The sequence below is a fragment of the Nansenia antarctica genome (assembly GCF_963989245.1).
Source record: "Nansenia antarctica genome assembly, chromosome: 19".
Classification (NCBI taxonomy): domain Eukaryota; kingdom Metazoa; phylum Chordata; class Actinopteri; order Argentiniformes; family Microstomatidae; genus Nansenia; species Nansenia antarctica.
In genome coordinates, this window is record NC_137692.1 from 25,444,253 (window position 1) to 25,569,252 (window position 125,000).

The 125,000-nt window shown below is 42.7% G+C and overlaps 4 protein-coding genes across 6 annotated transcripts; 1 reads left to right on the forward strand and 3 right to left on the reverse strand.

Moving 5' to 3' along the window:
• Positions 1–39,693: 39,693 nt before the first annotated feature.
• Positions 39,694–118,687, reverse strand: LOC308174082 (coiled-coil-helix-coiled-coil-helix domain-containing protein 2-like). 2 transcript variants are annotated; one of them, XR_013937916.1, is made up of 5 exons: positions 118,506–118,687; positions 117,021–117,276; positions 115,434–115,617; positions 113,767–114,053; positions 39,694–39,730 (listed from the first exon to the last, which is right to left on the reverse strand). XR_013937916.1 is itself a non-coding variant. In XM_080549136.1 (4 exons), exons 1-4 carry the CDS (start codon positions 118,553–118,555, stop codon positions 114,043–114,045), a joined length of 501 nt encoding a protein of 166 aa, XP_080405262.1. In that variant the 5' UTR covers positions 118,556–118,687; the 3' UTR covers positions 113,286–114,042. The 2 variants fall into 2 exon arrangements, 1 of the variants encoding a protein (XP_080405262.1); XM_080549136.1 differs by lacking the exon at positions 39,694–39,730 and having other exon boundaries at positions 113,286–114,053.
• Positions 77,617–89,089, forward strand: LOC308173786 (protein NipSnap homolog 2-like). Its single transcript, XM_080548840.1, has 10 exons — positions 77,617–77,711; positions 79,115–79,254; positions 79,409–79,454; positions 79,819–79,913; positions 82,634–82,704; positions 83,501–83,641; positions 84,938–84,969; positions 86,382–86,476; positions 86,947–87,030; positions 87,694–89,089. Exons 1-10 carry the CDS (start codon positions 77,620–77,622, stop codon positions 87,756–87,758), a joined length of 861 nt encoding a protein of 286 aa, XP_080404966.1. The 5' UTR covers positions 77,617–77,619; the 3' UTR covers positions 87,759–89,089.
• Positions 89,453–95,014, reverse strand: LOC308173790 (phosphoserine phosphatase-like). Of its 2 annotated transcripts, none has more exons than XM_080548845.1 (6): positions 94,823–95,014; positions 93,156–93,293; positions 92,854–92,988; positions 92,542–92,687; positions 90,355–90,503; positions 89,453–90,108 (listed from the first exon to the last, which is right to left on the reverse strand). In XM_080548845.1, exons 1-6 carry the CDS (start codon positions 94,867–94,869, stop codon positions 89,995–89,997), a joined length of 729 nt encoding a protein of 242 aa, XP_080404971.1. In that variant the 5' UTR covers positions 94,870–95,014; the 3' UTR covers positions 89,453–89,994. The 2 variants fall into 2 exon arrangements, with proteins under 2 accessions (XP_080404971.1, XP_080404970.1); XM_080548844.1 differs by having other exon boundaries at positions 93,156–93,296.
• Positions 100,518–111,752, reverse strand: LOC308174087 (phosphorylase b kinase gamma catalytic chain, skeletal muscle/heart isoform-like; the record flags this gene model as incomplete). The annotated part of the gene is made up of 9 exons (XM_080549141.1): positions 100,518–101,192; positions 103,107–103,232; positions 103,561–103,714; positions 104,624–104,714; positions 106,690–106,853; positions 107,235–107,300; positions 107,822–107,876; positions 108,790–108,968; positions 111,664–111,752. 9 exons carry the CDS (start codon positions 111,750–111,752, stop codon positions 100,926–100,928), a joined length of 1,191 nt encoding a protein of 396 aa, XP_080405267.1. The 3' UTR covers positions 100,518–100,925.
• Positions 118,688–125,000: the final 6,313 nt, after the last annotated feature.

Here is a 125,000-nt window from a genome sequence, read left to right on the forward strand (position 1 = left end):
TTCATTTATGGTGATGGAGGTAACTATGGTGACGTGTGCTAATAGACCATGGGGGCAAGTGTTAACACTAGAACAGCCGTGCCTTTTCTACCTACTAAAAGAGCCGCCTCTTTGCAATGCTCAAGCTGCTACTTATACACAACGACCACTATTTGGCCGCTTGTAAATTAGCCTGCTTCCTACACAGAAAAACAACAAAATAGCTTCATACTAGCTTATCCTGATGTGATTTAGAAAATGTTAGGATACTGGGTGGTAGAACGCACATATCTAGGAAAAGTCATGAAAGGAGGGTCCTGAAATCGTCTCCTAACCTTGTTGAGAGGGAAATCCTTTGCAGTTGCTACAAAGGGGGTGGAAACCCATGACTGACGCTTCAGGCACTCGTTAAACCAGTCAAATAGCTCGCCTGTGCGGAGCTCCAATTAATCAATCAATCTTTATTTATATAGCACAAGTCATGCATTGAATGCAACTCCAAGTGCTGAACATAAAAACAATTAAATTAAACAGATTTCAGTTTTTCGTTCAGGTCGTCCTCTATTTTCTTCAATGCTGCAAGCTAGCATAAGCAACATCTCTCTGAAAATAGACCTACAGTACCCAGTCATAAAAGAGACTCACGTAACGACAAGCAACCATTCTATGGGCATATGGGCGGGGGGGGGGGATAGGGTTCTTGGAATGTAACAACCAACGAAATTACATATTCTCCCATCACTCGTGCCAGTTAAATCCAAGCCAGAATAGCAAATCTACAAACCTCCAGACCTACAAAAGAGGCGCAATTTGGAGGTATGGCTGATGTGAGACTAATCGACATGACTTCATAACATGTTTTGCTAATCAAAAAAGTTGTGGTAGTCATGAAGCTATTATGCGAAAAAACTGGATTTAGAAAAACACATTTAGGAAGTCCAGGAAAGGAGGGAAACATTAGAACAACAGAGTTCTACTTCCATCTCGTGTCACCTCAGGCCCGTTGATCCTCTAGTCTTTTACGAGGTGAAGTGACAGATCAATCTGGTTGAATTTAATGCTGAAGCTTCATTTGTCAGTCCAGCAGCATCCAAGCGAGCGACTCGTCTCCTGGGAGTGTTTCTGTTTCTGTTTCTCTCGCTCGCAGAATGTAAACCTCGTTGGTTTACACGCCTTAAACCCTTAATCCCCGTCTGTTAAATAAATGGTGAGACATTTATTTTGATTTTTCCAACATGACGGAACAGATGTTTACAGCTGAGAGTGACATTTCTTATTTCCTTGCTCACTACGGTTTGAATTTCGTCATTCCTATCGCTGTTCCTATTACCTTTAGCCATCCTATTGCTGAGCTTTAGGCTCCATTCGCGTTGGTAATGCATTCCTAAGCTTATACTATTTGCATTAGTCACCTATGCTTAGTTCCCCTCAAGCGATTACGATTTCTGGCCATTTTGTTTTGGCAGCCTTTCTGTTGCCACCTGGGAAACCCAGACCCAATCTGAACCAGCTGGGATGCTCACACCTTTACTGTAGACTACAGGCCATGCCTGGTGTGTTTCCAATCTGGCCTCGTCAATAAACGTGTGAGATTGTGTGAGTGGGTGTGAGTGCATGTGTGAGTGTGTGTGTGAGTGCATGTGTGAGTGTGTGTGTGTGGGTGTGTGTGTGTGTGAGTGGGTGTGTGTGTGAGTGGGTGTGAGTGTGAGTGTGTGTGAGTGGGTGCGTGTGTGAGTGCATGTGTGAGTGTGTGTGAGTGGGTGCGTGTGTGTGAGTGCATGTGTGTGTGAGTGTGAGCGCATGTGTGAGTGGGTGTGAGTGCATGTGTGAGTGTGTGTGAGTGCATGTGTGAGTGTGTGTGAGTGCATGTGTGAGTGTGTGTGAGTGGATGTGTGAGTGTGTCTGAGTGCATGTGTGAGTGTGTGTGAGTGTGAGCGCATGTGTGAGTGCATGTGTGAGTGTGTGTGAGTGCATGTGTGAGTGTGTGTGAGTGCATGTGTGAGTGTGTGTGAGTGTGTGTGTGGGGGGGGTGGCGGACTACAGTACAACAGGTTGGCTTTGTTACCAAGCTGACACATTTGTTCAGTTTGCAACTATGGACAAGTACAGTAAAACAATAAAACCTTATTCTCATGATCATGAAATCAGTTTCAGTCTCTGTCTTCCTATCAGAAACACATTGGCTTCACCACTAGCTGCATGTACACTAGTTAGCATGTACACTAGTTAGCATGTACACTAGTTAGCATGTACACTAGCTGCATGTACACTAGTTAGCATGTACACTAGTTAGCATGTACACTAGTTAGCATGTACATAGTGAGTCAGTTGCCTTGAAGGGTCTCAGGTTCAAAGAGATAAAAGCCCTCGATACAGATGGTGTTATTTTCCTGTGTTCCTTCTAGCATGGGAGGAGATTACAGTCGAACGCTCTGGAGTGTTACAATGATCCTTTGTTCACTTGATGAAAAGTGTTTACGTCTCGCCTGTCGGTTTCTGTACTGGCTTGGCGTTGAGATAGTTATCGTCCAATAATCACAGACCGGAGTTGGCCGTCCTTTTGAGTGATCCAAACATTGCAACTTTGCATGCAGGAGGTGCAGGGAGTTTATTTTTTATTTTTTTATTTTTTTTAAAGTAATTTTTTCCAAGTGGGGCAGTCCAACTCATATTTTTTTTTATTGTGATAGAGACAGTATAGATTATGACAGGAATGATAGGTGAGAGAGAGAGAGGAGGGATGACATGCAGGATATGTCCGCGGCCGGAATCGAACCGGGAACCCTGCGGTTACATGGTCGACGCTTAACCCGCTACGCCACCTAAGCGCCCCTAGGGAGTTTATTTTTAATGCGATCCAATGTTGACATGTGAAGTCGCGTGGATATACTGCGTTAGCTAGCTAGGACACAAACAAAATGTTGTTTTTCAACAACTGGTCGATTCGATTATTGCATCTTGGACTGAAGAGGTTTACCAGTTGATCAGTTGGTCTTTTAATTGAACGAGCTCTAACCCAACCCATCTGAAAGGCTCCCAGACTTGAACATTTTTAACTGACTGAGAATTTATTTCCATAATTCTCATCGCGCCTCCCGGACCGAGGAACAACACAGAACACAGTACTGGAGAGAGAGAGGTCAGAACCGAGCTCCAGAACCCCCGAGGGAACATGGAACAGTGTAGATGTTGTTCTCTTGGGTTTGAGTGTCAACATAGAGCCCAACTGTCACTGCGGAACATCGCAGAGCAGAGCAGAACAGAACAGGGCCCGCTGGCCGGCCTCCAGAACACACTGCAGACACCCTGACCACACTCCAGATGTCGGGCCTCTGCGATGACATTTCTGCCTCCACAGCGCTGGGGTCCGATGTGTGTCTCATCCAAGACCAGGCGCCACCAGGATGGCAATGAGAAGCGGTCGGAGCAGAACCGCTGCAGTACTGCTGGGTTAGAATGGATCTTTACAATACGTGACGTTAGAATGATAAGGTTCTATCTCCGTTTAGGGTAGTTCAGAGATATTGAGCGTCAACGTTTTTACATTCCATTATGTTTTGTGAGATGGAACCTTTGTATTTGATTAATTACTAAATAAAAAATGTCAACATTTAAAAAAAATAACACCACACAGGCATTAATAAACACCTAATGGATCAGATTATGTAAAAAACTGGAGATAGAACCTTATAATTCTAACGTCACGAATAGTCACCTCTCACCCAACTCCATGGGCTTTTTGGAGTGAATATTCATGAATCATTCTGGACCATATAAACATAATTTTAAAGTAACTAATGCATCAATGATAAGGGATATGGATTATTAGCAGAGTAGGAGCAATTCTTCATTGAACATTCCTTATTCCACAAATGTAAAAAAACACAAATGACTCACCATCATTATGCAATTACAAAGCAATTATATGTTCTCCATATCAATATGTTATACTGTACAATGTTATCACTACAGCTATCACACAGTTACTTTACAAGTGCTGTATGAGGGAAATAAAGCGCAGCAGCTACAGTAGTTTGATCTCCTGTATTTAGTTTGTTATATCTGATTTTGCTCTTTTTATCTCATTTTGCTTTGTTGATTTTAATGTTTTGATATGTGGTTTTAAACTGTCTTGTACGGTGTCCTTGAGAGCCTTGAAAGGCGCCCATAAATAAAATGTATTATTATTATTATTATTATTATTATTATTATTATTACAAGTCACTTTGGGGGACGGTTGGGGGACTGTTGGATGGAATGGTGGCTCAGTTTTTCCTACGTTGGGTCAATGTCAGGGTATTCAAATCATATCCTTGTCCCCGGGCCATGGGAACCAAATAATGGGCCTATCAACTTGAGAGTTCCACAGGGGAGACATATCATCCGTATCATTTGTCCCCACAGCTCCCTTCGTAGGGGTCAGTACTCAGTATGAGAAGGCCAGTCTCATTGTTTCATGGAAATAAAGTTGCCAGTCGAGCGTACACTTGCATGACGTCAAAGTATTACTGTTTAAATAGTTGGTACGCCTCTAAACTCATAATATCCCAATTATATCCCCACGTGACCTTTGACCCCAACTGTCTACAAAATTCCCAGTCTTTTCCATGCCATATCTCACTAGCTATACCCTAACCTGCCACACCCACTCTCCCCTATTACTCTATTCCTTTCCCAACAGAAACAAATATAATAATTGGCAGACAGCAGCAATGACATCAGATTCAAAAAAATAGTAATAATGAAAATATTAGAATGTTTGGGGAATGTTTGATAATGATAATATTAAGAATGTTTGGGGAATGTTTGAACTAGGAGTTTATCAGGAGATTTCTCAGGGCTTCTCAGAGGAACACAGGCATGCTGGTCTCCCCCCACCAGACAGAGAGGTGGGGGGACATTCTGGCAGAGTTCATGTGCAACACAAGTTAGCTTACGAGATTCTGATGAAACCTCCTTTCAGCATTGCTCTCGGTATCAGGCGAAATGCGTGTTTCAGATACCAGAAGCATGAAGTGAGATGTTAAGAGCATACTGTATTTGTAAGGTGCCAGCTGAACAAGACTTGTGAATGAGGCACACCAATTGTTAGCAGCCTACTTGTGCCCGCTTGTTGCTCCTTTCAAATAGGACAGAAACTGCAAACAGTCATCAATGTGAAAACTGTAAGACTTACAAATAAAGGCTCCTGCTGCAAAAGCTATTTTCCAGCACATACTTACATTGAACTCCCCTGGGTTTCACCCATTTCTCTGAGATCCATTAAGAACACTTTCATTTCTGATGCACACTTCCTGGACATTGTTACAACTTCCTTATGTCCCCCATTAAACATCCCCTGGTGCCAGCTCCGTAGGCAATAGAAGGAAGTTATCGCTTTTAGTGTGCTTTTTAGTTGACCTAATGTCTAGCCCTAACCCTACAAGTATGTGACCATGAATCCATAGCTTTCTCTCATTAACATCAATGGAGAAAAGAGTTTGAGGAATGACCCATTTCCCAGATAAGCTGGCCCAGCGCAAGCCAGGATTGGGCCACCCCCTTCCAAGGAGATACATGCCAACAATCTGCCTCGCTAAAACAATCAAAAGGAACTGCCACATCCACCTTGGGAACCAATTAAGCCCTTAATCAATCACCTTAATCAATCACCATGAGATGGACCTCCTGTCTCTGACTCACACGCAGCCACCACGTCGTTATTTCCACCTCTCCCTCTCTCTCTCTCTCTCTCTCCCTCTTTCTCCCTCTCTCTCCCTCACCTTCTCTCTCTCTCCCTCTTTCTCCATCTCTCTCTCTCTCCCTCTTTCTCCATCTCTCTCCCTCCCTCCCTCTCTTTCTCCATCTCTCTCTCTCTCCCTCTTTCTCCCACTCTCTATCTACCTCTCTACACTTCTTTCTCCTGAAACCTGGCAGTCCATTGAGTCCTCAGAGGAAACAGAACTATACAGTCATTCTAGTTTAATGAAAACATAAAAAGAGCAAAAAAAGAAAAGGAACAATGTGTTCCTCGCTCGTTACCAGAGGAACATACTTGGAGGAGATAAAACAGTAAAACAAAAACACGAGATGTGCGTGTAAAATTATTTCTCCGATTTCTTTCATCAGAACAGCCCCCCACATCTTGGAATCGGAGATCCTATGAATATCAACTATGATCATGACAATCATCACTCCTCTTTGTGAGGTCAGCTGCTCATTCAAAGGCCATTGAAGTAGAACTCGATCGAATCCCTGCGCACTTTCAATAATGGCCCAATTTTGTGAGCCTTTTTATTATGTCATTATGTTATTATGGGAAAAAGATTTGACCATGGGGTCACAGCTCTAGGTTGATCTAACCACTGAACAAACACATACTATATTCATTTTAACTCGTCAAATATATTTCCTCCTGTCATAGGCTTCATCTCTAACCTCCATGGAGAGTTAGACATTAAATAAGGTCAAGACATCGACTACACAGCCTCCCATCACGCCAACTCAGAGTAGACGATCCAACTGAAAGCATTATGTTACGTATACGCGTCACGTCACAGAATCTGTAATATTATCTGGATCGGCATGACAATGACATTGTACCAAAAGACACACGACAACTAATCAAGGCAATGTTATAGTTGGCAAACAGATAGAAAAACAGACTTTGAAATACAAACTATAGCGTAGTAGAACATAATTTGCTATTTTGAATAAGTTGGGAAAGGTTGACTTTACAGAGAATTCCCAGACGTGATTGAGTGATGTAACAATGGCTGCCATCAAGCTCAAGCTAAGTAGCCAATTTTGGGACGTTGTAACCGTGTGACTTTAATAATACTGGCCATGGTATTGAAGCGCATGTTTTATCGGGACACAAACCACGGTGGTTTAGTCTAACCACACTTGGATTGGAATGCATCTGCTGGGAAGAGTCTGTCAAAGACACGACATTCAAAGTCATGCTGCTAGAAAAAGGTCTTTTGATTCACAATGCTGAGAGATAAATAATACAAGATTTAAAAATATATAATAATGATATTGGCATCTAATTTGAGACAACATGACAACATGTAATGATGACAGTTAGATTGCAGTATCAGGAAAGTAAATGGCGGTTATAAATCATACAATGTAAGACAGGGAAGTCAATGTCATCTGCTGTGAGGAAAAAAATAATACAGAGAATAGTACATTTCTCATGCAAGAGGCATTTGTTTTATAATGCTAGGTGGTTAATTGCTATGGACCACTTTGATGCTAGGCTAATTTCTACACCACACCTATTAGACACAATGTTAGTTGGGTTGCCTTGTAATCGTGTTCACAACTAAAAATATAGGTACTTTTCAGGGGAGGCTGGTGAATGTAGAAATCGGAGGACAGGCATTGATACCGTTCCTCATTCTATTCCATGCATTACAATGATTCTGTCCTCCGATTTCTACCTCCTTCAGCCTCCCCTGGTACCTTTGGGACAATACATTGATTGAGATTGATTGAGAATGTTTATTTTGGTCCCTTATACAATTCACAATGCCGGTACATATATTTAAAAAAATGTACACAGTCACAATGCGTACCAGGACCAAAAAGGTGAAGGCTGAAGCCATGGCTTATTGCGCCTACCCTTTTTACATGCATGTTTTCTTTCCCCATGAGTGCATAATCAAAAACAACAACAACAAAATTTCACTTGCGCATCTTAACAGAAAAGTACCAAACAAAAAACTATATTAATGCGCCTACCCTTTTTACATGAGTGGTTTTCCCCTTATAAGTGCATTACACTTATAACACATACATGATCAGCATGAGAGACATTCAGGTTAAGTCTTCTGCAGATGTTTAATTACTTCAGAGCATTGTGTCCATCAATGCATAGTACCGTATATTAATATCTGTTTTCCACCACAATGACGCAATCCATTTCTGTCTTACAGTGAATCCCACAATGTTGGAGGTCTGATAATATGATGAAATATGAATCAAACCTTGACTAATGAGACGGCTGTTGAACACAGGGCCTGTGGGAGTCCATGTTATCATCTGGTTATATTTAGAGAGCCTTTATATCTTTCATTCAAGCCCTGCGATGTGTAGGGGGTATTCTCATAGGAACTCTGTTTACATAAGTTGCAAATACATGATTAGTAAATGATCACACGATGCAATTTGTCGAACAATTGGGGGCCAAACTTCATGATCAGTTTACCCAGCTGTGCACACAACCTCGAAACGATCTTCCCCCGAGACCGTGGAATGGAGTCTGGCAGCATCACAGAATACTTGAACCTTTTTGTTTTGTTACTTGACAAATGAAAGGTCCCATCGCACATAAAAAAATATATCTAACAAGCCCTGAATCTCTGTCCAACAGTTGTAAAACGAATGATACAATTTCACACCACAGTTCTGTTTGGGTGATGCTTGGCATGCGACGGTAATGGAAAGGAATCTACAGTACAGCGCGGTCGGGTGGTGTTGTACGTGACGGACTTACGAGACAAGTCATGAAAATTGACTCCTTCCAACCGTCCAACTGTCCAACTGTCTGACGCATGTTGAGAATGAGCCTTGTTGGTGAGGAAGCCTGTTTCAGACCTTGGTCTTTGCTAGAACAGTCTAACCCCCCCAAAAAATACTGACCTAAGGCCAATTGCGCTCCCTATTATTGTGGAGAGCCCTTTTAAGCTGTCAGAAAGCCCCACGGTGACTCAGATAACTGCAGCAATAACCGATCTTTCAAACAATAACGTAACAGAAACATCTCCCTTTGCACACTCTCCTGCCAGGGATTAAAAGTTATGGCTATGAGGAGGGGGGGCGGAGGGCCAGACTGTGTTGTACACCTCACCTCCTCGCAGTTATAATGATTGACAGCGATTTTCCATTTTGTTTAAAAGTACACAAAGCCAATATCTACTCATTGTAATAAAGTGTCTCTTTTTAACCTTTTTCTCAACTAACTCTAGGGGCTTTAGAGTATGTGTTACATATGAGTGCTGATATCCAACTGGCAATAGATCTCAATTCATACATTCTAAAACTCAACACATTGAACACAAAGCTATGCTAATTTACTCATGAAGATGGTTAGGAAACATTTTCAATTGAGTTTATAATGAAGTTGATGCAAAGATCAATAGGAGTGGGTCATACTCATTCATAAACAGAATATCCAAAAGATGTTGTCATGGAACATCACACGTAGTAAAACCAGTTTAAGTGGATTAGCTGTAAACTGTAACTGCAGCAGCAGTGTCTCATTAAGGTTAGGAAGAACTTCATGTCAAACAGGAAGGGCCTCCTCACTGAAAACAAGGTTTCAGAAGTGAAAAATGGCTAACGACAGAACTACATTTAGAAATGGGGTTTAAAGGGGTAATCTGGGAACAACAAAGTGGCTGGAGAAATGAGGAGAATGAGGCTGGCAGGTCACTGCCAGAGACACCAGGAGCTGCCAGCCAGCAGACTGGTTCTGTGGGAGCCAACACACACGGGCATCCATCACAAGGGCGCCCCACACTAACATACGTGGACGTACTCAAGAAAGATGCAGGAGCGGAAAGTACTGGCGAGCTAGCGAGATGTATAGAGGACCAGGGGGCTAGCCAGATGTATGGAGGACCAGGGAGCTAGCCAGATGTATGGAGGACCAGGGAGCTAGCCAGATGTATGGAGGACCAGGGAGCTAGCCAGATGTATGGAGGACCAGGGAGCTAGCCAGATGTATGGAGGACCAGGGAGCTAGCCAGATGTATGGAGGACCAGGGAGCTAGCCAGATGTATGGAGGACCAGGGAGCTAGCCAGATGTATGGAGGACCAGGGAGCTAGCCAGATGTATGGAGGACCAGGGAGCTAGCCAGATGTATGGAGGACCAGGGAGCTAGCCAGATGCATGGAGGACCATGGAGACCTGCAGAAGACATTAGGAAGGCTTTATTCTGGCCCACAAGATGTTTGCGATATTTCATGGAACTTTCTTCATAGACCAGAGGGACCAAGCATACTGTAACAGATGCTTGGCAATATATTTTATTTCCTTATGTTATCCTCAATTGGACACAAATCTTATGTATACGTTTGGAATGTCCACTCTTGGTTACGGTGATGCTATAGAACTGAATCTCAAGCAGAATCAACCTTTCAGTAGGACTTGTATTTGTACAATAAAATAAAAAAGGTTATTATGGCCGTCTTCATTCAATAATCTGCAATAGGACTAGTTCAATAACACTGAAGGAATGCACGTTTGAACATGCACTCAACAGATTTTAAAGTTTAAACAAAAAAAAGTGGACAATTACAGTAATAATTGACTAAAGTGTAACACATTTCCCTTTTCACAGTCTGGTTGCCATATTCCCAGTTACACTGGAGTAGAGCTATCGCTGCTTTTGATGATTAAAGTAATTTGCCGGCCATTATAAGGTCTGAGGCTGATCATGGCAACCTGAGAATAGGATGCAGAGAGAGAGAGAGAGAGAGAGAGAGAGAGAGAGAGAGAGAGACAGAGAGAGAGAGAGAGAGAGAGAGGGAGAGAGAGAGAGAGAGAGACAGAGAGAGAGAGAGAGTGAGAGAGAGAGAGAGAGAGAGAGAGAGACACAGAGAGAGACAGAGAGAGACAGAGAGAGAGAGAATAGGATGCAGAGAGAGAGAGAATAGGATGCAGAGAGAGAGAGACAGAGAGAGAGACAGAGAGAGAGAGACAGAGACAGAGAGAGAGAGAGAGAGACAGAGAGAGAGAGAGAGAGAGAGAAAGAGAAAGAAAAAGAGAGAGAGAGAGACAGAGAGAGAGAGAGACAGAGAGAGAGAGAGAGACAGAGAGAGAGAGAGAGACAGAGAGAGAGAGAGAGAGAGAGACAGAGAGAGAGAGAGAGAACAGAGAGAGAGAGAGAGAGACAGAGAGAGAGAGAGAGAGAGAGAGAGAGACAGAGAGAGAGAGAGAGAGAGAGAGAGAATAGGATGCAGAGAGAGAGAGAGAGAGAATGGTTCCAGGAAAGATCCAACTAATCAAATGGGGGGAAACTCCAATGCTTGTGACCAGAGAACATCCAGTATGCAAAGATAAAAGCCTGTTAGCAGCCGTTCTGCTATGCACACGCTATGCACACGCTATGCACACGCTGTGCACACGCTGACCACATAGGTGGCCACATTGCTGAGTGTGCTGACCCTTTGTTTATCATGAACATCCTGTTAGCTTTGACATTCATCAGTCTCTCATAAGACTGGGTCAAAAGTAGACAGTTTTTCATTGAGGAAAACAATGTGAAAACAACAATATGAAAACTCAATGATTTGCTCTCAGATCTATAGGCTTGTTTTATTCATCACTTAAGCAATATCACACGAGAGGGAGTGTGTTATACTGAATATCAGCACGGCTGTGATTCGGTCGTAGATATTCAGCTGATATTCAGTATAACAGCACAACCTCGAGTGTGATATTGCTTTTATACAACAGTTCTACAGCGCCATTTATTAGTTAACAGTAATAAGCGACAACAGATTATGATTAATTTGTTTGTTTTTTATTCATAAAAATAAACAAAAAATAGTTCCGCAACTGAACTTCAAATGGACAGTTGCCTAGTAACCTGAACACAAACATGTAGTCTAATTAACGGTCATTTAGTAGAACATCTGTGCGGTGGAGTGATACATAGTTAAAAGTCCCAGTGCTGTTATACTGGATATCAGCACTCATGGAATGCCTCTTGTCCAATCAAATTACTTGGTCGGAACTAACTGTTGTAGAATCTGAATGATGACGTCCTGCATACTGTATCCGGTGGCTCAGTCCCAGCAGCGGTGGTATCCAGACATTGACGTGGCTCGTTAGCAAAGCCGCAAAGCCGCAAACACATTAAACATACAATGCACAGCACTCAGGCCTCTCCAACTAGAAGGTCAACGCAATCTGAGGCAGCCAATGCCATGAGTAAGTGCAGACCAAACAGGAGGACTGCAGGACTGATTTAAAGCCTGGTAGTAAGTGCACAAAGAGGAAGTGCATTAGGTTCAAGACAAATTCAGCCAAATGTGAGATATATGCTGGCTTCTCCGCCCTCTCCCTCCCAACTCGTGAGCTTAGAATGATAAGGTTCTATCTCCGTTTAGAATGATAAGGTTCTATCTCCGTTTAGAATGATAAGGTTCTATCTCCGTCTAGGGCAGTTCAGAGATATTGAGCGTCAAAGTTTTTACATTCCATTATGTTTTGTGAGATGGAACCTTTGTATTTTATGAATTACTAACTCAAAAATGTCAACATTTTAAAAATAACACCACACAGGCATTAATAAACACCTAATGGATCAGATTATGTAAAAAAAAACTCAATTTTGACAAAAATGGAGATAGAACCTTATAATTCTTCTAACGCCACAAACTCTCCTGTATTTCTTGGGCCATTTTAAGTAGCTAGTGGTTCTGATAGTGAACCTGCGGGTCCAGCCCAGCCCGGCCCAATGCCCATTGTGTCTCTTCCCTCCGCGGGGCGGAACCTTCCAGAACATTCCAGAACCTTCCCTGGGCTGCCGCTAACAGTCTCCCGCCAGGTCGGATGTTTGCCTAGACTGAGATCACATCAGATAAAACGCCGGCCCTCCCTGTAGCCCAGCTACGCCGTCTCAGGTATCAGACACACAGCATGGCCGTCCTCTCTGTGAGGCACCGCAGACCCCTTCTGAATGGAGATTCTCCCCCCCTGGGTTCACATTAACATACGGGTCCGACTTCAATACGAATTCCACAGTCCCAAATCGTCGATGGACCCCCCCTGGTTCTCTCTGCAGTCTCAGGCTGCTTTGTGTTCCAGCTCCAGATTCCCACAGACCCACTTCTCAGACCCAAACTGCTCCAGGACAAAACTGTTGGAACAGAAGTGCTGCCATGCATTTCCCTGCTAATCTACCTCTATTAACTTCTATTAACCTCTATCTTCTCCATGAGGGAGGTCCTCTTATTTGCTGTTGTTGAGAAACACTGAAGCTACCACCTTGTTGTGAACTTGTCTTGTCTTTCTTGCTCCCAATAGTTTGTGACGTTAGAATTATAACGTTCTATATTTTTACATAATCTGATCCATTAGGTGTTTATTAATGCCTGTGTGGTGTTATTTTTAAAATGTTGAAATTGTTGAGTTAGTAATTCATAAAATACAAAGGTTCCATCTCACAAAACATAATGGAATGTAAAAACGTTGACGCTCAATAACTCTGAACTGCCCTAAACGGAGATAGAACCTTATCATTCTAAACGGAGATAGAACCTTATCATTCTAAACGGAGATAGAACCGTATCATTCTAAGCTCACTTGTTGTTGAGAAACACTGAAGCTAGCTACCATTGTTGTGAACTTCTCGTCTTGTCTTTCTTGCTCCCACATAGTTCACACTGACAGGCTTTTCTCTCTCTATGACATGGATGGATTATACACAAATAATTAATTTCAGGGATACAGATACAGCCAGGCTGTGTCAGACACTGAGCTTCCTCCTCGGAGCTCTTCACCAGTGTTGTTGCTGCTGATGTTCATTCCAGACAACAGCAGCGCTGTCTGAGCTAGCATAGCGTCCCACTGAGTAATCCTACAGGCCGCGGCCAAGAAGGCAAACACACGTCGTCTCAGACACAATAAACCAGCAGGACACAGTATACACAGCTGTTTACGGATCAGGACAACGAAGGCCCAGTCTCAGGATGTTGTTGACTGAAATCACAAACTGCTCTTGATCGCAATCTATCAATCTAAGTGTCCCTCCATCCTCCCAGCCCTACACTTTGAGTGGTATTATTGATGGCTGTGTACTTCTATCTATGACAGACATTGTGTATGAGCAGTAAGTGAACTTGACACTGACTGGGATGCATTTGAGTGTACTCAACTGGGCTTTCAACAGGTGGGCCCGCCCCCAGATCACTTCCAACAATGCTGCTGTGATCCAAACATCTCTGACACTCTGGGAAGGAGTCATACTGGATGTGCCAGCAGACATTTTTGTTTTATAAAATCCAATATCCAAAACCCCCTTGTGACATAATTGTTTAAGTCCCATGATAAACCTCTTCTCACCAAGGCTATATTGAGTTGCTGTAACAGAGGTTGCCATGAACAGCTGTTGCCGTGGAGATGACAGTTGGAGTTGGAGCCAGGAAGCTAGCGGGATTAGCACCTGCGCCACTCCTGAATCCTGAATGTACTCACACATATCAGATTTATGGGTCAATTATGGGTTATGCCCCCCCCCCCAACACACACACACACGCATACACATGTATACACACACACACACGCACACACACACACACACACACACACACATACACTGTGACTGTCTGTTTCCTCTGAAGAAAGACAAATGTGACTTGAACAACAAAATAAACATTTTACACAAGACACTGAAACACTGAAAAGAATTGCAGAGAAGCAGGATTTGTTGTCTAATTCAAAATAATGCACTTTAATTTCATTCATCTTCTTGGATGAATGTTATATAATTAGTTATCTAACATGAGTCTGAGGCGCACGCTGTGTGCATCATATCGTCATGTCCTGGAAAACCATTTGACAATAGTCACAGTCTGCACTGTAAATCAACTGTGTTTATTGAAGCAAATATGTTGAGCATCTGCCTCACAACATCCTTCCTCTGTCTTGGTCAATGAACTTTGTGTGTTTATGTTTTTATATGAGACAAATACAATATTATCCATTATGCAGAAGAAATCAATGGCCAACATTGTTCTTCAAGCTCGTCTTTCGTGGTCAAAGCATCTGCAGGACGACCCAGGGTTTTATTGTTCTCAGTCCCGTGTCGGAGATCATTTACACATCACGCAGGAACCCACAGCCACAAAGTACTGAGGTTCTGCACCCCTAACCCTAACTCTAACCCTGGTCCTGAGAACCCAGCTGGACTATTCCCATCTGGGGATACAATTAGGTGGATTTTCCTTTTGGGAAATCAATGAGTATGCTAAGTCAGTCAAAATAAGCCAATGTCCAAATACACACTCCTTTAATGTAGGCTAATTGAATCATTAGAGTTAAAAGTATAAGGTTAAAGTCCCATAGATCTCTTCATTACTCATGTCATCTCAGGACCTACAGGTAGGTGTTGCCAGAGTTGATAGTTGATGTCAGAGTTCATGCATCTACCATCAGACAGAGACTGCACAGTTAGATCTTCATGGGAGGTTTTGCAAGGAGGAAACCCTTGTTGTAATAAAACAATCAGGGCAAGACTAAAGTTTGCCAGAGAACACCCAGACAAACACCAGGATTGTAGAACACCTAGACAAACACCAGGACTTCTGGAACAATGTACTTTGGACAGATGATTATTTGGGCACAGTAACAGAAGACATGTTTGGCGCAAATCAAAGACAGCATTTGAGCACAATACCCTCATACCAGCTATGAAGCATGGGGGTGGAAATGTCCTGGTTTGGGGCTGCTTTGCTGCAGCAGGGCCTGGCCAGCTCACCACCATAACAGAATCCACTATGAATTCTTTATTGCATCATTGGGCGCTTGAGGAAAATGTGAGACCATCTGGCTAAAAATGTAAGCTGAAGCGGATGTGGACCGTGCAACATGACAATGACCCAAAACATTCCATTAAATCCACCAAGGAATGGCTGAAAAGAAAGAAATGGAGAGTTCTGGAATGGCCAGAGTCAAAGCCTGGATCTTAATCCTATTGAGATGCTGTAGGGTGATTTGAAATGGGCTGTGCATGCAAGACACTCAAAAGTCACAGAGCTGAACGACTTCTGCATGGAAGAGCGGGAAAAACGTTCTCCCACTCGATGTCAGTGACTGGTAGACAGTTGTAGGAAATGTCTAATTGAGGTTATTTCAGCCAAAGGGAGCAATACAATACTATTAGGGCATAGGGTGTCCTAACTTTCTTCTCAGTAGGAATTGGCATCTGTATTCATCTTTTGTTAGATAAAACAACAATTACATCACCATTATCTATAGATTTTGTTTGAAAGAAGATCAGATATTGCTATGTCCATATTTCAATAAAAATAACTAAATATGTTATGGTGGGCTGCCTCCTTCCTTCCTTTCGTGCAGCAGTACTAACTTGAGGTCCACAAGTGAGCATTGAATGGCATCAAAATGAGTCTGTATGTTAGACAACGCTCCACCCATAGAATCTGCAGAGTAAAGTACAGTGTAATATGTGACATGATGTGGTGGAATGATCAACAAGTAGGCAAAGTAATTTATCAGTTTTTTACATATGCTTAAACTACAGATTGTAAGCTTTCAAATGATGCGTCATACATAGAAATCGGGGGGAAATTGAAGACGACATGCATAACATTGCAGTTTACGGTCTTTAGGAGGGGCCAGTATAATTGACAGTATATACAGTGTAAACAGTAACAGATTGAAAGCTGAACCCTGAGACAGTGAGACACTCCCTTTGTGATCTCTAGAGGTTTGACTGAACGTTGTCAGCAGCAACTAAACACTGAACCTTATTCATAGGGTAGTTAAGCAACCACTGACGTGTTCTGATGCCAAGGTCGGCAGATCGGCGGTTCGAGCCCCGGCTGGCCACATGTCAAAGTGCCCTTGGGCAAGACACTGAACCCCAAATTGCTCCCAGTGAGCGGGCCGGCCGGCGCCTTGCATGGCAGCTTGCCGCCATCGGTGTGTGAATGTGTGTGTGAACGGGTGAATGAGAGGCCGTTGAAAAGCGCTTTGGATAAAGGCGCTATATAAGTGCAGTCCATTTACCATTTACCATGATCAAAACCTATTGAAGACAGTGTACTCACTAACGGTGAATGATCAACTGTATCAAAAGCTTTTTATAGGTCAACAAACAGGGTAGCACAATGCTGCTTTTATCGAGGGAACAAACAATATAATTGGTTACAACGGATATCGCTGAAATAGTACTGTGTCCTGGACTAGAGCCTGATTGACCAAGGATTCTAATATCTTAGCGACACATGGGATAATTATTTAGGTAGGTGCAGACAGTCCCCACCCTTATCTAAGGGTAGCATGGGGATAGTCCCAGAGCTGAGGGTGAGGCTGGCATACAATTGCAACCTACTCATTCCCCCCAAAAATGTGGGACACCTGATAAACCTCAGCTTGCCCTGTGGACTCAACATGTTGATTATTAAAAGCATGACTGATTCCCCTTTTGTCATTTATGGGGCTAGAATCTGACATGATTTGTTAGGGCAGTACAGGATTTTTCAGGGATTTAACTGTTTTACAGAATGTAGCTGGTTTTCCAACACTACTATACAGAACATCCCAGTAATAAGCAGATTTTGCGTTCCTGATCATAACAACGCACCTATTCCTCAACTGTCTGAATGGCGGCCATTCTCCTGTATGTCTAGCCTGGGCCCACTATTCCTTTTATGGATAACCTCTGACAGGTCATTAGTAAACCCATGGATGATGTCTATCATTTATCTTTAGTTTTTTTAACGGGAGCATGTTTGTCTGCAACAGAGTTAAAGGCAGTGGAAAAATAGGCCAGGGGTAATTCAGGGTCAGGTATGTGGGACACATTTTCAAAATCTCAGATCACAGATCCATCATCATGCAAAAACAACCTTGGTCACTGAAGTTTCTAAACTGTAGAGATGAAGAGTTATGAAGAGGCAGGGAGGGAGAGCTCTGGGAGCGCAGCTTGTTTATTGACAGCCTCCCGAATGAAGTGTTTCACAACAAAGCGCTGAGAAGAGAATTGACAGCACAGCGTGAGCGATGTAGTACGAACTGTATGAACTGTATGACCCGTCGCATCCAACGTCTAAATGACACCCAGCATCCACCCAGCATCCAACTAACTGTTTCAAGTTCCAGCATCCACAGGGTTTGGCTCGGGGATTTGATACCATTCCTCATTCCATTCCATGCATTACACCGACCCCAGCCTCCACTGGGTTTGGCTCCATGTAATTCCAGTACTACAAGTCTTGATTCAAGTTCCAAAGCTGAGGTTTGGGTTCCTAAATCTCCTTAAATCCCCTTGAATACAATTAACAGTTTGTGTTAGGAAAACAAAATCCATAATAGGAATTCTCATTCCCAAAGCTATCAGGTACCCCAGTTTCGTTTAATCAACAAGCAAAAAGTCAAGGATTATACGATTACAATTTAAAACAACTAGTCCTTCCAAGTTATGGGGTAATGGAGAATGGTTCGAATGCGAGAATGCGTACTGTATATTTGATCATCATCATCATTACTGTAAAGTATCAAAGGCGCCACAAATAAAATGTTACGGGCTTGTCCCATTTCCAATTTGCACAACTTAAACATGGCGGAATATTTATCCTCATGTTTTCCTTTTCAGCTCTGTTGTTAATTATGACCCCCCCCCCCGTTCCGACACATCCCCAAGAGGTGCTGAGACTGATTAACGCCGTGCTCGTGGAGAAGAGTGCCTCTAGCATTGTGCTTTGTGTGTCTGGATTAGCACCGACGCTAACCACAAGCATCTCAGGCTCGATCCATCTATAATAACTCTGTGCTAACACCCTGGGGAGAGCGTATACGTTAGATTAGACCAATCAGTTTTAATCCAAACATCTGACAGCGGCTCTGGGCTCTGTGTGTTTTCCCTGATTTGTGGTGTGAGCACGGCACTACTTCACCAGAACACCCCTAGAGAATGTCTTGCTAATTTCCGAGACCACATCAATACTCTGACTATATTTCTTCACACCAATTATAATCGTTCTTCTTACCACTCCGTTTCTACTTACAGTTACAGTGGCACACAATTAGAAAAAAAGCATAAACAGCAGTGCATTGTTGTATCTTAATATATTCAGACTACATGTTACATAAAACATGCAATCTGATAATACAATATTGAATCGCAAATAAATCAAGATACCTAAATGTACATTATTATGTAGGGTTTTATTAACATAAGGCTGAACCTTTCAAGGTGATACAATAATTAGTCTCTTGAAATAAAGTCTTTACATTGCTAGTGTTTCTCTTGATACACAGACCATATAACTCCCATATTCCACAGTCAAATCTTTGTTTTGCAACAATAAATGAGGTAAGATTGGAGTCATCTTTATCCAATTATCCCTTTATCTCATGTCATGATTACATGAGTTCATGAAGACAGCTGAAACAGTCACTGATCAATTAGTCATACCTTGATTTACTATACTCATTGGGTCTGGAGACAAGGGTTTTTTCAAACACACCTTACTAAGCCAGTGCTTCTCCCTGCCAATCCCCGGTTCTGTGGTTCTGTTCATCAGAGCTGGGCCTTGAAAAGAAAACAGGAAATGTGGGTTTTAGTGTGAACACTTCATCACAGATCCGATACGCCATTCAGCTGTGTGTGAGAAGTCAAGTGTTGAGTCTGCTCCTGAGAATCCCTTCAGCACATTGCTATGGAGTGACCTCACAACAGAGCCGGCGTACATATAGATATAAGCCTGCCTGGTGTGCGATCAAGAGATCGTTGTTAATTGCTGGCCGTAGTTCCTTCCTTGGCTCTGGTGAAGCCCTCTCTGGTTGTTTAATGGTGCAGATCCAGTGTGTAACGTCTGTGATATGTCCACTGAACCTGCGCGGGAAGGGCTTCGGTGTGAGAGCTAATGACTCTGAGCGTTGCCAGCTTGGACGGTCTCTCAGTGTAGGGCACACCAGGGGAAAGGAAAACACTCTGTGGTACTCTGTCGCCCTAAACCTCCTGGAGCTGCTCGCGCTGCAGCTGTGCTTAGCCTGGGAGGAATGACAAGGGGAAAATGTGAACCGAAGCGGGTGCCCAGGACGTGCCAGCCCAGAATGGTTTTCTTTTCTTTCTTTCCTTCTTTTTTTTTTTCTTCATGAACCTTTCTCTTTGCACAGTGCTTCTCTGAATCTCAGCGTCTGTCATGTTTCCTGAGAAAGGGTTGGGAGAAATGACACAAACAAATGGATGCTAGCTATCACCATTTACTTCACAACACCAACTGTTCAGCTGACTACGTACGTAGTCCCTGAAATGCACAAACACATTTTTGTCTTCACCATTATCATTGAAAATTGCCGTTACAGTACCGTACTCCTGAGAGAAATAAAACATCCTACATTTTTCAAGGACCACATAACACCTGATGAAGACAATCTTTGGCAGAGTTCAAAGAATCCTATAGAATCCATCTTTTCATAATTTTTCGACCTACCATACAGGTAGAGGTTCAACAGGTGAGAATCTGAGGGACCGGAGAGGACCGTTGGTCAGTATCTCAAGAGTTCATGAAGTCATACAGACAGGGCCGGTCCTAGGCATTTAGGTGCCCTAGGCGAGAGTATGATTTGATGCCCCCCCCCCCGGCCCCCAAATTTTAGGGGCGCCACCCCCACCACCACCACATTAAGCCACCAGTACTGCCTCATCACCATCCACACATTCAACAGTAAAAATATGGACAACAATGGTTTCAAGACAAAAATAGACAGTAGGCTGAGACATATTTTCATAGAGACATGAAATTCATAGAGACAAAATTATTTAAATTATTATTTTGGGGGGGCATTTGGCGCCCTAGGCGACCGCCTAGTTCGCCTATGCCTAGGACCGGCCCTGCATACAGAACATCTGGTCTTCCCTCAGTGAAAACATCCCGCAACAATTAGACATACACACTTCAAGGCATGTTTATAGTGGTCGTGATGAAGACTTCCACACCTCCTCCGACACTCTAGTAAGCGAGAAAACATCTGCTGGGCCGCGGGTCGTGTTTGTCTAATTACGGCTAATGTAACGACCACACAGTGGCCTAGTGACCTAGTCCAGCTCAGAGAGCTTCATTAACACAACTGGTAGAGCTGTTTGAGCTGGATAGACGTACACGTGGCCAAAACAAGAAAAAGAGGTCTCCTTGTGTGTGTGTGTGTGTGTGTGTGTGTGTGTGTGAAACAAATCCATTCATGCCAATAAGGCTGATTCTGACCAATTGTTGAGCTTATTGAAGTAGTCGTGTTGCATTCATTTATATACATTTTATTTATTTTTTACTCAATGTGTTTTTTATTTAGTTTTCAGAGACATTACAGTACGCAACAGACTTAAGCACACAGACAAAACAGCTAAAACAACAAAACAAAACAAAAACAGAAACAAAAATAATAATAAATAACAGTTCACAGAGTACTTCTCATATATAATACAAAGCCATTTTTAAGAAGTAAGAGGCATTGTTAGACGTTCCACGTAAGAAATGAAAGGCTGCCACACTGCACTAAACCTCCCAGTTGATCCCTGCAATGTGTATCTCATCTTTTCTACCCTGAGGAAGTACATGACATCACAAATCCACCTGCCAAACAAGGGAGGACGATCATTCTTCCGATTCAAAAGTACAAGACGTCTTGCTAAAAGAGAGGAGTAGACCATGCATTAATTTATATACATTCTCGATGCGTATCTAACAAACACACATTTCCAATTCCATTCGCTGGCCCACAGAGAAGCGCACAGCGGTGCTGCTGGCACGGCAGGTGGAGCACAGAGCCAACAACGAAAGGAGAAACAGTTAGAACCAGAGTAGTAAGAGGCAGGTGACTTCAGCAGACACAGGAGAGCGCTTGCTGCTCGCGTCTGTGATCCTGACATTCTTTCCACTCCTGCTCACGCGTTCCCCTCTCCTTTGGTCCGAGCCATCGGAAAAACACCCCTTGTGTTTCTCGTGTTTATTTTTTTATCCGCCAGCACACGTTTTAATAAAGGGTAATTGACTAAAGCGAGGCTCGGCTTCCCTGATGCTCTTGCTCTTGTTAAAGATCACCGTTGGGGCCTAGACCGTGTGGTTCCTAGCTGACTTGTTAATGGGAAGGCAGGCCAGAGGGGCTGCTTGGCAGATCCAGCGGGTCGTGTTCCGGCGCAGGGTTCCACCACTACTTCACTGGGCTCAGAGGCAGAGTTAGCTCAAGGCCTGAGCGATAAATCCGCCATATCTTTGGGCCGACTTTCCGACAGGGAACACTTTAACGTTTCCATTTCATGTTTGTTTCTCACAGGAGGAGATAAAAACCTTTTACACAAGCCCAGGTGGGTATCTATGCTTCATGAAATGGCACGCTGGATGATCTGTTTTGTTGCCACCTCCATCGAAAAACAAAAACAATGATCCACCAACTATAATGCCTGCTTGAAAAAATAACGGTGCTTTCCTCTTTTAGTTCTTTAAAATGTATGTTGTTTTCCTTCCTGCCTCATGCAGAACCACTCAATACCATGCAATGTCCTCATTGTTACAGAACAACATGTAATTACATTGTAGTTACTACACCGGTATTGAGGCAACTTAATGTAATGTGTGTGTGTGTGTGTGTGCGTGTGTGTGTGTGTGCGTGTGTGTGTGTGTTTCCCCTCCCCCCTTGCGTGGTGTGCTGTACATGATCCTAGATTGTTTTGGTCTGAGCCAAATGCTCTATAATGACTCTACGACTATAAAGGACATCCAAGCGTAGAATGATACTCCCAGCGAGGGTCAGCGGGCCAGAGAAACGGTCTTCGGTTTCCCTCTTCCCTGTGAGAACAAACAGACAGAAACTGGGAGATTGCCAGCAGTCTTACACACACCAGCCTCTCTCTGAGGTCATGGCCCTGCATGCTACTTATTCTAATTCACTCCTCTGAGATTCACTCATGATTAGTTTATGATTACCAGGTTCATCTAATTTTGATAAACACGACGGAACACCAACAGCTTGGACAGAGACGAGTCCTCTGGGAGGAGGTGAGAGAGCAAAGGAAAGATGAGAGCAACGCTGCTAAATATAGTGGCATCTTATGTCATTCCCAGTCATTTGCAGAAAATGAGCTGTTTTCAGTGGAAGATTGATGATTAGTGATTATTCTTATCATCACTGTACAATTATGTGTCTCTTTCCATCTGGACACACTTTTGGTCTCTGATGCGGCTGATAACTGGCCGCATCTGTCTTGACATCACTCTGGAACAATCAGAGGTTCAAGTTTGGCATCTTTTCTGAACGGATGGTGATGATGGTGCTTCCTAACCCAGGAACTAGTCTGTGTGCCAAGGGAATCAGTAATCCACCATTCAGTTGTTCAAATAGCCACAACGAACTTCCTCCAGGATCTATATAAGAAACAGAAAACTAAACTGACAGTGGGCCACTAGCTGTAGCTTGGTCTGGTCTGCACAGCGCACACGACTCTCCACTGAGCTCTGCTCCTGTTGCCTTTATCTTATCTTGGCCTGGGGGTAGAAGGCTTAGCCTGCAGCAGACAGGAGAATATACAGTAGCTTTAGGAAATTAGCCTTCACAGACCTCACTGTGGGTTGCTATGGGCCCTTCAACTATACAGTGACTGGATACGAAACAAACAAACAGGCCAATTTCCAAGATGTGTATCAGTGGTATAAAACACAAATGTACAAAGTTCCTGCTGGTCAGTATAAACTCTTGTAACTGTGGTTGTGAATCAGCAGGGATCACATAAGGACACTGACCCTGAAAGTTAAATAGAATAAATAATAATAATAATAACAATGATGACAATTATTATTGGTCAAGAATGATCAAATGCTCCCTTAAGAAAGTGCATTTCTTTCAGCCTGACAAATATGATTTTAAATGCCAACAGTCTTTCTTTTAAACTCCCTAATATTATTTTCAAATTCCTTCGCGAGTTTCGCGTAGTCCATCAAACTGATACCCCGTAGCCCTTAGCCTATCGCAGAGCTGCGTTGGGAGGCCAAATTTGGATTTGAGAACACGCCACCTGGGTTCATTTTTCAACAAAAGACTCGAACTCGAAAGAGTCGAACTGGCCCAGGGCGACGCCAAGTACTCACCTCGCCCAGACACACAGCCCTGACACATGATGCATGAGTGTAGTTGCACTTCGACACAACCTAAAGAGCTACGTGGACTGTCTCTATGTTCAATGAATCATCTTAAACTCCTATGTTTTCTTTTGGCTCATTTCTGATGATTACTTTAGACACTTCGCCTGTGTTTGACCTCTAAATCATCGTCCATATCGACATATGAACATGTGGGCATGTGAAAGAAGCTTCCAAATGCCAATTCATTTGTAGAGCACTTTTTTTGTGTAGCAGCAGGCAAGGAGCAGAATAAAGGCCAGAATAGAGAAGGGGCTCACAGGAAGATTTAAGGAACTGGAGTCTGTTTCTGAGGGGCTCAGACCAGACCTGACACATCTAGGGACTTCTAAATCGATTTAATGTGTAAGTCTTAATATACCTCAAATATATTCATGTTTTTCTATACTTATTGAAAGTATACTTAATTTGTACTGATGTTGAACTTCCATATATATTTATTGAGAATTTACTTACATTTCTGCTTAATTGTATTTTAGGGTACACTTCCAAAAAGTATACTTGAGATTAATATGCTATTAATTGTAATTAAACATGCTTATTGAAAGTGTACTTGAATTTAATTTCCTTTGCAATTAATTTAATACATTTATTTCACTTCTGAAGAATGTCTCATTCAATGTTCTGCATATCTTGGTCATCTTGGGCCAATTTTAATATCAATTAATATACTTAAGTATATATAAACTCAAGTATACAACAAATATAATAGTTACGTATACTTTAAGCATATACATGTATTATTTCGCTTGAGAAATACTAGCGAAGAGCTCATTTATACCAGATCCACTCTGTATTTGGGGGTTTTAATCATTATGTAATCATTGTGGTTTTAAAAAAGAGTCTAAGGGAGGAGTATTTACATCCATAAGCATTGTGCAAGCACATCTATCACTTGTGTTTACTAACATGCATCTTAGCTTAGCTACGCTGGCTGGGAGGTGCAAAGCACTATGGGCGTTGTAGTTAGTTCATTAGTTAGTTCATTATACTTGCTACTTGACTAAACATCACATTTGGACAAGGCCTAGCACACACAGAAATACACATTATGTCACATTGCTCTGTTTGATCAACAAGAACAAGATAGATGACCTAATCATGCTAAACGTTAGCCTAATTATTTAAACTATCCAGTGCTACTAGCCATTCTCTGAATGGTCACTCTTAATGGAACATTGAGGCCAATATTCTCTCTCTCTCTCTCTCTCTCTCTCTCTCTCTCTCTCTCTCTCTCTCTCTCTCTCTCTCTCTCTCTCTCTCTCGCTCTCTCTCTCTCTCTCTCTCTCTCTCTCTCTCTCTCTCGCTCTACTGTATATCCACTTGTGACTTAGATAAGGCCTGAGAACAAATGCTCCATCTCCATTAAAACAACAGTCCCATCTTGTGTAACCACACCGAGCTGGAACAACATTTATCATGTCTTGATTGCATGATGCGTTACTTAGAACAAATTGATTATAGCAGACAAACTTGGCCGGGTAGGAAAACAAATAAAGTCTTCAGAGGAGGCATCAGATGTTTTCAAGAAAACAGGCAATTTTCTAGTAACCTTGTCCTGGGCTATTATGCACAGCGCACACAAGCCTGGAAAAACAACGACTCAAACCTTATTGGATCTCAGTGAATCACACCACTGCAGGGCATCTCTGATTATACAACAGTTAGTTCCGACCAAGTCATTTGATTGGACAAGAGGCATTCCATGAGTGCTGATATACAGTATAACAGCACTGGGACTTTTAACTATATGTATCACTCCGCCGCACAGATGTTCTACTAAATGACCGTTAATTAGACTACATGTTTGTGTTCAGGTTACTAGGCAACAGTCCATTTGAAGTTCAGTTGCGGAACTATTTTTTGTTTATTTTCATGATTAAATAAACAAACAAATCATAATCTGTTGTCGCTTATTACTGTTAACTAATAAATCGCGCTGTAGAACTGTTGTATAAAAGCAATATCACACTCGAGGTGGTAACTGTTATACTGGATATCAGCACGGCTGTGATTGTTTTCTACTCGGCCTGCGGCCTCGTACCTACGACCGAATCACAGCCGTGCTGATATTCAGTTTAACACACTCCCTCTCGTGTGATATTGCTTAAATCAGAAACGTGTGGTGTGCAAGCAATGGGGGTAAATGCTATGGGAGATGATTGATGCAAAGTAAAGCCAATGGCTATGCTCCGTCCATGTTCAACAGTCTTTGTATTGGCTTAATGAAGGAAGCAACTTACCATGAGAGGAAGGGGGCTTCGCCTCGTGCCACAACCCTGTACAGTGGTAAATGAGTCACAACCCTGTACCAGTGGTGAATGAGTCACAACCCTGTACCAGTGGTGAATGAGTCACAGCTCTGTACCAGTGGTAAATGAGTCACAACCCTGTACCAGTGGTAAATGAGTCACAACCCTGTACCAGTGGTAAATGAGTCCACAACCCCCCCGCCCTCGAATGGTAAATTGCTTTTCTACAACAGCCACCACATAATATAAAAATAAATACACATTGAATTCATGTATTTACAATCATTAATCGTTTCAGAATATATCCTTCCGCCACAGAATATAGTCCCATAGACAAGATCAACCATTGCATCGTAGGTCAGCACAGGTGTTCTTAACCAGATTGATTGGGAGGCGCATTGATGCTGGAGATGCGGTCTGAACAGTGGGTTGTTGAGATACTTACCACTGTTGCTAGCCAATCAGAATCCAGTATCCAAACATGCTGTTGTCGAAGGCCATGACATGGTTGTCCAGTAGACCTTTTGCACATTTGGGCGGAAGTGTCTGCAAACAAGACAGTTGCTCTTATTGAATCACTTTTCTGTCATGTTCTGGTCCAGTAAAGTGTTTCCGTGTCTCTCTCAATTCACAAAACATTGTGACTGTCAAAAAAAACAAACACATGGCCTCGTTTGAATTGACAGCTCTCCGATGTCTGTTATTCAAGGAGAACATTCTGGTACTTAATCTTCTTACCTCATGTCATAAAGATCCCATACAATAAAACAAGGTGGAGCTTCAATTAATAGAGAACTAGTGGTAAATTGTTAGCAAGTGCAGTGGTGACTCAATGTGAAAATGTGCTCATGTGTTAAAGTGTACCGTACTGTAGGAGGGGAGCAGTGGAAGCTGTTCAAAAATTAATGTCAAAAAAACAGAGAAAAGGACAAACGAGTCAGTGTAACGCTCCATAAATTAACTTCCTTTATTTCTTGCACTTAAGAGCTTCACATAACTTCACTGTAGAGTATCACTGTTCACCTAACACAACTGATTCATTTCGTTTGGCCAATCTCTGTCATCAATACCACTTACCAGACACATTACTAGTGGGCCACTAGACATCCAGCTGGGTTTGCCTGCGCTCAGCCCAAAATGTCTGAGTAATATTTCTAAATACTTTGACAGCGTGTAATTCAGAAGAATATTCAACTGTCCAACTGCAGAAATGAAACCCAGCAAACTAGGATAAACTGCCACAAAGCAAGGCCTTATAGTGTATTATTGAAATAATACACTATGTCACCAGGAAGTGACATTTTTCCAGAGTTTTGCACATGCATTTTGTCTTTACCTCAAAAGACAGTTTGGGCTGTCAGAGTTTTAAAAGATCATACTATCCTTTCTTCAACGATACTAGTTCTAGATCTACTCCTAGACTTAGTGATTATGTGAACCCTATGTAATGTATATCCCTTAAAAAAGGTGGTGGTGTTGCATATTCTTAACAGTAATCTGAGGCATAGAATTTACACATAATAGGTGCCATGCCTAGATATGGGTGTGGGCATATTCCCAGCCAATCATGTTCCATTATTGCCCTGTATGACACAGTGCTTGGCTAAAGCTCAGTAAGCTATGAGTAAGGTGTACTGGGTGGGGAGAGATGGGGGTGTAGAACAGCACTTACACATCAAGATGCCTAAAAGACAGCGGGGGACGACAACGACTTTGGAGGGGTTGCCCCTGAAAGCGCCCCTCATACAAGCTGCCCCCCCCCCCCCCCCCCCCCCCTCAGATAAGGCCCACTTTGTCTAGCTAGCTCATTGACATAATTCTTTTGGCTTGGGCCCGCTGCGCTCGCCATGCCTTCCCCCTTTCTCATGCTGTTATCGCGGAGCTGGACGGCTGCTTTTCGTCTGGCCTAATCAGTGGTTGCCTGATCTGCCAAGAGTGCTGAGAGGGAGTGGCAGCCTGATGCACAGAGAAGGGCTGTTGGCGGGCGGGCGGCTGCACATGGCCCAGCGTCGGCCCAGAGCCATGATGTCTCCGGCAGAACACAGCCTGTTAGCTCTGTCCGAGGGACAGAAATCAACTCTATGTTTAACAGCTACAGTGGGGGAAATAATTATTCAACACAGCAACAATTTTTTTTATTCAACATACTTATTCACCATTGCTAATCACATGAAATGTAGACCAGACATTGGTATTAACTCAATAAAACGACACAGCTAAAGAAATTGTAAAACACTCCAATCCGTAAAATATGCAATAAAGGGGAATGACACAGGAAAGGAGTATTAACACGCTAACTGAGATTAATTAATTAATTAAATTAATCAATTTTTGATTTTGCCATTTAGCAGACGCTTTTAATCCAAAGCGATTTACAATTACGAATTACAGGGACATTCCCCCTGGAGTAACTGAGGGCTAAGTGCCTTACTCAAGGGCACACTAGTAGTGGTGTGGCTTCAGGCGGGATTTGAACTCACAACCTTCCGATCACAAGTCCAACTCACTATCCACTAGACCACCACTACATAACATAATCTCTTACAGTGATCAGGTTGGATTCGGCCCATTCAGACAGATGAATGAATCCCGCTGGTGAATCTTGATCTTCAGTTCCTTCCACAATGTTCTATTGGATTTAAGTCTGGTTTCACTGGACCGGTCCAACTCCTTATTTTCTTCCTCTTCAACCAGTTGAGAGTTTCCGTTGCAGTTTGTTTTGGATCGTTGTCCTGCTGGAAGCTCTCATCCGTGGATGGCAACAGATTCTCCTCATCTTCCCTTAGATCGTTTGGACTCCACCAATATCACGTGAAGAGACACAGACCTATGATGCTTCCACTTCCAAACTTCACTGTAGGTGTGTTATTTTTAGGATCGTATGCAGAGCCATTTCTCATGGCCAAACATGGCTCGTCATATTGTTGCTGAAAAGTAAGATTTCTGTCTCGTCTGACCAGACTACCTTCTCCCAGTAATCTGCAGGCTTCTCCAAACATTCTGCAGCAAACTTCAAACAAGCTTCAACATGCCTTTTCTTCAGTAATGGAGCCTTAAGGGGTGAGTCTGTGGTGGTGGAGTTCATTGCCTGTTGTTTTCTTTGTGACAACTGTACCCGCTGCTTCCAGGTCTTTCTGGAGCTCTGCTCGAGTGGTCCTTGGCTCTTGGGCTACTACTCTTCTAACTAAAGCCTGGTACACACATAAAGATAATCTGGCCGATTTTGGCCCGATTTCCCCCCTTACGACCAAGGACAGCAAACGGCCGATTATCGGATGGCTCTAAAGATTATCCTACAAGATTATCCTGTGGTGTGAGGTGTGTTAAGAGTCCATTTCTCCCAACAATCTGTTCGGAAAATGGTCGGGGCCGACGATCGTAAATATTAAACGTGTTCAATATTTACGATCGTCGGCCCCGAGCAGATTCCGAGCAGATCAAAAGTCCTCTTGTGTGTGGGCGAAACTGACAACTTGCCATCAGGGTTGCGAAGATAGGATTGATAATTTCCAGCCTAACCACTGTCTAAAAACCGCTAAATCCACCAAAAACCAGCCCAAAACCTATATTGTCAGAAAACCGCTAATTACTATTGGGCAGGTGCCCATCTCCTGCCCCCTAATCTGTATGTCTGTTGCCAATGATGTTTGTAAAATAAAATAAAAACCCACCCCATCTGGCAACCTTGCTCGCGAGTCCGATTCTGACGTGGAATGGAATGTAGCCAATCAAGAAGCGAGCTGACTGACGCGTCTTCTTCTTTTCGTTCTTCGGCACTTTATTTGCCCTGTCGCACATGGCTGCCTCCTACAGGTCAGTCAGGGTACTACTACCCTGATCACGTGCGATTTCTGGCTTGGGGGACGAGACTCCAGACTGTCGTAAGGACAGATCTTTATGCATGTGGTGTGCTTTATTGGGAATATCGGCGCACATCCAGTTCAACAATCTCGTGAAGGTCTTGGGAGAGTTCTTTGTCTCCATCCATCATGAGATGTTTGTTGCAGGAATGTTTGGTGACGACATGATTTTGTTTACTTGCATTCAGAGGTGGGAAACCATTTTTCAAAGAGTGGAAGTACTTCCCCACCAACATGCACTAACCCAGCTGATTCTAATAAGCACAGATAGGAGAACTCGTTAGTGGCATCAGCTGGTTTACTGCTTTTTCTTACTGTGTTCAATACTTTTTTCCTGTGTTATTCCATTTTATTGCACAATTTCTTTAGCTGTGTAGTTTTACTGTTTTAATACCAAAGTCTGGTTTAAATTTCATGTGAATCGCTGCAATGGAAATAGGTTGAATTTCCCCCACTTTGCCGACTGTACATTGCTCTGCATCTCATCTGCCATCCCTGTACATTCAACTCCACTCTTCTAACTGTGGTTATTTACTTAAATTTATTTAGATGTATATTTCCCTATGAAAAATATGAAATGTGTACATACACTCACCGAACACTTTATTAGGAACACTATACTATTACTGGGTAGGTCACTAATACTTTGTGGTCAAAACAGCCTCAATTCTTCATGGCATTTATTTCACTATCAAGCCATCACTGCTGGCTGACAAACTAGCAGTGATGTGTGTGGAGGACTCCCTGACGGCTTGGATCCACAACTACCTCACAGACAGGCGTCAGTATGTGAGACTGCAGGGCTGTCAGTCTGAGGTGGTGGTGTGCAACACCGGTGCCCCCCAGGGAACTGTTCTGTCACCCTTTCTCTTCACCCTCTATACCTCCGACTTCCAGTTTAGCTCCGACCAGTGCCACCTGCAGAAGTTTTCGGATGACTCCTCTATCGTCGGCTACATCACAGACGACAGGGATGAGGAGTACAGGGCCCTGGTGGAGAGCTTCGTGCAGTGGTGCGACACCAACTACCTTTTGCTTAACACCAGCAAAACAAAGGAGTTGGTGGTGGATTTTAGGAGGAAGAGAAGGACCCCAGCCCCCATCACCATCAAGGGGGTGGAAGTCGAGAGGGTGGACTCCTACAGGTACCTGGGAGTACAAATTAATAACAAACTGGACTGGACTGACAACACCGAGGCTCTTCTCAGGAAAGGGCAGAGCAGACTGTTTTTCCTGAGAAGGCTGAGGTCTTTCGGTGTCTGCAACAAGCTGCTGCAAATGTTTTATCAGTCGGTGGTTGCCAGCGTTCTGTTCTTCGCCGTGGCCTGCTGGGGTGGAAACATCTGTGCCAGGGATGCTGCGAAGCTAAACAAACTGGTGAAGAAGGCCAGCTCTGTGGTGGGGACCGGGCTGGACAGCCTAGAGGTGGTGGCAGAACAGAGGATGGGGAAAAAAACTGGCGGCCATGCTGGCAAATCCCTCCCACCCGATGTACTGCGAGCTGGCAGGGATGAGGAGCAAGTTCAGCCACAGATTTGTTCTCCCCCAGCCCCGCGGTGGTGTAGCGGTCTACGCACTGGCCGCTAGTGCATGCTGCCCACCGGGGCCGGGGTTCGTATCCCGGCTCGCCAGATCCAGATAATGGCCGAGGCACACGGGAAGCGGCATATTGGCCGGCCGCTTCCGAGGGGGGGTATAGGAGTATTTCTGGACTAGGATCCGTCGCGCAACACCGCCCCCTGGGGTGCCGGAATAACGGTACTGGGCTCGAGGAGCCAGTCAGCCTAGTCTGCCTGGCGCCCTCCTCTGGGACTGCCGGCCACGGGGTCGGGCGGCGGATCCAATGCAATAGGCAGGGGATAATTGGATGCTAAGTTGGGTTAAATTGGCTACCAAATTGGGTGAAAAAGGGATAAAATCTGGAAAAAAGAAAAAAAAAAAAAAGATTAGTTCTCCCCCGTCAAAGTACAAAAAGATTTGGACAGTCCTTTATTCCAGCTGCACTCCGACTCTACAACCAGGCCCTGCAGGGTGGGGGAGACCTGGAGATGGAACTTTTGGAACTTTTTACTTATTGAGCCTGCACTGTTTTATGTATTTTATTGAATGTTTTTCTGTTTTCTGTACTGAATGTTTTCTGCCCTAACTGAGCTGTTTGACAACAAAATTTCCCCATTGGGGACAATAAAGGTTTTCAATCAATCAATCAATCAATTCCAGAGATTCTGCTCCATGATGACATGATTGCATCACACAATTCCTGCAGATTTTTCAGGTGCACTTTCAAGCTGTGAACCTCCCGTTCTACCACATCCCAAAGGTGTTCTATTGCCTTGTGTCAACAGTCCACGCTGGTGGAGGTGATGTCATGGTTTGGGGAATGTTTTCTTGGCACACATTGGGCCCTTTACCACTCAGTCATGGCTTGAATACCACAGCCTATTTGAATGTTGCTGACCATGCATGAATGAGAAGGTGTACAGGTGTTCCTAATAAAGTGTCCTGTGAGTGTATGTCCATCAAAGTTAGGTTACAACCACAGACAAATGCACCCCCATATGATTACAACCACAGACAAATGTACACCCGTATGACTGTTGGTTCCTGTGCATTACTCATTTCTCACCACAAGGGGGCTCTACTTCACAGCTTCTGTCAAAATCAGACCTGTCCATCACCACCATCTTTACATGCTGTATAATGCAAGTTTCCCATCTGAATATCCCAAACAGAATATGCACATCAGGTCCACCGATTGATGCTTTTAAAGATCTCTTATAAATCAACAGCAACTCACTTTCTGTGAGATCTGATTGTCTCGACGTTCAGGTTGATTGATGTAACAGAGAGGTTCTGTCATCAACCCAGTTTGAGGGGTGCGTCTATTCAACTGTGAGTTATGTTCAAGGTAAAACAGTAGGCATCGAGGCACTCCCAGGTGTTCTTATTCCACAGACTTGTCCAGGAAAACAACATAAAAACCGTCTCTGTGAAACAATTGTGTGGCACGTGTGTGTAGGCCTATAGCCATCAGGCACAGACAGCGGAGATCAAACTGTTGGCATGGAGGCAGGGGGGTTTGGGGGGGTTTGATGGGTTCTGGCAGTCCGGAGGCCCTGTAGACTTAGTATCCCATGTCTGGGAGAACGCTCTCCCTCATGTGGTTCTGGAGCGTCCTTGTAAAATGTGGAATATTTATTAGCACGATCCAAAAGACCTCAGCGTTAAACAAATGTCATAATTGCCTTGAAATGCTGAAACGGAAAGGGGTTGTAAATCTGCTGCTTTGGTGTAAAAACTGTCAGACCCTAGTCCATGGTGCACTATGACAGCATTATTAATATTTCAACACTGATGGCAATTATCCACATGTAATGCTACATAGTACACTCACAATTTATATGAATAATGAAGTTTATCATGTTTACCATTATATGAATGAGAGATAATCCAATCAAGTTTTTTGATTAAAACGTAATTCCACTAAACATTTCCACGCCTGCGTTGTTTACTAGAACTCTGGTTGAACAATAAAACATAAAAATAAAATAAAGATAAAAACATTGTTTAAAACAAGGTAATCATGGTGTACAGTATTTTCAGTTGTTGCATATTTTCGGTGCCTTCGGTGTAACTGATGATGTAGCACCAGTAACTGCATTTGACTTGCTCATTTCATGAGTCTTATTCATTGACCTCAAACGCACCCGTAAACATGTCAGAAAATAAGTTATTATGGCTCTAGAAGGTATCATCTTTCTCTTTTCTTTCAGTTTCTAATCCATAATGTTTCTCTACTACAACCTTATATCCTACTACATTGCACTAGTGCCCTGTGCACAACCCACATTGTACAATTAACAAGGTGCATTCCAAGTGCGTAAGTACCATTTTTAATTGAGATTGATGATAATATCATTGAATAATCCAATTAAAGTTAATTCAATGTGATTTAGGAGGCTGTCTCTAGTACATCTGAGATGACAGCACTAATTCAGTGGTAATTTTCCGGGAGGCCTGATGAGGGTTAATGAGTTCATTTGGATGATCTCCAGATATGTTTTAAATCTTCCATCAGTCTTTGACTGAGGGGTAAAGGAGACATGTTTGCATTGGAGAAACTTTGCTTTCCACCTTTTGGGAGAATTGGGCCTAAACCGAAACAGCAGTTCAAGTTCAAGTGAATTATGGTGAATTGATGCCGTGATGCCTGCTTCTCTCAACATCTCCTTATTGGCTCCTAGTTAGACATCTTAGTTAAACATAATACAGCCAAGTTTAAACATATTTAAATATAAAACAAAAATAATATTTTTTTAATATATTAAAAATAGACAAAGTAAAGTAAAAATATTGTGCAAGATTAAGTCATAGGCAGTGTGCAAGATCTTTTCTTTTTTTCTTTCGCTTTTTTAAAGCATTAGAAGAAAGTTAGAAAGATGTTTTATTTTTTTCTGTAACATTGTAAAAACTATCATGTTGATATCCTGGATGGTTCATCCTTGCATTCATAACTCTATTAATTCTTACATTTCTCCAGTCCCATCCCTCAGCTGTGTGACGGGTGACCACATTGTTGTTGTTTCAATCCCAGAGCCACAAGTATTTGGAGATGTGCTTAATCGAAGCATACTGTGTTCAGCCAAGCATGCAATGTTCCCAAAACCAAACAGCAGTTTCTGAATGCAGTCATTCTGTAAACTCGAGGCTACAAAGTCAAGTACTGCTGATCGTTGTAGATGACAGAGGACAAAAACATTGCCGTTGACCCCAAGGGACTGTCTGTAAAAAGGGTTCGAGGCCATGGGAAAAGCTCTATATCAAAACTGTGATATTGTAATCATTCCACTGATAGTGATACAAATATGAAAAGCCACAGAGACAAAACGCCAGACATAAAGGAAAAAGCATTTCCAAACAGTTAGGTCAAACGCTGGCAGCAGGATTTAAAAGGCTACGGCTGCTGAGTGGTTGTAAGACCGGTTGGCATCAGATCAACGCAGGAGTGGGCAATCTGGTTAGTGTGTTGGGCATCCTGGCGTTGGTAGTGACTGTCGGGGGGTGGGGGGTGGGGGGGGGGAGGCAGGAGGAGAATGGATGCAGACAGACTCAGAACAGCTCCAGAACATGTGGGTACAGACCAGACCCATGCTACGCTGCGCTGCAACCTGATGAAAATACCTTGAGACAGAATACCTTAAGGCTGGCCCTAGTTACCTGTGGCCAGGTGCAGTGACTGCAAATGCTTCATTCGTACCGAAGCATAAAATGACCATTACCTTTCTTGCCAGTCTGCTGGTTTCTTACTAAAGCAAAGTGGAAATACTGAGAAGAATCAATAATTTCAATTTGAAACAGCTGTTGATATTTGACACACTTGATACCAAGGGTCTTCACTGTCAACAGGGACGACTTTCAGAACAGCTTATCTGATAGAAGAAGTGATGGAGTAGAAGTAGTATTATTATACTAGGCATTTGAAAAGCTTCAGCATAGTTTTTCTGACGCTTCCTATAGGATCTAAAGAGATAGGAAATGTTAGAATAGGTATAGCATAAGTAAAGCACAGTGTTTTATTTGTATAGTATAGTATAGTGGATAGTGTACATAGCCTTTATTTATGTAAACCAGCTCTTTTCCCTTCTTGTTTTTAGTTTTTTTCCTAGCACCAAATTTCGTTGTATGGTACCTGTACTATATCAATGACAATAAAGACCATTCATTCATTCATAAAGGCTATATTTGAGTGAGTGATTTGAGAGATGTTTCTTGATTTTATTTTTATGAAATACTGTCACACTGTCATTGTTCACTTACACGATGAAAGATAAAAATAAATGAAACCTGATGAAACGTCGATACAATCGTATCAACAAAGTGACAGGATATTGTGTAATTCTAGTTTTGGTAAGAACACACCACAATGCCATCATGCATTTACGATTTGCTTCGAGTTACAAAAGCGTGATTTATTACATTAGAAGCACAGATTGTCAGTCCACACTCTTACTGGCAGACTAGTGCTGGAATAATGATTTATAACTCTGATATGTTGGTGTTTTCAATAATAAAACTCTATGGCAGCAAACACATAAAAATCCTCCACAGAATTTTCCCATGACACTGCTTTGGACTTGCAGGGACCTACAGAACACATGCTGCTTCAGAGGTGTGGGCAGACTTCCCAACTGTTACAGAAACAACCTGTTTAGAGAAACATGCTTCTCAAGGCCATTTTGACAAGGTATCTCACTACCAATAGACATGTGGCAAACAGTTCTCTCTGCAAGCAGACGACTCGATGCGTGTTATCTTTTAATGTAGTTTAATTTATTTTAATAGCTAAGATAGGGAGACATTTAAAAGTCACAAGTTTCCCACTCATTGGAAACGCTAAAGCCAACGAGATCAAGGTTTTTAACAGATTAAAATAGGGGTAGCCGTATTCCCATGCCAGGTGACTCCTATGCCATCTTAATTGGACGGAAATATTGCTGAAAATGGGGCCAACATCATAAATCAATGCTCTGTAAAAAAAATAAAAAACGATTGTGAAGTGAAGTGAAGTGAAACTTTATTTATATAGCGCCTTTCGTACATGAATGCAATTCAAAGCACTTTACAATAGAAACAATGATTGAAAACAAGATTACAGAGATGGGGGGGGACACACACGAGACAACAGGAAGGGAGGGGAGGGAGGGGTTACAGGGTCGTTGTAATACTGTGTGAATGTGAATTATGGCAGAGTAAACACCCATTGAGAGGAGAAGTAATGAAAATGCATCAACCTTGAAGACACACCAATAATGTTGTAGCATCTACATTTACATTACAGCTCCAGAGACCTCTCATGTGCCAAAGTAAAGAGTAATTCTAATGTGAGTGTCTCTTGGGTGAGGTCCCCTCCTCTCAGTGTGAAACCTTACTGAAACCCGACCCTAACAAACACAGTGCTGGTTCATGTACTGTACAGAGCTTTGACTGCCCTGTATGGCAATGCACTCAAACCCTCACTCCAAGAAACGTTCTGGACCAGAATTAATTAGGAAATTAAGGGCCAAGTGTTCCAAAGAAAATGAGGGGAAAAGTTTGAAACCAAAGTTTATTAAAATGAATAAATGTCTGGGACTGCTATGGCAATCTACAGTACAGGGGTCTGGAATTAAACCACATTCAGCCCTGAATCATCTCGAAAGCTTAACGGTTTTGAGAACAGCGAGACAGAGAGACAGACAGAGTGATTTGGACAGCGAGACAGAGTGATTTGGGACTGCATATGACTAAAACAAGAACAAATTATAATTGAGATGTATTCATATAATACATGGGAAAATGAATAAGTAAAGCATAAACATGTGACTTTTTTTAGATTATTTTTAGATTACTTTTCCTGCTACGACTCGCTTTGGAATAAGGCGTCTGCTAAATGCCAAAAATGTAAATGTAAACTATTCTATGTTCACATACAGTAGATGCCTATTCAAGTTAAACACAGGCAGCATCCATCTAAAGTAAAAAGCACGGGCGACTTTGATTAGCAAACAATGAGTTTCTCATTTCAGGGAACATCCTTGCAGGCTTGTCCATGGAGACTGGATGTAGTCTAAAACACATTCATTAATAATTTGCATATGTTTATGTGCATTTCCCAAGTGTCTGGTGATGGCCCAATCATGTCTCAGATATTAGCTGATGACAGGGCAGAAGACCCTCTCCTATGATGCACATCTGTAATCAGGGAAATACTTTTTGCAATCAAGGAAAAATGTATTTGTACCAAATGTTAAAATTCACAAATAAGTAAGAAGCCAACAAGTTATCGTACTGTAAGTATAAAGAAATCCAAAACGTGTGGAGAACATTGAATAGTTTTTCAATCTCTTCTTGGAAAAGCCTGTCACAACCAACTCCCATTAGAACGCTATGCAACTCGGGAGAATAATGTTAAGTGCAAACGGACTGCCAGAACCTGCCAGAGTTTGTCTCAGATAAACACGAACAGGCCGAGAATGTGAGGCTATGATGACATATCACCGCCTACTCCAAGCATGAGGCAGCCATAGGGCAGACGTGATTTGTTTTCAGTGTCACGCTTTCTTAGCAACGACTAGACTTTTGATTTCAACTGAAACTTAATCTTGGCTAAATCAAATCATTTGGACCTTTCCAATAACTTCTTAATGGAATTCTAGGATTGCGTGTGTGTGTGTGTGTGTGTGTGTGTGTGTGTGTGTGTGTGTGTGTGTACACATAGAACGTAAACGTGAGTAGATATGAGTCCTGTGAATGGTCCAGGGCTCCTTTGAACAGCAGTTCAAACAGGTGATGTCATAACTTCAACCTGAGGATCCAAGACAAGTGAAACTAATTAATTTCAGTGAAAAGTATTTGGCTTCAGCACGACAGTTATTATAACATCTTACCTCATCGCATCCAACTGTCTAGTGTCAGAAGTGATGTAGAGATGTTTTCCGTATATTAGACATGTAAATGTACGCAGATCACAACCATTGCTTGGTCTTCTGATGGATAGGTGAAATATTGACTGAAAGAGTAGCGTGAGTAGGGTATTAGGGCGTGAGTAAAGGGTATTTGAGTAGTGTGATTGTGCATGGGAACAGTCCAAGATTCCCAGAGATCAATGAGGGCCTAATTTGCCGGTTCTCATGTCTTCTTGGTAATAACCAGAGGAGGCTCGTCTAGGAAATCGGAGGACGGGGTCATTGGACTGTGATTCATGGAATGGATCCCCTGCATTACAATGAGCCCATGCATCACATAGCCTACCTCCACCAGCCTCCACTGATAATAACTGATACCTACTCTATAAGGAGTCGTCTCAGAATATGTTCCCAGGTCTTCATCGATTGGTGATCATACAGAAGCCCTCGGTAAGTATTCACCTCCTTTTTGCCACTGATATACACAAAACAACCCAGAATGTCAAAGTGAAACTTGGGACTTTTTTAGACTTAAAAATGAAAAGCTGAAATGTCTTGTGTCAATAGGTATTATCCCCCTTCGCTATGCCACTCATAACATTTGCAAAAATGCCTCAAACAAGTCACTCAATATGTTGAATTGAGTCCATCAATGAGCAAAGATAAAAGTTCATGTGATTTCGGAATGAACGTTTTATTTCTTTGTCGAATAACAAGGCAGCACTGTGGCCTATAAGACCGAGGGTTGTGTAACTGTTTAACCAGACATTAGTAGGAATAACTCAGGGAGAAGTCTAAAAACATACAAACAAACATGACAGAAATGCTAGAAGAAAAGTTGAGGTAAGTGGCTCTATGGTTTGAATAAAGTCAACCTTGCTGGAAACTTACACACAAAAGTGTAATGAAGTTCTCCTAAAATGGCTAAGCGATGTTAACGATGCAAACTATATAACAACCAATAAACTGTAATTCCAGTGCTCATCACATGGTGAGCTTAGAATGATAAGGTTCTATCTCCGTTTAGAATGATAAGGTTCTATCTCCGTTTAGAATGATAAGGTTCTATCTCCGTTTAGAATGATAAGGTTCTATCTCCGTTTAGGGCAGTTCAGAGATATTGAGCGTCAAAGTTTTTACATTCCATTATGTTTTGTGAGATGGAACCTTTGTATTTTATGAATTACTAAATAAAAAATGTCAACATTGTAAAAATAACACCACACAGGCATTAATAAACACCTAATGGATCAGATTATGTAAGAAACTCAATGTTGACAAAAATGGAGATAGAACCTTATAATTCTAACGTCACAACATCTTGCAGCTGATTCAGACCATCCTGGCCTCTGCTGTTACATCCCTAACATAGCAAACATGTCCATATCTGTAAGGCAGTTAGTTAGGGAGTCCAGACTCAGTAACAGTGTGAGGACCCTCTGCAGTTGTTTAACTTTAAACAGAATGAGCTAATACTTCTAACGGAGCAGAGACCCTGAGGAAGAGCAGCATCTGGAACACATGCGAGATGTGCTTGTCAAATACAGAGGCAACATTAACAATATAACCAAACAACAATCACTAAAAGAAATGAGAGTTGGAGACAGAGAGAGAAAGGTATGGCTCTTGTGAGCCAGAATGAGAGGCTGACTGACACTACATTAAAAGGAGGAAGAAATTAAGATGAATAAATGCCACTTGCCTTTGATCCATGCTAAACATTTAGTAGGTGCTGTTGCCTATTGTTACATTGAACCAAATTGAACCCGAGTTTGGTTTTGACCTTTGACCTTACCCTATTCTGATCATAACATGGACATTAATGTGTGCTTTAGGTTAAATTACAACATCAAAGGCTTCATAAAGCCCTTTAAGCTTTGCGAGCCTATTTTAGCCTATTAGGCATGTAGAGATACCTAGCACATCATTTAGCTATCATGTCATGCTATAGAAAGGTATGAAAGCTTTATTAAGCCCTTTAAAGTAGTTGGCTGATTCTCTTTAAAAGTGAATTATTATGCTAGTTAGTTGCATATGGTATATTATTATAGTATTCTCATGAAAAATCGTCATTCTCATGACAGCAACAAATCACAATGTCATCAATATCTCTCAACAAAGAAGTCTCCCGCCAGTACATCTCATGGGGCTCTTTCCATCGGTCTGTCCTGTCTTCCAAGTGTTTTGGATCACAAACTAAACCTAAATCACCTTGGTCTTCCTCACCCCAGGTCGTAGGACGTACGCGGACGCCAGGAACTCACAACATTGTTCTCATGATGAATTGTCATTCGATATCTCAAGCAGCACAACCTCCTGACAATAGGTCTTTGACGATAAATCTATATCGACAACAACATGCTGGAGTGCTTTCTAACACCTGCGTCGAGGAGCACAGCTATGCACAGCTATGCTTTCCTACAGATGTAAGCTAAGCATGAGTCACAACTGAGTCTAACGTTATTCTGACAGCAGTGGAGGCAGACATTGGAGGACGAGCTCATTGTAATGCATGGAATCGAACGAAGAATGATATCAAACACGTGTTCCATAATTACAATGAGCTCGTTCTCTGGTTTCTACCTCCCCCAGCCTCCCCTGGTGTTCTACCTCCACCAGCCTCCCCTGGTGTTCTACCTCCCCCAGCCTCCCCTGGTGTTCTACCTCCCCCAGCCTCCCCTGGTGTTCTACCTCCCCCAGCCTCCCCTGGTGTTCTACCTCCCCCAGCCTCCCCTGGTGTTCTACCTCCCCAGCCTCCCCTGGTGTTCTACCTCCACCAGCCTCCCCCTGGTGTTCTACCTCCCCCAGCCTCCCCTGGTGTTCTACCTCCACCAGCCTCCCCTGGTGTTCTACCTCCACCAGCCTCCCCTGGTGTTCTACCTCCACCAGCCTCCCCCTGGTGTTCTACCTCCCCAGCCTCCCCTGGTGTTCTACCTCCACCAGCCTCCCCTGGTGTTCTACCTCCACCAGCCTCCCCATGTGTTCTACCTCCCCCAGCCTCCCCCTGGTGTTCTACCTCCACCAGCCTCCCCTGGTGTTCTACCTTCCCCAGCCTCCCTGGTCTCACAGTCATACTTAATGTACCTCAGGGTTTTCCCATCATAGCAGTAGCCTCATATCCAGACCCATCTGGTCCAACACATTAGATCTGAGTGGTACCACAGAGATAGCGGGAGGTCAACCTGTCTCTATAAACTGTACCGAGATAACTTTCTAAATTCCTCCAACATTTTGGAAGTTGTCCACCTTAAGTTTTGATCCAGAATTCCTTTTAGCTGGCTATATCTTAGATATTTGTGCTATTATTATGATCAATGTATCTGGTCCATGTAACGGGTATGTAGGCTTACATGGGTAAAAATGTAATTTAGCATAAGAAATATATAGTTCCCACATGGATTATCCAGTTGAATCATATTTCCAGCGTACCAAAAAGTTGGCAATAATTGTGAGTGACCACATGAGGAAAGCCATATAACATTCTTGCAGAAATTATGTCCGACACGTTGCACAGGTGAAGTTGGAGGATGAATTTCATAATGTAAGCAAGTGACTTAATGTCATACATAAATACAACCATGATGCACAAGGCCTGAGCACTAATTACATAGAAATGAATGACACAGCCGGGAGATTCCTGACAGCCTGGATATTTTCACATGACCTCTGGCATGCCAGAAAATCAATCAATGCTCTGAAAACCATGAAAAGTTCCCATGAAACCTGAGAGAGTTGAAGAGAGTTGAAGTTGAAGAGTTGAAGGCTACAAACAGCACAGGCAGACCAGCCTCCCCAGCATTCAACAGCACGCGTCCGTCTGTAAGAATCCATCATCCTCCTGATGTCAGAGGCAACATTTCCACAAAGTACCACAATAACTATGACCTTAAAAAGATGTTTCATTGTGGCCTGGGGTGGTCCAGTGGTCTAGCACCGCGGTCTACAGTGCACACATATGCCCATGGGTTCGAATCCGGGCCATGCCCTGCTGACATGTCCCCTCTCCCTTCTTCTCCTTACTTTCCTGTCTGTCTTCACTGTATCTGTCCAATAAAATGAAAAATATGAGTGGGACTGCCCCACTCAGAAAAAAAGAAGATATTTCACAGATAAAGAACACATGAATGACAGGAGGACTCGTAGCCTGGGACACAGAGGATCTTAAATGACAGCACAGTGACAGGTGCTGTTTCACTCACTAGGATAGAGGTTATTAAACAGACTTACGTGTTGTACAGCAACTGTGGGAGGAACACACACCCACATCAACAACATCACTATTCTTTGTATCTCAGGCATTTCGTGCACTCTTGAGTCTTTTGCACAAACAATGTTCAGACATTCAGATGCTCAGTTCATTCAGTTCAGACACCCTAGCTAGCTTAGCTAGCTTTAAGATAAGTAGGCCACAGATTAAAGGCTCCCACAAACGGCGACAACAGTAACCCCAATTCCTGACAAATAACACTTAATGTGTTTCTTTTGACAGGAAATAGTATTTACTACGTACTGTATCAATTGACTCAATTATACTGACTTGACTCAATTGACTCAATTATACACTTCTGAGTATAACCACAAGGCATTCATTTTCACACATAGTATGTTTCCCGAAAATATCCAGTCAGATTGTAGCCCCCAGTCACCAGAAACATTGCAGTGTACACCACAACCACTTTGTGGGCGATGGAGGGATTCATTAATAGAGCTGAGATGAGGAAGCGAGACTGTCAAACACGCGAGATGTACACATAAATCTGCCACCATTGTTTGTTTAATTACGCTAGATTTGTGAAAGCCACATGATGCGTGGCTACTCGGCCTGACAGATCTGATTTCAGAGCACCACAGCTTTCTCTAATGTGTTTCTTTACTGTGGCTGCATGATTGAAAATATCTTGAGAGGTTTTGAAGAAATAGAGCATGCTGTCATTATGATGCATCGATACATTGGCTCCCTGTCTCATTCAGGGTTGACTACAAAGTCCTGCTTCTCACCCACAAATGCATCAACAGACACACGCACCTCCCTATCTACAAGAACTCATCACTCCACAAACCTCCACCCGCACCCTCAGGTCTTCAAACAGTTTGCTACTCCAGGTCACCAATACCAGGCTCCGCACCATGGGGGGCCGAGCAGAAGGCTCGAATTGGTGAATTAAAGTACAAAGACAATGAACAGGATTCTACAGCAGTGCGCCGTACTGTACTGTATTTATTGATAACGTTTCCCTAAGCGTGGCATCAGCCTCTCTCTCTGCACATCAGGAGGAAGAGATTCAGCTGGTGAGGGCCACTGGGTTGAAGGCCTGATCTTCAGACATCCTTTCTGTGCGTTGGTTTGTGAATTGTTAGAACAAAATCAGATCCGGTTCTTTTGTCGACTGCTCCAAGAAAGAGGAGAGAAGTTCTCTGTTGCACACTTGGTACTTATTGAAAATGACACGTAGAGTACAGAGATGCATCAGCTGGACCGACCCTGAGGCGGTCTCACACTCTGTATATGTATTGAACACGTAGAGTACAGAGATGCATCAGCTGGACCAACCCTGAGGCGATCTCAGGAGGCAAGGTTGTTCTCTTCAGATTTTACATGATATTATATACGTTTAGTCCTTCCCCGTTTGGTCACGATGATGTAATCGCTGAACGGCCTTGATTATAATGGTCTAAAACTATGAATTGAGTGTTGTCTTGTGTTTGACGTGAGAGAGAGCTGAGAAAGGAGTATCATTCAGTTCAGATGGCCTAGCAAAATCAGGTCGTCTACGAGTGATTCAGCACCAGGTCCTCCACAAACATGCGGTGCGCATCAGGAGAGGGGCGGCAACTCGTCCGGCCGCACCCCAACCCCGTCACGAACGGCTCTACTCACCGGCCCCGAAGGACCGGCTATCCTGGGCCAACCGAAAGGTCCGCGGCGCTACGGTATCGTTCCGTTTAGGGGGGATTCTGACTTAGAGGCGTTCAGTCATAATCCCACAGATGGTAGCTTCGCACCATTGGCTCCTCAGCCAAGCACATGACACCAAATGTCTGAACCGGCGGTTCCTCTCATACTGAGCAGAATTACTATTGCAACAACACATCATCAGTAGGGTCAAACTAACCTGTCTCAGCCGGCTTCAAGGCCAGACAGAACAGTCCCAGACAGACAGTAACTCCCTAATACCTTATAATTGGTCATATGTGTAGGGTACCATACTGATAACGTGCCTATTAAAACAGGAAAACTGATAAGATATCTAACTAACTGGTGCTAGAAGAATGAACAATAAAACCTTTGAAAGAAAGATATATCCTAACATTATGCAAGGGGAATGTGATTGCTGCATGTCCCATTCCAGACACCTGTTCTCTCTCTATGTGAGACATACAGACTTACATTGTCCTATGGGATCTTACAGACCACTTCCTGCTTGTGTTGCTCTTGCCTTGCATCTGCTTTACCATCTGGTTCTTGTGACCTTACACAGAACATTATCACCAAAGGCCTTATACACTTCATTACTCACTACCAAGCTATTCATGAACAAATGAGTTTGTCTGCAGGCTAATCTTTTTTCTTAATGATTTATTGTTTTAACTTTTCACCCACATATCATGAGGCAGCAGGTTGTTGGCAAGACAGGTGTCTCAGTGCCCACAAAATCAAAAAAGCCTCCCCACACCAAACTATGATTAAACAAAGTGCTACAGAATTTCCAGAGTCTGGGTCAGCCTAACCTTGTTGAGACCAGACCAGGCTTCCCTAATTCGGAAAACCTGGGGAAATCCTTTGCAAGAGAGATAGCTACAAAGGGCTGGAATTCTGTTTTTTGTTCCGTTTTTCCCCCCCATTTCCTTCAACGTTGAAAGCTAGCGCAGACAACAACTCTCTGCAGAATAATCCTACGCGGCCGTAGAAGACAACACACATAAAAACAAGCCATTATTCAGGCATGTGGGGAGAGTTCTTTGAATGTAACATCCAATCACGTTGTAAACAGATTCTCCCCCCCGGATCCAGGTCAACGCAGGCCAGACTGGCTCCTTTAACGTTCTCCAGACCGCCAAAGGGAGTGAGAACAACACGGTTTGGAAGGATGGTTACGGGAGACCAGCCTCAGCCAAACACCTGGAGAACAAAAGTGGACATGGACCATGCAGGCGTTCATGATTTTCAAAAAGGAGGTTTTACATTAGGTTAGTTCTTGTTCTCCATGTCAATTCATTCCTCACCAATGTTCTCGAATATGTTTGAGAAACTTGTTAAGGAAACATTTATTTGTGGTGTTTGATAGGTAGGTCTACATTTAAGTGTAGGACTCTGTTCTAACCCTCATATACAGTATATCTTAGCATGCACTTTTGTAAATAGAGCCATCACCTGGCCATCTGTGGTATTTTCATGAAATGGGAAGTCAGTTATTTAATGGCTTATTATTTAGTTCAGTAACTGCTGCCATCTGTGTAAGCATTGCTTGTAAGTGCAACAACATTAAGTTAATCAACGTTAAGCTTCTCATCTTGCATTATTAATAGTGTTCGATTTAACATGTCATGTATGCTGCTGTGTACATAAACAGCTATACTAGCCTAGCCATTCTATGTTGTTGAGTAGTAGCTAGCCTCACATCCTTTGTGGGTTATTTTCCTGCTTTTTCTTAATACACATTCCTATTTTGGACATTAATTGTATGATAACTAGTATTCATGCAATGAATGTATGTTTATTTTTTTACCTGGAGGAGCAAGCTGTTTGAAGACCTGAGGGTGCAGGTGAGGTTTGTGGAGTGATGAGTTCTTGCAGATAGGGAGGTGCGTGTCCGTTGATGCATTTGTGGGTGAGTAATGTAGTGAGTGTAGAACGGGGGTCATGTGCTTGTATTTGCGGACTCTCATCAGGATCCTGGCAGCGCTGCTCTGGATGTATTGCAGCTTCTGTATGCTTTTGCCAGGAATCCCGATGAAGAGTGCAAAGTTCTCTAGTGTCTAGTGGATAGTGAGTTGGACTTGGGATCGGAAGGTTGTGAGTTCAAATCCCGCCTGAAGCCACACCACTACTAGTGTGCCCTTGGGTAAGGCACTTAGCCCTCAGTTACTCCAGGGGGAATGTCCCTGTAATTCGTAATTGTAAGTCGCTTTGGATAAAAGCGTCTGCTAAATGGCAAAATGTATTAATTAATTCTACATCTGACAGGGTTAGAGTGGGACGGAGTTTGGAAATATTTCTGAGATGATAGAAGGAGGTTTTGCACAGGTGTTTTATATGGTCACTGAAGGTCAGGTGAGGGTCAAACCTAACCCCCAGATTTGTGACTGAGGAGGAGAAGGGGATGACTTGACCGTCGAAGGTGAGCTGGGATATGGGCGAAGACTGAACCTGGTGTGGGGTGCCAACAAGAAGAGCTTCGGATTTGTTGCCGTTTAACTGAAGGAAGTTGTTGTTCATCCATGCCATTATCTCCTCAAGACAGGTGGTGAGACATGACATGGCTGCAGAGGGGCTTGGGGCAGTTTTGATGTAGAGCTGTGTGTCATCAGCATAACAGTGGAAAGACATCCCATGTCTGCTGATGACACGACCGAGGGGGAGCATGTAGGTGATGAAGAGGATGGGGCCGAGAACCGACCCCTGTGGAACACCACAGGTGACACGGAGCAGTCTGGACTTGCATCCTCCCAGTGAGACGTACTCAGTCCTGCCAGAGAGATAGGACTGAAACCACTTTGGCAGAGCCTGAGAGTCCAATGGTGGTGTGGAGGCGCTGTAGGAGGATAGCGTGATCCACCGTGTCAAATGCTGCTGTCGGGTCCAGGAGAACGAGGAGGATCCGACATCGGCTGTCATCAGCAGGTCACTTGGATCTGAAACAGGAAATGAAGCTGTTACATCGCTCCTCTGTAGCCTCAGCAGTGGGAGATGGTTGTGGCTTCAGGAGATGGTTGTGGCTTCAGGAGATGGTTGTGGCTTCAGGAGGGTTTCAGGTTTATGGTGGAAAAAAGCCACCACCACGGCCAGGGCTGCAGACTTTCTCCATGTAGTTCTAGCCAGGGGGGCAGGCCTCATTCATTGAACATTAAAATCTAAGGAAACAGTATCCGGGCAATCTAGACTAAAAGTTGAAGAACAAAGCTGAGGAGGCTATTAATCTCCAGCATAGCAGGGATTCACTCTGCACGGATTGCAACACAACCAGAAGAATGCAACAAATGTTGATTGATTGCACGGAAGACAGATCTAAACAAATTTGAGAGAATTGTCAAAACCTTCACGCAAACTCGATCAATTAAAATCAAGTTGGGGTGAATGAAGTCAGAACAAACCGTTGGCCTTGATGAAAACAAATGATGAACTGATGAAAACACTTCATCTAACGAACATTCTGATCATGTTTAAGCGACAAAAAAAAACAAAGACAAACATGTGCATGTCTAACAGTTATCTGCCAAAGACGATGTCATTGTGAACATGAAAATGATTCACAGCTGAATAGCATCATTTAAGAAAAAACATGAGAGTGAATCAACCTCCTCAAGGTCATGTTGGCACATAGCAGACAGATGATTACATCTGCGGTCTCAATGTGCAGCTCCTCATGTTCACATTGCCTTGGAGAGATCAAAGTCGGGTTGGAGGAAACTCATGCCTAAGGCTTTAGCAGTCCGATGGAATACAGCAATACAGAGTTTCTGAAGACTTAATGCTGCATATGTTGACATACCGACCTGCTGAATTGCTCTAATGATGATTGCATTTGTTAGTTCAAAACCCCATGACGTCTGAATAGAGAGAGAAAGTAGTGTGTTCTATCACATAAGTAGTTTGTTTATTGTTGTGGATTTTGCAATAGAGGAAACAGAAAACAAAGCTTCACTAACGGTTCACTAACTATCCTATCACCTTACGTTAGTCATAAACTGTGTAGGCTAATTAATGTATTTGTTAGGGTAATAAAAACATCCTTTAATTTAACATAATGGTTAACATTGGAACACTGTAGGCCTACACATCTGTTTATATCACAAAATCTGTTTCGCTTTAAACACAGACACAGTAGTTCCCATATTGTATCAGTAAAGTAGTAGTGTACTTATGGATTTATTAGTTAACAGTAATAAGCGACAACAGATTATGATTTGTTTGTTTATTTAATCATAAAAATAAACAAAAAATAGTTCCGCAACAAACTTCAAATGGACTGTTGCCTAGTAACCTGAACACAAACAATCGAATTAATCGAATTAACGGTCATTTAGTAGAACATCTGTGCGGCGGAGTGATACATATAGTTAAAGGTCCCAGTGCTGTTATACTGTATATCAGCACTCATGGAATGCCTCTTGTCCAATCAAATGACTTGGTCGGAACTAACTGTTATATAATTTACTTTATTTTCCTTGAATGTAGGATCCAGGAGAGACATCATCAACGCTATAGATCACACTGCATCACCCTCTTGAAAACAAGATGGCTGCCAGACAAGACACTGACACTCGGCAGGTGTATATTTGATGAGAGACAGAGGGACCACATTGCTCCAGCTGATGACAGATCTCTCTGTCTGGTGGTTATGGTAGAGATCAACTTCCTGAACGCAGCTCTGAACTGACCATTTCCCACAATCTCAACAGTCCCAAGGTAACGGTAGGAGGAAATCCAACTCAAGCTGCCATCTCCAGGTGTTTGTTGATTCATATTGCAGACCAAACGTGGTATAGCTATTAGCCTAGTCTATTACTACACGCACATGGAGCTCATCACTACAGTTCTCACGACATTTCTCAGATCATATTGTGCAAGCTGTACACAGAGCTAGTTAGGGGTGTAACGGATCACGGATAATCGGTGATCCGTATGGATCGCTCTCCACGGTTCGGCACGCATGTATGTACCACGGATCAATTGCAAAATCTTTAAAAGTAATAATATTAGTTAATATTAGTTAATATCTCTTGTAGTCTTTTTTGCCATGAAAAGATAGACGCGACAGTTGCGTGCTTTGTTTTACTCTAAAGCGCAATGACAGGTTGATAATGCGGAGAAGAAAAAAAATCCGTTGTTTGCTCACTACACGTGAAGCTGGAAATCCACAACAACAAGGCTGCGTTCGTAAATTCGCTCTGGAATCAGAGACATAAAAAAAAGCCAGACTGGAGTTTGCCAAAAGCAAACCAAGAAGCCAAAATCATTCAGGGAGAGCGTCCTGTTGACAGATGAGACTAAAATAGAGCTTTTTGGTAAAGCACATCTTTGTACTGTTTACAGAAAACAAAACGAGGCCGACAGGCAAACCTGGTGGAGGTTCACAAATGTTTTGGGGTTGCTTTGCTGCTTCTGGCACCGGATGCCTTGACTGTGTGACTGTGTGCATGGCATCATGACATCTGAAGACTACCAAAGAATTTCTGGGTGCAATGTCGGGCCCAGTGTCAGAAAGCTGGGTCTCCGTCAGAGGTCATGGGTCTTCCAGCAGGACAACGACCCAAAGCACTTCACTTCAAAAAGCATCCAGAAATGGTTTAAGACAAAGCGCTGGAGAGTTCTGAAGTGGCCAGCAATGAGCCCAGATATAAATCCCATAGAACACTTGTGGAGCGATTCTCAAAACAGCAGAGAAGGAAGAACCCTTCAAATGTGAGAGACCTGGAGCAGTGGATTCCAGCACAGAGGTGTAAGAAACCCATTCATGGTTACAGGAAGCGATTGATTTCAGTTATTTTTTTCCAAAGGGTAGTGCAACCAAATATTTAGTTAATAATTGCAAGTCCAGTGCATTTTTGGAGTTCTGTGTGGAATGATATCCGATTTGGCTTTTTTTTGTGAGTGTGTTGTTCCAATGCAAACAAAAATAAATAAACATTTGAATACCAAAGCATTTGGAATTGCAACAATTTGTAATTGGTCCATTATCCGACAGAAGCGCAGGGGTGCCAATACTTTGGTCCATGACTGTACAATCAATCACCGTTCCGTTATCAATCTAATTCCTTTATAAAAGAATGGGGTTAAAACGGGTTACGATATCAGCCTTTCGGCCTACTTCTAGCCCAGTTGTGATTTAATTAAATTCGTTGGGGGAGCGTTGAGGAAACACCTGTTGCTGTCAGAGCTTGAAGTTATTTCAAGTCTTAAATTCACATTGTGGCTGTCGGTGATGTATGCTCGTGATAGCACTTTCTCAGACAAATTTGTCTTTAAAGATAAATTATATAATCCCAATGGGACTAACATGGGAAACAAAAGGAAGTAAATAAATCTAACAGCAGTCTACAGTTTACTGTGGAACCTTAGAATGATAAGGTTCTATCTCCGTTTAGAATGATAAGGTTCTATCTCCGTTTAGGATCGTTCAGAGATATTGAGCGTCAACGTTTTTACATTCCATTATGTTTTGTGAGATGGAACCTTTGTATTTTATGAATTACTAACTCAAAAATGTTTCAACATTTTCAAAATAACACCACACAGGCATTAATAAACACCTAATGGATCAGATTATGTAAAAAACTAAATTTTGACAAAAATGGAGATAGACCCTTATAATTCTCACGTCAGGAACTGTGGAACCTTAGAGTACAGAAGGCTTAAACTATGTTCTGATACCTTATACTGTTTTTAGGCACATCACATTCAGTACTATAGAGATCACAGAATAAATATATTATAATTAGCCTACTACCTGCTCCAGTTGATTATGTCAATGTGCATGAATAATGTATCCTACTGTACGTCGCCATAGCAACGATTAGTGTGTTCTAATCCACTTTGCTCTGGTCCATTTTCCTTGATCACTGGACAAATGATGACAGAGATTTCAGTGGATTCAAATCAGATGAAAGAAAATAATTGCGTTTACATCACAAAATCTGTTTCGCTTTAAACACAGATACAGTAGCCTAGTTCCCATATTGTATCAGTAAAGTAGTAGTGTACTAGACTGGAAGTTTGCATATTATTTAAACAGTTGATTTTACTTTATTTTCCTTGAATGTAGGATCCAGGAGAGACATCATCAACGCTATAGACGACACTGCAGCACCCTCTTGAAAACAACATGGCTGCCAGACAAGACACTGACACTCGGCAGGTGTCAATGTTTGATGAGAGACAGAGGGACCACATTGCTCCAACTGATGACAGATCTCTCTGTCTGGTGGTTATGGTAGAGATCAACTTCCTGAACGGAGCTCTGAACTGACCATTTCCCACAATCTCAACAGTCCCAAGATAACGGTAGGAGGAAATCCAACTCAAGCTGCCATCTCCAGGTGTTTGTTGATTCATATTGCAGACCGAACATGGTATTGGTTAGACATATTGTTTTACCGCAGGGTATGATTAGAGTACCCATGAGCCTCCAGTGAAGCAAGGCCCATTTCAGACCATACCCTCCTACAGTGTGGTACACGGGGAGCTACACAGGAGACAGCCTGTTAGACACGTCTATTTAACACGCTCCGTCAATACGTCAGTAGGCCTACTAGTAGTTACGTACATTGAGGTAAAATGTAAGCACGCAGTAAAACATTCTTAAACAGTACAGTAATTTGCCAGGTTTGTCAGATTCCTAAACAAGCTTCGGTGAGCTGTTCCCAGGAGTGTGATGATCTTACCGCAGTTTCCACACTTCAATCAATGTATTTGTCTTAAGTCATTAATGTCAGTCATCATTTTTCCTCTGTTTTACAGCGAAACGCTCTCTAATGACCTCTCAACATATCTTGAAGCACTTGGGAGTTAGTGGAGCAGTTCGGCAGCGATATTGGAAGGAATTATTCACTTTTTGATAAAAGTACCTAATTTGGCTCAGAGGTTCAGAGAGATTCATGTAACCTGAAATGATTTAGATTTAGAACCACTACAGATTTGGCCGCAAGAGGTTGTAGCAAAATGGCTGATCGTACCACTATTCTACAAACCTTTCATTACAGAACAACGTTTTTGTAATAATGTCACAAATATGGCACAGAAGTAGATATGGGACCACAACAGATTTGGCCCGAATCTGACCTAACAATCGCTCTAGCTAGGCTTATGAGCACAGAGTGAGGGACTGCAAAATATAACCAAGAAAGCAATTTAGTCATCAGATTTAGTCATGTTAAAGTATGTAGTAGTGTGTATTTTTATAATATACTTTTCTGATAATTAAGGACCTAGACAATAGCCAGCTACAATACAACAACAAAAAATCAGGTGTAGTGCTGAGGCACAAATATGTACATTTCTAGCCTGCAAACTGCGACACTTCAAATGAATGTGCAATAACACTATGTGCAATATGACAACCCTAGTCGTCTATCTGTACAGTATAGTATAGTGGATAGTGTACATAGCCTTTATTTATGTAAACCAGCTCCTTCCCTTCTTTTTTGTTTTTTTTATTTTTTATTTTTTATTTTTTTTGTTTTCTTTCCTAGCACCAGGGGAGCCACCCCTCCTAAATGTCGTTGTTTGGTACCTGTACTATAGCAATGACAATAAAGACCATGCATTCATTCATTCATTCAATAGCTAGTTAATGTCAAATTCATGATAAACCTATGACATTAAAAGATAACTAACTGAAAACAATCCTAAACAGTTAACCTTTATCTAAAGTGAAAAACCATTGCTAGTTGGCGATTAAATGTAGATGTGATGACAGTAGATGGTTATGTAGGCGATGTCACCTGCCGTTAGACCTGAACTGAGGTAGTGTAGCCTTCACCTAATGAAGACCAGTGAAACAGCACTGAAATGGTTTTCTCACGCTAGCTTCTGGATTATAGAGTGTCGTTCTTGGCATGAGATCAAATCCAGAGTTGGACAAATTCCTATCTGACAAATTCCTATCTGATGCCCTCTTCAGTTTGTTTGATCATCATCATACCTACAAGCAGCTTGCCGTCACAGATGGTGAGTCAGTCCTTAGCAAGCCACCTCTGCAGGGTTTAGCCTCTCTCTCTCTATGCAGTCAGGGCCGGTCCTAGGCATTTAGGTGCCATAGGCGAGAGTATGATTTGATGCCCCCTCCCCCAAAATTTTAGGCGCGCCACCACCACCACATTAAGCCACCAGTACTGCCTCATCACCACCCACACATTCAACAGTAAACATATGGACAACAATGGTTTCAAGACAACAATAGACAGTAGGCTGAGACATATTTTCATAGAGACATGAAATTCATAGAGACAAAATTATTTAAATGTAAAAAAAATGTTGGGGGGTCGCCTAGTTCGCCTATGCCTAGGACCGGCCCTGCATGCAGTCATGAGGAGTCTGATAGTAAAATGTTGCTGCAGCATGGGACAGCAGCACGAATTGAAAATCTGCACGATTGACACTGATGTTCCATCAGGCGATGAACTTTGGCTACTAGCATTTGGAATAGGCAAGACTTTCCGCTACCTGGCAGCCCATGAGATCGCTGTCGGCCTCAGACCAGAAAAGGCCCATCATGCTCTCTCAGTGTGTCATACTCTCACTGCTGTGACACAGTGTCAAGATTAGTTGGCTGTGGTAAAAGGACAGTCTCTCCGGGCACCTTGGAATCTTCTGCCAGAGCTCTCAGATGTATTACCAGAACTGTCCTCCTCTAGATCAGCGGTCCCCAACCGTTTTTTGGGCGCCACGGACCGGTTTCATGTAAGACAATATTTTCACGGACCGGCCTTCAATGTGTGGGGGGGATAAATATGACAAAATAGAATGATACGACCGGCATAAAAACAAATATAAAGTGTATAAAAAACCATCACCATTACGCTGAGTTAGTGCGAGCCCTGAGCTTGTATCTCTGCAACGAGCCGGTCCATCTAGGGGTGATGGGGACAAGGTGTGTTTCTTACGTCCAGTCTACTCCGTCATTTTTTTGGGGTTGCTGTCACTGCAGAAAACCTGCTTCACAGTGTGTGTGTGTGTGTGTGTGTGTGTGTGTGTGTGTGTGTGTGTGTGTGCGCGTGTGTGTGTGTGTGTGTGCGCGTGTGTGTGTGTGTGTGTGTGTGTGCAGGTATCGTTTTGAGGTGATGCATAACAAATTTCGTTGTAATGTTTGTGCAATGACAATAAAGCTTTCTGATTCTGATTCTGAGATTGGAAATGGAAGCAGGGTTTTCAGTGCTTTTTTGGCGATCTCCGGATATCTGATTTTAATCCAGAACACTGGCAGGTTTGTTGTGTGAAACACACTTTTAAGGCCACCGTCATTTGCAACCTCCAGCAGTTGATCTTCTACTACTACTACTTGTGAGGGAATACAATGTGTGGCATCTTCCACCAACTTGTGCAGTTCTGGAACAGCATGTAAGGATGGCGGGCTACCAACAAGGTCATGTGTGGGCCAGACGTAGCTTCCAGCATCTGTGTGAATGAACTGAATGATAGCAATGGTAGCAACGGTAGCGATACCAAATGAACTGGGGATCGCTAAAAAGGAAGGGTCTGAACAAGCCTTTCTGGACCACACTGAGGCAGTGTTTGAGTTGTTTAAAGGCTCTGACCATAGTAATTTCTTCTCAGAGAAGTATGACATTAAGCCAATACATACATACAACGTTGTTGTGGAAGCTTGTAAAATCATTATTCAGACCAGAAAAGTGATGATTTTCTAAGATGGCTGCTGGGACCCCTAGAGGGCCAAATCTGTGGTGGCATTATGTCAATCTTGTCAGGTTACATACATCTACCACTGTGCCAAATATTGTGTTATTTTCACACAAAAAATACCCTATGAATTAAATTAAATTAAAGGTTTGTGAAATAGTGGTACAGTTGGCGGCTATTTTGAAATATGGCTTGCTACGGCCCCCACAAGCCAAATCTGTGGTCTAAATACATTCAAGGCTACCTGTGTGCAAAGTGTTGTGCTTTTATCAAAAAGTGAACGACTTATTAACTGCTTAACTGCTGTACTAAGTCACATCTTAATATAATTGTGTTAACGGTATTTTTCCATCAAACGCATTCTTTGCATCTTTCTCAGTGATGTGATCACCTAAAAAAGAAGTGGCCAGTATATTCCTCTGTCAAAGTAAAATATACAAAACAAAACAAATCAAGTAATTGGATTCAATAACTTTAAGGGGCATAACTAACTCTGTTGACTTTGTACATGAGCAGCACATTGCTCTCATCTGGGGCCAGCGTTTTTGCCACAAGCCGTTATTGTGAGATCCTATGACAGTGTCAGAGTCAGAGTTATCCATCTGGGACAGACTCTCCATCACTTCTCTCATCTTGAAATTACGTACATGTATCTGCATAACTAACACGAACAACCGTGAGAATGAGAACCAGCTGTCCCTACTTTTTAATGTACGAACTCTTATAATCTATGACTCTCATAATCTATGACTCTTATAATATGACTCTTTATAATCTATGACTCTTATAATCTATGACTCTTATAATCTATGACTCTTATAATCTATGTAGTTCAGGAAAATGATTAAAACTTGTCTCAATCTAACTAAATACATAACAATAACATCTTAATTAGCTTCCCATGCTAACGCTGAGACTTCTCTTCAACATTGTTATCTGGGTGATGTCCAACTTTTGTAGTTATGTTTGAAATGAGGATGGATAGGCTACATGCTTTTGAATGACTCAGGATTTTTTACACAAATTGCATCCACATTGTAAATATATTATGTTTCTATCTGCATAGTGTTTCTACATAATGGGGTGAATCAATCCATGCTTTCAACAATGTCTGCATACATTGACAAGTGTGTGACGCAATACAGAAAATATTTTGGGGGCGAGTAAAGGTAACACACTAGCACAATACAACAACAGTTGTATAAAATGTCTTCCCACATCATTATGGGGCTCTTATAAGGAGGTATGCCCATATGAGTTCTGTGTCTCAGGTGTCTGTTTAAATAGAGAACAAGGGCTCAATCATTTAAGCAATGAGGCCCATGAAGTTATAGGTCATAGAAAAGGCGGGAGTTCAGTCTCAGGAGGACTGAGGCTACTGTGCTTATATATAAATACCGGTATGTATCAAATGTATATATAGATATATACCAATAACATGCGCTAGAAACCAATAACATGCGCTAGAGACCAATAACATGCGCGCGCTGTGCTAGCATTACAGCCAAAGGAAAGAAAGGCTCCCGACAGCTAAGGATAACCCCATGTGAAAAACACTCAACAAATAATTTCATCAGATACATTCATGTTTACTTACTAAGGTGGACATTTTGAACACTGGAAGGTCTAAAGGGTATCCAGATTCCAGACAGCTTTATTGTGTCACACAGTGACAGAAGTTCTCCTTTGACAGGCAGAAGTGCAGCTCAAGAATACAGTTTCCACATTAAAAACACACATAGGTCACATACATTAATACATACAATACAAACAGACAGAGTGTTTATCAAATGTAGTGTAATTTAAAAAGTCCAGTCATTTAAAAATAATAGTAAAAAAAAAACAGTGTTATGGTTTAAAACGTCCATCATCCAGACCCGGTCCAATTGTCTCTGGAACAGTTTCTACCGACAGGTCATAAGACTGTTCAACTGGTCCCTCTTGCGCCCCTACACCCCCCCCCTTGAACTTGAGCTCTATCCCCAACCCTCCCCTTGACATTATTAAACATTATTATTGCACATTATTTGCACTAGTAGGCCTACTATTGTCACTTTTCTTCTATTGTCCCTTTTTAAAAGAAAATCCGTTTTTGGTGTTGACATCTTGATTTAGTCTTTCTAATAACGTTGAAATTGAACAATCGTTGGTAAACATGACTGAACAATACACTCACATTTTCCACATAGGACCGCTGATGAAATTGGGTTGAAACTCTCCCCTTTCAGTCCTATGAGCTTCAAAGCCACCAATGGTATCACCAGTGATTCTCTTGACAGATATTAATTTTCATGCAAGGACAAAAATGTTTTTATGCAAACCTAACTGAGGACAGATTCCTCAAATGGTTTGCAGCTGGGTTATAACTCAAATATTAACATTTTCTTTTTTCTGTCTCTTCAGAAACACCAAATCAATAAAAAAGCAGAAAGAAATGTTGGCATAACAGTATCTTTTGTAATTGTTGGATGCCTCAGTAAGTTATCTGCTGAAAGAGAGTACTCTCAACAAATATTATGACGTACCAGCCTTTACATAAGCAAAACCAAAAAGATGTTTGAAGATCAAGGCCTAGGCTACTTCATGTCTCCCTCAGGACGGCTACAGGGACTAATGGTCATATTTGGTCCGTATCCTATGATAACCAGTGACATCAGTGCCTGTGTTGTTGGCTGAGATGTTGGCGCTGTGTTGGAGCTAGGGACATTTACGTTATGCAGTCATGGGTGAACCAGACAGGGACAAATGGGAGAGGAAGAGAGGGAAGAGAGGGATCTCGATACCAGCCAGTAATGGGGAGGGGGTGGGGGAGGGGGTGGGGGGGTGGGGGAGGGGGTTCCTTACTAAATCTATTTTAATGTCCCAAGACATGATCTTGTCCAGACCACAATGACACTGCGTGGCGACATGCTGCATGGTGGCAGAGCCAACAAAAGGCTTGGTAGCATCACATGGTAGACATGCTAGGTGGTAGCATCACATGGTAGACATGCTAGGTGGTGGCAGAGCCGACACGAGGCCTGGTAGCGTCACACGGGGGACGACTGTGGCTCAGGAGGTAGAGCTGGCGTCTAATGATCGCATGGTCGGCGGTTCAATCCCTGGCTGGCCACGTCTCGAGGCGTCCTTGGGCAAGACACTGAACCCCAATGAGCGGGTCAGCGCCTTGCATGGTAGCTTGCTGCCATTGCTGTGTGAATGTGTGTGTGAATGGGTGAAATGTAAATGCTTTGGAATAAGGCCCTATATAAGTGCAGTCCGTTTTCATGCATTGCTAGTTACTGGACACACAAGTAGACCAGTGGACCAAAGGTGATTATGGGGGACATGTGTGTAAATGGGCCCAACCCCTTTGTTTGAAATGATCCTTTCATTCCAAGTATCAGAGAAGGATACTAAACTAATGCGATTTAGGAATGGAAACGATCAAAGTACTAGTTGATTAACCATTAGTAGCCTGATAGACGGCAATAAAACTGGTAATTAAAACAAAATGTACAATTTAGATAACTAAACATTAAAATTACATAAATTAAGTGTTGATAACACTACTCGCCTAGATTTTGTACATATATATTGTCTAACTTTACTTTCACGAGATAACATCCCAAAGTTTGGCAATATTTGGGAAAATGGAAATCTACGGAGCCCCCCTGGGGTCACATGGTAGAAAAAAAATACTTGATGTGTGAATCTGTTCCCTCGGTTTAGTAATTCGTTAGGATTAGGGTTAGGCCCTACAAGCCAGAACGATCGCAAGGATTAGGGTTAGGGTTAGAATCCTTGCGATCGTTCTGGCTCATAGGGCCTAGCCCTAACCCTAACCCTAACCCTAACGAATTACTAAACCGAGGGAACGGATTCACACATCAAATATTTTTTTTCTACCATGTGACCCCAGGGAGGCTCCGTAGAAATCACATTGAATGCAAGTTTTGCAAAAACAAATTGGCATACAACCATTCTACCAGGGCGATGCAAAACCACAGACACACTTTGATGTGTCTCTCCATGAAGCGACGGGGGAGTCTGGTCAAAGAAGACAAATGGCTTCACTCACTTTGTTTTTTATCACTGTGTTTTTTGCCCCATTTCACCGTATGTGATCCTGCCAGGTCTGAAAACATAACTCAACTTATTACACGTATGACTGCGAGGGATATGCTGCCACTAAGCTTGGTTGAGGGTGAGGGATTTAAACAAACGATGCAGTACTTTGAATTGTACAAAGTTGCTTCTTAGAAAATCTACACATGCTGTAATAGTAGCATCTTAATGAATTGCACCTTCTTTTTATATATATAAAAATAAATATATATATATAAATGTGGCTAATATAACTGTTGCATGTTAATTACATTTCTATAGTGATTTAAGGCCTTCAAATCTCCATGGCCATGTTTTTGTGAAGAATGCTTGCCTAACACTTCTCAAGGTATAACTGTTATGCTCTTATATTTAATCCTTTTAAATGTATTTTCTTATAAGATCACATTGCTGTTAGGGCTTATACATCCTGACGATTCCTTCTGTTTTTGGAGTGTTTTTATTTTCAGACTAGTCTGATATTCCCTAATGTGTCTAGTGTGATACAGGTGATGTGGTACGACTTCCTGAATCTCTTAACGAGGAATGAATTCAACATAGGGGAAATAGCCAACAGCAGGAAAACAGCAGGAAATAACAGGCGAGCAATCGAATGAGCAAGCCTCATGTCACCATAAAGTAAACAAATGTACAGCAGTGACACAGGCAACCACTGCCGATGAGGCAATGTGATGGATCACCAAATGTGCCACAGGGCAACAGTCAAACATTCTCAAGAGAGAGAGAGAGAAGGCCTTTTACATGCATCATTCCCTGACAAGAATGACTGAAATGATTCCCTAGAATTCCAGGGCTCTGACCTCAGATTTAGGCAGATTTACGACACTCGTGAGGGCATGAGAGGGGAGACGCTGTACCCCAACAGAACATGGAAAAGAATTAGGATGAACAAGGAGTTGTATCAACATCAACATCACTTGAAACACCCAAACAAATTGTGTTCAGCACTACAAAACAAACTGACATAAAAAAAAGTTAGTTGGCTGCTAAACTACAGTATGTACTCCCACCACAATATAATAGAATATTGTTCATTATTTAGCTTTCTTTCCCAGAAATCCCAGATTGAGACAGTGTGTGTAATTGGACAGGTTAGGAGATGTGTTTTAAGCTGTATTTGTAACTGGTCACGTCAGCCACATTACTTTGCTAGCACACATGTCTCAAATATATCATAATCATGCTCATCAATCTGACTTAAGTAGCTATATTTACTCTCCTATTGGAGCTCGCTGCTGTACAAGCTTGCTCTGTTTGTCTCCAGATATTATGTTTGAGGTAATGGTTTTCTTTGATTGTGATGCAATGATCCCTTAGTAGTATTATTAGCAGCGTATTTCTGGAGATGCCATGTGGCACCTGACCTGAGGCCATCGTGGCTTAAAGACATCTGATGTGTCCCGCAAGAGTGATCACTTTAATATCTATGCAATGTCACATCTCCGGTCCAATAGACCAAGATGTTCATTGGAAACATCTGCCTTGAAATGATGATGGCAGTGTGAGATTAAGAAAAATGAGAGAAAATATGCACGGTTCATCTGTCAAACCTCAGCATGTTCACTGTCAAATCCACCATGTGGAAAGGAGCAGACGTTAGCCAGGTTGGCTGGACAACGTGTCCGTTTTCGTGCCATTTCCTTGAAGAACCAAATCACCGTCCGGGGCCACTTGCTCATCAGCATTCGCCGTCTGTGATTCTTGGCTCTGAGTAGAACATGCCACTGAGATCTGTGGATACCTGTACGTCTGCCACGAGACACGAGACATGATCTAAGGAGAAATTGCTCCCAGGCAAACATGTCCAGGGCCCTGTCTGAGAGGCCTGTTCTCATTCTTCCACATAATCTTATTCTTGGCCTTGGACACCGACTGGTTAATTTTTCATTCGCACCTCTGACTTGTAGTCTGAGCGTTATGGAGAGAGCGTGCCATGTGTTTCGGCAGCTCTGACAGAGAAAGAACAGCGGGAAATTCCTTGGCGACTATAAAGGATCCCGACATCTCCCTCACCCCTCATACATCTCCCTCTCCCTCACCCTCACCCCCTACATCTCCCTCACCCCCTCTCCCTCACCCCCTCCATCTCCCTCTCCCTCTCCCTCACCCCCTCCATCTCCCTCTCCCTCTCCCTCACCCCTACGTCTCCCTCACCCCCAGCCCCATCTCTCTCACCCTCACCCCTACATCACCCCTCCATCTCCCTCACCCTCACCCCCTCCATCTCCCTCACCCCCTCCATCTCCCTCTCCCTCACCCCCTCTCCCTCACCCCTCATCTCCCTCACCCTCACCCCCTCTCCCTCTCCCTCAACCCCTCTCCCTCACCCCTCCATCTCCCTCATCTCCCTCAGCCCCTCTCCCTCACCCCTACATCTCCCTCTCCCTCACCCTCATCTCCCTCACCCCTACATCTCCCTCTCCCTCACCCCCTCTCCCTCTCCCTCAACCCCTCTCCCTCACCCCCAACCCCTCTCCCTCACCCCTCCATCTCCCTCATCTCCCTCACCCCCTCTCCCTCACCCCCTCCATCTCCCTCACCCTCTCCCTCACCTCCCTCACCCCCTCTCCCCCCTCACCCCCTCTCCCTCACCCCCAGCCCTCCCTCTCCCTCACCCTCTCCCTCATCTCCCTCACCCCCTCTCCCTCACCCTCTCCCTCATCTCCCTCACCCCCTCTCCCTCTCCCTCACCCCCTCTCCCTCACCCCCAGCCCTCCATCTCCCTCACCCCCAGCCCTCCATCTCCCTCACCCCTCCATCTCCCTCAACCCCTCTCCCTCACCCTCACCTCTCCATCTCCCTCACCCTCACCTCTCCATCTCCCTCACCCCCACATCTCCCTCACCCCCTCTCCCTCACCCTCACCCCCTCTCCCTCACCTCTCCATCTCCCTCACCCCCACCCTCCATCCCCCTCTCCCTCCATCCCCCTCTCCCTCATCCCTACATCTCCCTCCCCCCCAGCCCCGTGACTCGTGTCATTCTGCCCTCCATCTTAGGTGGCTGGCGGCAAAATGTTTATGCAAATAAATCAGACTGTATAAATAAGAAGCTTTTCAACGGTAAGTTGGCATTTGCTACGATTATGACTATTAGTAAAACTATGATTCTGACTATGCTGTCAAGGCAGCAAACTGTGCAGCCTTTGTTCAGGCTGAGCTTTGATTCATAGCTGAGACAGGGAGGGGGTGCGGAGGGTGTATTCATTACACGTATATATCAACAGATCAGCGCTGATAAGATGATTCCCCCTGACCAGACCACTGGGGTAATTACCAGGTTATTAATGCTTCTGTGCTCCTTGATAGCTCGCCACGACGATGATGTCATCAACTGTAGAGATGCAGACATAACCCAGTACAATGTTGCCTGCTAACGTATTGCCAACCCAGATGAAAAATCGCTCACTTCTAGAATAGCTTAGACAGTACATCCCCAATAGCAACGCGTAGTACACTATGTTTGGAAATGTCTGCAGCAGTAAGGGCTACGATTACAAGTGCAATGACTTTCTTTTCTTTGGTAGGATGTCAAAACTGCACCTGGCTGGGTAAATGAAAAATAACTCTGAAATAATTAGAGCAGAATGTAACTGAGAGTGACTACACATACAGTATCTCTCTCAAAGGGTGACATCTTTAAGGATTCTTCTTTGGTGCTTACAGGAAGAACACAGGCCTATTGTCTGAGATTGCTGTGATCAAGGAGTTAACTGAGAAGGAGTGTGTGTGGGCCCAAAGTACAAGGTTTGATGTTGTCTTACATGCGAAAAGTCTTGCAACGGTAGGTAAGGGTTTAAAGCGTTTATACTGCCTTCGTAGTGGTGTGCTCAGTGACAAAAGATGTGTGAACTTCTGACGAAAGCCCCCACAATATGGTGACAAGAGGGGACCCGAAGGTGGTCAGCCAGGGGTGGGCCGTGCTGAGGTCAGGGGTGGGCTGTGCTGAGGTCAGAGGGTCTGCAACGAGAATGGGACCAGACACAAATGTTATGACCAAGTTAGAATGTAGCGTATAGGTACATTTGCCAAGGTGTAAACAGAAACAAAGACAGAAAAAAAATCCTTATCTTGACTACTCTCATGCCGTTGCTGTAGCCCAGTCATCACACATCTCATAAGCGCAGGCAGGCAGCCACACGACAGCCAAGAGAAGTCCAGAAGTGTTCTAGCGGTAATTTGACATTATAATAAGTGCAAGCCGGCCTTGATAATGCAACCTATGGGTTGTTCGGAATTATCCTGCAAGACAGGAGTACAGATTGTGGGGTTCAGTAGGATTGAGAGTGGACAGTAATGCAGCCTAGTCTATAGGACAGGAGATGTCTATGACCAGTGGTGGACTCAGGCTGTTTGAAGGGCAGGGGTGAAAAGGAAAAAAGGGCACCTACTGCACAACATGGGACCATCAGTGCACATGGTCAAGTTTAGACCATTGGAAGGGCAGCCAATAGGGCACATCCTCTCATTTTGCCACTCAAAAGTTTTTCAACTGTGGGGGCACATGGTCAAGTTTAGACCTTTGGAGGGGCACCAATAGGGCACGTCCTCTAATTTTCACCACTCAAAAGGGCATTTAAGAGAGACGTTTTTCAACGGCACAGGCCTGAGTCCGCCAGTGTCTATGACAGAAAGTGTATTGGGCAGTGAGAAAGTGTATTGTGCAATGACATTTATTCTTGAATGTTTCATTCCACTTATCCCAATAGTCTCTCTGGACCACTTCTCTGAAGAACCACTGACAGTATGGACATAATTTACTGTTCCCTCCTTGTAGCCTAACAAAATAATCCCTCAAATGATTATTATGTATTATTATTATAATATATTTGGCATAATCAAGTTGATTATAGCAGATCAGATCATAAATTACAATGAGAGATACAAAAATAGCCGTATTTTGGACAGAGGGTCTGGAAGTCCTGCAGGAAAGTCTGTCTTCCATTACTGTTATTTTAAGCAGTTCTACATACCTAGTAGGCTTCAGCATCATTTCTAATGAACAGTTCGTATTGCTACCGGGCCAATACACGAAAAGCGTTAAAAAGATCCTGCACATACATATATTACATACATATATTCATACATACATACATACATACATACATATATTCATGTATTCATACATACATATATATATTCCATGTCTGATGTGGTTTGTTCTAATTGAGGGTGACTCAATAGAATAGAATAGACTTTATTGTCCTTGTACAGTTGCCTATGCAATGACATTTTAGTGGTTCTTCTGAAGGTGCAAAAACAGAAAAACAACAAATATTACACACTAGACAAATTAAAAAGCGAAAACGCTATAAAACAAGCTAAGAGACAACGAGGTCCGTGGTGTCATAAGTGCAGACAACAATCTTAAGAAAATAAAAACAACTATAAAAGCAAGCTAAAAGACATGGTCAGTGGCGTTATAATACTGTAATAATACTGTAAAAATGTATAAATGTATAAATAGGCACTTAGAATAGAATTATTGCACATTTCTATTGCACAACCATGAACCTTTAAACTCTCACCTCCTGTACAGTGTCAGTGCTGTACAATGAGTTCAGGAATATGCTTCCTGTCAATTAGCAGATAAACAAACGCCTACAATGGTGCTGCTGACCTTAACATGTGACCTTACCATGTGACCTTACCCTGTGACCTTACCATGTGACACATGTAGAGTGACATATCCGGCGTCTGTGTGCACGTTTGTGAAACACGTTTGTGCTCAATACTTTTCCAACGCCCTTGACAAACACAAGTGAATGTGTGACCAGACAACATAAAACAAGTATGTGTTCCAATACACTTTTATATGATATATTTCATAAGTGAAAGTGATATATTTCATAAGTGAAAGTGATATATTTCAGAGACACTGAAATACTGTACTGTAGGGACTGTGAAATACTGGACTTAATGAAAGCCAATGATATCCTCCACAAACAGGACCAAAGACAAGTCAATAACTATAAATTGTGGTTACATGGATTAGGTTACATTGTAATTCAACATCGACTTTGAGAAGGTGTCCTTCCACAATGTCTATGGGGTTTTCAATGGGAAGAAGGAAAAGAAGGACAAGCCTACACTCCTGTTCAGTTTAACTCCTTGCTGTGATGAAAGTATTTGAACACTTTCTGTTGCTTCTGCCTGGGATCTGCTTCTATAGGCAGCTGCTTTCACAGACAATATGCAAGTAGCCCCTATACCTCTCTACCTACTAGTAACTAATGTTAGTAACAACATTGTATAGAATTGTATCGATCGATGCTAATAAAATATTTTTTTATCAAATTAATATGAACACAGAAACGTATGTTGACATTTGAGACATGATCAGTGAAGATTCACTGATGGTCTGTTCTAGAATTAGAACAGAATAGAATGTAGAATGTTCTAGAATTCTAGATTCTAATTAAGTTGGTCTGATGAGTAGTGAGTTTAGAATGATAAGGTTCTATCTCCGTTTAGAATGATATGGTTCTATCTCCGTTTAGGGTAGTTCAGAGATATTGAGCGTCAAAGTTTTTACATTCCATTATGTTCTGTGAGATGGAACCTTTGTATTTTCTTAATTACTAACTCAAAAATGTCAACATTTTAAAAATAACACCATTTAACACCACATTAATAAACACCTAATGGATCAGACTATGTAAGAAAAACTCAATTTTGACAAAAATGGAGATAGAACCTTATAATTCTAACCTCACAGAGTGTTGAAAAACTAGGCCATGTTGAGACCAGACCCTCAGATCCTGAACTCCCCCTGACAGCTCCACAGCTCTCAGTGAGCAGATACATTTGCCATTAGGTAATGTCGTCTGCTTCCAGAGCTCTTCCCTAAAAAGAGTAATTACAACAACTCAAACAGGAAGTTCTAAAGGTTACTGCCACCAGAGGAGAGAGAGAGAGAGAGAGAAAAAGAGAGAGAGAGAGAGAAAAAAAGAGAGAGAGAGAGAGAGAGAGAAAAAGAGAGAGAGCGAGAGAGAGAGCGAGAGAGAGAAAGAGAGAGAGAGAGTTAGAGTGAATGAGAGAGAGAGAGATGGGAGAGAGAGAGAGAGAGAGAGAGGAAGAGAGAGAGAGAGAGAGAGAGGAAGAGAGAGAGAGAGAGTTAGAGTGAATGAGAGAGAGAGAGATGGGAGAGAGAGAGAGAGAGAAAGAGAGAGAGAGAGCGTATCTTGAAGCATGGCTTCAAACTTCAAATCCAGCCTCAACTGAAGCACTTCCAAACCAAATCCTTCATCTTTAAAATCTTATTGAACTGCAGAGGAGGCGAGAACATGAAGACCACAATCGTAGAGATTAAGGTCTTCTCCTGACATCACATTCAGAGATACATCGGAAAAACTGTTATTGGATTTGGAATTACATACAGACCACTTGAAAACTGTAAACTCAAAGTTGGAAAAGACAGCGAGAACAGAGTCTCCTAGTTCAACATTTTAATTCAATTCCACGGTACGATGCATACATAGATGTGCCTGTCTGCCTTGTGGTGAACATGATGATGATGACGGCCCTCCAGTATTTGGGTGAAACACGCCAAGTAGCGGATCATGACAGACTCCCATCTGTCCCAACAACAAAACATCCCCGGGCCTTTTCCATAACGTCTCTCCCCAGGATGACACAGCAGCTCTCCCAGACACCCCCCAGCCTCGGCCCAACGTCAACACTCATCATCATTCACTCTGTGGACTCTTCTATTATCTTCATTGTTTTGTTTTCTTCACATTTCACACTTTGGCCGCTGTACATTGTACAATTATTGTGATCTGAATGTGACTGACCTGTTTATGTGTCTATGTGTGTGTGACTGACCTGTCTGTGTGTGTGGGTGTAATGTGCATCATCTAGTACACACTGCAGTTCTAGCCTTACATATTTAGACCCATAAAAAGATAGTATCAATTACTATATCAAGAAGATTCGAAATTCATATTTTGCTGACAACAGTAAACTTAGACCTGGGCTACATGTAAATGATAACAGGCATTATCTTCATCGTTTTATCATCCCAAATCTTCGACTTCTTCATAAGAAGTTCTACCGTTCGTTCATGTCCCGTGAGGTAAAACACAGGAGGCATTAAGACTACTTCATGTAGGCTGGCGCCGAACAACTCAATGTTTATTTTTTTAATCGGAACATAATAGTCATATTACAGGCCCTTTATAGGTGACATTCATAGAGCATGCCTGCACAAACAGGGGAGGCTGGTGGAGGTAGACATCGGAGGACAGGCTCATTGTAATGAATGGAATGGAATGAGGAATGGTGTCAGACATGTGTTTTGATCCCATTCCTCATTCCATTCCATTCATTACAACGAGCCTGTCCTCCGATGTCTACCTCCACCAGCCTCCCCTGTCACCCTCCGCCAGCCTCCCCTGTCACCCTCCACCAGCCTCCCCTGCTGCACAAACATATGAAGTGTCTGTTAATGAGCCGTAAAGAAACTTGAGGTTCAGCCCATACGTCAGGGCAGCTGGACTGCATCACTTAATAACCTTGTAAATAAAGCTTAGTTAGGTACTAATTAGCCCTCACCTGTGGTTCTGCTCTCTGGCCACAGCAGAGGTGGGCAACGCAAGGAGAGGAGAGCTGCAGGGAGTTCTGTGTGTGAGTCAGTTCTGTGTGTGAGTCAGTTCTGTGTGTGAGTCAGTTCTTCTGTGTGTGGGTCAGTTCTGTGTGTGGGTCAGTTCTGTGTGTGGGTCAGTTTTCAGTTCTTCTGTAGTGAGAACAGCACAGCACAGAAGATCACCGGCGCCCCCCTCCCCTCTCTGGAAGAGCTGTACAACACACGCTGTCTCAGGAAGGCCTCAAAGATTTCCAGGGACCCGACCCACCCTGGGCACGTACACTTTACCAGGCTGCCAGTGCTGAGGCACAAACATGTACATTTCAAGCCTGCAAACTGTGACACTTTAAATAACGTGAAAAAAAATACTATTGTGCAATATGACAACCCTAGTCGTCTATCTGTACAGTATAGTACAGTGGATAGTGTACATAGCCTTTATTTATGTAAACCAGCTCCTTCCCTTCTTGTGATTTTTTTTTTCTAAAAGTTTTTTTTTTTTTCCTTTCCTAACACCAGGGGAGCCACCCCTCCTACATTTCGTTGTTTGGTACCTGTACTGTAGCAATGACAATAAAGTCCATTCATTCATTCATTCATTCAGTTGTGTGTGTGGGTCAGTTGTGTGTGTGAGTCAGTTCTGTGTGTGAGTCAGTTCTGTGTGTGAGTCAGTTGAGTTCTGTGTGTGAGTCAGTTGAGTTCTGTGTGTGAGTCAGTTGTCGATTGAGAGTTTGCCAATAAGAAACGGATTCATTGGTGGACTGGCAAGGTGGTGGTGAGGTTGATGGCTTTCACTCAAAATAATAAATCCCAGCAGTTAAATAAATTGAGCACTACTTAGCTAAATGAAAACCAGCAGACCAAGTAGCAAACCAGGAACAGGTTTGTAGACATGATGATCGTTCATAGAGTTCATCCATTGTCATAAGCAGAAACTCTTGCTGCTACTTGTTTTGAATTCCAACCACAACTGATTGTTACTCACTTTAATCATGTAAACCACTGAACAGCTCTGTGTGCGGCTATCTCTGCAGACAATCCCAGGACTTTAGGCCCCAAGCACTCTCTCACAACTGTGACAGCATTTTTTGGAGGAGAGCTGATAACAGTAAGCATGAGAATAAATGAATGAATGGTCTTTATTGTCATTGATATAGTACAGGTACCATACAACGAATCGTAATTGTAAGTCACTTTGGATTAAAAGCGTCTGCTAAATGGCTAAATTAATTAAAATTACATCTTGACATCTAGACACAGATCTAGACACAGATCTAGACATCTAGACACAGATCTAGACACAGATCTAGACATCTAGACACAGAGTCATACAATTCGCAGAAGATCCACCCAGATCATGTGAAAGGGGCAACAGAGAGACTTCAGATGTGACCCGTTTTTCACACCCTGTGATAAATGTCCGTCCTGGTTTTTCCTGGGCTCTTGCTTGCGGAGGCGTTGTTGTATCAGCTGTTTTCACAGCTGTCCTTGTACGAGGCAACGTCTGGGGGAAGTCACTGGGCTCAGAAAACGTGAAAAATGAGAGGGGTTCAAATAAAACATTCATATGTCATTTCATGTAAATCCTATTAAACAGTAGACCTATTTATTATATCACTGTTGCGGACGGATTAATACTAATATAAACTGTTAACGTTTTATTACACCACAATACATTTCCACGTGATTTTATGTTTATAACAAATATAATATGATATTCCTGATAGTGCTACGCTGGACGGTATGGTATATGACATCATCATAAAACAATTTCCTACAACAATGGCGAACATATCTTTTCTGTTCCGTGCTATGACATCTAATAAAGCACATGAAAAGCTCAATGCAGTAAATCTTCTGTTTCTTCTGTTTTGTTGTTTTCCTCGAGGCAAAACCACATCTCATAATGTGAATGTTCTCCCTGTCTTCATGCCATGTCCCCTCAAATACATAATGCCAAATCCATGTTCCATTTCGGAAAAGGACAATCACTGTTCAGAGAAATGAAACGATAGCATCTCTGTACTCCAGGCATCTCTGAAACCCAGACACCATCCCTCAGGCAGAGTTCATTAGGCTTCATAATTCATAATTTGTACAAATGAATAGCATTCTCATATGACTCACCGACTGTTGCACTAACACAGGCTAGTCTCTTGTAAATCACTGGAGCGTTTCATCCAGAGTGGCCTTGCCCGTACGTCTGGCTTGGTCAACAACAACAGAACAGAACAACACAATCTCCACAAGAGGATGGGATTGATGCGAGCACTGGCGGACTCAGGGGGAGGGGGGGGCAGGGGGCGCAACCGCCCCTCCTGGTGCCCCCACGGTTGAAAAACGTCTCGCTTAAGTGCCCTTTTGAGTGGCAAAAATGCCCGTTTGAGTGGCGAAAATGAGAGGACGTGCCCTATTGGTGCCCCTCCAAAGGTCTAAACTTGACCATGTGCCCCCCCACAGTTGAGAAACGTCGCACAAAAGTGCCCTTTTGAGTGGTGAAATTAGAGGATGTGCCCTATTGGCTGCCCTTCCAATGGTCTAAACTTGACCATGTGCACTGATGGGGTCCCATGTTGTGCAGTAGGTGCCCTTTTTTTCTTTTCGCCCCCCCTGCCCTTCAAACAGCCTGAGTCCGCCACTGGGTGCAAGCATCTATTTAAATGCATCTATTTAGCATATATTTAGCCGCTAAGCAAACAAGAACAGCGATGGAAGCCAAAGGTCAGAGGTGAGGGACAGGAAACCCAGTCTATGGTGGAGGAACGACAGTGTTGGTGACCAGGTGTCCTGTACAGGCGGTCCCTCCATCCATGTCTAACTCTCTGCTTGCTGCTGTATAGTCTAGCCTAATAGCCCACAACTTCAGGGCCCTGTAACCCCCCCCCCCACACACACACACACACACACACACAAACGACACACATGTTTTTAAGTATGTTTGTGATCTAAAGTGTTTTATCACCTCACTTGCCTTTTGCAAAACCAAAGAGTCATTTGAATCATTCACAGTAAAAAAACACCACTGTGTTCCATCCCCATTACTTTGACAACGTCGTCATGGGGTTATATGTTCAGTGTGTCTGTGTTTATGTAATCCAACAGAATGACTTTGACAAGTAATTTCAAACTCATGTCAGGGTCGAGCGAAAGTCTATTCATTACATGGAATTTGTCCCTTTTAAAACAGTCCAAATACAGGTGGATTATAATGAAAATTCATTATAGTCCGAAGGGTCCTGCAGTGCATACTCAAACTCTTTAATAACCCTTCACTTCACTTAATAGACATATAAACAAAACTCCTGGACATATAAACATATCTGGGTTAAAGACACAGGTGCATCATCAAAAAGGGGGGAGGGGAACAGATTGTGTGAAAAATCGCCTGCGTCAATAAACATCTTCCTCCCCTTCTCAGTGAAATATGAGTCAATTAGTAAAGCATTTGTCTCGTGGCATGGGTCATTAGTTTCACAACTTTTGGCTTTCAGCATTTAAACGTTGACATCGTATTATATCTCATCTTTCACCTGATGTTCACTGTGGTCGCATAGGCCTACCGTCACATGACAAATGAATGCATCATCCATGAAAGGGCAATGGTTGGAATGTTCTCTCTTCTGTGGTATGTGCATGAACATCTTACTAAACTACAATAAGGAAAGCATTAAAACATTATTTGTTTTTAAATCAGTCCTTTGAGGACCCTAGTCAAGGCTACTGGCACAAGCAGATTCCAGACTTTTGGGAATCTGTATTCCATCTCTGAGTAATGGATGAATGGTATCTGATGGGAATAAAACCGTGGTGCCATGATGTTCCCAGGAAGAGCCAAAAAAGGAAGCCTGAGACAGAACGGTGCCACCTTGGTTAACCAGTTAAACAGTCATCTAAACAGTCATCTAAAGTCATCTAAACAGTCATCTAAATTCATCTAAACAGTCATCTAAAGTCATCTAAACAGACATCTAAAGTCATCCAAACAGTCATCTAAAGGGGTTGAATCAACGGCTTGTACTAGTTTGTCATCATGACATAGACGCTGGCTATCATCCATTATGTTATCCCCAATTCTATAGGTTCCTAAATCTAACTATAATATTTATGAAGGAACTTTATGAGCTTTCTTCAGCTGTCTTAAAGCATTAATGTTGATGTAATGCATCAAACGTTGGGGGGCCAGAGACTAACTTTCACAAGTGACTAAAGAAACACTTCGATCCCAGCAGACAAATGTTGGCATGATTGCAAAAGAAAAAAGAAAAGAAAAAAAGAAGTCTTCAGCTGGAAGTCCAGACAGTCCAAACATTTCCATATTTCGCCTCCTCATCTGAGCCTGGTCTGCCTTTGATCCACTCACTTATGATTTATGTCTTTGGATTAAAAACAAATCCTGTCAAAGAGTCATGCTGAATTCCAGGGGTGGTGAGCATTCTTCTAAAGTCAAGTACACAACATCTTTCTCTGGTCCCTCCTTGTTTCTGTCTTTCACATGATAAGTTCATCTTTCTTCCTTACTTTCCTAAAACCCCATGCCCCCCTTCCCCTGCCCCCTCTACAGATGTAGACCAGGGCTCTTCACTAGCACCTCCAGACAAGGACAAAGACCCACTACAACTCAAAGATCAACAGAAACAACGAGGATTAGGCATACAAGCATACAAGCAAAGCATTGTCAGGTTCTCTCTGCCTCTCTTAGAGGAAACTCAACTGGAATGTGTTTGCTGTGCCTGTCTCAGTTCTAATCCAATAACGCCGTGGAACGACCAGCTTTACAATTACACTTTGTGTGCCGATGCCCAACAAAGATACACGTTTGTGCACTTGAGAAAGGATGTGGGTTGGCATCCATCTTGCTTTTAAAAGATCATCTTCCAAACCAGCATAATTGAACCTATTTATATCATTGGGCAACTGTCAAATACATTTTCCATGACAATCTGTCAGTGTTGTCAAATGCAGGTTGGCATAATGGATAGACGCAATTGCCATCCTTATTTAGTCTGTTTGCATTAAGAGGATCAGTGTTTGGACATTCTGGGAGCATAATGGCTTTCAGCATTGCAGCTTTATAGCCATGTCTGTTTTATATACTCAATGCAGCACTAGCGGACTCAGAGGGGGGCAGGGGGGCGACCGCCCCTCCTGGTGCCCCCACGGTTGAAAAACGTCTGTCTTAAGTCCCCTTTTGAGTGGCAAAAATGCCCTTTTAAGTGGCCAAAATGAGAGGATGTGCCCTATTGGTGCCCCTCCATTGGTCTAAACTTGACCATGTGCCCCCACAGTTGAAAAACGTCGCACTAAAGTGCCCTTTTGAGTGGCAAAATTAGAGGATGTGCCCTATTGGCTGCCCTTTCCAATGGTCTAAACTTGACCATGTGCCCTGATGGGGTCCCATGTTGTGCAGTAGGTGCCCTTCTGTTCTTTTCGCCCCCCCTGCCCTTCAAACAGCCTGAGTCTGCCACTACAATGCAGTATTGCTAAGTCTTCATTAACAAGAGAGCAGACTTTCAGTAGGCCAATGTTTATAGAATCAGTTATATTTGTAAATTATTATTATTATCGTTGTGATTTTGTTTTGCAAATGCACTGCTTTGTTTAATAAGTTGCCTAATTAACCAGCTTTGGAAAAGACAGCATGCTTTGGACAGCATGTCCTCTGGTTCTGGTTTGAGAATGTGGAACACTGTGCTGAAGACGGCTTGAGGCCAGAACGGGTCCAAAGTGACTCTGCTGATCTGAGAGAGCTGCTCATATTAGTTACTTATTGGATCAACCTTCAGCTACACAGCCACAACACCACAGAGACTTTAGTTAGAGTTAAGCACATGTTTTTGTCCTCTTCTTTGCAACATATCCCCCCAAAATGTTACTATTAAAGACCCCATACAGAGGGATGAAAATGGTTGTGTCAATCGGAACTTTTCAAGTAAATCGACACTAATGAATATGTAATACAGTGTATGAATATGTAATCCACTAATGAATATGTAATACAGTGTATGAATATGTAATACAGTGTATGAATATGTAATACAGTGGGCGACCCCACCGACCCCCACCCCTGGTCAGTGGAACAATAGTGAAGAGCGACAGAGCGACAGAGCAGCTCAGACAGTGTTGATGTGACATGAATAAAAGCATTCATTCTAGATCAAAAACACAAATGACATCATTCCGACCCTATTTTTATGCTGTACTTTGGGAGGGTATAAAAGCGTATAGCTTAATACTTTCATACAAATGACTTAAACACTCTCACTCTCAATTTTCTGTAAAGAAACAATCCATTAATCATCATGTCTTCTTGGCTTTGATTGTTATCAGATAGGCCCCGCTCCCTGGAGGCCAGTGAGACCAGCACATACAACAAGCACACACATCATTGACATCAACGCCAAGCCATCTGCTTTGCCTTGGTTTTGTTATTTCATCCAAATAGCTTTGTCACTGTGTTTTAGATACAATCAGCAAGGATCAACTGTCAGAGCCAAGCCACATTTGTGTCACCTCTCTCTCTGTAGTTTCCAAAAGCAACCACTGGATGGCAGAGAAATAACTCTCGTCTTCTCCTCAATCTTCCAGTTCCCTAATCTGTTCTGAGTTAACTCCACCACCACCAACACAACCAAGGACGGTGCTGGAACACTACCTCACTGTACAAAAACCCACCATAACATAAAAAGCAGCAACATTTCCAAAATCAAGAAAACTTGATGATGGATAGTTTAGTTGTTGGCAGCAGTACAGAACATTCTGTAAGTGTTGTTGTTATGACCTTGGCTCAAAGGCCACAACTAAAGGGAGACACACCACAGTTTTAAAGTTTAACAAACGTATTTATTAACTCAAAGGTTTAACCAACAGAACACTGACTAAATAAAATAATGTAATATGATGTGTGTCAGTAATCAGTGGTGATGCATGTTGGATGAGTGAGTGTATGGGCAGAAGGATTTTGGAAAGTGCTAAAAGCAAATGACATTACCCTTAACATAACCAAACACAGGCCTGTAAAGGAACCAACCAGAACAAAGGCCAAGCAGCAGCAAAGACAAAGCAGAGTGAAGCAGAGAGAGTGAACGTTTGCAATGTGGCTTTCTAGCCAAGATGCACTGCACTTTTATATATGTATCCCTATCCAATGCACTGTTGTCTGTCCTGTTTTTTGCATTTGTTTTTGTTCATGTATACACGTGAAAAAAGTATAAACTCACTTACTGTAACACCAAAGCAAATCCCTATATGTGTCAAGCATAATGGCAATAAACGTTATCTGATTCTGAATCTGAATTTATAGCCAAGATGCACAGGGCCCAGGTGCATCGAGTCAGCCAATCAGGTGTATCTGCAAGATCAATTACACCCAACATTCACCCCAAGTGCACACCCCTAGAGGGCGCCACAGGGGCCACCACAGCTGTTAACTTCTCTCACTCATGAAGAGGGCCTGTCTATCCCCTCCCCAGGCTTGCAGAGAGTCTTGCAAGTCGTGAGTTTAGAATGATAAGGTTCTATCTCCGTTTAGAATGATAAGGTTCTATCTCCGTTTAGAATGATAAGGTTCTATCTCCGTTTAGAATGATAAGGTTCTATCTCCGTCTAGGGTAGTTCAGAGATATTGAGCGTCAAAGTTTTTACATTCCATTATGTCTTGTGAGATGGAACCTTTGTATTTTATGAATTACTAACTCAAAAAAGTCAACATTTTAAAAATAACACCACACAGGCATTAATAAACACCTAATGGATCAGATGATGTAAAAAACTACATTTTGACCAAAATGGAGATAGAACCTTATAATTCTAACGTCACGATATTTCAGGAGGGCTCAGCGGGCCCTCTCATGCCCAGCTGCGAGCTGCCTTCGCCTGCTGCCAGGCCTGTGATTGAGCCCTCTGGAGACATGTGCCAAGAATTGCAATCACTGGAATCACTGGAATGCCTGGACCCAAACATCTCAACATTCTTTCACTTGATTCCACTCACCAAGTAACCATAAAAGGCTGAGACTTATTCCATAAGAACCAGAACAGAACAGAACAGATAAAATAAGGAGAAGAGGACTGCAAACATTCAGCATCCTCCTCCACCCTCCTGTCCGCTCTCTCCTCATCCTTCAACGCCCTCTGGCCACTAACCTTGAAGCCTGCACGATCCTCTCCACGCGCTCCCTGGCTCTCTGAAACCCTACATGCTTATAGACTAAAGCTCAGGGCAGCTGAGAGGACATGGAGAAAAACCGGCCTCCCTGATGACCTAAACCTCTATCACTCTCTCTCCTCTCTCTCTCCTCTCTCTCTCCTCTCTCTCTCCTCTCTCTCTCCTCTCTCTCTCCTCTCACCTCCTCTCTCTCTCCTCACTCTCTCCTCTCTCTCTCCTCTCTCTCTCCTCTCACCTCCTCTCACCTCCTCTGCATCAGCTGCTAAAGCGTCCTACTACCTTTCCAAAACACAATCTTCTGCCTCTAATCCTATGAAACTGTTCTCCACATTTTCCACACTCCTCAACCCTCCTCCTCCCCCTCCTCTTTCCTCCCTGTCTGCCGATGACTTTTGTCACCTACTTTGAAAAAAAAAGGTTGATGACATTAGCAGCACCTTCTCTCCTCCTCCCACCAGCGCTGCTACCAGCCCTTCCAGACCCTCGGCACGACACTCGGTCTCTGGCTTATCATCTCTTCCCCCCCCTCTCCCCTGATGATATTCCAACACTGATCACATCTAAGCGGACAACCACCTGCCCTCTCGATCCCATCCCCTCTCTCCTGCTCTCCAATCCGTTTCCAATGACCTCCTTCCTTTCTTTAATCAACTCCTCCTTATCCACAGGATCTGTCTCCCGGCTGCATTTTACATTTTTGGCATTTAGCAGCAGACTCCTTATTCCAAAGTGATTTACAATCGATACATTTGGACTAAGCAAGTGAATCATCAATCCACCAGTCGTAGCAGGAAGAGTAATCTAGCTCAGGCCACACAATCCTTAAGTAATAGTGCTGTTGGAGTAATTTCTCTAGTGTGTGTGTGTGTGTGTGTGTGTGTGTGTGTGTGTGTGTGTTCTCGCGCTGTGTGTTCTATCTCTCTGCTGTAGGAGGGCAGTAGAGCAGGATGCCCGACCGTTGCTAGGGAACGTGAACCTGACTGACGTAAGCAGGGAAACATTACATTGGGTTTATAAATGTGTGTATGCCCAATAATGAAATCTACCTAGCAACAGGTGGCGAAGAAATATTCAATGCTAATAATGACGTGGACATCTGTCCGATCATTTTCATGTCATCTAGTTTTAGAGAGGGTCCCAACATATATCACTATCATAACAACAGAGTGTCAAAATAATAAAGAGTAGGCTACAATTATGACAAAATACAGACAGACAAGAGACCAACAACAACAGCAACAACAACAACAGCAACATCATACATCACTTATTGAAAACAATGAAAACATTACAACCACAACATGTCCAAAGTGGCCAATAAACTAAGGGAAGGTGGATCTACATCTATACTTTAGACATCTATCTATCTATCTATCTATCTGCCTATCTATCTATCTATCTATCTACATATCTATCTCTCTGTCTGTCTGTCTGTCTGTCTGTCTGTCTGTCTGTCTGTCTATCTATCTATCTATCTCTCTATCTATCTACATAGCTATCTGTCTGTCTATCTATCTATCTGTCTGTCTGTCTCTCTGTCTCTCTCTGTCTCTGTCTCTGTCTCTCTCTCTCTCTCTCTCTCTCTCTCTCTCTCTCTCTCTCTCTCTCTCTCTCTCTCTCTCTCTCTCTCTCTCTCTCTCTCTCTCTCTCTCTCTGTAAACACACTGTAGTAGGTTAGTGGTCATAGTGGTATGTCACTGCCACCTGGTGGCCAGATGTGGTATTTACAACTCCACCTCCACTGTTATTTCCACGGTTTGACTCTCGTCAGTGGAAGATGGCGACTCGAGTCCTTCAGAGGTTTGGCTCTGGCCTGAGTCAGGCTACACGCACGGCCCAGTCTGCGGGACAGCTCGTCGCTATAAGCAGGTATAACTGTTCTCACTGTGCGTGTTCAGTATCTGATGTGTCCTAAATTATTATGTTTGTTTTAATCACGAAATGTAATGTAACAGTCCCCATTAGTGTGTGCATGGAACTGCAGGAATGGACGTGGGAAGTGCTGCTAGTGTGACAAGGCTGCTATTACACTGACCTCTCTCTCTCTACTAAACAGAGATCATTAGCTAATAGTTAATAAGGTTTATAGTTTTAAGCTTGACTAAACTGCTCAACTGTTCACCTCTGATGTCTGTTGATAAAACGCTGTGTGTGTCCGATCATAGTTAGACACAAACAGACTCAAGGTCATGACAGTTGCAGACAGAACTACTAGCTTGTTTTCCTGCCTTACAATGTTACAATGTTACAATGTTACAATGTTACTATGTTACAATGTTACAATGTTACTATGTTACAATGTTACAATGTTACAATGTTACAATGTTACAATGTTACTGGACGTTCTAGAGTTCCCAGTGAAACGTTGTTTGTTGTGTTTCGATACTTTGTTGCCATTAATGTTCTATTGTTTATAAATAGAGTGATACAATGTTTCCATTAATGTTCTATTGTTTATAAATAGAGTGATACATTGTTGCCCATTAATGTTCTATTGTTTATACTTAGAGAGATACAATGTTTCCATTAATGTTCCATTGTTTATACTTAGAGAGATACAATGTTTCCATTAATGTTCCATTGTTTATACTTAGAGAGATACAATGTTTCCATTAATGTTCTATTGTTTATACTCAGAGAGATACAATGTTGCCATTAATGTTCTATTGTTTATACTCAGAGAGATACAATGTTTCCATTAATGTTCTATTGTTTATACTCAGAGTGATACAATGTTTCCATTAATGTTCTATTGTTTATACTTAGAGAGATACAATGTTTCCATTAATGTTCTATTGTTTATACTTAGAGAGATACAATGTTTCCATTAATGTTCTATTGTTTATACTTAGAGAGATACATTGTTGCATTAATGTTCTATTGTTTATACTTAGAGAGATACAATGTTGCCCATGTTCAGGTGCAGAGAGGAATAGTCATAGTGGCTAGACAGTAAAACAGGAATACATGTGCAAATACTGAGGTTGTGGCCCATAAGAAATGAGCTAGTGTCTCAGTGTCTGGCCTGATTGTTATCCTCAATATTGTCACTTCATTTACTCTATGAAGCGTACTGGTTTAATACCCTGAATGTAGTGCAATGTGTTCATTGTGTTGCTGTTCTATTTATTGTGCCTCGCTGTCATCATTCAACAGCTATCGAGGGCTACAGTTAGGCTACAGTTTTCCATGTCATTTCCATGTCAGTTTGTTTTACAATAGGTTTACTACTACTACTGATAATGTCTTAATGCTGTCATATGTGTCTCCAGAGGGTTGTCGGCGTCAAATAATAGAAATCGCGAGGACAGCTGGTTCAAGTCTCTGTTCGTGAGGAAAGTCGACCCCAGAAAGGACGCCCACGCTCACCTGCTCACTAAGAACGAGGAGAGCAACCTCTACAAGATCCAGTGTGAGTTGCGTCTCTTTTATAACTAAACTAGAGTTATATGAATGTGTCATACTTTTAACCTTTAAGCAGACAGGCCATGTTCGGATCAGTTCCAACACTGTACGCGTCCCAACTCCTAAAGGCCTAATAGATCTTGTTCTGTGTTCTGTTACAGTCCACAATGTCAAACCCGAGTGCCTCGATGCCTACAACCAACTCTGGTGAGTAATTTGGACCCTAAAGTAGTACTATGTATCCCTATTGAGTGTGTGTGTGTGTGTGTGTGTGTGTGTGTGTGTGTGTGTGTGTGTGTGTGTGTGTGTGTGTGTGTGTGTGTGTGTGACTGTGTGTGTGTGTGTGTGTGAGAGAGAGACTTCAGTTCTATTCCTGTGAGTTCAATGGCATGTTAGAATGCTTGCCAACAGTGCCTAAAGTGTCTATGCCATGCTAAGCCCATACTTGAGGTGGCTCATTGTGGTCCTTCCCCTAGCACATAGCAAGACAAAGGAAGACTACCATTATAATTAATACATACATAAATAAATGAATGAATGAATGAATAAAGTTTTGCTCTATTCAACACAGCGAGGAGGTCCTCCCATCCATCCATGCTGATAAGTACTACCCCTGTGAGCTGGTGGGCACCTGGAACACCTGGTATGGGGAGCAGGACCAGGCGGGTGAGACTGCTGACGTCACACACACACCTAACATAGCGTGACGTTAGAATTATAAGGTTCTATCTCCATTTTTGGTCAAAATTGAGTTTTTTACATAATCTGATCCAGGTGTTTATTAATGCCTGTGTGGTGTTGTTTTTAAAATGTTGACATTTTTCAGTTAGTAATTAATAAAATACAAAGGTTCCATCTCACAAAACATAATGGAATGTCGAAACTTTGACGTTCAATATCTCTGAACTGCCCTAAACGGAGATAGAACCTTATCATTCTAAACGGAGATAGAACCTTATCATTCTAAACGGAGATAGAACCTTATCATTCTAAACGGAGATAGAACCTCATCATTCTAAACGGAGATAGAACCTTATCATTCTAAACGGAGATAGAACCTTATCATTCTAAGCTCACGATTTGTAGTTGAACTGCAGACAAGTTCCCAGGCGTTGACACACCCAGGGATATGCAACCTCAGTTCTGCAGAGTTTGTTTACCCAGGTGGAGTTATACCTGGCGTGACAGTTACAGTTACAAAACCTATAACAGCACTGTTGTGGTTACAGGATGATTGTGCCCAATGCCTACTTACCTTCACAAGTCATGTTTAAATATGTTGTTTGACAGGTTTGCATACCGTAGCTTGCTCCATCAAAGTTCGTAACTAAACGTAGAAAAACATGAGTACACTTGCTTTCTTGATACTTCGCATTTATGCAGAAAGATACCAATGTTTACAACAATACAAACATTGAAAGATACCAATGTTTCTGTCAACAGACCTTCATCAAGGTGTTTGGGTCTACAAACCTTAATTACTTGTGGCGTACGGATGAAACACAGAAAGTGCTTTACGAAAACATTCAGATTTATAACACAATGCGCACGCACATCTCACCCCGCTTTCCCTTTATAAATCAACTCGAAAATTGGCACACGGAGTGAGCGTCTGGTCCCACCCTTTTAATGCCCATAGTTGCCTATAAACAGTGAGTGAAACGCCCCTGATTACTTTTAGGGCATTTAGCAGACGCCTTTGTCCAAAGCAACTTGCAACAATAAAAAACTTAAATAAGAATAAAAACTAGTACTCGGTCCGGTCGAGATAAAACAACAGCAACACAACATTAATTAATATTCATCCATACTGACTTCGTGACGGCAATGACGACAAATCCCGACAGAAAGGCTAAAAAAAGAAATGTCACCCAGTGTGAAATGGAAGTTCTTGTAGGGGAGGTTGAAGCAAGACAAACTATTATTGTTTGGTGGACACAGTGTGGTTATTACACAGTGTGGTTATTACACAGTGTGGTTATTACAAATGCCAAAAAGGTGTTCTGGCTCAGAAGGTTGGACCGTCTCAGAAAAAAGAAAAGAAAAAGAAGTGGTACGACATAAAAAAAGTGGTACGATCTGAGCGGCCAAAAGGTGCATAGCCTTACACAGACAACGTGTTTGTGCCATCGAAAGGGGATCCAGACCTCACAGATGCAGTCCTGCAAATGCAAAGAGAGATAATTGATTACTCATTCAATTGTGTTATTAGTTTCCATACCTTGTGTTCTTACAAGCGACGCATCACATCCACACGCTGGCGCCCGGCAGCTGCGTTTGTTTCAAACTCCTGGGGATAGGGGGCGAGGGCGGGGTCAGGGGTCGGGGTCGGGGTTGGGGTTGGGGTCGGGGTAGGGGTCAGGGTAGGGGTCAGGGTCGGGGCCATTACAACCAACAGCGTCAGGCGGTAAAGCCAACTTCCTTAGCTGTGCCACATTACAGTACGTAGCACAGCACACACCCTCACCATGCTGCAGACCGTCTCAAGCGTGGATAAAAATGTTCTGCCTGAGGAAGCGAGGCCCTCACAGGCCCGAGGGTTTGACTCCACACCAGGGCGTGCCTCCTGGCAATGGGGCACGTTGTAGTTCCTCTCCTCTGCGCTCTGTGGGTGAGAAGCCACTGCTGCTGGAGGGAATATCTACTGTCACCTGTAAAGTTAGTGAATGAGTTAGGCACTACAGTAGAGAACAATTGCAATTGATTTACAATGTCTACATTACTTCAATAGCACCGATTACATTTGGGAAACCGGACATTGCTGCAAGTTGCACTTTTTGATTTGCCTGTTCACCCACAATTAAACTGTACGACATATTTAAAGGGTTGTTTTGCGAAAACAGATATCTCTGTTGAACAATGTTATCAATTTCAATTTCAAGAGTTTCATCCTTCTGCCATCGGAGTCGCAGTTTCTCGTTTCTCCAGTTAGTGCGTTAGTATGTATGGGTCAACGTGTCTGTGGAGGGCCGCACGTTCTCCCGTCAAGTTAGTTGTTTATAAATTGTTTGTTTAGAAAGTGGTGTACGCCTTCTTTTGTACCTACGCAACGTTTATGAACGAGGCCCCTGTTGACTGAAAGGTTGGTATCTTTCCACAGAAACATGAAGTAGCAAGAAAGCCAGTGTGCTTTAGTGTCGATCTTCTCAGTGTTGCTTTATTGTTGATGTTTAAACATAAACGGTCGTCTTGGTTGCTGATACTACAAAATTGAAAATTGTATTTTTTCCGGAAAGTTTAGAAAGTTTCCTACAAACTATCATAGATAGTTGATAGTATTCCCCTATATGATTGCCTCTGCTTTCTAATGTGTTAGGTTGCATGTGTTTGTTCTGGTAACATGTTTAACTGTGTGAGGTGATAATGGCAGTTGTGTTGTGTTCCAGTCCACATGTGGCGGTACAGAGGAGGGTACCCCGCGCTGACGGAGGTCCAGACTAAACTCAGGCAGAATAAGGTAACGGACATGAAGAACATGACAGTGTGTATAGTCCTCTTAGTGCTCTTAGTCCTACTGGTTTACCTGCGTGCCTTAGCCAACATCTACTGACTGTTGGCATGGCAACAACGACAGAGAAGTTGGCTAATGTACTATACCGGTCTGGAGTCAGGCTTCATTTTATTTTTTATTTTTTTATGTATGTCCTTTTGAATCCAGATTGAATGCATACTGTATAGATATAGATACTGTATGTAGTTTGGGAATTGATATAAGAACCTACATGGCGTTTACAGTTGGACGATCTCCTATGGACCAGTGAAGGTTGTGGGTTGTGAACCTCTCAGGACATGCAGTACTGTCATGTACCTCGCTGTACATCAACTTCATCCTCATGAGATCAGCTGTGTTCATATGTGCTCATGCTTGTTATGTACGTCTGCCTGTGGTTGGAACTGAGATCACTGTAATAGCTTGAGAATAAACCCAGACTGACCTGGTCCTCCCTCCCTCCCTCCCTCCCTCCCTCCCTGGTCCTCCCTCCTCCCTCCCTCCCTCCCTCCCCCTCCCTCCCTGCCTGCCTGCCTCCCTCCCTCCCCCTCCCTCCCCCTTCCTCCCTTGTCCTCCCTCCCTCCCTCCCTTGTCCTCCCTCCCTCCCTCTCTCCCTCCCTCCCTCCCTCCCTCCATTCCTCCCTCCCTCCCTCCCTCCCTCCCTTGTCCTCCCTCCCTCTCTCCCTCCCTCCCTCCCTCCCTCCATTCCTCCCTCCCTCCCTCCCTCCCTCCCTCCCTCCCTCCCTCCCTCTCCTCCCTACAGGAGTTTGTGAAGTACCGGGAGGAGAGAGGGAAGATGCTTCTGTCTCGTAGGAACCAGCTGCTCCTGGAGTTCAGCTTCTGGAACGAGCCCGTCCCCAGACCAGGACCCAACATCTACGAGCTGAGGTCCTACCAGCTCAGAGTGAGTACTGGACCTCTGTACTGGACCTCTCAGAACCATCCCAGTACTGGACCTCTCAGAACCAATCAATCAATCAATCAACCCAACTTTATTGATAATGCAGCAGCACATGTCATACAAATGATTGCAATAGGAAGCGCTGGTAGTACAGGACAACAACAGATCGAGAAAATGCTAAATGTGTATTATTAAAATCAGAATTGCTTTTATTATATAAATTATATAAAATAAAAGTAATTAGAATCAGCAAATAGAATCAGAAAACGGTATTGCAAGCCCAGCTGTTACACTCAAAAGATAATTGTGATGCAACAAATATGCAACATCAGTGCAATAGAACACTACAGGGGGGCCATAAATAAAGAGCACTCAAATCACACAATTCGGTTGTTAAGTCTGACGTCAAACGTGACGTTTTGCAATTTCCGGGTCCAAACCAGAAATTCCCCGCACCAGAGTACCAGTGTACTAAAGCACCAGAGTACCAGTGTACTAAAGCACCAGAGTACCAGTGTACTAAAGCACCAGAGTACCAGTGTACTAAAGCACCAGAGTACCAGTGTACTAAAGCACCAGAGTACCAGTGTACTAAAGCACCAGAGTACCAGTGTACTACAGCACCAGAGTACCAGTGTACTAAAGCACCAGAGTACCAGTGTACTAAAGCACCAGAGTACCAGTGTACTAAAGCACCAGAGTACCAGTGTACTAAAGCACCAGAGTACCAGTGTACTAAAGCACCAGAGTACCAGTGTACTAAAGCACCAGAGTACCAGTGTACTAAAGCACCAGAGTACCAGTGTACTAAAGCACCAGAGTACCAGTGTACTAAAGTGGTAGAATGACAGTTCAATCGTTTTTTAGACTCAGATCTATTCATACAACAAGGGACACAGCACTTTCCCGTTTTTCCCATATTGTCAGCATCTTTGAGCCTCGGAAAAGCGCTATACAAATATAATGAATTATTATTATTACTGAGGCATTTCGAAGAGAGCACCTCAGCCAACATTGGACCCGGAAACACGTCACGACTTAACAACCGAATATATCCACCCGCTGCATACTTATACCTACTACTGAATACTCTAGATACCTTCAGAGCATGCGCGTGGTGGATGCCTACATTAACCTGTACAATGTTTTGCTCCTGAAAGATAGACCTCTAAAATAGAACTTTTTCATTTGCTGTGTTAGCATTGAAGAAACACATAGAATCCTAGACTATCTACTGTACTATTTTTTATTATAATAATAAATATAGTAATGTTTTTCTTCATGTTTCTTTTTTTTCAGCCCGGGACTATGATAGAATGGGGTAATTACTGGTAAGGCAGCCTGATTATATTTGAATCACTCATCTGTCATCTGTAGTTACAGAAAAGCATTTTTTGTGTTCAACCCTTGTTCAACCCTCTTCTCATTAATAAGAGATATTCCATAGAGAGAAACACTATTTTGATAATGTACTACAGTGGAGGCTGCTCAAGGTAGAAATCGGAGGACAGAGTCATTGTGATGCATGGAATTAGGAACGCTATCAAACAAGTGTGCATGTTGGTTCTACCTCCGCAGCCTCCCAACAACTCTACTATCATATTCCTGTGAACTGAAGGACTTACAGACAATATCTGCTTTTATCAAAGATTCTGAGAGATGTTGTAGTTTTCTTTTACAATTTTACTAGCTAATGGTTTTCAGATTGGTCTGTTGAATCGAGTTGTCACTTTTCAACAGGATCGTATGAGACCGTGTGGTTCCATTTTGTCAGGTTTATCTTGAAAGCATATTATTCCCTTCCTTATTACATGACAAATTGACCGTATCAATTGTTCAAACATACTCTGCCAAAGTAAAGTTTAATTTGTGATTAGAAATAATCTAAAATGTAGGTTTTAACTTGTGCTATAATGTTAAAACAACATTGAATGTTGCCATCATACATGTAGGCATTAGCATTTGGCTTATCAAAATAACTGTGCATGATTATGATTTTAATAATAACAATCGTTGTATAGAACTCATTCAGACCTGGGATCTGGCAATCAATCTTCAATCAGTCTTGGATCACTTCTGTTCTGATAAACCACCTATGGTTGGCCTGCTTAATCCTGGCACTGAAGGGCCACTGTCCTTAGAACAGCCGTGCTTTTTCACCTACTAAATGACCTCCTCTTTACAATGCTCAAGCTGCTATTTACACACAACGACCACTAGTTGTCCGCTTGTAAATGAGCCTGCTTCCTACACAGAAAAACGGCAAAATAGCTTCATACTAGCTTATCCTGGTGTGAAAATGTAAGGATACTGGGTGGTAGAACGCACATATCTAGGAAAAGGCATGAATGGACAGAAACTAAAGGTCAAATGATCCCTTATGGCTGTTCTAGTGTTAACTGGCTTTCAACTAAGCAACAGGTTGCAAAACTAGAAGGCAATGTTCCTTGGTTCAAGCACTATGATCAGTCACATGGTTCTAGCCACAGGTGGTGGAGACGCCTGTATGGACAGTGGCCCAATAACAACAAGGCCTCTAAAATGATGACGTGAAACATTGTGTTGTATCTCAAAAGCCTTTCCTCGCCTCCTCTCTCCTTGTCTCTCTCAAAACGCATTGGAATCTTCTCCCCCCCAATGCCCTTTGAGAGCAGGAGGCAGGGAGAAAGAATGCAGGGATTCAAGGAAAGACTTGAGACTGGTTTCTAGCCAGGAGTTGTAAATTATCTGTTGTGTTGTCCAGGGCCAGAGCCATCGGGTACCGTCAGCACAATGCAGAGGCCGTCGGAGGCTTCTTCTCTCAGATCGGGAACCTCTACATGGTGCACCACCTCTGGGGTAAAGGGAGTCATTCTTCCCCTGTCATTCATTCACACAGTATTCATCTTGTCTTGTCGTGAGCTTAGAATTCTAAGGTTCTATCTCCGTTTAGGGTAGTTCAGAGATATTGAGCGTCAAAGTTTTTACATCCCATTATGTGTTGTGAGATGGAACCTTTGTATTTTATGAATTACTAACTAAAAAATGTCAACATTTAAAAAATAACACCACACAGGCATTCATAAACACCTAATGGATCAGATGATGTAAAAAAAACTCAATTCTGACAAAAATGGAGATAGAACCTTATAATTCTAACGTGTACCAGGCGCCTACTCTCTCCTGTAGACAAGCAGTTGGTGAAAGAAATGACCATTCATGTAATGCAGGAGGGTTTTTTGTTTGGGGATGGGGGGAGGGGGAGCGGTTCTCACTCAATTTGGGTTAGGATATGGGATCTAAAGTTTGTGATCTGTGTTTATTTTTAGCTTACAAAGACCTCCAGTCCAGAGAAGACACGAGGAACGCGGCGTGGCAGCACGAGGGTTGGGACGAGGTTGTGTATTATACAGGTGAGACACACTAACCCTAACCCACATGGCAATGAACCAACTAGGACAGTAACAGCCACCAGGATGAGCTACAGTATTGTAACTAAGCTACAGAGAGGAGGCCAGTTAACAGACCACTTAAAACAAGCTGCCATATCAACATGTGATTGTGTCAGGTGTAAACAGCTGACCTGTCATCTGACAGACATCAAGCACTGACTTAAGTGTCCTGCCTGAATTAATTTAGCTCCACTGGCGGACGCAGGGGCGGACGCAGGGGGGGCAACCGCCCCTCCTGGTGCCCCCACGGTTGAAAAACGTCTCTCTTAAGTGCCCTTTTGAGTGGCAAAAATGCCCTTTTGAGTGGCAAAAATGAGAGGACGTACCCTATTGGTGCCCCTCCAATGGTCTAAACTTGACCATGTGCCCCCACAGTTGAAAAACGTCGCACTAAAGTGCCCTTTTGAGTGGCAAAATGAGAGGATGTGCCCTATTGGCTGCCCTTCCAATGGTCTAAACTTGACCATGTGCACTGATGGGGTCCCATGTTGTGCAGTAGGTGCCCTTTTTTCCTTTTCGCCCCCCCCTGCCCTTCAAACAGCCTGAGTCCGCCACAGTTTAGCTCCATTGGGTTTTCCGTTGCATCCAACCCTCCTGCCCCCTGACCCTGTCTCTTCTCTCTAGTCCCTCTCATTCAGCACATGGACTCCAGGATCATGATCCCCATGAAGTCCTCCCCCCTGCAGTAGGAGGAGGAGGGGACGCTGGATGCCTGAAGGTCAAGGTTCAAGGTGCACCTCCTCCGTTCAAGTGTAACAATTATGTCCGAAATGTCACTGCCGTGGTCTCAACCTGCTCTGAATATTGCCATTGCCTTTTGATTTTTTGTTTGTCTTTTACTTTACCCATTGCTGACTGACTGTGCACCAGCAAACAATATGTAGTACTTTGGGAGAAAAATAAACTATCACTGAGACACAGGAGAAAGAATATCATGTTCATCTTGAATTCTGTGGCGAAATATTTTTACATTTTAGTCATTTAGCAGATGCTCTCTTTAACAGGAGATCAGGCATTGACTGACATGAGTGTACGGTACAAATGCTTTTTTGTTTTGGGACAGGATGGGAAAAAATCAGCATGTTACCCTCCTGATAGTAGTTGGGTCGACGCTTGATGTGTAACATGCTGTGCCACATTAAGACCAGTCAGTCGGTCACGGCCGATCTCTGTTCTTAAACCCAACCAAAGTGCTGCTTTGTGAGGACAGAGCTCGACCACCGCCGGTATATCTGGGGAATAAGAATTGAATTATTTAGCAACTATGGCAAGACTTGACAAAAAGCCCTACTGATACTCAATGTGTGTGTGATGTAGTGGTTATTTATGTATTTATTTATGGAATGTATATTATTATATTGAATAAATCGTCGATCTATCACATTGTTATACTGCACTTTTTGTAAAGTCTGTTATAATCAATGCCGTTGTTACTGACTCGATCCGACTACTAGAAAGACTGAAAGAGAATTTCTGCCGAATTGTCAATTACTCCAAATACCAAACGTGTTGCAGATCATCTGAATAGTTACTGACTGAATACGGAGCTGTGTGGTGAAGGCCCCAGGCCTCAGAAGCTTCACTGAGGTATTATCTGAACCCAAATGTGTTTGTGAAAATGTAAAAAGAAAGAAAAGTACTTATGTATTGATTGATTCTCTCCCTTGTTTTATTTCCCCATCATCATCATTATGCAGGCAGTTTGATGCATTTTTATCTTTCTGGTCTGGTCTGTTCTTTCCTTGTGGTAAATGATCGCATGCCCAGTTTTTTTAAAACATGTTTTTATCTGATTTAAGATATTTAAGATGTTTCCAGTTGGGCATAATAATCAAACACTGTAAATGTTACACAACTGGTTTCTAATGTCATTGAACATTTCTGTTCAGGTCCTACATTGTAATGAAACTCAATCTGTAATTATGAAGAAGACGCTGCTGCTCATTGTGATTTTAATAGTAGCATGCCTCAGCTTCGTTCTTCATGTATGGGGTATTTATGACAAAGGTGACGAGAATGTCCGTACATAAATAAAGCTATTCAAAGAGAAACTCTATGTTGTCTAGTCATTGTCTAGTACAGGGTATATACAGGAATCTGGAGGTTAATTTCAATACCTTTCTAAGACTTTTTAAAGACCTTGTCAATATTTTTCCAGACCTCACCGCCACCTTGAGCTGTAACCGTTTACATCAGTGACACCTTTAACTTAACAGCTTTAGTTTGCAATAGACTAGACCACTATCATACAACACAATTTCCGGTTCATCTTTGTTTTTTAAATAAATTCACGAACTTTTACTAAAAGTTTTTAGGACTCAAACTCTTTGGACAGAGTCTAATTCAGAAAAATACCAACAAAATTAAAAATTCAATCGTGATAATACTTTTTAATACTTATTAAGGGTCTTGATTTTCCCAAAATTGATTTATCAACTTTGAATACTTTTCAAGACACCGCGGATACCCTGTAGTAGTCACTAGTCACTCAGACGCTAAGCGAGAAGGCTGTTGTGTTACACAGAAACAATGGACAAGAAAATAAGCAAACACAGTTGCATGTTACACTTTACTACTATTAGTGTCAATGATCAAATTAAAACATCTATCATGAAAATTGCACATACTTTCCACCTACATCTTTGACACACAAAAAGTGCTGTTTTAAAAACACTGAGATCTCTCAAAAGTACATTTGTTTAACTTTTTTAGTATTCTTCTGTAGTATAAAAATCACCAAGGGCAATAAACCCAAGAAGACATAGATACACCTGTGTCACTATTGTAGTGTAAACATTTCTCATTCATTATAAAACTCTACTGACAAGTCAATAGAATTGTGCACTGGATAAAAACCATCAAAGGCAGGTAAATAACATTAGTAAAAATAGTTGTAGAGCTACGGGGGGTTCAAGAACATCGTCGTTAGATGTTCTTCTCCAATTCTTTTAGCAGCTCTCTGAAGCTCGTCACGTACCACGAACAACTTTCCTTGACAAACTGCCTGACGACATTTCCTCCGAATCCAATGAAAGCATTCTGAAAAACAATCAATGTAGAGTTAGGAACACAGTTTAAAAGGCAACAACGGCTATTCCTTTTCAGCAAATCCAGTCAACTCGCTTCATAGGCCCTGGCCCTCCTGACAATTAAGTATTGTCATCTGTTGAACAGAAAGCTATATTCCATCTAGCAAAGACGTCTACCATCTACAATACCAGCTGGTCAGTGTTAAAGGACAGCTTACTGCGGGGGGGCAGGCCTCTAGGCCTCTAGGTAACTTACTGCGGGGGGGCAGGCTTCCAGGTCTGTGGCTCCGTCTCCGATCATCACCACGTTCTCAAAGCCGTGCTTCTCCCTCAGCATGCTGATCACTCTTCCCTTCCCTCCGCTCTCCGCTGTGGGCTGGGCCTCGTCAAAGCCAGCGTACTCACCTAGAGAGGACAGCAGGTTTGAATTACACACATGGAGGGAAAGAATCAGACTGACCCAAGCTACTTTAACTGCACAGAGTCACTTTGATTTTATTTATTTGATAATCAAAAACTGGTCCCGCCGGAGACAACCCCCGGCAGGGGCTCCCCGGGGGTGGGGGGGGTCCACCGCTGGGTGCTGGTAGACAAACTGGCTAGTAGTCGCTCTATGAGTAGAGGGCTGCAAGGGAGTTTTCCTGGCTACACAGTGTACAGGTTTTTACTTTTGCCTGCTTGCGGCTCTGTCAGTATGTGAAGCGCATTGAGTTGCATCTTGTAAGAAATGCGCTATACAAATAACATTTGATTTGATTTGAAGTTACTGCACCGAGTCACTTTGATTTGATTTATTTGATCATCAAAAACGGGTCCCGCCGGGGACATCAGTACAAACATGAAAATCGATTTCCATAACTATTAAGTAGGCATCAAGGACATGCGCTGTCTGCGGAGGGGAGGGGCATCAGCAGCGACACCTCTCACCACCACAGACACCTCTCACCACAGCCAGGGACTGTCTGCCCTCCTCCCATTGGCTGTACAGGAGTCTAGACCTATCGCCCTTGTCCTGTCCATACCATACTGTACATCATAACTGTACACATCATATTGATACTCATCTCATGTATGTTCACCTTTTATATTTTCTTTATTTAGACCCAACTGTAATACCTCATTCTGTAACAACATGCACTGTCTACATATCATGTCTTTTGCACTCTCTCTGGTTAGATGCCAAACTAAGTTTCGTTAGTTCCCAGTACTCTGAATCTTACCTAATCCAATGTAGAGATCACACATTATGACCATAATGTGATTCTGTTTAATGTATTTTTGCCCAAGGCCCAAAGGCCCACTATCCAGGATATTCCTGTTAGCTCTTGTTTCTCCAACTCTGCTACAGCCAGTACACGTTCAGAAAGAAGCCTTCCTTTTCTAACAGTTTTGCCGCTTCAACAGCTCCAGTTCCCTCCCAGCAGACCATGGATCAGGTAGATAGTTTTAATGTGATGTGGCAGGTAACCCTGTGGCTCCCTATTCCAAGAAAAAGGGTTAGCCAGAGCCACTCCCTAGCCTGGCTAAATAGTTACATCTTCCCATTAAACCCCAGGATTTGTGTTTAGTATGATCTAATGATTGCTTGAAAGATATTAGGTGTTGGATGTACCAGACATTTTTACAATAGAATGACAGTAAATGTGAGCTAGTCATATTTAGCCCTCCTAGCTCCACGGTGGCAATACAGGACAGTCTTGTCTGTCTGTCTACCAATGTCATATCTTCAGCTCCAAACCTAAGAGTGTTTTTGATTTCGCGCAATTTCGAGAAACAAATGAATCGGGAAACATTTTCCAAAACACAGCCTTTCTTGTCATTTGCTGAGCTAGAAGAAGTCATCCATGCTTTCATTTTCGTTTAGATTATTTCAACTCCCTCTATTCTTCCCTCAGTAAAAAGTCTCTCTCATGGTTACAGAGTCCAAAATGCAGCAGCTAAACTTTTAAACAAGTATTTTGTTTTTGTTTACATGTTGACACTCAAATGTCCCAAACATCTCTAACCACCTCAACGTTGAGGAGCTGGCACTGAGATGTGTAACCCCATGCTCCCAGTATTTAACCACAACAGCACAACCACACCATCCAGACATTAGGGCTTCTTTTCATACGGCACATTGTTTGGCTTAGCCCAGGGTTAACAAATGCATATGTTACGGTACATGTGGGGAAAACGGTACATGTGGGAAAACTAGGGTTAGATAGGTGCTACGTCGACTTGGTACATGCTGGCATGTGTAACCCTAACCCTAACCCTAACCCTAACCGTAGCACCCTAGCACCTAACCCTAACCCTAGTTTTCCCACATGTACCGTATTCCCACATGTACCGTAACATATTATAAGCTAGACCTGGATAAGAAAGCATAGTGTAGAAAGTCCTGTCCATAAAACTACAGTATCAACCTGGGTTGGGTCTGGTGGTGCTGCTCGGCTCTTACCATTGAAGTAGAACTTGAGGCGGTTGGCGTAGACGTGATGCAGGGGGATGTCGAGCTGCGTGGCCACGTGTTCCACGATACAGCGAAAGCCGCCAGAGATGAGGAACACTTTAACGTTGCGCTGGTGCAGGCTGTCGACAAGCTCCCTGGGTAGTTAAACGACAGTTAGGAAGGCAGGCAGTTTCCTCTCAAAACAAAAAACAACAAAGACATTTGATAACAGATCAATGCCACTTGCAACTTGATGGTTTATGTGTATTTGGTGGCGTTAACGTAGCAGTAGGTTTATGACAAAACAAAGCAGATACTTACTTAATACCTGCAGTCAGCTGGGGAGGGTGGTCAGTTATAAGTTTGTTCACTTGCTCCCGTGAGCATCTGATGATGGACAGGCGGTCGGTCAGAGCCGTTTTGAAAGTAACAGATCCACCCATGGCCTTGCGAGTCCTGAAATTTAGAAATGTAGAACACAATGTTCTCAGCAAGGCGATGAACTGTTTGACTATGAACTTTAAGGACACGAAATACCAGTTGTATTGTAACAGTAGTCAAACTTAAGAACTTTCTATTCACAGTTGTCAAGTCAAATCAGAGTGAATAGCTACAACACATACATCTCTGTGACCGCGTCCCCAACCCCACAGAACTTGGCCAGCTCATCGATGCCCTCCTCCCTGATCACGGTGCTGTCCACGTCGAAGCACACCGCGTCTGCCCTCCGGAAGATCTCCATCGTCTGTGATAAAGTCATTCTGCTGAAAAAATAACAAGATAAACCCTTTTTAGACACAAACACCTCTGTTGGCTCTCCCTTGACTAGGAGCAATCTGGGTCACAGTGGCAATGTCTACAGTGTGTCACTTAGATGAGTGGGAGAAGGATAGATGATTTAATTTGACCACATAGACATTATTATAGTATCAAGAAGTCATGTGATGGAAAAACGTGAACTTGATAATAAGCCTCTGGAGAATGTGTTTGTTAGGCTGGGGGAGAAGGAAACCGGGTATGATTGAATTGAGATCTGCAAAACGCATGGTAGAAATTAATTATGTATTCAATGCCAATGCGCGTCAACATGTATCGACTTGGTTAGTAGTTGTACATCCGTAATAGCGCAAGATCTGTAATTTTCCATCTTTTTTAGTTCCCCCCAGGGACTCTGTAGGTAGACAGACAGGTCTATAGGTAGACAGACAGGTTGCTAAGGACAAACAGACTGAAGCTCAGCTTCTACCCCAGGGCCATTCAGGCCCTGAACACAGCAAAGACCTAGGTTCTAGGCCCTGGACAATCTAGACAATTTGATGGCAGCTACTGGATTGTAATCAAGTGCAATACTGAAACACAACTGTGAACATTTCAAACCTGCAAACTGCGACACTTTAAATGAATGTGCAATAACACTATGTGCAATATGACAACCCTCGGGTACATAAGGTTCAGAGAATAGGAAATGTTAGAATAGGTATAGCATAGCATAGAGTACAGCACAGTGTTTTATTTGTATAGTATAGTATAGTGGATAGTGTACATTTCCCTTCTTGTTTTTAGTATTTCTTTCCTAGCACCAGGGGAGCCACCCCTCCCAAATGTCGTTGTTTGGTACCTGTACTATATCAATGACAATAAAGACCATTCATTCATTCATTCATTCATTCATTCATTCATTCATTCATTCATTCATTCATTCATAAGGATCACGACAGTTGCACGACAGGACAGAGATACAATGTAACGAGCCCAACACGACTTCACAACTTTATCATCATTACCAATGAATTCGTCTAAATGTCAGCAAAACGTTTTCTGGGTAAATGAACATCTAAACCCTCTAATGCTGGTCTGGATACAGACTTTGACAAACAGCTGTATCCAGACCAGCATTAAGGCTTTAGTTGTTCAAAAACTATGGAAAATTACAGATCTTGCGCTATTACGGATGTACAACTACACTCTCACCAAGTCGACACATGTTGACGCGCATTGGCATTGAATGCATAATTAATGTGTACCATGCGTTTTGCGTTTTGCAGATGCAAAGTTTTTCATTCAATCACCGGTTGTTTGTTCTGTTCTGTTCTGTAACTGTTGCATCACCCAGCCAGAGAAACAAGCTGGCATCGCAGAATGAGAGATTTCTATAATTATTCACGTTTGGAATCACAAAGGAAAACCGGAGCAAAACATTTGCAATGAAACAGCCGTGGAACCGCAAACTCAACACCAAGGTTACACAACCAGATCTGAACCCATGCGAATGAATGAATTAGTGAATTACCTCTGAAAGGAATCCTTCTCTGTCCCCTCTGAGTCTCTCTTCTGCATAGGGGTGGAGGTGCAGCGAGACAGCGAGCACAAGTTACCTTTCTGCAACAAAATAATAATAAAATAATAAAAATTGTTTGTGCAAAATGTTCTCCCTGGCAGATAAAGCGTTGATATGCCACAGACAGACAGACAGACAGACAGACTTTCCCAGCTCGGACCGCTGCCAGATGAATAAGTTCATTGGAGCAGAAAAGAAAAGAGAGAAAAGCGCCGAGCGAATCAAAAGAAAGCCGGTACGTGAGACCCGCCTCCTGCTCTGTGATTGGCTGGGAGGCCGGGGGCCAGGGGGGCCCCCCGAGGTTCAGGGGGGGGCACAGTGTGTGCGTGCGTGTGTGTGTGTGTGTGTGTGTGTGTGTCTTGTGTCTTTTGTGTGTGTGCGTGTGTGTGTGTTGTGTGTCTTGTGTGTGTGTGTGTGTGTGTGTGTGTGTGTGTGTGTGTGTGTGGGGTGTGTGTGTTTGTGTGTGTGTGTGTGTGTGTGTGTGTGTGTGTGTGTGTGTGTGTGTGGCGGGGGGAGGGGGGCATTATTAACCATGGGCATTTATATGGAGTTGGTTCCACTCTTCTGGGAAGACTTCCAGCTTCCACTCTTCTGGGAAGACTTTCTACTAGATTGTACAATAGGGGGTGCAGGGATTTTCTCCCATTCGTCCACAAGAGCCACAATTAATGAGGTTGGGCAACTGATGTTGGGTGAGAAAGACTGGCTCGCAGTCATTTACACTTCATCCCAAAGGTGTTCGATTCTGGTTGAGGTCAGAGCTCTGTGTGGGTTAGGGTTAGGGTTAGGGTTAGGCAGGGCAGTCTCCCAAACCAAACTCGGCAATCCATGTCATTATGGACCTCATTGTGTACGGGGGCATTGTCATGCTGAAACCGGACAGGGCCTTCCCCAAACTGTTGCCACAAAGTGGGAAAATGGGCTTGGAAGGTATTTCTGGTTTGTCACGTGTGCTCCATTACAGCATTTATGATGACAGACAGGGTCTGGTGAAAGAGTCCTCAAGTAGGGCAGTGTCATTATGATTATGAAAGATTATGAAAGTGCAGATTGTAAGCTTTAAAATGATGTGTCATACATTGAAAATAGTTGAAGAAGATATGCTTATTTGAATGTTGGTACAACTCAAACCAAATAGCGGAGAAACTTGCTCTGAATCAAAACACACGCCAAACAGCTGCTAGTAGGCTAGCAGCTGAAAAGGAGCATCGCTACGAACATCTAACTGCCACAAAGTCACACAGTTACCACATCACAACATGCTGATAGAACACCAACATGCTAAAAACACACAACTACACATAACTAGATGATCACACAGTCTTTGCTTTTGAACACGTCCTAAAACGTATGTTTGTTTAAAAGCCATGTATCACTTACCCAGTAGCCTACGGCAGACGATACAGTGAATCCAAATCACTAATTAGAAGTATTTAGTGATCCTAAAACTGTTGTTTGATATATCGAGTGGGCACTTCAACACTTAAACTTTCATAATATGCAAAATAGTAATATTTGAGAATTGTCAACATGCAACTCTTTTCCCCAGACCGTGTCACTGACACATGTGTACAATCATAAGAGAGTTCTTAATGTCTAGTATTGATTCAAGGCTTGTGTTTGCCTTCGGAGTCTGTCTGCTATTGGTGTCTGTCAACACGAGGACCAAAGACACGTCAATGACAGTCAGGGAAGCCGGTATGAGGCTGAAATATCTGTGGGGAAAAAAATCTATCAGAGACAAAACCTTAAACCTACCAAAAACAACAGTTCAGAGCATCATTACAAGGACAGAAAGCACTGGTGAGCTCTGACATCACAAACGGTCTGGTAGGTAAGCCAATGAAGACTTCTACAGTGGATGACAGAAGAACGCTCCTCACCATGATTAAGAAAACTCCCAGAACAGGAAAGACCTGAACGTGTCAGAGACTGAAGGAAGACTTCCCCAGCAGGAGTACAGAGGCTGCACTGCAAGGTGCTAGTGTACTAGTTAGCCACAGAAACAGGACGTACAGACTACAGTTTGTTCAACGGACACAAAAGAGTCTGCAGAGGTCTGGAAAAAGGTTCTGGCTCACTTGTCTTCATTGACGACGAAGTTCAAGAGTTTTTTCAGGGTCAAAAAGAAGTGGAAAGTTGTCGACTGGCCAAGCCAATCTCTCCAGGTTTAAATCCTCTAACAGGAGATTTATGGAAAAACAAATGACAACTGGAGATGTCTGCTGCAGTACAGGCCTGATAGAGCGTCACGAGAAAAGATACTCAGCATCTGGCGGGGTCAAGGGGTCACAGACTTCAGGTAGTTATTGCATTGTTGAGGAAATACTAAACACGACTGCTTCATTTGCACATTTCATAATTCTGTCCCGTCACTCTTTGAGTGTAGAGCCAAAAAGAATTCAGAGACAGCGACATAGGCATACTAAAACCAACTTCTTCATAAGAAAGCATTAATTTAACAAGTCCATAGCATGTTTGTAGAAGAGGCGTGACACTGTCTAGAACAGAAAAACATACTACTACTTATTTAGCTTGAATTAAAAACATGATGTTTCAGTCTCACAACCTTCGTCAGACCATAGTACGCCACGCCACGGCACATCCCACTGAAGGAGGAGAGCCACGGCACCTAACTCAACTCCCACTTAACTCCCACTTAATTCCAGTGTCTTACCTTGGAGTTTAGGTCTGGAGCACTAGGACATGTGTGAGGTCTTTCATTAAGGTTTTTTCCCCCAACGGTGTCACTCAGTGTTCTCTGTAGTGAACCAACGGCTGCTGCAGACGCTGCGGTCTGGGGTGTGGGGATGACATGATTACATACAGTACATACACACACACACACACGCACACACACACACACACACACACACACACACACACACACACACATACACAGGTCTGGGGTGTGGGGATGACATGATTACACACACACACACACACACACACACACACACACACACACACACACACACACACACACACAGGTCTGGGGTGTGGGGATGACATGATTACACACATACACACACACACACACACACACACACACACACACACACACATACATACACATGTCTGGGGTGTGGGAATGACAGTGTTGCAATTACAGTGTTGAGAAACAACTTAATCCCCTGTAGCATAACCAGATGAAATCTTACCTTCAGTATGAACACAAACCTTCAGATCCTCTGGAATGTTTTTAGTTGCTGCTGCTGTATTTATGTATTTATTCTGAGAGAGAGCAGGCATGTCATCCCTGAAGGGCTACGGTCAGACAGCAATGGACACACAGATTCTACAACACTAGTTGTTAGCTAGTAACTAGCCAGCCACATGGAATGGTTTTGAAATGTACTTTCGATAGCAAACTCATCTGAAGTGGAGAAAGAATTCCTGTTTGTTGGTCATAATATGACCTATATGACATAATTATGTCCCTTTGACTGTCTTATCCGTGGACACTCTTATCACCAAACTGTTGCTGTGTTTGTTCTTCTGTGTTTGCATTCTTGCAATTATCTTTTCTTGTAATGGATTATACCAAGAGTGTTTAGCCTATGACCTCACTTTTCTCCATGTAATAACCTGTTGCCTGGTTGCCTGGCTCCAGAGTGTAGTCGTCCCCTGATGCTAATTCTAGACAGTTGAATGTAATCTCAGCAATACTACATTTGCACTGTCACTCCTCGATTGTTGGGGCGGCTGTGGCGCAGGAGGTAGAGCCGCTGCCTAATGATCGCAAGGTCGGCAGATCGGCGGTTCGAGCCCCGGCTGGCCACATGTCGAAGTGTCCTTGGGCAAGACACTAAACCCCAAAATTGCTCCCAGTGAGCGGGGCCGGTCGGCGCCTTGCATGGTAGCTTGCAGCCATTGGTGTGTGAATGTGTGTGTGAATGGGTGAATGAGAGGCCGTTGTAAAGCGCTTTGGATAAAGGCATAGCTATATAAGTCAGTCCATTTATGATGAGTGATGGGTATTGTGGTGTGAAATAGCAGCACTGTATGCCATACAGCGGGATCCATAAGTTAGCCAGCTAACCCTCCTACAGTAAGATGCATGGTTTTTAAATGATTTGATTTATTAGAGTGAATGTATTATTTATTAGCATCAAAAGCATCAGCTACTCTTCCTGGGTTCCACACAAAACATATACAAGAAACCATCACAAAACATAAAACAAAGAAGAAAAACATCAACATACAGAACAACAAATGACAAAAACAAAACGACCAGACCACCGGGAAGTCATCTAGCTGTGATATGCTGTGTATACTAGGATCTGCCGGTCAACCAGATTGATTGATATTATTGATATCAATTCCCTTATCGATTCCTAATAATTTTCTGTGTGGAAAACATTCAGGCCTACTCAGGTGTTCAGCGTCAAAGCAGCTGTTTCGTTATCTTGAGTCTCTGAACACAGTGTATAACATTTGAACATAAATACATAAATAAATACAATACTTGAGCAGCTGTTGAATTACCTGCATACATACACACAGGTGTTTTTACAAGCAAGTGGGAGATCATTTGTAAAACTGGAGTGGTCCTGTGTTGTGCTACGTTACACACCTCTGACTCCGAGTGTGATCCAAGTGGATACTACACACTGCTGCTGCTGAGGTCACCACATACAGGTTATGTGCTTTGTATGAAGCTCAATCAGGTGTGTTGATGTTGAAAACTAGATGATCTGAATATTTTTAAATCAGGTTTAGACTTTAATAAATAAATCTGAATCAAAAATACATATATTGAAAGTGTTATCAACACTCCCTATCAACATTCACACTCTCCTTTAAACATCATGTTCAAATAAAAAGACAATGCACATGTTTAAGTACATGCTGTTTCAAGTATGCAGGCTCATTGCACTTCCTAGCAACACTGAAAGGAGAGACAAACACTACATAGCGCTAAGAAGCTTCACACGCTTTGCAGGCAGAGAACAGTCTTCACTTCTAGTAGCCAGATAGCATCCTCCTCTATACAGGGATATATTATGGCAAACTGTGGCTTTTTATTTCAATACAATATCTCAGACTCTATCTGCCCATAGGACTGAATAGAGAAGGATGCTATCCCGCTACACTTCAAGTCGTCTTTAACATGACACAATTGTGCCACAGCCCAGAAGCAGACACAACTACCCTGTTTTTAATAAGCTCAACATGTTGAACAATTCACCTTATTAATCATTATCACAATCAGGTTATGTACTTGATTGGACTTTTCAGAAGAGCACAATGTTTCAGAACACTCCACAAAGCAATGACAGAATGGACAACGTTCTAGAACACAGTAGAATAGAATAGTCTTCTTCTCTATAAGCCTGAGAACAGGGGTTTCAAAAGGGATGTGCATTATCATTATGATGTCACAGTTATCTTCAAAGGGGTGTTGTTCCGCTCCTTCTAGAACCTCCATCTCCATTACACTGCTCAACACGGCACCCCGGCGTTTCTATGAATAGACCTTGGATCTATAACAAGTCTTCTTTTGGATCAATCCATTATTAATCTATACGGTTCTAACAGTCAAAGCTACCAAGCTGCCAAGTCATCTCAACCCCACCCCACCACACCACACCACACTTCTGATAGCAACTGAATCAATGGATCCTGATGCTACGTCTAAAATAACTGTTACAATACTGCTTCAGTGCAACCGCCATTACAGTAGTGATCTTTTAACACTAGAAGTATTTTTTTTTTAATATCTTTGCACTCAATAACATTTCAGGACCCTCCTTTCATGACTTTACCTAGATATGTGCGTCCTACCACCCAGTATCCTTACATTTTCAAAATCACTTCAGGATAAGATAGTATAAAGCTGTTTTTCTGTGTAGGAGGCAGGCAAAAAAAAAGAAGCACCCTCTAGTGATCTCTGTGTGTAAATAGCAGATTTACATTCTAAAAAGGGGGGTCTATTTGACCCCCAAGGCGGCTCTACTAGTAGGTAAAATAGGCACGGCTGTTGTAGTGTTAAAGCTGTTTGATTCACACCTGGCTGGAGGAACCACCAGAGGCAGCAGCAGCAGTAGCAGCACTACCATGTGTGCAGGGGAGAGTCCTCCGACTCGGCAGCGATGGACAGCAGGATGGCCTTGGGCGTGTTCTCAAACAGCGCGGCTCTGTTCTGCGTCTGGCCCTTCTTCACCCAGTGGCCGTAGATCTTGAAGGCGCAGGCGTCGATCAGCTTGCGGATGGGCTTGACGGCGTACGGGTCGCTCTTGATGACCTCCTTAGTGACGGGCTTGGCGCGCCGGTAGTTGCAGTAGATGCGCATAGTAGCGAGCACTGTCAAGGCGATGACCTGGGGACGGCAAAGGGCGATGAATAATCAATAGTCGTTAACCTTTTGGGTTCTGTGGTTTTTGTGTTGTTGTTATGTGTTGTATTAGATGTGGTTTAGTTGGATATGCTGACCAGGGCTCATTTAGAAAAGGAGATTTCTAGTTTAATGGGACCTGGATACATAAGGATAAATGATGGATTTGAATGAAAGGTATGTGTGCATCTAGGTACTTCAACATTGTCCATGTCACTCATCATGATAGCCCTTGCAATTGTTTGCCTGATCGTTTCAGATTAACAATAAAAGCAGACCAGTTGAGGTACTCTACATGGCCAAAAGTATGTGCACCCAACCATATCACCCATATGTGACACAGTCTGATCATTTGGTCTGCATGTCGGCATCCAATCAAAACCTTCTGACTTTTCTTTTGCGAAACATGGAACTACGTTTCAACGTTGTTGAGAATCACAACACAAACTCGCTAGTCAAGCCAAAATACTGCAACAACGCAATGGATTAATCCCCACTGCTACCTAGTTAACTACAACACTACTTTACATTGTCAGCAGGCTCACAAAACAAGCTGTGTTAGTTGACTAGCGATGTGTCGTTGATTTTCTACAATGCGGAAGTGTACATTTTCACATTTCCGAAAAAAAGGTCAGATCATTACATGGGATCCCGACATGAGGACCAAAGCATCAGAATGTGTCACGTATGATGTGCTTGTTGAACATCTCATTCCAAAACCATGGTCAATAATATGGAGCTGGTTCCCTCTGTGCTGCTAAAACAGCCTCCACTCTTCTGGGATGGCGTTGGGAAGGTGTTTTCAATGGGGTTGAAGTCAGGGCTCTATGTAGGTCACTAAACCATGTCATTATGGACCTCGCTTTGTGCACTGGGGCATTGTCCTGCTGAAACAGAAACAGGCCTTCCCCAAACTGTCGCCACAAAGTTGGAAGCGTACAATCCTCTAGAATGTCATTGTACGCTGTAGCATTACAATATCCCTTCACTGGAACATAAGGGCCGAGCCCAAACTATGAAGAACAGCCCCAGACCAGAATTCCTCCTCCACCAAACTTTACAGTTGGCACTCTGCATAGGGCAGGTAGCGTTCTCCGCCAAACCCAGGTTTGGACAGACGATTTTTACGCGCTACACCCTTCAACACTCCCGTGGTGGTCCCGTTCTCTGAGGTTGTGTGGCCTTCCGCTTCCCAGCTGAGCTGTTATTAACAGCACTTAGCCACTTACGGTTTGAAATGTGGCAAACTGACTTGTTGGAAAGGAAAGGTGGCATCCTCTGACAGAGACACATTGAAAGACACTGAGCTCTTCAGTACGACCCAGCTCTACTGCCATTGTTTGTCTGTACAGGTTCCATGGCTGTATGCTTGCTTTTATGCACTTGTTAGCAATGGGAGTAACTGAAATAGCCAAATCCACTAATTAGAAGGAGTGTCCACATACTGTTGGCAGTGTGGTGTGTAATTACGGTAGCAGGAGGGAGAGAGGACTTGCTAACACACAGTCACAATCAAACAAAAGAGCGGGGGGGTCCAAAACCAGGTATGTATGTACGCAGAGCTGCCAAGTCTCATGCTTTGGCCGTGAGACACACGCATTTCAACCAGTTCTCACACTCTCATGCCACACCTCAAATTTCTCACGCCGAGAAATAACAATTGTTTGCGGGACTTTTATTTTTGAAATTCCTTTAAATACCGCCATCGATTTATTGGACAGAGTAGTAGTAGAGAAAGACAGGAAGTAAGGAACTGAAGTAATGCCCTAACCCATGCCGACATAAAATGTTCACAGTAGGCCATGGTGCTACACCACTGGACCCCCCCCCCCCCTCCCAGGCCACAAGTGTTCTGATTCTATTTCTGATTGTGATTAAGCCGGTCCAGTTCTGTCGTACCTTGAACTTCCTCAGGGGGCTGAAGTGCCGTACCTCCGCCACCACGTACTGCTGGAAGAACGGGTGGTTCAGGGCGTCGCCGGCCGTGTAGCGCTGCTCAGGGTTCACTACCAGCAGCCTGGAGATCTGAGGACAGCCGGCAGGAAGTCATGGATCAGCTCTGTGGCAGCGTGCAGCTTTCATAGCGAAAAATTGGAAATTAACTGTTTTTTCTGGGTGGGGCAGTCCCACTCATATTTTTCTTTTTATTGTGATAGAGACAGCATAGATTATGACAGGAAGGATGGGTGAGAGAGATAGAGAAGGGATGACATGCAGGATATGTCCGTGGCCGGAATCGAACCGGGAACCCTGCGGTTACATGGTCAACGCTTAACCCGCTACGCCACCTAAGCGCCCCCGGAAATGAACTCTGTTGGGGCAGGAAAGGGTTTCAGGGTTTCCTGTGTCTCACCAGGTCTTTCACCGTGTCGGAGCGGTCCTCCCACTCCGGAGAAGAGAAGTCGTAGTTCCCGGCCAGGATCATACGGAGCATCAGCATCTGTTTCCTGTGCCAGAACGGAGGGGAGCCGGCCAGCAGAGTGTACATGATCACCCCAGAGCTCCACCTGGAGGCAGAACACAACATCACATGATCACCCCAGAGCTCCACCTGGAGGCAGAACACAACATCACATGATCACCCCAGAGCTCCACCTGGAGGCAGAACATCACATGATCACCCCAGAGCTCCACCTGGAGGCAGAACACAACATGATCACCCCAGAGCTCCACCTGGAGGCAGAACACAACATCACATGATCACCCCAGAGCTCCACCTGCAAGCAGAACACAACATCAGGACCGCATGTCACACTACAGAGCTGAGCTGAGCCAAGCCAAGTTGAGCTGTACTGGACTGGTCAGTTGCTTAAACAGTGCTGGAATGTGCTATTATCTATTAACTAGTAACTATTATAACAACTGAGGGGGAACATCTCTGCAGTACCTGAACATCTACAAGTGCACTTGTGAAATCAGTTAAAATGTTTTATTGTACATGTTTAGTTGGTTTTACACTGTTGCAACTGAGCCTTAGTGCCTCCTGCCTAAAATAAGCTTACTGTAACCTCACATTTCTGTAAAGCATTATTTTTTTGTTGATTTGTCCTTTAACAATGTTGATGGAACACCCCCCTGGTGTGTTGTGTTGCCTAGCATTCCTCTGACCTCAACAAGCTCACAGTGTTGATTCTCAAACAATATTTAAAACGTGTGTGCATGAATATAGCCTAAAATACATATTTGAGATAATAGGGGATCTTTCATTGAGCTCTCCCTCTCCTGTCCTGTCCTGTCATATGTAGATTAAAGGTGTAACTAGAGCAGTAAAACATAAACGGACAACAAAACCAAAAGCCTAGTGAATCACATACGCAATGTAAACTCCAGCATATGGGGGCACATATCATAAAAGACTACATTTCCCAAGAGCCTTTGCATGAGTGTTGCAGAGGCACACAAGTGTGGGTGCTCACATGTCGACAGGAGTTCCGTATCCTTTGTGGTGGGGGTCCATGGAACACTCGATGATCTCTGGGGCCAGATACCCAGGGGTCCCACACACCTCTGAGTAGAGAAGGAATACAGGCTGTTGAATACCAGTTAGAATAACAGCCACAACATGAACGGAACATAAGTGGAACAGAAGTGGATATTCTGTGCATTCTAAATTCAAATTCTGTAATTCTAAAGACATTAGTATCGAATCTGTAGAGATGATGTCTTGGAATACATTTTTACATGTACTGTATGTTGTGTGTATGTGTGTGCATGTGTTTGTGTGTGTGTGTGTGTGTGTGTGTGTGTGAACTTGCAATTAACAAGAAATTAACCTAATTATTGCAGCTTTAAAATAAGAAATTATGAAATATGACAGAAAATACAATTCTTGCACGACCATCAAACCTGACTGAATCCCCCTGATTATCTGATCTCAAAGGTTTCTTGTAAGTTTCTCAACATTAAATGTTGAACATTAACCCTTATTAACAACAACTTATTAGCCATCAGTAATATTTATCAGAAGTGCATTCTTCTACTTTTTGTTTATTTGTTACACATTAATACTAAATAATACTAAATCAATAATACTATTTAGTAATTTAGTAATACTAAATCAATAGTAAAGCAGTTGAAAGTAATTCTTAAAATATATTGGATCAATATTTTTTTTTAAACAGACTCTGTATGCTACGGAGCCCCCCTGGAGTCACATGGTAGAAAAAAATGTATTTGATGTGTGAATCCGTTCCCTCGGTTTAGTAATCCGTTCCCTCGGTTTAGTAATTTGTTAGGGTTAGGGTTAGGGTTAGGCCCTACGAGCCAGAACGATCGCAAGTATTCTAACCCTAACCCTAACCCTAACCCTAATCCTTGCGATCGTTCTGGCTCTTTTCTACCATATGACCCCAGGGGGGGCTCCGTAGTATGCTTCTCTAGTGCCTCCCAAAACAGTCACAGTGTTCCCCTTTAAAAGGTCAACCCAGCTCAGAAGGTGGCGGGAGCAGCCGTGTCCAGTTGCACCTTAACCTTTGCCAGCTGAGCTAACAGCGGCGCGCGGGGGGGACGGGGCGTGAAACCAGACACAGGGGCCTGGACTTACTAGAGAGGCTTACCCTGCGTAGCACTGACAGCTAGTGTTCACACAGGATTAAACTGACTGAACCTCTGGCAGTTCGTGACGTTAGAATTATAAGGTTCTATCTCCATTTTTGTAAAATTTAGTTTTTTACATAATCTGATCCATTAGGTGTTTATTAATGCCTGTGTGGTGTTATTTTTAAAATGTTGACCTTTTTTAGTTAGTAATTAATAAAATACAAAGGTTCCATCTCACAGAACATAATGGAATGTAAAAACTTTGACGCTCAATATCTCTGAACTGCCCTAAACGGAGATAGAACCTTATCATTCTAAACGGAGATAGAACCTTATCATTCTAAGCTCACGATATGGCTATCAATATATACACTATTTGTATTATTATACCATTGTTATATTCATATAATAATGTTATATATCTATATCTATGTATATATACATATATTTATATACTTGTACTTTCGTAATAATTAACAATATTGTTGCTACAGTAATCACAGTGTTGCTACACTGGTATTTGATTAGATTTATTCGGATCCCCATTAGTTGATGCAAAGCCTCAGCTACTCCTCCTGGGGTCACACAGAACATCTACAAGAAACCATCATAAATAAAACCTATAACAGAGAAGAACGACATGACGCTATGGTATAAGGTTTGGTGTGTGTGTAAGACACGAATAAACGTGGATTTCATGCATTTCAAGTGGCATATTTGTAATCATGACGACTAGCCTGGTCTAAGAATGCATTTCATCATGTTAATTCCCAGTATAGTGAAAATACCATCGCTCATCCGTGATCAGACTTAGCTGGGGTGCTGCAGCTGAAGAGTATCAAATAGAGTGCAAGAAAGCAGCATCTGCACACTCAAATCTGTGAAAAAACCCGATAAGGTTTGGCAACTTAATGTTACTTAAAGTTTTACCGATGTAACTGACCGTTGAGGGTCTTTCCAGGGTCCAGCTGCACAGAGAAGCCGAAGTCTGTCAGCTTGATGTTCATGTCGTCGTCCAGGAGGATGTTCTCAGGCTTCAGGTCCCGGTGGACGATGTTCTGGTCGTGGAGGAACTTGACCACCTCCAGCAGCGCACGCATGATGTTCCTACAGGCCCACCAGAACACACCAGTCACTCATAACCCACATCACTCGCAAAACGATTCACTAAGAACCAACCGGTGTGTTATTCTTCATATTCAAATTATTCTGATGATTGGTGGAGGCTGGTGGAGGTAGAAATCGGAGGACAGGCTCATTGTAATGAATCGAATGGGAGAAGGTATGGTATTACATGTTTGATACTAGTCCTCATTCCATTCCAGGCATTACAATGAGCCTGTCCTCCGATTTCTACCTCCACTAACGTACATTGCTGCTAGGCACATCTCTCGTCATACTCGTTGGTCTCGTTGCAATGTTATTTAAGGCCTTTAAGTATCTCAAGAAGATGAATGAATATAGAAATGAGAGGGTTAGGGTTATGACCTGGTTTCTTTCTCACTTAGAGTAACTTTTTCTGTGAGGTAGTCGAAAAGCTCTCCCCTCCTCATCCTGGGAAAGAAAGATATTGAAGTTATTGTTATGCACTAGTTACAATGTCAAGCTACATCTTAAACCTTTACATGATATCAGATACTAATGGAGCTACTTTACTGATGGGAGTTAGGTTAGTAAAAGGTCAGAGAGTCCTGTGTCTCTCTGCTGTTTATCATCACTGTTCTAAATCACCCCTGAATCTAAACGTGAGACGGTCTGAAAAGGTCTGCATGTCGGCAATTCTAAGTTATTATTAGTGTAAGCTTGATGTAGTGTAAGCAAAGTAGATGGTTATTATCAGTTATTGTGTAAGCTTGATGTAGTTATACAAGTTATTATTAGTGTTATTGACATGTATAAGCAAAGATGTAACCCCTCCCTCCCCTCCTTTCCTGTTGTCTCGTGTCCCCCTCCCCCCATCTCTGTAATCTTGTTTTCAATCATTGTAAAGTGCTTTGAGTTGCATCCATGTACGAAAGGCGCTATATAAATACAGTTTCACTTCACAAATAATTAGGAAATTGTTGGCAACTTACAGGTCAAAAACCAGGAAGAAAAAGGCTTTGGACACATAGCAGTCTTTCAGTTGAACTGTAGAGAGACGCAAAGACCTGTGAGACATGCTCAACATAGAAGGGTTAAGCAAGGAGCGGTTACACAACTTATCTGTCAATCTTTTTTTTTTTTCAAACAAAGCAAGTAAATGTACGTTCAACTTGTTCCTGGAGCAGTGGAGGAGGGCAAAGGTCAGATGTGTTCACCCCTGAGATCCCTTCAGACATTACCAAGTTACCCTTGAACTGAGGTAAACTGATTCAGCAGTTCCATGAGATCCACGCTAACCTCTACAACACAACATGACGTGCAGATAGAGGTGTTTTCATATTGTCTTCTTCTATGATAATTGCCAGATAGAGTGGAATAGAAAAGGACTAAAAAACGTGAATGTATGGATGAAGTCTATCTCTCTATGGATGAAGTCTATCTCTCTATGGATGAAGTCTATCTCTCTATGGATGAAGTCTATTGCTCCAATGGCATTTTGTTGACACTGATTTCCCCTTTTAAGGGTGAATAATCAATGTCTCCTACTAACCCTAACCCTACTGTATGTGACAGCAGCTGGTGAAAGTGGGAACAAGTCGGCAACAATCAATGACACACTTGCTAGTCAAGCCAAAACAATGCAATGCATTTGGTGAGTAATCCCCACTACTACCTAGTTAGTATAGAGTAGTGGGGATTACTCACCGAATCCATTGCATTGCAATGTTTTGGCTTGACTAGCAAACAACGTTGACATTTTTCAGAATAAAAGTCTGAACATTTTGATTGGTTGCCGACTTTTTCCCGCTTTCACCAGCTGTTGTCACATGAACAGAACTATATATGCATTCTGTATATAGCTTAAATGTATATGTAATGTACTATATAACATATATGTGTGTATATGTAATGTATCACACGTGTGTATAATAATAGGCATGATTCTGGATATACTTACTGATGTTCTCTTGTCCGTAGACTTTCTTGAGGATGTCTATCTCCTTCACCGTGGCCTCCCGGATCTCCTCCAGCTCCTCCGGGGTGATCTTGTCGGAGGGAGTGATGTCGATGATCTTGACCGCATAATTGGTCGACAAGCGTTTATCAACACACCGCCTCACCACACTGCTCACTCCCCTGAGGCGAACAAGGACAAAAGCAACATCAGCGTCTTATCGTCTTATCCAAGGCTACTCACATCGCTCACATTTCAAACATGTTATATTTGTACAGCTGGGTACTTTGGAAAAACATTTCTTGGAAAACAGTGTTCTACCAGGGATGTGAACCAACAACCCTCTGATCACTATTGTATTTAGTGTGGGATGTAATTCAACTATGATTTTTCTTTTTAAAATACACTCAACATAATGTGTCTACACAGAAAAATGTGTCAGCTCTGTGTTTTTACTAGAACGATCTGTACACTTGTAGAACAGGTTCTAAAGGTGTTATTCACTTAATCCACCTATGGGGACCTATTGAACTGGTGTCCCCTCCTGTGACCCCCTCCTGAAGATGACCTGGCTACACCCCTGCTAGTGGGACAAATGAATAACACTTTTAGAACCATTTTGTTCTATGAGTGTACAGATCATTATCTGAAGTAAACACGACAGAGCTGACTGACACATTGTTCTAAACACTGACAAGTCTATAATAACAAGTTCCACTTCAACGACCACCTGGGTTATTATGTGAATGCAACTTTTTTTAATTCTCTTACTATTATTCAATAGCAGCAAAGATCTTCATATAAATACTATACTTGCTGAGACACAAATATGTACATTTCAAGCCTGCAAACGGCGACACTTTAAATAAATGTGCAATAACACTATGTGCAATATGACAACCCTAGTCATCTATCTGTACAGTATAGTATAGTGAATAGTGTACATAGCCTTTATTTATGTAAACCAGCTCCTTCCCTTCTTGTGATTTTTTTAAAAGTGTTTTTTTTCCCTTTCCTAACACCAGGGGAGCCACCCCTCCTAAATTTCGTTGTTGGGTACCTGTACTGTAGCAATGACAATAAAGACCATTAATTCATTCATAACAAATGAAATATCTCAAAGCAAGTACATACCCTCAGAAATGTGAAGAAAAGGCTCAGTTATAAGTTATGTCTCTCTGCTTGAGGATACTGTGTGTATACAGTGTGACACGGTGATGTTTGTGTGATGTTCCACAGAGCACATGGACCCAATAAGCTCAGTGGTGCAGTGAGTCACAGGGGGGTAATGGTTGACTTATTCTCACACACACACACACACACACACACACACAGACACAGACACACACAGAGAGACTCAGACACACAGACACACAGACACAGACACACACAGACACAGAGACAGACACAGAGACACACACACAGACACACAGAGACAGAGACAGAGACAGAGACAGACACACACACACACACACACACAGACAGAGACCACAGACACAGACACAGGCACAGACACAGACACACACACACACACACACACACACACAGAGACACAGACACAGACACACACACACACACACACACACACACACACACACACACACACACACACACACGGGTGATGACTCCCTTTGGAAAACATGCAACTCCTCTTCTGAAGGAACATTGTATGCAAATACTGTTTCACATAATTGAACCTTTAGATTAGATTAGATTATTAGATTAATTTAATTATTTCGCTGTTTTGATATTGTCAGATCATGCAGCTCAGGGTACCAATGCTTGTTGGTTGACTATCGTCCTTGTCGATATTATCATTATTTAGTTGTTGGTTTTTTATTTGAGCTTTCTATATTGTCTCCCTGTGGACAGTAGTCATTTACATTCACATTCAGTAGTCAAATCTACTGTAGACCAGGGCTGGGCTGGGCACCAAAGCTTGCGGTCGACTGTTCTCTCTTTGACCTGACCCATCCTTGATGAAGCTGAGGGAGACATGTGACATGATGAATAATACCAGCAGAGGAACACGATGTTCTTATGACACCAGCGATGCCCAGGCCTGCGTGTGGTAATCTGAGTGAGATTACATAATAAATCCACACTGATGAATCATTGGCAGTGTCCAGTGCCAAACCTTTATCTCAAAACTCACTCAAGTGGACGCTGCCTAAACATTGGCCACTTGTGTTACATAACCACAGGCTGATCTGTCTAACGATCACATGTGACTGGGACCGGGGTTGGCTGAGTCTAGGCTGAGTTTAGTGTCTGTTTAGACGTTTCATTGAATCTGTCTATCTCAGATATAGATATCTATTGCGATCATTTATTTTGAAAATAATATATAGAAAATAGGTGCATGTTTTTTTAAAAAAAATGGTTTTACTTCATGTTATGACAATGTCATTTAATATAGAATCACTGCAGGATAAGATGGATGTGTTTTCTGAAGTGTGGTCCCCCTTCATATCTTTTATGGAAGAGAATCCATGACGTTATTTGAGATCCACTTTTTTATTTTTCCCTTTTTATTTTTAGTTTGCATTTATCTTTTAGATATAGGAACTCTTATATCTACATGGTTGTTGATGGTGGTAATGCCCCCCCCCCCCCTTCCCTCATTGCACACACATTTTTGTTTATTGGCATATGAAACTTTTGTTTTATTTTGTTTTTTGACTCTTTGCTGTTGTTTATTGTCTTGTTAGTTTGCGTGTTTTGTCTTTTAATTACTTTATTTTTCTTACTTTCTACTTTATGGAGTTATTTGTTTTCCCTTAATGTCTGTCCTTGTTGTGACGTCTAGATGTTTGTTGTTTGAAAATGTACCAAAATAAATAATAACAACAACAACAAAATGTATAAATGTCATACCTCCCCAGGATCTCCTTGGGGTCATATTTGTCATAGAACTCCTGGGCCTGTGCTGCCGCCCAGTCAGGGATCTCGTCCTCTTTGGTCATGTTGCTGCAGGCTGCGGGTTATCCAAGGCTACAACAGCTGGCAGCAGCAGACTAGAGAAAAACAAACATTTACATGTTTGGCATTTAGCAGACGCCTTATTCCAAAGCGACTTACAATCAATACATTTGAATACTAAGCAAGTGAATCATCAATCCACCAGTCGTAGCAGGAAGAGTAATCCAGCTCAGGCCCGGGGCCATTGATAGAAGGAAAAACCTTCTTCTAAACCTTTTTTAAGTTTTTTTTTACTGGAGAAACAGAGAAACAGTACAAACAGACACTTTGTAGAGAACAATGGCGCCTTTATTCTTCAACTGAGCTGCGCACCTACTGTAACTCATATAGCCTGAGGATAATGTCATGAAATGAGCAGATCACAGCAAATACAATACAGGCTACATTTTGATTTTGATGTTAACGTGTATGTATGCTCCACCCCCCCCGCAGGGAACCATGGCGAGAGGGGGGGTGAGGAACAAATATTGTTTGAAATATACATTTTATAATTAGTAAATTATTACTGTGCAATCTAGGGTGAAGGCTGGAGATTCGTTGTTGTGAAGCAACAGTTCCAATATTCTCTTGAATGCGTCAATAGTTCACCAGACAGTCAACAGGCATATCAGATATGGTGAATTATAATGCCGTCGCATTTAGACTTCCATAGAATCTGACGGATGAAACAGAGGAATCTAGATGTAGCGGGTTGCACCATCACCCTATAACATTTATTTAGCTTTGTATTGTCGTGCAATATCACAAAATATGACATTAAAAACTCCTATTCCTGCAGCAATCTCCTGTCAAACGCACCACTTGTCATTCATTTCGCCCATATCACTAGATGACCTTTCCAACTTATGCAACGCAGATATCTCAAACCCGTCTCCCTCCAGACCCTCTCTCACTCACTCACCGTGTCACTGCGTTAGTCTTTATTACCAAGGTGATTAATCCATCGCGACTCAAACTCTCATCACGAGTTATACATTAAGAGCGAAACAAGCGACTTGTTTTAAAGCTCATGTGATGTGAACAGCCTGTCTGCATGTGCCTGCAGTGGGAAAGGGCGATGGGCTAATGTCAGAAGCCCAAAATACATCACCGCTCTAAGGGCAGACAGACGCTCAACCCTGTACACACACACGTCTCATATCCATGTCCATGTGTCTCCATATCCATATTCATGTACACATGTCTCATATCCATATTCATGTCCACACGTCTCCATATCCATATCCATGCACTAACATACTTCACCAAGTCCCCGACAGTCACAACCACACATACATATTAAAACCCCTCTAGACCACCGCAGGGTTTGCCTGCATTTCATATACAGTGACATAATAGGCTGTTATGCTGTCAAATAAACATTAAATAATACAAATAATAAACAACATCATTCACAATTTAATGGCAGGCTACTAGGCATATAATAAATACGGTTCAAAGACCCACATGTAGCGTGTGTAGCACAACACAACAACATTGGCACTGATTGCCAAACATGATATTTTATGCCCCATAACAATGAACAAAAAACAAAGTCATCCAAGAGTGCTTTATTGAGAACTGTAGGCTATGCTTGTTACAAGCAAATTGTGATACAACCCTATTACAGAGGGGGGAATACGTCTAATTTATTTTGTGATCTGGGAGAAAAGTCAGTTAAAATACAAGCGCTAGGTTTACAACAGGTTAAAGCTAGTTAAGGTTAAAGCACTGAAGCTAGTTAAATACACCATGAGCTTAGAATGATAAGGTTCTATCTCCGTTTAGGGCAGTTCAGAGATATTGAGTGTCAAAGTTTTTACATTCCATTATGTTTTGTGAGATGGAACCTTTGTATTTTATTAATTACTAACAAAACAAAAAAAATCAACATTTTAAAAATAACACCACACAGGCATTAATAAACACCTAATGGATCAGATTATGTAAAAAACTCAATTTTGACAAAAATGGAGATAGAACCTTATAATTCTAACCTTATAATTCTAACGTCACGACATGACATCAGAGAACCTGCCTAATTTCAAATCAAAACAAACCATGCTACAAACCAATTATAAACATTATATATAAGACTATTATTACAACTTCACAGCATTCGCCTGAGAATAAATTATTTTATTGTCCATGATGATGATTAACAGTACCCAATCTACTGCCAAAATAAAGCAAGTCTATTGAGCATTTGTGAATTACATCTTTATTATTTAAACACTTGTGTATGTTGAGTTGAGTCTGTGCGTTCAGCGTGTCGGGGGATTCGTCTCTCTGTCACTAGGACATTCCTGTTGGGGACAAACAAAGACAAAAGTTACACAAGTGTGTCATTCTTCATATTACTCCAATCAGTGGAGGATTACATTGTAGTACCGCTGTAGTTTGTATGTTAACTTGTGTTTAGTTAAAAGACATTTCCAAATTGTTTGGGGCTAAGTTTGACATGTGTATTATAAAATAGAATTATTTTCAATGGATTCAGACTTGCTGTCTGGGGGGAGTGTGTATGTCACAATTCTCTTAGGGGAGGCTCACTGTCTTGGACTTTGAAAACCCCTGGGCTAAAGCATTGAAACCCCTGGGCTAAAGCATTAAACCCCTGGGCTAAAGCATGGAACCCCTGGGCTAAAGCATTGAAAACAGACTCTGAGCATTCAGCATGATCTATTCGAGACACGATGTGCTGGTTTTTTCGAAATTGAATTTTGTCCTCTGTCTCTACGTATGCCATTAATTATCAACCACCCCCTACCCCTCTACTAACAGGCAGCATATCTTTAGCCACCATGTTGGCAATTAGGGCAGTCGTTTTATTACTGTGGGTTTTGTCACACTTCTATAGCGTTGTTGGCGTGGAGCCGTGGTAAGATAACTGTGTTCCACATATCCCACACTCACACTGGACACTGGACACGATCGTCTATTTTCTTGAAGTGTGCCCAGGCGGAGCTTTAGCTGGACTTCGACATTGTTATCCTATTCCAACAACACTCTGTAACCTGACTTACACAACGCGCAGGTGAACGCAGGTGAATGCAGGTGAATGACGTCAGAGTCTCTTCCCGCTCCACACTCAGTAGTAATAATAAGTATTAATAATTACTGAACTATATTAATATTATGCTTTTGTATTGTGTATATTGTTTTTCTGTGCATGATTAATACAAAAACAACAACTAATAGTAATACAGAATGGACATTAGTTTTGTCCGTTAATTTGCATTTATTTGAATGGGGAAAATTTGTTAATGGTCCAAATGTTAAAAATCGACTTTGACCCTCAGGAACGATTAATCTATTATTCTGTCCCATCCCTATAAAATAGAATAACAATCAATGCAAATGAACACAGTTATAAGGACCCAATTTTGTCACAGACACTCAAACCTTGGTTAGGCTCAGATGTAATAATCTGATGCCTATTCCAGAAGTGATGCCTGGGGGAGAAGAGAAGTCTACCTCAAAAACAATCAATATGGGTCATATTGACCCACCCATCATTCTCTTTAGCTCCTGTGGCAGTACCTAAAGCCCCTGTCTACGCACACACACACACACACACACACGCACACACACGCACACACACGCACACACACACACGCACACGCGCACACACACACACGCACACACGCACGCACACACGCACACGCACACACACAAAGCCTTACCATTAAAGGACTTGCACTGCTTCAGCACCTCACTGAAGCCCTCGCAGAGTTTGAAGTCGCTCTGGGTCTGGGCACACTCGATGAACTGCTTCAGCTCGTAGGAGCAGGCCTGCTCCGGGGCCGGCTGCTGCTGGTACATCATGGGCTGTGGCTGCTGCTGGTACATCGGCTGTGGCTGCTGCTCCTGATATGAGAAACACAAAGCAATCAGAGATCGGAACAGTTACAGACTGTACAAGGAAGCCATCTTACTTTTCCAGGCCTATTTGGCACAGAATATAACACCATGGATTTAACTATCTCCATCATCATCATCACTATCTTATGGGGGTGGTAGCCAGGTAGCCTAGAGGTTAGAGAGGCCGGCCAGCAATCGGAAGGTCGCTGGTTTGATCCCCCCCACAGGAGGGAGCCGGATGTGAGCAGGTGACTGGAGGGTCGCTGGCGTCACATCTAAGGTGTCCTACCTCCTGCTGGCGTCACATCTAAGGTGTCCTACCTCCTGCTGGCGTCACATCTAAGGTGTTCTACCTCCTGCTGGCGTCACATCTAAGGTGTTCTACCTCCTGCTGGCGTCACATCTAAGGTGTTCTACCTCCTGCTGGCGTCACATCTAAGGTGTCCTACCTCCTGCTGGCGTCACATCTAAGGTGTCCTACCTCCTGCTGGCGTCACATCTAAGGTGTTCTACCACCTGCTGGCGTCACATCTAAGGTGTTCTACCTCCTGCTGGCGTCACATCTAAGGTGTCCTACCTCCTGCTGGCGTCACATCTAAGGTGTCCTACCTCCTGCTGGCGTCACATCTAAGGTGTTCTACCTCCTGCTGGCGTCACATCTAAGGTGTCCTACCTCCTGCTGGCGTCACATCTAAGGTGTCCTACCTCCTGCTGGCGTCACATCTAAGGTGTTCTACCTCCTGCTGGCGTCACATCTAAGGTGTCCTACCTCCTGCTGGCGTCACATCTAAGGTGTCCTACCTCCTGCTGGCGTCACATCTAAGGTGTTCTACCTCCTGCTGGCGTCACATCTAAGGTGTTCTACCTCCTGCTGGCGTCACATCTAAGGTGTCCTACCTCCTGCTGGCGTCACATCTAAGGTGTTCTACCTCCTGCTGGCGTCACATCTAAGGTGTCCTACCTCCTGCTGGCGTCACATCTAAGGTGTTCTACCACCGCTGCCGCTGTGCGCTGAGGTAAAGCACTTAACCCCTAACTGCTCCAGGGGCACCTGAGCCTGGGCAACAGAACCCAGAGCTCGAATCTCCCTAAGAATGTGCTGTGCTACTTTGCTGTGCTGTGTGTGCTGTCCTGGTGGGTGTGTGCAAAAAGATAATTTCCCCCTTGGGGATTATGTTATGTTATGTTACGTTAATTTCATTTATAATGCGCCCCCCATCCAACTTTTACATCGGCCCGGGGCGCAGATTAATAAAGTATACATTGATTATTATTATTATTATCATTATTATCACCATCTCCCATTATTTGGTGTCGTTTACCTAGCCATTATGTCTCAACCCTAAGACAAAACATCTGATTACGCCCGTGCCTTTAAGCCACTTCAGCCATGACTAAGCTGTATTTACCTGGTAGGTGACATCAGGCTTGGCCGCCTCTGAGCTTCCTCCGCCACCGAAGCCTCCGGTCATGGCGTGGCCGATGGTGTGGCCCACGGCGGAGCCCACGGCCACCCCAGCTGCGGTGGTCGCCATCTGGGCCATCATGCTAGGCTGCCTGGGCGCCGCCGCGGCGGGGGCAGCCATGGCGGACGGGGGGGCATGGTGAGGAGCCGGGGCGTAAGAGGGAGGGGGGGCGGCTCTGGCCATGGGGGGGGGGGACGCCCTAGTTGGAGAGAAAGAGAGTATTCGTGAGCTTAGAGTGATACGGTTCTATCTCCGTTTAGAATGATAAGGTTATATCTCCGTTTAGAATGATAAGGTTCCATCTCCGTTTAGAATGATAAGGTTCTATCTCCGTTTAGAATGATAAGGTTCTATCTCCGTTTAGAATGATAAGGTTCTATCTCCGTTTAGAATGATATGGTTCTATCTCCGTTTAGAATGATAAGGTTCTATCTCCGTTTAGAATGATAAGGTTCTATCTCCGTTTAGGGTAGTTCAGAGATATTGAGCGTCAAAGTTTTTACATTCCATTATGTTTTGTGAGATGGAACCTTTGTATTTTATGAATTACTAACTCAAAAATGTCAACATTTTAAAGATAACACCACACAGGCATTAATAAACACCTAATGGATCAGATTATGTAAAAAACTACATTTTGACAAAAATGGAGATAGAACCTTATAATTCTAACGTCACGTATTGTTAATATGAGCACAATCACTAAAAACACATTAGAAATTAACAGGAATAGGTGAGTTTATTATTGGCTTTTCACAACATGATGTTGCAATGTCATTGAATTAACCTTACTGGATTGCTACCTGTAGGCCTACACATTGCATCATATCATTTATGCATCATACATCATTTCCATGGAATCCACTTTTTACATTTCAAATCATAATACAGTTTTTTACTATTATTTTTAAATGACTGGACTTCTTAAATAGGCACTACATGTTATAAACACTGCTGTGTCTGTCTGTTTTTATTGTATTAATGTATGTGACCTGTGTGTGTTTTTAATGTGGAAACTATTCATGAGCTGCACTTCTGCCTGTCAAAGGAGAATGTCTGTCACAGCAATAAAGCTGTCTGGAATCTGGAATGTGGAAAGCTCTTATGTGTGAATGGGATGTTATATTATTATATTAAACTCACTGTTATTTCACTGAAACAAGGCCAGGGGTAATATACCATTTAACAGACAGGCAATACAGAGAGTATATAACAGACAGGCCCTTTACAATATCAGTGACAAGGCCAACTATCTTAATAGGATAGTCATACTTGACTGAACTCGTTAGGACATTACCGGCGTCTGCTGCGCACTGGTCACGTGTTTCAGGTTTGGCACCTTGTCAGTCAGTGAGCTCATTAGCCAGGTTAGATGTTAGATGTTAGCTTATTTAGCTAGCTACGTTAGGTATGTTTCCATGTCCCTACCTGGCTGGAGGAGCCATCCTGGACGAGCGGCTTCTGCTTCCTCTCGGCATCTTGATGTGATGAAGACAGGTGTTTGGGTTAGGGTTAGATAGGTCAGATGTTTTAGAATGACTTAGTCTAAAAACGAGTCTTATTAATGTGACCGACCTTCGGAGGAGAAATCAGAAGGACTGTTGCTGAACCGGAAGTTGATCGGGTGTTTCATCATTTTCAGCCCGATCATCTTCCGGTGATGATTCATAATCATACTTTTACAGTTTGAGACACATAGACTATTATATATAGACACGTCAACTAAACATAGCTTTAGTAATCTCCACTAGCTCCACTAATGTTATTTTTCAGACAAAGCATCCCTCTCTGCCAGCTCCTGCCGTTTACTGAATTACTTTTACTTTTGTTTATGGAAGGAGAAGGCATTAATCTATTGTATTGATATGTTTATTTTATGTATTATTGGTACAATGTTGTTAATGATGATGTGTTACTTATCATCAACATATGTATCACAGAAAGACTCAGGTCATGTGATCATGGAGTTTTTTTATTTTATTTATGGCGTTATTTTATCCACTAGATGTCACCATAGAGCCCACTGTCAACTGTCAATTAAGCAATATCACACGAGAGGGACCGAATCACAGCCGTGCTGATATTCAGTATAACAGCACGACCTCGAGTGTGATATTGCTTTTATACAACAGTTCTACAGCGAGATGTATTAGTTAACAGTAATAAAGGACAACAGATTATGATTTGTTCGTTTATTTAATCGTAAAAATACAAATGGACTGTTGCCTAGTAACCTGAACACAAACATGTCGTCTAATTAACGGTCATTTAGTAGAACGTCTGTGCGGCGGAGTGATACATATAGTTAAAAGTCCCAGTGCTGTTATACTGTATATCAGCACTCATGGAATGCCTCTTGTCCAATCAAATTACTTGGTCGGAACTAACTGTTGTATAACTGTCAACTTCACACTCACCGAACACTCAACTGCTGATCCTGGTGAATACAAATAAAATGAACATCATAACTGTTACACATATGATATGATCATCTCTCCTAGTAGGCCTGCTAAACAGGCTGTTGTCACTCAACAGGCATCTGGGGACGCTGCTTTACTCCTGATAAGAGTGTCAGAGTCTGGGGTGACAGACAGAGTCTGGGGTGATGGTCGACAGAGCTACTCTCACATCATGCTCAGTGTCCAACCAGTTCCTCTGCTTTGACGTGAGCTGGACCAAAGTTGAGAAGCCACTTTCAAGGCACAGATAGGTAATATAGGTAACAGATAGGTAATATAGGTAACAGAGAGGTAACAGTAGTGCTGAATGGTAGGAGGATTTTGACTGCATGAATGGCGAGGGACGGACACTCTCCCATCACATCGTTGCACCAGAACTGGGGAGGCTTACCTATAATATAATATAGTATAGTATAGTTCATATATATACATATTTTCCGTTTATACATAAAATACAATTCACACAGGAAATCTAATAATTAACACTCAAATATTTCCAGTTATTGACAATTGATGATGTATTGTAGAACTTTCATTTATATGGACTTTTTACATACAAACCTTTTTACATTACATTTGCATGTCTTTGTTTGGTTTATTTTGTTTATTTATTTACCAGGGACAGTGCACATTAATCAACAAATCAGTTTCCACATCAATGTAAATGTGCCAGAGTTAGCTCATGAGCTAATTTCCATCTGTCTTCCCTGAGGTCCCTCTCTCACACACACACACACACACACACACACACACACACACACACACACACGCATATTGTTGAGTTTCTGCTGCTATGTTATTGTCTTTTTTCTTTTCTATTATTATTATTATTGAATTTCACTGTTAATTGTCGATTGTTGCATTGTTGAGGAGTTGCTTGCTCTAAAGCATTTAATTAGGCTCTATCTTGTATATTGTGTACTTGACCAGTAACATTTGATTTGATTTGGGTACGAGTCACACCTGAGTATATCCATCACTGTCACGGTGAGGCCGTCAGTCACACCTGAGTATTCAAAGTTATAGAGAGACACAGAGATGTTACCTCCTCACAAACCCTCATCAGGCTGAAAGGTAGGTGCTCTGTGTCTGCTTCTCCTGTTGTGCGGAACTATAATATAGTTAATATATAAGACATATATTCAGTTGAGATATAATACATTATATACAATTCATACAAGAACTCTAATAATTAACACAGAAATATTTCCAGTTGTTGACAATTGATGAAGTATTTATTGACAGAAATTGCAAGTGACCCTAAAGATCTAGTGTCCTGGGCAATCAGAATTCCAGAAGTAACTTCCACCGTTGGCGATGCATGACCAGAAGGGAGGCTGAAGTCATCGTAGTCGGTGCGGCGTTGTTTATTCGGAGAGTGGTCGTTGACATGGTCGTCGCCATGGTAACGGCGCTTCCGGTTCGGCCTCTCCTCACTGCTTCTTTGCAGCTGGGCTTGTCCAGATGGGGCTCTCTGCCCTCTTCTCGTCGCTCCGGCCCTGTGGCCAGGCTGTCGGTCTCAGAGACAGTTCTCTGGATCTCCCTGGTGTCGTACTTGTGTGGGGCTACCAGGCCCACAGAGGCCCCCGGGGCTGGGCCAGGCGGGGGCTTGGAGAAGGCAGAGGTGACCGGGGTGTCGTATCGCCCTTGTGTGTGTTTCTCTGTGTATACTTTTTCATTCACACAGATCTGAGAGTGTCTATGAGACTGAAAAGGGCTTAGTTTAGGCATCAGGCTACTTTCCCTAGAGTTCCTTTACGGCGAAGTAAAAATCCATATCCATAAAAGGGGCCAATCTGGGATTGGTTTCTATTTTAAGACTTTCAATTCATGTGACATGGCCGTCTTATCCCTTCAAAACCCGAAATATATGATAGTGTACAAACAATGGAATAAAACAATGTCATTGTAAACAAACGCTATAGTTTAAAATACTGGTCTCATGGATGGTCAATCATTGCAACTATAGCTCTGTCTATGAATTTGTCCACCTTCATGCTGGCGTTCTCCGTGGCCAGCTTGTCCACCTCCTGCTGTAGCTGGGCCATCTGCTTCTCCAGCTCCTCCTTCTGGGTGACACGTTTGGGGTGGGAGCGGTCGGGCCTCTTCAGCGGCGTGGTGGCATGCCGCCGATGTTGGGGTCCAGGAAGTTGTGTTCGCTGTCCGACCAGTACTCCTCGTCGCACGGGTCCCCAGCGTGACTTGACAATGGTGATTACGCAGGTAGCAGCCACCTTGCCCCCGGGGATGAGGGGCCCTATGACCGAGGCGATGGGGCCCCTGGCAGAGGTGACGGGGCTATCTGCTTCTCCAGCTCCTCCTTCTGGGTGACACGTTTGGGGTGGGAGCGGTCGGGCCTCTTCAGCGGCGTGGTGGCATGCCGCCGATGTTGGGGTCCAGGAAGTTGTGTTCGCTGTCCGACCAGTACTCCTCGTCGCACGGGTCCCCCGCGTGACTTGACAATGGTGATTACGCTGGTAGCAGCCACCTTGCCCCCGGGGATGAGGGGCCCTATGACCGAGGCGATGGGGCCCCTGGCAGAGGTGACGGGGCTACGTGCCACAGTCCTGGCAAAGCTCTGGAGGGCCTTGTTTGTGGTAGTACTAGTCATGCCCCGAGAGCCACTTCCAACTGCACCGATGGTTGGTCAAAGTTTAAGTTTCAGGACCATCTGGACGAACATCCCAGGCTGCCTGGGCGCCGCCGCGGCGGGAGCAGCCATGGCGGAGGCGTGGTGAGGAGCGGGAGCGTAGGAGGGGCGGCTCTGGCCATGGGGGGGGGGGGCGCCCTGGTTTGAGAGAAAGAGAGTATTCGTGAGGTTAGAATGATAAGGTTCTATCTCCGTTTAGAATTCTACGGTTCTATCTCCGTTTAGAATGATAAGGTTCTATCTCCGTTTAGAATGATAAGGTTCTATCTCCGTTTAGAATGATAAGGTTCTATCTCCGTTTAGGGCAGTTCAGAGATATTGAGCGTCAAAGTTTTTACATTCCATTATGTTTTGTGAGATGGAACCTTTGTATTTTATGCATTACTAACTCAGAAATGTCAACATTTAAAAAAATAACACCACAGGCATTAATAAACACCTAATGGATCAGATTATGTAAAAAAAAAAAAAATTGGGACAAAAATGGAGATAGAACCTTATGATTCTAACGTCACGTATTGTTAATATGAGCACAATCACTAAAAACACATTTAAAATTAACAGGAATAGGTGAGTTTATTATTGGCTTTTCACAACATGATGTTGCAATGTCATTGAATTAACCTTACTGGATTGCTACCTGTAGGCCTACACATTGCATCATATCATTTATGCATCATACATCATTTCCATGGAATCCACTTTTTACATTTCAAATCATAATACAGTTTTTTACTATTATTTTTAAATGACTGGACTTCTATGCTGGCGTAAATAGGCACTACATTGTATAAACACTGCTATGTCTGTCTGTTTTTATTGTATTCATGTATGTGACCTGTGTGTGTTTTTAATGTGGAAACTGTATTCTTGAGCTGCACTTCTGCCTGTCAAAGGAGAATGTCTGTCACTGTGTGACACAATAAAGCTGTCTGGAATCTGGAATCTGGAAAGCTCTTATGTGTGAATGTGATGTTATATTAAACTCAGTCACTGAAACAAGGCCAGGGGTAATATGCCATTTAACAGACAGGCAACACAGAGAGTATATAACAGACAGGTGCTTTACAATATCAGTGACAACGCCAATCCCATCGATAAGATCATACTATAACAGGGTATAGGAATCTTGGGGTTAATTTCAATACCTTTCTAAGACTTTTTAAAGACCTTTAAAGACCAATATTTTTCCAGACCTCACCGCCACTTGGAGCTGTAACCGTTGACATCAGTGACACCTTTAACTTAACAGTTTTAGTTTGCGATAGACTAGACCACTATCATACAACACAATTTCCGGTTCATCTTTGTTTTTTAATAAAACTAATAAATTCACAAACCTTTAATAAAGGTTTTTAGGACTCAAACTCTTTCTAGTCTAATTCAGAAAAATACCAACAAAATTCAAGACCTCATAAAATCATGATAGGGTGTTAGGTCACGTGACAGAATGTGGACGCTAGGAATAATTCTACAAAAATAACATGCTACTACAATATCAAATGCACTTTTGTGGCATTTCTATGACAATATATTGTTACATTTCAACATAAAAATATACCTCTATGTGTTTTTTAAAGTGTTGTATTATTTTGTCAATGTCCGTTTTAATAATCATAAGTTATGAGATCATGTTTACAGCGACAGACCCGTAGAACGCTCGGTTTCGTGAGATTTCACTTGTTAATGCTCCCCGCAAAACCTGGTGTGGCCAAATATCTTTCTTTCGCAAACTGCAGTAATAAAAACTGGACTGGAGTCCAGTGAGTTTTCCTTGGCAAGACTCATACCGACCTCCACAAGTGTGTTGTGAAAGCAGACAACGAATATTGACTGAAATACAAGGTAAGAACCATTTCACTTCGATATTATGACAGGATTTCTTACAGATATGTATTCACAACATAGCTCGTTAGAAACGGCAAGTTCTTTCTCAAGTTGCTAAATTTCTGTATACAGGTTGTTGGTGGTTGATCCAGATCCGTGATGCGATCCGGGTTTTCTTTTATGGTGACAGCCACCGCAGCCTGAAACAGCAGCGGGCTTTCAGTGGAGCAACGCGGCAGCAGCTGGTGTACAGATTTTTTACCTTTGCCTGCTTGTGGCTCTGTCAGTATGTGAAGCGCATTGAGTCACATCTTGTGAGAAATGAGCTATATAAATAAAACTTGATTTGATTTGATACAATGTCTGGAATCTAATTTCTTTCATTTGACATTGGTTTAGTCATAATATAAAACAATGTCTATAGTACAGCTAAGGGCTAAGCCTATTGAGTGTTGGCTGTCCTTTGATCATATATCATCTTTGATTATAACTCATTGTTTATTAAATAAATAAATAAATAGTTAGCCTACATGAAAATGGCCTTTCATAACTCAGCATGGTCACAATACTGATTCGCCTATTATAGAAATAGTTTTCATAATATGGATTTTAAATCACAATTATCACAATCACATATTACTAAAAATCATGTTCAACACAAAGGGAGCAATGTTACTTATACTATAATAGTATACTATAATAAGTTAACACTTTATTTTAAGTGATTGGGGTATATGGAGCTGTTAAAACGGTTTTTAATCAAGATTTTCCCACAGATCTGCGTAAATTAACATGTACATTTGCATATTATTCATTTAATTAGCATACTATTTTCATATTTATTTATTTTAAATGTCATCCATAGTAGTTTCTATCATCCCTGAAAATGGCATTACAGTGTGACCAACCTATCTTAAGCTATGAAGTAAAGTATGTACCGGTATATTAATTAAAGTATGTAAAATATAGTGATAAAAAGGTCCATAG

Excerpts from the sequence above, each read along its gene's own strand:
- LOC308173786 (XM_080548840.1), top strand. The coding sequence starts at position 77,620 with ATGGCGACTCGAGTCCTTCAGAGGTTTGGCTCTGGCCTGAGTCAGGCT. Across the intron at positions 79,914-82,633 it reads TGGGGAGCAGGACCAGGCGG|TCCACATGTGGCGGTACAGA; the intron begins GTGAGACTGCTG and ends GTTGTGTTCCAG. Across the intron at positions 87,031-87,693 it reads CGAGGTTGTGTATTATACAG|TCCCTCTCATTCAGCACATG; the intron begins GTGAGACACACT and ends TCTTCTCTCTAG.
- LOC308174082 (XM_080549136.1), bottom strand. The coding sequence starts at position 118,555 with ATGCCGAGAGGAAGCAGAAGCCGCTCGTCCAGGATGGCTCCTCCAGCC. Across the intron at positions 117,277-118,505 it reads AGGATGGCTCCTCCAGCCAG|GGCGTCCCCCCCCCCCATGG; the intron begins GTAGGGACATGG and ends CTCTCCAACTAG. Across the intron at positions 115,618-117,020 it reads AGCCTGATGTCACCTACCAG|GAGCAGCAGCCACAGCCGAT; the intron begins GTAAATACAGCT and ends TTCTCATATCAG.
- LOC308173790 (XM_080548844.1), bottom strand. The coding sequence starts at position 94,869 with ATGCAGAAGAGAGACTCAGAGGGGACAGAGAAGGATTCCTTTCAGAG. Across the intron at positions 92,989-93,155 it reads GGGGACGCGGTCACAGAGAT|GACTCGCAAGGCCATGGGTG; the intron begins GTATGTGTTGTA and ends TCTAAATTTCAG. Across the intron at positions 90,109-90,354 it reads TGGAAGCCTGCCCCCCCGCA|AATGCTTTCATTGGATTCGG; the intron begins GTAAGTTACCTA and ends ATTGTTTTTCAG.